Here is a 104,717-nt window from a genome sequence, read left to right as displayed (position 1 = left end):
AGAAGACGAATCGCCTGATTGTAAGCGATTTTTGGGCCCTAAATTAACGTACACACAACTACAAAAGTGCATACCAGTGCATAAGCACTTTTGCAGCTCTCTTTATGGCATGGATTGGACCGCTCGCATGTGAACCGGCGATAATAGATCATGCTTATGCGCGCGGCTACATCAATATCAACCTTCGTGCATTCCAACAAGGCTCAGGTTGACGCGCCGCGCCGCGCACTATAGGCGTGATATTACGTATTCTTACCTTATTGCAAAGCACTAAGATACGACGGTCAGTTAAGTGTTAGTACACCAGCGACTAGACGTAGCGGTCAGAGTTGACAAATAAAAGTGGTGCGCCTAATGGGCCGTGGTTGGAGGAAAGGCTCGTTAAATCGCAGTCGGCGCCGCGCGCGCACTACGCGAGCATTCCCGCCATCCAAACCGTACTTAGATCTACTTAGAATAGGTCTGTACATTCAGAACTAGCAATTTATCCTCGTCGCTGGCATTCTCACTGTGATCTCCAACTTGCGTCAATGGTCTTTTACAAAAATTGTTGAAAATATTGGGATATTTTTACTATTAATAGTAAGTACTTTGTAGTGACAAAATCCGCGGTTTTTCGTGTAATTTCTTCTCATTAAAGTAAGGGCTACAAAGAACATCAAAATCCTCATGTCAACATTCAAAGTAAGAATACCAAGTTTCAGTAAGGTGAAATATTTTCGGGATCTTGAAACTTTGAAAAAAATACAAAGCTTCCGTTGGTAAACAGCAAACATTTTCTGAATCTATCATCATATGCGGCCTATAAAGTGATAACGAAATTCAGTAGTTTGCGCTGACGTGCGTTGAACTATTAAGTGACAAATCTTGGACTTTTTTGTAATATCTACATATCTTAACGTAAATCAAGTGCGATGAAGGAGCAAGAAGCCAAATCGTCGGCAGACAGGGTGGACTGCGACGAGCTGGTGGCGCGGCTGGGCGGCTGGTTCCGCGCGCGGGTGCTGCTGTGCGCCGCGCTGGCGGCCGTGCAGGTCGGCCTGCTGCACACCACCTACATCTTCCTGGCTGCCGACGTGCCCTACAGGTTTGAACAACTTTACTGTTTTAAGCAGATGCTTTTACACCTCGTGATGGCATAGATATTCCATGAATGATGACTTCTATGATATTATGACGTTTAAAATAACTCTTGCACAGTCTGTGCTATCGAAATCACTGTCAACTCGGCTTGATCTAACCCTATTTACGTAATTAATTCAAATTTACGTTTAAAAAGCAATGTAATTATTTCTTATCTTAATTACAAGCAATTTAAATTGTAACGGAGCGTACGATTACACGCAAATTATGTAGATACTAAGAAGTTAGAAGTATTCAACGGCTCATTGAAACACGGGCAACGTTTTCCATCTACAAGACCACTATTTTCCTATCAAGGTTCCTTCTCATAGGTCCCAACTCGAGCACACAATGGAATTGATATCTCATTGTATTTGATCAACGTCACTGTAACAATCACGGTCATTTTACAACATGCAACATTGGGAAACATCACACATGTTATACTAATTTGACGGTTATAGTGTCATTGGTTTTGGCTGTTTCGTTACACTGATAAATACCTAGTTTGGTGGGGTGGATAGTTTTATTGTATGTCATGTTTAATGCCAACTGTGCCTGCGATTCATCCATCATGGGATTGTGTACCTATGTGTCATTTTATCTTCTTCCCTCTATAGGGGTGACATTTCTATTGCCATTTCGGACTTAACTTTTATACAAGTTAATCATCATCAGTTCTGTTGATTTAGTCAGTTTAGCAGTGAAACGGTAACAATCAGGCAAACAGAGTAATCTATTGTAAATGTTTTTGCCTTGCCCTAATTGACAATATAAGTCGAGTTCGAGTTTGATGACCGGTAGATCAAAACCATGCGTCAATCTCAGTTAAATGTGGATCGCGGCATGTCCGTGCCAAACACCATGCGTGTATTGTATGTATTGTAATCTGAATAGTCCGCCGACTGGCCTGAATGCTGGGATCAAAGCATGACGTATGCTGTGCTGTACGGTTTCATCTGCTTTTGTCCGGTCGAACAATACTGCAGCATCCTGGATACTCGGGGATGTTTGACATTATCTTGATGTTTTCAGTCATTGACACGCGATCTTAGGATACCTTATAGGACACTGATTAAAACTTTCACGATTTTGACACATTATTAAATTGTACAACGGGACTTAATCGCGTATTTAAGTTTTAAGATTTACCTCCGACGTTTCGAGGACGGCGTTATCTCTAAAGGCTAAAGTTGGCATCAACATCACATCATCATCATCGTCATCATCGCGCGGTTAGAAGATGTTGATGTCAACTTTAGCCAGTCTTCTCCGAGACCACGGGGATAACGCCGTCTTCGAAACGTCGGAGGTAAATCTTAAAACTTAAATACGCGATTAAGTCCCGTTGTACAATTTGATAATACCTTATAGGAGTTTCAAGGAGTGCTGGTAGCTTAAGTAACATGTTAAACCAAGAGATAAATTTTCATGTAGGTACTGTAACTACATAATTATCTTTGGCTAAAGATCGCACGCCACTGTGCGGTCTGTGCGTCGAGTTTCCGGCGCGTGCGCCTACGCGTGCTGCTCATTGAGGTAAATGATGCCGTCTGCTATTACTATTACCCCAATTCCTTACGCTCTTCGACGATAAGCCACATATGACGTGACGAATTACGTGGCTAGGATATTCGAGGTATTTTGACCGTTCTCTATTATTATCTGTAATACATTTACCACAGACATTCAGACCAAATATTGACCAATCACGTCTAGACTAATTAGCTGCACATTGGACTGTTGTAACTGCACCGCAATCTACCGTTAGTTTATTACTGTAATTACTTGAGTCACATAAATCGTAGGTATAAGTAGGTGGTGATATCTCGAAGGTAAAAGGTGTTTAGATACCTACATTACCTACCTAACCCATATATATGCCCAGAAATAGTTTTTAATTTGATTTCCTCGAGGTTACAGCTCTCTCTTCTACTATTTTTAATGAGTATAAATAATAAGGGACGAAAACGACCCATGGCCATACATGGGCTAAGCTCTAAGAAATATGACAACTTTAATCATCATCATATCCGCCGAAAATCGTCCACTGCCAGACAAAGGTGTTTCCGAAGTCTCCACGAAGGTTGGTCGTGTGCTTATATTTTATAAATATCGTTATCCTGTTGGAATGCGTTAGCCATTTACCTTTTTTTAACGAGCCTATAAAGTGTCCCTCTGCTGGGCATAATCCTCCCTCCTAGACTTCCAATCTTCCCGATTAACTGCATAGCGTATAGCATCCATCCAGTTGCTGAGAAATGCGTCCAGGTCGTCCCGCCATCTCCTCTAAGGCCTGTACCTACCTGACTACCTGTACAACGAATCAGAATATAAGGCTTTACAAATTTTGTGAGCAGGAACCAAAAATTCTGTCTTTTTTGCACCGCCTCGACCCTACCCTGTCAACATCCCGTTGATTTTTTTCTTCGTTTAATTATAACATGGTAGATCTCAAAACCAACTGTATTACCTTATATTTACCTATCGATGTGCGAAACAGCAAACTACGTGGCATTTCATTAGGCAATTGCGCAAATAATTACTTCTATTATAATGCAAAATAAACTTACTTAACCATATAACAATGGACCTCAATTCTTATATTTATTACTCATTTCAATAACTATTTGATTAAATGTTATTGAAAGTGGCGCCCACACTTCGCAATTGCCCCGTATGGCCATTGTTCGTAGACTTTATTTACAAGACTATAAGGTCCATCAATGGTTAGCAGAGTGTTGCTAAAGCAAATAGGTAGGTACTCTATCGTTTGACCTTAAGTTTGCTGTCGCAAGTGCGAACTTGAATAGATTCGGTGATAATGACATAGATCTTAGTGGTGAGAGGTGTGCACGTGGATCAAATAGACCATCTGTTTAACGCATTTAACGCATCTAAGTGTAAAACCATCACTTTTACAAGGGCTCGTTCACCAGTGTACGCTGCATACCATCTCCGAGACGTTCCGCTTGGAAGAGTCAGTGAAATATCTGATTTGGGACTCAAACTGGATGTGGAGCTGGACTTCCGTACACATATAACACAGATGTGTAAAGCCAAGCTACGAAAACGCTCGGGTTCATAATGAGGGTATCCGCGCAGTTTAAAAACATCAGGGTAGCGATATTGTTGTACAATGCTTACGTCCGGAGCAAGTTAGAGTTTGGAGCCATAGCGTGGGACCCCAGCGAGGAAAAATACCAGTTAATGGTGGAGAGAGTCCAAAGGCGATTCGCCCGATACCTGTACAAGAGGCAGTATGGATACTACCCTCTCCTTTATCCCTCGCTTTTCGTCTCGGGTATGGTGGGGCTTCATACGCTGGAGCTCAGGCGGAAACTGTTGTTGGCGCACCCGCCGCGCCGCAAACTCGCCCACGGCTCGGGCACTAGAGCTTCTTAATGTCGTGTCCAAGGTTGCCCCGCAGATCGACATATTCGCGGATAATGTTGGTAGTTTTGGTAAAGAGCTCTCAGTAGTCCTTAGTCAATATCTGACCAAATAATGTTTGACATCAATTTCATTATAATAATTTTTAATTTAATGATGATGTATGTAAATAATTAATGATAATAATGATGATTTTCATGTAATTAATTTTATTTATCTAGTAATCATATATTTAATATTTCTGTAAATAATGAATTGTGTCTTAATAAAAATGTATGTATTTTGTTTTGTAAATTCTATTATAGTGTATTGCTAGTTTGTAAGCGTTTTGGTGTAACTGTTATGCTTATAAATGTCTGATAAATAAACAATTAAACAACAATTGTTTTTAATCACAATTGTTTTTAATCACAGATCTAGGTATGCAGAAGTTGCAATTATCACCTGGCTTATTGATGCAGACAGACTGCAGCAGTTTTACAACTTTTAGTATAAATGTCTGGTTATACTATAGGTAAGTAAGATTTAAACTTAGTAAGTTTAATAAATGTCAGGAATGTATCAAATATTTCAAAATTTCTAGTGTTTATTATTTTAATTTATTTTATTGTTAATCCTATGTAAATTGTAATGCGATGTGTTGGACCTATGTTGTCTTAAATAAACGGATTTATTATGTCTTTCCCATCACGGAACAATGGTGTTCCGGACCTTTGGGAGGCGTGCGCGGAGCCGAAGCCAACACGTAGAGGCCCTTTTGACACTTTAATGAATTGTAAGGGGTACCTACACCGAGCGGATGCTGCCCTTACCCGTGTCATGGGACGCACGCAGAGGCAGCACCCGCCAGGGTGTAAGGGCTATTGAGAGTTGATGGAATCTAAAATGAACTAGGTTATTGGGTGAAAGCGATGGACTAAGTACTGAGCTATGGGGTAAAAAACCGGACGCCTGCCTAATAAAACGGTATGCAATTTTATTTCCGGCAGACGGTGACTCGCCCTCACAAGATGGGCCCCCACAAAAAGCGACATCTAGGATGGCTCAAGGGCAACACCGGTGGGAGCGGCTCAGGGATGTCGAGAGGTGTGCGCCGCTTTCTACCCAGTGGCTGTTAACAGCCACTGTGCCAACTCGCGTCTTATGCATATTTCACTTCCACCCCTGGAGCTTATAGCTCTAACGACTCCACTCTGGCCGACCGGCTAAGGCAAGCCAGAGGCAGAGAATCCTGTCCCACCCACCCTCCTTGCGGGTAACAGAACTCCCCAGGAGCACTCGGGTACGTGAGGTCGCTAATCCCCAACAGCACGCCACAAGCTGCCCTGCGTTGACTGATTGCACTGGTAAAACCAGCGGGCGATGGGGTCGTCACATCCCTACGCCTTAGGATTAAAACTTAATAATAATAAGTTAACTATACCGTGTGTTAGCAATGTTATAGCAGGTGTCCGCACTTCTTTACAATAGCCCAATCTGATTGTCCACCCAAACTTCAATCCATAGACCGGTATACTGTTCACTTCTTCTACAATTAATAGTCCCAATGCCTGCTGCGACCGGTTCATTGGGTGGCTATTGTTGCGCCTGTATAAATGGGTTCCAGCAGGCGTTCATGACATTATAGCGCTCCAAAGGGCCTCTACGTTTTGGATCTATATCCCCACGCAAGCCTAAAAGTTACAAGCCACGGACAGACTAGGTAGGGATAATTGTTCCACGACACGTGTCGCCAGCGACGTCGAGTGAAGGGTTTCTTGACATGTCGGGCGATATTGCGCGCCTTACATTATGATGTCGCCCGTCGCCCGACATGTCTAGCGAAGTCCGGTAGCGTCGCGGCACTTCACCTGACGACGCTGGCTGGCGACGCGTGTCGTGGTACAATTGTCCCTAATCTAGCCGTGGCTTATTTATCTGTGGTTATACCAATAAAACAATGTGTTTTTGTAGTAATGATATTGCCTGAGGGACCACCCCCGTAGGGGACTATGCGCTCACCAATAACCTCGAGCGATCGTAACACTCAATATCAAAACTAAATACCGCGGTTCGGGGGTGGGTTCACTTGGCAGATTGAAGTCTATTTCTACTCCGCGAACATTACTGATGAATGATGACGCAATTCTCGCAAAGAATGACACCATCTAAGCTGTAAGTATGGTGATGTTATCAATGGAATAGATCTGGAGGTGAACTTGCGATGGTAATGACACACATACAGGTGAGAGTGAGAGGCGTGACATGCCGTAAAATGCCGCAGGTGCAAGTAGGTATTAATCCTGTCGGAGACACTTGGTATTCGCACTTGCTGGTGGAGCAATGTTTTATAATTTGAAGGTTCAACCAACCCTATACTTTGACTATAGCCTGATGGCTATACTTAATAGTTATTTGTTTTACAAGGGGGCAAAGTTGTTGTTTAACCGTTCGGGCTAATAGTTATAAATGGCTACAAATATAATGACCACCAAAAAATACTTTGGTACCCTAAATAAAAAAATCATGCTTACCAAAAAAAATTACTGAACACCAAAAAAATAAGGCCTAAAAATACAAAAGTACCACCATTTTAATTACGACTGCACTTCAAATTGTATTCAAATACTAAATATATTGAATGATCACCAAAAATCATTAATGATCACCAAATCTTGAAGACCAAATTAATGCGATATTTTCACCTAAATAAACCACTATGATTACAAAAAAATTTATACATATTACCAAATAAAGTAAACTGATGCCAAAATTACTAGCCCCTCCCGCTCAACCCCCCGTACCCCGCACCGCATACCTACCTTACCTAATCTACTTTTCTAGTAGCATTTCGTTATGCTACTAGAAAAGTAAGTCAAACTGCTATCAGTTAAGTGGGTTAGGTTAGCACTGCGACCCTTACAGAAACGAAATGGTACTAGAAAAGTAGGTTAGGTTAGGTTTGAACTGCGACCTTTATAGAAACGAAATGCTACTATAAAAGTGGGTTAGGTTAGGTTAGAACTGCGATCCTCACAGAACCGAAATGCTACTAAAAAGTGGGCTAGGTTAAGTTTCAACTGCTACCCATACATATACGAAATGCTACTAGAAAAGTGGGTTAGGTTAGGTTTGAACTGCGACCCATACAGAAACGAAATGCTATCAGAAAAGTGGGTTAGGTTAGGTTTGAACTGCGATCCTTACAGAAACCAAATGCTACTAGAAAAATGGGTTAGGTTAGGTTTGAACTGCGACCCTTACAGAAAAGAAATGCTACTAGAAAAGTGGGTTAGGTTAGGTTTGAACTGCGACCCTTGCAGAAAAGAAATGCTACTAGAAAAGTGGGTTAGGTTAGGTTTGAACTGCAACCCTTACAAAAAAGAAATGCTACTAGAAAAGTGGGTTAGGTTAGGTTTGAACTGCGACCCTTGCAGAAAAGAAATGCTACTAGAAAAGTGGGTTAGGTTAGGTTTGAACTGCAACCCTTACAAAAAAGAAATGCTACTAGAAAAGTGGGTTAGGTTAGGTTTGAACTGCGACCCTTACAGAAAAAAATGCTACTAGAGAAGTGGGTTAGGTTAGGTTTGAACTGCGACCCATACAGAAACGAAATGCTACTAGAATAGTGGGTTAGGTTAGGTTTGAACTGCGAACCTTGCAGAAAAGAAATGCTACTAGAAAAGTGGGTTAGGTTAGGTTTGAACTGCGACCCTTGCAGAAAAGAAATGCTACTAGAAAAGTGAGTTAGGTTAGGTTAGGTTTGAACTGCGACCCTTACAGAAACGAAATGCTACTAGAAAAGTGGGTTAGGTTCGGTTAGAACTGCGACTGTTACAGAAATAAAATGCTACTAGAAAAAGATGACGAAGTGGATTAATTAATTTAATAGGATAACGGTAATTATATTAAATATTTGCACATTTTTAATTAAATGTGTTGTAAATGTGGTTACAATTTTGGTGGTCATTTACAATTTTTGGGTTTACAATGATTATTTTGGAGTCATTTGCTTTAATATGATATCAAGATTTAAACATTTGGTTATAATTTTACATTAAAATGGAGTTCTAATTTTGGTGGTCATTTACTATTTTTGGGTTTACAATGATTATTTTGGTGTCATTTTCTTTAATAGGATAGCAAGATGTAAAAATTTGGTTATCATTTCACATTAAAATGGGGTTCGAAATTTGGTAATCATTTAGTATTTTTGGGTTAATAATGATTAGTTTGGTGTCATTTCCTTTAAAAGGATAGTAAAGTGTAATAAAATTGGTAATCATTTCACATTAAAATGGTGTTATAATTTTGGTGATCATTTAGGGTGGTAAAATAGATTTTTTTGGTATTAAATTTTACTAAATCTGGTGATCAGTTAAATAGCAGCCGTTATAAATTATAATATACCCGAGTAAGCGAAAGATTCGAGTGGTTCAAAAAGTGGAATCTTGAGCGTTGCGTGGGTTTCAAGGTTAAACAAATTTTGCCACCGAGTGAAACACAAAATTGTTCACCACTCCAATGCGAGGAAAATACTAACCGGTAAAATATCAAACTAAATCAACTACATTTGTCCTACATAGTTCCATTGAGCATGCGATTTATCCGTTGCCCAAGATTGTCATAAACGAAAACGTTATGGCATGAACGTAGTTTTTCGCAGGTTTTCCATGAAACTCGTTTAGTCTATTGGTTTATTAGTCACAGACTACGTTGAATAGACACCGCGACACAATGAAGCGTAGTAGGCGAAATAGGATAATACGTCATTTTATAGCATTACAATAACTCCGCAAAAATAAGCATAAGAAATTTATAAGGGGCACTTTATGCAATAAAATGTTGTAATAATTAAACTACAGCGATCATAATTGTACTTCAAGAAGAGTTTATTTTACTTATTTCTAATACTAAGTAAATGAGGTGTAGTATTTTTATAAATAATGTAAAAAAAAATTTTTTAAATAAGCACCCGCATTGAAATTTGTGTATCTACCGAAAATACTTAACTCTCGATTCCAAATACCTACAAGGCTCCCTAGTTTTGAGCAGGTACACGAACTGAGCTACACGAGTTTTGTTTCTTCCGAGTACGGTAAATACAGTAAAATCTAGTCAATGATCTGTGAGCTGTGAGTGTAGTGGTTTCGTCACGTGCTGGCGGCGCACGTGCTGCGGCCGGCTGCGCCCGCGCCGCCGCGCCGCGCGCGCGCAGAGATCGTCGAGCAACGCGACACTCGTTCCACGCACGCGAAGGGCTTATTACGCAGTTGTATGTAACACTGACTATTTGGAAAAAAAATGCTGCTAGAACGTCCTATAGCTAGCATCAAGTCGATGCCATACCGATGCGTGTCGATGTCGAAGTGTATGGAGTCAATAATAAATAAATAATAAATAAATAAATATTAAAGGACAATTTTACACAGATCGACCTAATCCCACAGTAAGCGCAATAAGGCCAATAAGGCTTGTGTTGTGGGTACTAGACGACGATATATATATATTATTTCGATATATTATATAATATACACACATATATATATATATATAAATAGGTACTTATAGAAAACATCCATAACTCAGGAACAAAAAATGTTTGTGATGAACACACAAATAAATGCCCTTACCAGGATTCGAACCCGGGACCTCCTGCTTCGTAGGCAGGGTCACTACTGACTATAGGCTAGGAGGCCGTCAATGTGGGAATTATATCAAAAACTAATAAAATCAGTGGCTCTGTGAGCTGTAGACCTCGCAAACCCCCATGGCACCTCCATTTTGAAAAAAAAAACAAAACGGAATCGACAAAAAATCTACCTATTCAATTCTTGAACCTGCTCACAAAATTTGAGCATGAGGATGAGAAATGCGACCTGTAGAGGACAAAATCCCGACATACGGAAGCATTTTTGTCCAAGCTGAAACGGAGAACTTCGCTAACGCTGTCAATGATACCTAAATACGCACGTACGCACTGCGTTTATCTGCAACGCGTGATTGAGACACGCAACTTATAAAAGAATGGCCATAATCCTTAATCTTATGTGTGGTTATGTAAATACGCAATACCTACCGTAGTCGTAATACTTCTAACGACCTTTCTTATAAAGGCGCTCTTACACGTGCGAACCTAATTATCAGTAGGTACCCATTGTCTTTAGATACAATATATGAGTACCGTAAAATCAGGTAACTGGACGTAAGTACTACACCTCTACACCTATGGTCCAGTTTTTAACGTTGAATCTTAACGAGCCTTTATGATCTGTACCTACTCGTTACATTATTTTGGAGGATAGATATACTAATGCGTTTTCTATATTATTATACTCAACATTATTTCGAAAAATACTTAGGTATACATATTTTACTGGAACTTAATTTGGACCATAGTTGTTAGTTGTGAACTAAAGTTACCTGAAGCACTACCACCAGTTTTAACATTGACATATTCACTCACGTTTAAGTAACTTACTTTCTATGCATCTCGCTCGTACTCGCATATTAGTGCAAGCGAGATGTATAGAAAGTAATTTACGTAGACGCGAGTTAATCTGTCAATGTCAAAACTGGTGGTAGCCGTACTGATTTTGCGGTACAAACATATACAATAATAAGTACTTAGTACGTTCAAGGGAAATAAAATAAACAGATATCTACTTACTTACCTACTTATTATACGAAACAAACACAATTGTAAAAATATTAATTTTACTGAAACAGCTGTATAAATGATTTTACTCCTTTCGCCGCTTCGTTAATGATGCCCTTCAATTATAGTTATAGTGCAGTTCGCTCGAACTTGTCCTCCGTATAGCTATATAATAATATTTACAGTACATATTGTCCTATTTTCCCGCACTAGCGCGTAAAATAGCACTTTTCGTGCGATGTCAAAAGTTTAAAGGGCCATATGTACTGTAAAACGTTGTACGATACACGTGCGAATAGGTAATTCGCAACTCGTGTCGATTTAAAACACTCCCTTCGGTCGTGTTTTAATGTATCGCCACTCGTTTCGAATTTCCTCTTTTCCGCACTTGTATCGTAAATAACTATTATGTTACTGTTCGATGGCCGCAAAAATAGACAAGATCTTAGTGTGTCACATATTTTTGCGGCCATCGAAGAGTAACAATTATTGCAGGTGACTGTACCGGTCTATGATTTTATAAGCGAATTGTAAACTTATTATTAATACGTTTATTATTCATTAAGTAAGGAAACTGATGTCCGGAGTGAGCACACTAAGCGTAGGTACCTACTTATTTCTCTATGGTAAACTAAGAACATCACCCATCATAGACAAATCCGCCGGCTATTGTATTCCAGCTTAAAAGGATTATCGGAAATAATTAATGCGCGATTAATGGCTCGGAGAAATCGCACGCGCGAGCCCGCAGTCGCGCGTCGGTCTGCGCGCGCGAACACGCATATCACGCGCATCGCTCATCTGCGCGAAAATCGACACGAAAAACTGCGCGAAAATCTTGTACACTGCCTAAAAAGTAACCATTATTCGCGCATCCGTTGAAATTTTGAAGAGTCGCTAATTGTAACCTAAGTACTTATCGAGTACAATAAAACGCAATAATCCTTACGTTAAGAGAATATAAGTATAATTTTATTAAAACCAGTGCTCTTTCAGTATGAAAATATTTATGATCTAATTTTATTTTAAAGTATTTATAACTTCTAAACTCCGAAAGCACATCCAGTAAGAAAATACTTGCGAAAAATACTTTTGAAACTAGTTTAGAGCCGTGATTTTATCTACAAAAACTAAACTAATCTCACATCAAATTAATGCTATTTAATCCAGACGGAAAGAAATACTTTATTCGGATATAAATCTTTGTACATCGTGCTTACGTATTAGACTACTTGGATACCTCGAGCTAGACCTTACTTCCATACAAGTAACCATTAACGACATTCTAACATCGGTCAAGACCAGCAACTTGTGAAGAACTGTGGCATTTCCCGAACAGACTACGTCTATCGAACTTATCAAGACTATTCAATAAAGTGTTAACGCGTCTACATTAAATGAGAAAAGTGATCAATGACACTCAGCTATAAAACTTTGCCACTAACCACCAATAGTCTAAGTTAATAATATATCCTTTTGTATATTGTAAATCTCAAATTATATAACTTTGACAAAAGATTTATTCAATAACAAAACTTATAAACTATTATTAAAATTAAGTATAAAGTAAATAAATTAAAACTAATAAAATTGTAAATAAATAAATAAATCCTTGTTAAGTGAAACTTCTTTAAAACTTACAAGACGTTACCAACGAAAAGAAGTTACCAACTTCAAGACCTCAAAAGAAGTTATTATTAGTTCCAATAATGGCGGAGAAGGCACCAGGAGTGGACTGCGACGCCCTGATGGTAGAGCTGGGGCAGTTCCGGCGGTTCCACCTCCTCAACTACTTCCTGATGGCGCTGGTCAGCTACACGGCTGCTCACTACGCCATGAACTACGTGTTCCTCGCTGCCGATGTGCCTTACAGGTCATTATCATTAATTTAAGAGTTAAACTCTTGACGGTGGAGCGATTTCCATGTATGTGTTATTGTCTCCCCTTCTTTCTCTTTGCTTCAATTCTCCCCTTCAACGATGTTTTTGATAAATTCGTCCTCTTTTGATTTCTATGGTTCCCAATAAATTACTCTTCTCTCCTACTATACGTAAAACCTCACAGGCACAGGTAGGCAATCCTCCTCCTCAATTACTTCCTCATGACGCTGAACATTGAACGTGTTCCTTGCTTTTGATGCCTACAGGTAGGTCATACAAGAAAGCACGAGTTCACGCATGTAGCAGCGCCCGCAGAGAAACTATCTTTGGGTTATGGTATTAGCGGGGGGTACGGCGTTGGTGACTACACGGCCTGACGACCAAATATTTATGCAGATCCAGAAGAATGTCTTTTGTTGTTCCCTCTGTTTCCATGCTTGCTTTGCACATGGGGCTATCCGTTTTACCCATATTAAAGAGATATCTGTTTAGTGTGGTGTCCTGTAATTAGTCCTACTATTTTTCGTACCTAGTCTAGTTGGTGTCTAGATGTCCTCAGTCATATTTTTGGTGAGCCTGTAATTCAATCTTGATAGAATTTCTTTGGTCTGCCTACAGGTGTCCAGTTCATCCGTGTTAGTATTTTTTAATCTGTTGCTATCAGCTCTTTAGAATTCAGCGCACAGAAAGTTCGAACTTTACTAATTACTTCCGTTTCCGTCAGTATAGGTACTTACGTAATTCCCTCATTTCGATGTGATTTCCGTGGCTCTCGGATATAAAAAAAAAATGTGTTATGCGTTTGCAAAGGTTACTTTGGCCGCGACCCGAGCTTTGCTCGATTCCCATTAATGTTAACATTGCTTCAAATACTAAAATCATTTATTTACATACAATATATATACAGTGGTACTACTAAACGAAATTAATAACTAGCTTAAATCTAAAATAGGCCCTTGAGGCATTGTACCAAGGATGCTGGCGGCATTTCCTCGCTGTATCGCAATGCTGATACGTTGTGCGAGGTAGCCGCCAGCTCTTCGGTCACCAGTTACGTCAACCAGACGCTTCGCGATTTCTGCGAACAACTTATGCGCGCTGGGACCCCATGGACCTAGAGTTTCAACTCCAAATGGTACTAAATGGTACTCTCTACCGAGGCTCTTATATTTGTTACGTTTTAGAATTTCGGCGCTTTCCGCCGCTCCGCCCGCTTTTACAGTAGTCCGTTGGAGGTGGGACGGTGCCAGTGTGTCTACGCAGGTAGCATCCCACACCAACATCCGTCCCAAGCTCCAAGGAACTAAGGACACCCCATCGGGCCTCTTGCCATCATGTCTCGAAAAACGGCCTGCACTTTTTTGACAAGATAATCCGTGGTGTCCCAGTCGGTCCACGTCCGACACGTCCGTGCCACAAGAGCATATGTGTGGCGTACACACCGTAACCCCGAGTCGCAAACCAGTCGCCAGTCTAAGGGAGGCCGGATCCAAGAAAGTACCAGTATTGGGCGAAGGATGGGCATGTAGCCAGTAACCGGCTTCCCGGGCTCCGACCGCCAAAAGCCTTGCGCGGTCCGGACCTGTACTTATGTGTCGGCACAAGAAGTCGGCACTTGTCTTTTTGTAATCAAGATTTAGAGTTTGAATAAGGAGAATTTCAGTAGAACGAATACCTGAGAATTTACCATGTGTACCTAATTTTAAGTGAAATTGTATAGGTATTGTGATATAAATAAGTAATAATAACAGGGAAACGCACCAAGTCTTGAGTATTGAGTAAACGATTTATTCTTGGACTGAATGTACGACAATGCATAGACCGACAACGCTACCGTCCTTTTCGCGGGAATCCATCTTGACAGAGTGGGCCGATGACATACGCTGTCAGTTAGGGCACGTTCAAAACCCCGCTAACCGATCGCGGCCATCTGACCATTCGCCCACGACGGTTTCTTACACCTGTACCGCGCTGAACATCACCATACTTCACATACTGTATTAAATTAAATTATGTAAACCTGTGTTGTGTACAATAAAGAAAAAAAAAAAAAAAAAAAAAAACTCATCTCCACAACTTTACATACCCCGTTGTTAAGAATAAATTGATACTCAGCTGATATTACCCCGGTGAGGCCCGGTCAGCTTTAGCAATATTGCACTTATATTACCTCATTGAACATTAAAATTCATTCAAGAATTTCAAGTTTCAAGCCGTCAAGACTGGTTTTATGACTTGAAATAAATGTCATGTAATATAATTTTGATCACTTATATACTTTCTCAACGGCACAAACTAGACTATGTGCATAATCTCAAAGAATACAATAGCACACTTCGCAGATTTTATTACCTGTTTTGCTATCATAAACAAACCACTTTGCTGTATTGTAGGCCAACATCATACTGGAAAGGGATCTCGTCATATTGTTTATTGCATCCAAAGGTATATCGGTGTTAGAGATGTTCACTTTGTTTCATATATGCCTGCCGTAGCAAACTGACTATATCTTGTTCCATATTAACTTCAGATTTGTTGCATCATCAAATACCTATATTCCTTGGAGTTGGAGTGATCATTTCTGTTCTGCAAATTAAACACAAGCACCCCACAGCCACACTAAGCCTAGTGTGGTATCATAATAACAATGCATGTTCTGCATGCATTTATGTAATAATAAAGTATGAGTTCCATACAAATAACACACCAAGATCATCAATACCATACCAAATGATATACTTACAATGCACATTTATTTACAGGAGTTAATGCCCAAACATTAAAGAACAAACTCCCATATAATTTTACGCGTTAGGTTATGCGTAAGTGTGTAATACATTTTACTCACACAAAACGTTCAGTCGGTTTAGCAATTCAAAATACCTGCATTCAGGAATGGCAAAAACCATTGCCAAATAGTTTATAAATACTAGTAATGCTTCATTTGACGCTGGTAATCGTGATCGAGTCTTACTGCACTGACTCGCGTCGTTCATGTACTTACCGGCAGACGATAATACTGTACTTACGTACTTTTTCTCATTTGTCTGATTTTGTGCGTAATGATGCTACTAAAGCTACTTCCAACACTACGATTTCGTACGAGAATCAACTCATTTGATCGAAATATTTTGTGAGCATGAATATATAATATCCCACTTCTGAACTAATAACAGGGAAACGCACCAAGTCTTGAGTAAACAATTTATTTTTGGACTGAGTGTACGACAATGCATAGACCGACGCTACCGTCCTTTTCGCGGGAATCCATCTTGACAGAGTGGGCCGATGACATACGCTGTCAGTTAGGGCACGTTCAAAACCCCGGTAACAGTAATAAAATAAATCATATCACGACGACATAGCCTGTTACGGACGGATATCATCACTATTAGTTTGTTTGGGACGGAGCGTGTTGCTGATTTGCATTTGTAGCCACCTGACGAAGCCTGCGTTACTGATATCTTGCATATAATATTAAACTGGGTTATTATTAAGGTTTTGTTTTGAAATTTAATTTAGTAAATTTATTTTATATTCATATCATATCATACATAAATAGCAACTTAAATTATATGTATGAAATGGAGGATGGGGTTTTCAATTTTATAGGTACTTATTAAAAAAAGCGAATGGCTAGGTATATATAGGTACCTAGGTGTGTTATAGGACGGTAAAGGACGTTGCGAGTTACTAAGGTACCTACCTATTCTATGTAGTCATGCGTGAAAATTACGAGTTTGAACATCATTTGAAGGTATTTTTAAAATTGCTATGTACGCGGTTCAGACTGTGCTTTAGGAAACGGAACCATTTCAGACAAGAAAACATTGTTACGAGGGTACCTATTAATAGTTATTTACGATACAAGTGCGGAAAGTCAGAAAAATTCGTAACGAGTTGCGAATTTCCTATTCGCACAACGTTTTACAGTAATAAATTTCTGTCATAGGCGTGGAAAGTGTCTAAAGTAGCACCATAAATGTACCTACTGTAAAAACTTTTATAGTCTGGCAAACGTGGCAAACTCAAACTATACTTTAAAAAATAGGTAACAGTAAGCCCTAAACGAGCTTAGAAATTTGTTTCTGTTTTTACAGTCGTTAGCTATGTTTTGGCTAGTGTAAAACATTTCCGCACCCAAAACCCCGGAGTATGGACCCGAGAGAGCTGTTACGTCACAAGTTGGACTTTCCCACCCGTCACGTGCTACAAAGAAAGTCAAGTCTACGGACGACGGTCAACCTCACTGACTTGGCAAAATAAACAGTTGATGTGGGGAGGTTGCCACCTAGCTAGGGTACCTATTTAGGGTGCTTTTCGTATATGAAACAACATTTGAATCACTATAGCAGCGTTCATCTAAAGTATTCTAAAGTAATACTTGGCAACCTAACTCCTTATTAGATGGTATTTTTTGACTTGTAGTGCCTGTCAAAATGCTTTTAGAAGTAGGTAATCAATCAACTGTAAGAACTAATTCTACGAATCAATTTTATGTAAATAAACAACAAAAAACATACATTATGTGCTTAGGCAGTATTTATATAAACAAAACAAAATTACATAAACCTTGAGCCAACAACTTGTGCGATATTGTCTCTCCTTCAGTAAACAGCAAGTTAAACTAATAAACAATATAGCACAATATTTTCATACAGCTCTGCAATGGAATATTTTTATCCTCTTTTGTTTACTATGTACCTAAAGTAAATATACTTAACAAAAGGACGTGGACCTGTGATTTCTTCGGATCATTAAATATCACACGTTTATTCTATTGTAAACTTAACAAAGAGATCGTGATTATCGTTTTATGATATGTCGTCTATTTGTGTTTGTGCTCTTAATAATACTTGAGCTAAGTAGAGATAAAAGGGTCAATTAGGCATTTGACGTCATGGCTACTACTTTAATTACCTAGATACAGTGCCTTGGATAAATGGGGGTTGTCGATATTGAAGTGAATGTGTACAATGTGTAGGTACCTGCCAGCAGCTCTCCTATTTATAGATTGTTACCTATCTTCAACTAAAACTGAGCTGTTAATATTTTACTCGTATAGCAACCATCACTTAAAGCGAGGTACAATGTCTTTTAGATAATTGCAACCAAAATGCGTTGCGCACTGATACACAATGTTTTGTAAAATAACGGTTTGCAATAAATACCCAATAAATCCTTCGGGTTCTTCCTTATTAAGTGTCGTTATATGTCTCGCATACTTACATTAAACTTCATTTAGAATTTAAAATTAATTGCTCCATACTTTTTGCGGTATCCTTAGCATTGCTGCGCTTTGCGTCCATCGGTATAATGTATTCAGCACGAGACGCCGGAAACGGACGGTTAGCCATTCAAGTGGGCAGTTAGCGGGGAATTATTAATGGTTATTCTGTTATCTTGGCGTACATGAAGCGTTTAATTGTGCAGGTCTTTTTGTTGCAATAGTGCAGACAGACTACTGCTTCGCAGGATACCTTGCATTTTTATGAGGATTGAATCAAAATTTGACTTTAGGAATAATTGTGCCTGTCAAAACGAAATATCTGTCTGTATATATATGTAGAAAGATTAGATTGATAGAGATACTTTTGTTTTATTTGGAAAAGGATGGCAGAAGCTTTTGGCTCGTTGGTTCATCCGCTACTATTGATGCTGACTGTACCTCATCGGAAGTATAAATCGTATTTGGAATCGTGTAGGTCAGCCACAGAACACCCGGGGTTGGTCTGTGAGGTCAGCCACAGAACACCCGGGGTTGGTCTGTGAGGTCAGCCACAGAACACCCGGGGTTGGTCTGTGAGGTCAGCCACAGAACACCCGGGGTTGGTCTGTGAGGTCAGCCACAGAACACCCGGGGTTGGTCTGTGAGGTCAGCCACAGAACACCCGGGGTTGGTCTGTGAGGTCAGCCACAGAACACCCGGGGTTGGTCTGTGAGGTCAGCCACAGAACACCCGGGGTTGGTCTGTGAGGTCAGCCACAGAACACCCGGGGTTGGTCTGTGAGGTCAGCCACAGAACACCCGGGGTTGGTCTGTGAGGTCAGCCACAGAACACCCGGGGTTGGTCTGTGAGGTCAGCCACAGAACACCCGGGGTTGGTCTGTGAGGTCAGCCACAGAACACCCGGGGTTGGTCTGTGAGGTCAGCCACAGAACACCCGGGGTTGGTCTGTGAGGTCAGCCACAGAACACCCGGGGTTGGTCTGTGAGGTCAGCCACAGAACACCCGGGGTTGGTCTGTGAGGTCAGCCACAGAACACCCGGGGTTGGTCTGTGAGGTCAGCCACAGAACACCCGGGGTTGGTCTGTGAGGTCAGCCACAGAACACCCGGGGTTGGTCTGTGAGGTCAGCCACAGAACACCCGGGGTTGGTCTGTGAGGTCAGCCACAGAACACCCGGGGTTGGTCTGTGAGGTCAGCCACAGAACACCCGGGGTTGGTCTGTGAGGTCAGCCACAGAACACCCGGGGTTGGTCTGTGAGGTCAGCCACAGAACACCCGGGGTTGGTCTGTGAGGTCAGCCACAGAACACCCGGGGTTGGTCTGTGAGGTCAGCCACAGAACACCCGGGGTTGGTCTGTGAGGTCAGCCACAGAACACCCGGGGTTGGTCTGTGAGGTCAGCCACAGAACACCCGGGGTTGGTCTGTGAGGTCAGCCACAGAACACCCGGGGTTGGTCTGTGAGGTCAGCCACAGAACACCCGGGGTTGGTCTGTGAGGTCAGCCACAGAACACCCGGGGTTGGTCTGTGAGGTCAGCCACAGAACACCCGGGGTTGGTCTGTGAGGTCAGCCACAGAACACCCGGGGTTGGTCTGTGAGGTCAGCCACAGAACACCCGGGGTTGGTCTGTGAGGTCAGCCACAGAACACCCGGGGTTGGTCTGTGAGGTCAGCCACAGAACACCCGGGGTTGGTCTGTGAGGTCAGCCACAGAACACCCGGGGTTGGTCTGTGAGGTCAGCCACAGAACACCCGGGGTTGGTCTGTGAGGTCAGCCACAGAACACCCGGGGTTGGTCTGTGAGGTCAGCCACAGAACACCCGGGGTTGGTCTGTGAGGTCAGCCACAGAACACCCGGGGTTGGTCTGTGAGGTCAGCCACAGAACACCCGGGGTTGGTCTGTGAGGTCAGCCACAGAACACCCGGGGTTGGTCTGTGAGGTCAGCCACAGAACACCCGGGGTTGGTCTGTGAGGTCAGCCACAGAACACCCGGGGTTGGTCTGTGAGGTCAGCCACAGAACACCCGGGGTTGGTCTGTGAGGTCAGCCACAGAACACCCGGGGTTGGTCTGTGAGGTCAGCCACAGAACACCCGGGGTTGGTCTGTGAGGTCAGCCACAGAACACCCGGGGTTGGTCTGTGAGGTCAGCCACAGAACACCCGGGGTTGGTCTGTGAGGTCAGCCACAGACACCGGCACTTGACTCGTACATCCTCGTCCTACGGAAAATGCACGTCCAGCACGTTTGGGAAATCCTTAAGGTTTACCGTCTTCCGGTGTCCAGGGACTTTACCTTTTAAGTAAGATTATAATTGTCGATGTGTATTTACACTATGAAGACAAGAACAAGCGTCAATCAATAAGCAAATATCACAGCCAAACGGCATCTAAATCTAAACCCGCATGACGGGATAAATAACTACTTACTCGTAGTTGAGTTGCTTACACGAGGATTTCCTCACGTTTTTGCTCTTAGTGTTTGTTGAGGATAAAATATTGCAAGTCTCCGTGAGTTAAAAGGATGTACCTATAAATTATGCAAACACACTTCATCTCGTAGGTAAGATCCAGGACAATTTTTCGGCTTTTGAGTTTGGAACTTTCTTTTATTTCAACTCTCTCTCTTCAAAACTAGAATTAATTTGTGCAAGCTCTTAATTTTGGACTTAACTGACTATTTAGTGCCACCAGCCTAACAGAATGGTCCGGAAGAAAGTGTGAATAGAGCAATGATGATGATGCTAGAATGACCAAATCGATACATACATTTTATTGTTTTCTAAGGTAATGCGAAGTTAGTTGGCATTTTTTTTCTGCAATATTACCAGGAATTGCGGAGTTCTACTGTTTTCCTCAATTCACTGTCCGAATCGCTTAGATCAGGCTCGGCCGGTGTCCGCTTGTTGGGGCATAGGGGCAATATATCGAGAGGAGGAAAATAGCAGTCTATATTTTAGGGTTTGGTAGCCAAGGTAGCAAAAATGGAACTCATAATAGTTTCGTTATGTCCGTCTGTGCGCCGGTCCCGTCCGTTCAGCTAATAAAATTTGGAGCATAGATGTATTTTATGAGCCGCTTCTTAGTTTAGAAGATACAATAATATCCTAACAGAATATCCGTAAGTGTTAATTAAAAGTAAAAAAAAATTTAGTAAAAATCAACGGCCTGAAATGCCCCCAACGACCTGATATATAAAATGATATAGGAAAAAAACAATAGGGTATTATACTGTATTTTAAATAAATTATTTTACACCATGCATTAAATAAAGCACCAGATAATTATTAGAAAAACACAGATAGGAGTTATTTTTAAACACAAGTTCTATTTAATAAATCGGATAGAAATATAAAAAGTATGTGAGTTGACCGTGACGTCACGATATAATGTTTCATATAAATTCCATATTAGCAAATCGTTTTGACAGCGCTAAAAAAGTAACTAATTTGACTAGTAGGAAAATACCCTATTATAAGCTTTCAAAAATGTTTTTGATTAAGTGTCTTCATTATAATCTTTACTGAATCTGTCTTCCTCCATTGACAATGCAACCGGGTTTGCCCGTGAACCGGATTATTCAGTCAGTCGTTGCATTGAGAAAACGAAAATCGATAATTTTACCTACACAGTTTGAGTGGATCTCCGAGATAGTTTCATATTTTAAACAAGGTTAGGTTTAAAGTACATATTATAATGTTTAATGGTGTTGTAGGAAAAAGCAATTAGCGAATTTTTGAATTATTGAATTATGATTTTGCTAGTACCTGAACGTTTTTGAAAAACCTGTTTCAAACAGCTTTTGACTCTTTTGAGTAGGTGACCTATTAACCAATAGCTGACAAAAAAAATCATCGAGTTTCCTCCCTAAATGAAAGTCTCGTGTTTCGGTGTTTACACTACATCACGCAAACTTAATAAAATGGATATATGTATGTAGATAACTTTTGATACGATCAAAAATAATAAAAAAATCTGAGTGGGAAGAATCCTGGTGTAGACGCAATGTAGAGAGTAGGTATAGTGAGATTGGAAGTGCCGCAATTCAAACTAAGTATAATAAACGAACATATCCCTTTAAATCAGAATGCAATAGAAATTAACAACGTCATCCGCATCCACCTGCGAGTATTAAACACATTTTTTAATTAATGTCATTCATCTTATTTATTTATGAACCCTTTTTATTACAATAAATCTTATATTTATTCACTTGAAGAATACATTCGTTAGGAGAGCCTATAATTAAGATGAAGGACCTTTAGATGTTTTGATAATCAGAAAAATAGTTAACGTACCTATACGAGCATTATGTATAAAATTATTGATTTATTAAATTGTTTGCTAATAATAACGTTTTGTAAGTGGAAATACCAGTGCGTGTTTTACGTTTACAAGCTGAACATAATATTTCGATTTCGTGTTGCTAATTGTTATATTTTGCTATTTAGTCCGGTTTCTATCAATTAAATAATAATAGACGACGCAATACAATAACAAATAAGAATTAATATGCCGATAAAAAGAAGCCAAGAGTAGGTAATTATCGACTTACGTGTTCAAAAATCTTTGTTAAAAACGGTAAACAACACGATATTTTTTTGAATATTTTTTTGTTATATGGTCATCATCATCATCAGCATCATAATTATCAGTCAGAGGACGTCCACTGCTGGACATAGGCCCTTATATGGTAAGGGGCTCTATTACTTTTAAGTACACACTTATATTAGGAAAAAATTAAATCTTAAGTATCACCGGAACAACCGATCCTCATCTAATGTAAAGATGTATTTTGGAATAGGGAGTATTACGCGAAACTCTGCGTAGGGGGCGCCACTACCACAATCCATCATAATCTGGGGATCTACCGCGAAACAAGAAAATCGAAATTTCGTTATCTAACCTCTCTATCACTCTTGCATATTCGAACGATAAAGAGGTAGATAGGTATCTACATTTCGATTTTCGCGTCTCCCGGTAGGCCCTTGTTAACAAACCGCCTTGATGCATCAATGTCATATTTTATTGTCTGTGAAAACTTGCCAAAAAACAGTTTAAGGCACAATATGTATACCTACTTAATAAGTTACTCTATGGTTTACTATTGGCGCTAGTGCTGCACTCTGGAGGCATAACATTGCAGTAATACCTCCTATTGGAGCTTTGGTTGCTTTCGACTCTATTGGTATCACAAGCACCTTATCAACTACTAGTGAATTTTGTGTCATAAGTTATAACAATATCATTTTTCCAGATGCGTGGTCCCCGAGTGCGAAGCCCCCAACAGCACCGACTTCAGCGCAGCCTGGACGGCGGCAGCACTGCCCGAGCACGGCCGAGCGCACCGATGTTCCCGCCGGGTCCCGCTCGACCCCACCCTCCCCTGCGAGGCGAACAGCGCATTTAGTGAAGATGTAGTAACCTGCGACCAGTGGCTGTACGCTTCCGCTAATACCATCGTCACTGAGGTAAGTTCATTCAGCGCTGTTCCTCTCGATCCCACCATCCCCTGCTAACATCGTCTTCAGTAAGGATATAGTTGCTTATAATCAGTGGCTGTACTTGTCCGCTAATACCATTGTCACTGAGGTAAGTTCATTCAACACTGTTCCTCGCTACCCACCCTCCTCCCCTCCAATTACATGGTAATAAGATTTATATCTGGTCAGAACAGATCAGATCTGGAGCATCTATGAAACTAACAGCATCACACTTCGCTACCTGTAGACCTTAATGTCTTTGAATTAAGGCTAACGAATGGTCAGAACTGTGTACAGTGGTATCACTGTCCTTATTGTCACAAGTAATTGGTGCAAAAACTCGATAATGGCAACTTGAATTGAAGGCTTTGTAGTTTTTTTTGTGGCCATGGATAATGGCATTCATGTGGTGTCGACGGAACCGCTAGATTAGGATCTTTGAGATGTTATGTCATGAACGTGCCTGTGTCAGTTCAGTATCGTGCATTTCATGTCTAAGAAGTAGATTTGATTTCTAAACTAAAGTTTACCGTGGCTTTTGGCTGCCTTTGAAGTTATAGTTAAGTGATAGAGAAAGTATACTTATATTAATAGCACATAGTTGCTGGAATAAGTACAAAGCGTGTATTGGGAAAACATTTCTAGGAGTTTATCTAAAAGGAGCACAAGATAGCCCTGTGGACATAAATGGCATTACAGGGCTCTAAGAGACTTCTTAGAGTTTGCTTGTGTCATCTGTGTTCCTTGTAGGTAGGTACGTGGTAAAACACACGTATCAAATATGCTGGACACATAACAGATATCTTTGTTAGGCGTAGACAAGAATACCTATGCATTTGAAATTGACCTCTTTAGGTATCTCGTCGCAGTACACTAGTTATCTAATCTTAATGCAACTTCAATGCGTTATTGTTTAAGAGTTCTTAAGCCTGCCAAATTGATGGAAGACAAAAACGAAGACAAATATATCTTATCAATAAGTGTTACGTACCAATAAATAGATAATGTAGCTATAAACTTACTAAAGTACCTTAGCAACAATTACAATATTTAAATAGTAGGCGAAAGCAGGTTTTCCTTCAGGTGTGCCAAGTCTTATAAGAAGACTTCACAAATAACAGCGTATAGGTACTTACCTACTGCCTGCATTTAAAGGTTAGCAAGATTTATCTATGTACAGTCACCTGCAATAATATGTTACTCTTTGAAGGCCGCAAAAATATGTGACACGCTCTTATGGCTCTACAAATAAGATCGTGTCAGATATTCTTGCGGCCTTCGTTGTGTAAATTAATATATTATTGCAGGTGACTATACCTAAATGCCGAAGCCTTGACACTGTCCTGATGAAATGAGTAATGATATGTGTGCATTATAATTAGCATATGACGATAACTTGCATCTTTCATCTTAGCATTTATCTTTGGTTGCTGAGGACAGCAGGGTAAGCGATAGCAAGCGTGAAATATTTTTACAAAAACCTTTGACCCTTTTTAGCTTTTTTTACGTAATAAATAATTACGATTCAGTCCCAAAGGACTATTGAGCTTTTTGTGTCGAATTAAGAAATTCGTAAATCAGGCATTTTATTTGGTAATTTATTGCAGTAAATATAAAATAGGTAGGTAATCATAGTACACGTAGCGATTAAGCAAGATCTCAGTCGAGTAGGAAGGCGACCTTGACACTGTCTTAATGAAATGAGTGGGTAATGAATGCTACGTGGGTATTATCATATTATAATTATAAGGCGATAGCGATCTGCGCGGATCGCACGCGCACATTCACGCACGGGTGCGCACGCAAGTCACCGCCTGAGTAGATTATCAGTTGCAAGACTTGATAGTAAATAGTTGCATCTAGACTTGCTAGCCATATCTCTCGCTTTATCGCAATCCCGTAAATTAAGGATGGAGAGCACTGAACTTGTTTTTTCTAATATGGTGATAATGATAGAGTGCGCCTAAGGTAACTTGAATAGAATAAAGTGAGGGAGTGTCATTATAAACATGACTTTACCCACACTTTGTCATTGCAAATGTCGTGCAAAGTTAGCTTGGTCCAACTCTAATAAATACCTTCATGATTTTGGCGTTTTGTCCGTATCGAGATCTTATTGACTGCACTCCACAAAAGGAAGAGAAGGCATTTGAATTAAATTGGCACTAGTATTTTGTATAGCTTTGAATTCCTCAAAACCAGTAAAATGCGCTTCGACTCCGCACGATGAGTGGGAGTGATGACCCTGCAATTTACTCATTCAAAAAACCATCCACAATCACGATATAAATCAAGCAATCTTGAACCCTGAATCGTTTGCATAAAGCACATTAAATTCAGTGCTCGACCTTCACCTCCAAACGCATCCGATATCGTCAGTCAGGCGTGCAATCATAATAACAATGGCTTTGGTGACAAAAAGCTGATCGTTAAGGGAATCATGTTTTGGAGGATGATTTTATGCGAGGTTATTTAATGTTCTTGATGATATCATTACGCAGTAAGTTGGCAAATTTGTTTAATACTTGGGTGGACATAATAAAGGTCAAGGATTTCGTCGAGGATCTGCTATTAATGTCAAGATTCGTATTTTTGTGTGAAATGCGCACTGCAAACCGCAATTGCAACCCATGAAGCATCTTAAATGTTTCCTTAGTTAGGTACTATAGTTATTTATTACCTAGTTTATTAGGATTTTCATACAAAACATAGTTATCTGAAAATCCTTGAACCACAGAACAACAGGCCAACAATATGGGAAGATGGTTGAAACCATATTTCTTAAAGCAAATCGATAATTAACAAAGTGTCTATTCGGTTACAGTTCAACCTGGCCTGTCAAGAGTGGAAGCGGACGCTGGTGGGCACCATCCACAACATCGGCATGCTGGTGTCGCTGCCCATCCTCGGCTACGTTTCGGACCGGTGAGGCCCTCAATTATTTGTATACATAAAAGGTGTTTTAGTTTATCTTCTCTTCCATTCTACAGTAGTTGCGGAACTATTGAATTTTTTAATTTGTTCAATAGGCCTATTAGTGCCATAATTGAAGTAGGTACCTACTGGTCAAATGTTCACAAGACAAGATAGAATCACAGTACCAAGCGACAATAAGGCAAATATGGATTGCAGTAAAAGTGAGGTTGGCCGGTCGTAGTATTTTACAGATGACGCCCGCAATCCCGCATGGGTTTAAGGCAAATGTCACTGAACAAAACTGAAGACAGGTAAAATCTATGATGGCACTATCTATGAAAATTGACACTTACCTACTAACATCATTGTGACGAGGTTTGGCACTGTTTGTAATAACATTTTGAATTACCTATATAAATAAATAAATAGGTAAATACTCGTAAATAAATACATATTATAGGACATTCTTACACAGATTGACTAAGTCCCACAGTAAGCTCAAGAAGGCTTGTGTTGTGGGTACTCAGACAACGATATATATAATATAATATAATATAATATAATATAATATAATATAATATAATATAATATAATATAATATAATATAATATAATATAATATAATATAATATAATATAATATAATATAATATAATATAATATAATATAATATAATATAATATAATATAATATAATATAATATAATATAATATAATATAATATAATATAATATAATATAATATAATATAATATAATATAATATAATATAATATAATATAATATAATATAATATAATATAATATAATATAATATAATATAATATAATATAATATAATATAATATAATATAATATAATATAATATAATATAATATAATATAATATAATCAACCACAGGTAATAGAAAACGATACTGCAAAACTAATGTGGGAGATGCCGGTTCAAACAGACGTAACAGTAGCCCACAATAGACCAGATATTATATACATAGATAAAATACAAAAGCACATATACTTAATAGACATTACTGTTCCATCAGACTACAACATAGGGCCAAAAGAGGTTGAAAAACTAAGTAAATATCACCTACTAAGAACAGAAGTAACTAGATTATGGAGAATGCCTGCCACAGTTATCCCGATAGTAATAGGAGCCACCGGTATTGTAGCCAAAAACATACACAGATATATAGACAAATTAGATGCACAAATAAACATACACATTTTACAAAAGCAAGCAGCCATCCATACAACTACTATTTTATCTAAAGTACTAGGAAATACAATATATATTGGGGAAACCGATGCTCCTCTTCCCTGAGTGTCTCAGGGCGGGACATCGATAAAATACCGACTTTCAAAGTCGAGAAAAGAAAAAATTCTAATATAATATGATATAATATAATATAATATAATATAATATAATATAATATAATATAATATAATATAATATAATATAATATAATATAATATAATATAATATAATATAATATAATATAATATAATATAATATAATATAATATAATATAATATAATATAATATAATATAATATAATATAATATAATATAATATAATATAATATAATATAATATAATATAATATAATATAATATAATATAATATAATATAATATAATATAATATAATATAATATAATATAATATAATATAATATAATATAAATACCGACTTTCAAAGTCGAGAAAAGAAAAAATTCTAATATAATATAATATAATATAATATTAGCGTAGGTCAAGTAAAGACGGCAATAAGAAAATTGCAGAACTGGAAAGCACCTGGACCTGATAAGATTCAAAATTATTACCTAAAATATTTCACAAGCACACACGAACATATAGCAAAGTTATACACTAAAATCATAAATGGTACAGAACCAATAGAAGAGTGGTTTACTACTGGACGCGTCATATTAATACCGAAAGATGGTAACACGGCAGATCCTAAGAACTGGAGACCAATTGCTTGCTTACCGACCATGTATAAAGTATTAACTTCAGTAATAGCCAACGAACTTTATATCCATTGTGATAACAACGATATAATAGCTCCGGAACAACGAGGCTGCCGTCGACGTGCCAGGGGCTGCAAAGACCATCTCATGGTAAACAAGGCCATACTCGAAGACGCGCATAAGTGTCAAAAAAACTTGAGTATGGGGTGGGTTGATTATCGGAAAGCTTTTCATAGTATCTCACACGAATGGCTCTTAAAAATTGTAGACCTTTACAAGTGTCCGAGGTCTATCAGAGGCTTTCTCGAGATAGTCATGCCTACTTGGAATGTTACCATGACAGCTTATGGCGCGAACGGCGCAGTCACTACAGATCCTATCTACATTCGACGTGGAATATTTCAGGGAGATTCTCTATCACCTTTACTGTTTTGCTTAGCGATAAACCCTCTCTCACAGATCTTAAATAAGTATCAATCAAAAGGATACTTATTAAAAGAAAGCATACACATCAACCATTTACTGTATATGGACGACCTAAAAGTTTATGCAAACAATAAAAATAATTTGAAAATATTACTGGATAGTACAGAAATTTTTACAAACGATATAGGTATGAGTTTTGGACTAAATAAATGTAACATATTACACTTAACTGCAGGCAGAAGGAGTAAAACTGAAGGAGAGGGACACATATTACTTAGCGGTGAAGAATTTCAGTATTTAGACGTTACAGAAAGTTACAAGTATTTGGGCATCTGTGAATCAGGAAAAATTGATCACAGTGAACTTAGACAGCAGATACAGAAAACATATTTTAAGAGAGTGAAGCTCCTAGCTAACACTCACCTCAATTCACGAAACCTCATTAAATCTATTAACACTTATGCAGTTCCCGTTCTGTTATACTCCTTTGGTATAATCAACTACAAATTAAAAGATTTAAAAGTAATAGATACAAAAACTAGAAAATTATTAGCCATGAATAAAGCTCAGCAACAGAAAGCAGATGTTAATAGACTTTACTTACCAATAGATAAAGGAGGTAGAGGATTAATGAATATAGAATATGTATACAAAACACAAATAATTAAATACAAACAATATCTACGAAATGAAAGTGACCACTTAATAAAGGCAATAGTAACACATGATAAAAACCGGGACAAATACTCAATCGAAAAGGATGCATTAGAATTCTGTACAGAACTGGCAATTGCAGCAGATGGGTACTGGACCGATGAAGAAATCAAATCAGCTGTAGTGAAGAAGAATATTAATATATGGAAGAGCAAGCCTCTTCACGGCCAATTCCTTAAATCAGTGCTAGAAAAGACAAACATAGACACCGAGTACTCATTCAGATGGCTCAAGAGACAACCGATATCTCCTACACTAGAAGCATCCATATTTGCCATTCAAGATCAAGCTGTAATTACTAATCAAATAGAGAGAGACATACTTAAAAAAGATGTGGATGGTAGGTGCCGGCTTTGTCTCTCAAAAGATGAAACCGTTCAACATATAGTTTCAGGATGCGAGAGGCTGGCTGGCACTTACTATACCAGACGACACAACAACATTGTTCAATATGTACACTGGTCACTAGCGAGAAAGCACAAATTCAATGTCAATAGCCTTTGGTGGAAGGAAACTTTAACGCAACCACAGGTAATAGAAAACGATACTGCAAAACTAATGTGGGAGATGCCGGTTCAAACAGACGTAACAGTAGCTCACAATAGACCAGATATTATATACATAGATAAAATACAAAAGCACATATACTTAATAGACATTACTGTTCCATCAGACTACAACATAGGGCCAAAAGAGGTTGAAAAACTAAGTAAATATCACCTACTAAGAACAGAAGTAACTAGATTATGGAGAATGCCTGCCACAGTTATCCCGATAGTTATAGGAGCCACCGGTATTGTAGCCAAAAACATACACAGATATATAGACAAATTAGATGCACAAATAAACATACACATTTTACTAAAGCAAGCAGCCATCCATACAACTACTATTTTATCTAAAGTACTAGGAAATACAATATATATTGGGGAAACCGATGCTCCTCTTCCCTGAGTGTCTCAGGGCGGGACATCGATAAAATACCGACTTTCAAAGTCGAGAAAAGAAAAAATTCTAATATAATATAATATAATATATATAAATACTGATCGATAAAATACCGACTTTCAAAGTCGAGAAAAGAAAAATTTCTAATATAAATACTTAAATACATAGAAAACAACCATAACTCAGGAACAAATAGCTGTGTCCATCACACAAATAAAGAACTGCCCTTACTGGGATTCGAACCCAGGACCATCGGCTTCACAGGCAGGGTGCTACCCACTAGGCCAGAGCGGTCGACCGGTCGGTCGTCTATATATATATGCGTTTTTCTGTTTCCAGTTGGGGCCGTAAAACAGCACTGACCCTGTCATGCGTGCTCGTGGGGGCCATTGGCTCTCTAAAGGCATTCTCCATCTCCTACGAGATGTACGTCATTGTGGAGTTCCTGGAGACGGTAGCTGGTGCTAGCGCTTTCCCTGCTGCCTTCATTATGAGTAAGTCCATGCATAGTGATTTTCATAAGTGACATCAATGAATACCTAAGTCCTAAAAATGGGTGTCTTCGAAAATCGCAAATGTTTATGAAAGTAACAAGACTTTAATTAAGACGATTTACCATATCTTGCGTTTTTGTGTGTTGCATGTTCGATAGTCGGTAGTATTAACAATTACATACACGATTTCTGTTGTGCATTGAAGCGCTTCTAAAGCTTGAAGTCTTTATTATCTGGCTTTCATTCACTATACTGTCATTTCAGCGATCGAGCTCCTCGGCCAAGAGAAGCGAGTCTTAACTACAGCCTTCCTCGGCATCATGCTCGTCATCGGCGGCCTGAGCTTCGCGCTCCTCGCCAAGGCCTTCCAGTACTGGCGCACCTTCATCCTCGTTGTCTACCCACCGTCCCTCCTCTTCCTTCTTTATATATACTTCCTCCCAGAAAGCATTAGATGGCTACTCTCTAAAGGACGTAAGGAAGATGCTTTAGAAATCATAACTAAAGCAGCGAAGATGAACGACATAACTCTTTCGGAAGACACGATTAAACAACTTCAAGAATCTAAAGAGCCTGTGGAAAAAAAGGAAAAAGAAGTAGGATTATGGATGCAAGTGTTCAGATCTCCAATCATCATGCGGCGCCTAGCGATCTGCTCGTGGTGGTGGATCACTTGCACGTTCGTGTTTTACGGGCTAGCCATCAACTCGGTGTCGCTGGCGGGCGACAAGTACACCAACTACATGCTGGTGGTGTCCGTGGAGGTGATCGCGGTGGTCACCAACGCGCTGGTGCTGGACCGGATTGGGCGCAAGCGGACGCTGCTCATCGCGTATATTGTTTGCGGGATTTCTTGCGTTGCTATCGCTTTTGTGCCTCCTGGTAAGTTCTGATGGTTTTACTTTACCTGAGCCTAATACATGTAATTGACATGGTGAAAGTATTGCAAAGATGAAAACTAAGTTGCAATTGAGGGTAGTGTTTTACAAATAATGTTAAACCCTCATTTTACATCAACATTTTCTATTACCAATAAGCACTTGGGGATTCGATGGTTCCTTATTAGGTCCATCTTCCAATGAAGTCTAGCTTTCTGGTTCTAAAACCCACAGAGGATAGTGAACACTGTACAAAAGTTTACATCATAATTTCCCAAATACTTGGAAGTTTTCTACGTAGTACGTATGTTCTTCTGATTTCTTAAACATCTGACAATAAACAATCTGATATCTCTTTATCTTTACTGTATTACATTAAATTTATTTTATAAGTAATACATTTTGCAATATTGAATAACAGATCGAACAATCTGATTAGATTAGATTTATTTTCATAATATAGCATTACATTATAAATTGTTAAAGTACATGTCAATTTACAAGAATACATATTATGATCATATTGTTTTGTATTCCAGCGATGTCATGGCTAGCGACACTGCTGTACCTAGTGGGCAAAATCGCCATCACGCAAGCCTTCAGCGGCGTATATATGTACACATCAGAGCTATTTCCCACACACGCGCGCCACAGTTTGCTGGGATTCTGCTCTATGGTCGGCAGACTTGGCTCTATCGTGGCTCCACAAATGCCTCTACTGGTAAGAATTCAATTTAGCATACCTACTTCATTTTGATTCTAACTAAATACAATCGTGCGAACGCTTCTTGGGAATAAGCGGAAGTGATTTGGTTGAAGCATGAAATTTTCTCTTCAAGATATAACTTTTGATATAAGCATATACCAGAGAAAATTTATGGATTTTATTCGAAAATGATGTTACCAGACTTTACCAGATTAGGTACATCCCTATGTCCCACCGTCTGGCACAGGCCTCCTCTTATTAAACATATATTCAGTGGTTTGGCTCTGCTAGGTTAGCCCATTGCGGATCGGGGATTTGTATGCAACACCCTTGTTAATTAGTTTTAAATCACTTTCCAGGCAATCTACGTAGAGTGGCTTCCATCGGTCCTGTTCGGCAGCACAGCACTAGTGGCAGGCGCTCTCATGCTGACTACGCCAGAAACACTCAACACTCGGTTACCTGACACCATTCAAGAGGCTGAAGAACTTGCCAACCAACATAAGAAGCCTGAAAACTTAGAGATGAAAGCCTGCTAGCGCCTTCACTCTTCAGAACAGCTCTTACTAACGCCGGAGACCAACACACAGTTACCAAGACACCATACAAGATGTTGAACTTGATAACCAACCAAACAAGCCTGAGAACTTGGAGATGAAGGCCCGCTAGAGCCTTCACACGCTCACCACAAACCCTCAACACTACGTAGGTTATCCGACACCATACAAGAGGCTGAAGTCGCCAACCAACAACAAGAAGCCTGAGACAGAGATTAAAGCCTGCTAGCTGAATCATGCGGAACTTAAAAACAATCTTTCTGTTCAGTGAATATTCCCGTGCTAGACTCAGAGCCAACTGAGTCACCTCATCGAAAACCATAGATGAAAAGCAGGCATAAAAAAGCTGCCAAGAAGTGATGTTGATAAAACATTCCAAACGATTCAGTGATGTTAAAAATGTGCTTATAAATTTTACAATTTATATGTATATGTCAGTAATGTATTTATTTTAGACCACAGTTGTACTACCGATTAATACAATTAACGAGAGAGTTAGAGGTAGGTAAGTAAAATAACTTATGAAGGATAAAATGACTCTAATTATGTAATAATTTTACATCTCTGACGTAGGTACACAGGTACAGTTACCTTCAATAATATCTTGCACCGCGAAGCGCACAAGATAATTATGCTAAGAGTTTATACTTTTGTTTTAGTTTAGGTTTTAGGTATTTTAGCATTAAATTTTTTCCCAGATTTACAACTATTTTTACAGGTGAACCTAAAAAAAATTGTGTAACCATTAAAATGTTTTTATGTCAGATATTAGCTATATCTACATAAAAGGAAGATATGTTAAATAAATATACTTACTTTATACTTCTTCTTTACGTATATCTAATACTCTTTTACAGCTATATGAATAAGATCGTGTGATATTTTGCCCAATTCACTGTGTAAGATAATATTGCAAGTTACAACAGACTACATAACAGGTCTTAGGTTGTTTGTTAAGTATCGTTGTGACGTAATTTATTGTGATATAATTAAGGGTGACACTTCGCTTCGCTTTCACGAAATAATTAACGACCATATTCATAGTTTAAGACACTTTAGACATATAGATAATAAGCTCGAATTTTCTCTCTTTTCTATACAATATCCATTTTTATAGAGTTCTCTGATGTCCAGCTAAGTGAAATGCCACCCTACTCTATATTTTAAGTATGACTTGCGTACAAAGTTATGTTATCCATTAGTTATATAATAATTTAAGACAAAAGTTGATTTAACTGCTGTGTACATACACTTTATGTTACAATCTTCTATTTCATTTCAAACCCACCCAAAAAAAATTAAAACACGCTTTATTGTTGACTGTAGTTTGCTCCTCAATGAAACGTTATTAAAATTAAAATTAATTTGTACACCTGTATTACAAATGAGATTCGGGACTGCGTAAGCGTGATGTAGGAAAAAGTGGCACTCTTTGTATGGATAGTAGCTCTACTAATAGACCGGGAGATAGTGACACATTTTACTGGGTCATTTGTACCAGTATGGCGGTTTGTCAGGGGTCTAAGTCCGTAATGAAGGAAAGAAAAATGATGGTCATAGCGCTGGTACCGGCGGCCCAATCGCGCGGGCGTTAGTCGAACGTGTCGGATAAAATACGAGTGTCGAACGATTTGTTCCACAAAAATCCTCGTATTTTCCGATAGTCCATAAAAAAAAAGTAGGCAGTAGCGTAATGCCATACTTCTCCGGTGTGACTTACAGCCCGCCATACTGAGGCGAACACATTAATTTAAAAAAAACAATTCAACCATTTGTGCCAAGCTAATTTTTGCACAGGTGATCATCGTCGAGCAGCCATTCATGGACATCACCATGCCATACTCTTCGAACGGTTCCAAATGGCCGCCATACCGCCGCAAGGGAGTTATTTTTTTTTTTTGCTAAACGATTTGTACCAGTATTGCATTTAAATTTTTGGAAAGTATTTGATAAAATGTGACCGTTATTATAATTGCCATACTTATAGTAGGGGGAAAAAGTGCTGCCATACTTGAAAAACTTATTTAATCGACACGTTTCAAAAATACGACTATACAATACGTAAAATATTTTTTTACAGCATGGCATCATCATATTCTGTTTGTTTGGATACAATTATACATAAAAAAAATTATTCCAGATTATAACTACGGGGCGGACGACTGTGAGACTTAAGCCAAGACATAAAAAAAAATTTTTTTTTTGACGATTTGTACCAGTATGGCATTTGGATTTTTGGAAATTATATGATGCAATGTGACCATTATTATATTTGCCATACTTCTAAAAGGGGGAAAAAGGGGCACCATACTTGAAATAAAAAAAAAAAATTGTACACATTTGCCACCTCCTACGGGTATGGCATCATGAGATTTCCATTTATGATCACACAGAAAGTGTTGAAAAAAAAATTTCAAGATGGTACAAATCGTTTAGCAAAAAAAAAAATTTAACTCCCTTGCGGCGGTATGGTGGCCATTTGGAACCATCCGAAAAGTATGGCATGGTGATGTCCATGAATGGCTGCTCGACGATGATCACCTGTGCAAAAATTAGCTTGGCACAAATGATAGAATTGTTTTTTTTTAATTAATGTGTCCGCCTCAGTATGGCGGGCTGTAAGTCACACCGGAGAAGTATGGCATTACGCTACCGCCTACTTCTTTTTTATGGACTATCGGAAAATACGAGGATTTTTGTGGAACAAATCGTTCGATACTCGTATTTTATCCGACACGTTCGACTAACGCCCACGCGATTGGGCCGCCGGTACCAGCGCTATGACCATCATTTTTCTTTCCTTCATTACGCACTTAGACCCCTGACGAACCGCCATACTGGTACAAATGACCCAGTAAAATGTGTCACTATCTCCCGGTCTATAACGCCAGTCAGATCTTGTGGGACGACTTTGACAATTATACAGAGGAGACGCCACTGACGCCACTATCTCACTGGCGCCACTGTGAAAACCGTCTTAACATATGATTTATGTCGCCTAAGTGAGCTGAAAATATTGAGGCTGCATGATTTGAAACAACCGATAATACACTTTAATGTCTTTAATACAAGGATATAAGAACTTTCGGTAGATGTACAGTATTTTTCGTTATTCATTGGATTTCGACGGAAACAAGTCATTAATTTTATTGTAATCTGACAAGACGCGACTAATGCCAACATTGCCAACATTAGCCGCAACTGTCAAAACATATACTAAGTCGCCATTACAATTTAAACTAACACTTACAGTTTAACATTTAAAATAACAGCCGACCCTTCTTTAATGCGAGGGAGAATGTGGCATTTAAATGGGCTGAAGGTACGAATTTACGAATGGCACAGAAATCAAATTCCTTAAAAGTAACTATGGACGTACTTCAGATGTATTAGTACCTAGCAATACTTCGGTAAATATGAAATAGGGTGAATAGTGAGACAAGAAGATTATTTGAACACCTATAACTTAATCGAAATTATTTCAGGAACAGCCCATTGCAATTAGTACCTACATTATGATCAAAGTTTGAGAAGTAGGAAATTCGCAACGAGTGGCGATAAATTAAAACACGACCAAAGGGAGTGTTTTAAATCGACACGAGTTGCGAATTACCTTTTCGCACGTGTATTGTATAACGTTTTACAGTAGGTGCCTACATATGGCCCTTTAAATTTTCACCATACGCACGTATAGTGCTATAGTTACCGCACTAGGGCAGTAAAGTAGCGCCATATGTACTGTTTCTTAACGATGTACCATAATATACATACCTGACAAAATCTATCAGAATCTAGTGTCACATATTTTTAAACACAAGGGTATATAATTGTTACTAATTCCTGTACCTACCTACCTAAAATGCTCCTGTGAGCCTGAGGGCTGTAAGCATTATGCCGTGTCACGCGCATCTCATGTAACTTTAAAAGTTGAGTTTCGAGATAATTACGTTTGAAGTGTTAAAGATTCAAATGCTGTTATCGTTGACGGTTCATCGTATTTTTTAATTTTTTTCTAATCTACATGTTAAAAATTTTCTTTTAGAAGATATATATTTAATGGTTTTTAAGACGATTTAGACTGGTTATCCGTAACTCATGTAACTCGAGTTAACGGAGTTTGGCGTGACACGGCAGCATTATGGGAACTGTTTCCACACATACTTACTTTTAAAGAAGTTACGTCGTTATACATACTATTATTAGTAGATAAAACACGTCGAAATGTGACGGATGTATATCCACAGCGATAAACGACATAACGCATCATACTGTTTACAGAGAACGCGTTATACCACAAACTATTCTAAGCTCACGATATTTCCCATATTCTGCGTGCGACCCAAATACACCTTCTCCTCTCCAAAGGGCAGAACCATGTATCAAATGTTAAGGCACATACGACGTTTTGACATTAGTATTGTCGTTTGATCGTAAATGCAGTTCAAAATGGATTCGCGCCGCCCTAATATTTCAACAGAGTAAATATTTGTGCCAAATATATCATAACATGTCTATTCGGATATGAAAGAAATATGTAGATCGTGTTTTATTAGTTGGATTATTACTAAATTATTGCCGAGTTAAAATAGATCTTAGTACGTTGGGATATGATCTGTGTGCAGCGGTTTGTGTATTTTAGTTTTCAGTATAGCGCTGGTATTAGTAGGCGCTGCGCGCGCGCTCCTAAAATTTGTGATTTCAGTTAAATCTGAAGTCCAGTTATTTAGAAGTCTAATTTGGAATGCGCTGTTAGAGATAGGGAGATAGTCTTTTGTTTTTCAAAAATCATGTCAGGTGTTTTACTTTATCCTGAGGTATGTTTACAAAATCACGTACCATTAAGTGCCTGAAGACAGTGGTGTTACCAATCCCTTGTGCTTTTATTTTGACATAAAGTTAGAGCCAGTTGTTTTCATAAATGGAAAAGACTCGTACTGTCAGTTGCGTTTTACTCCATAGTTTTCTGGAGTTAAGTGCCTAATGTCAGTTATTTAGTGACCATTGTGGTGGGATACGTGGTGATGGGGTTGTGTGTGTAGTGGTGTGTTGTGTGTGGTGTGTGAGATGTCGCGACGCGATGTGGTGCCACGCGCTGACCGCGAGGTCCTCGCGCCGCCGCCCAGCAAATGTGCTAAGGTAAGCAAAAATATGGGAATGGACTGTAAAGGATGACTCACGTTAGACCGGGCCGTGGCCGGGCCGGAGCTTCCGGAGCTTCGTTTTCTATAGAAAGCACCACGTGATCACCGATCAGCCGTCATAGAAAATGACATGTCGGATGCCTCGGCCCTGGCACGCCCCGGGCACGGCCCGGTTTAGCATGAGTCATAATAAATGGAACTCAATTGTTTTACCTTTGACAATAGGAATCCAAATTACCATAAAATGTACCTATGAAAAATAATATAAATAATAATAATTTCAGCCTATATACGTCCCACTGTTGGCACAGGCCTCCTCTCATGCGCGGGAGGACTTGGGCTATAGTCCCCACGCTAAAAAATAAATCATAGTTAAACTAATAGCTTCCCCATCATCATCACAGGTGCTGTACTACACGTGGCGGCTGTGCTCCGTGGTGTTCTCTCACTTCGTGATGATCAGCCTCGTGGTGGCGTACTGCATATTGGGGGCTGTCACATTCGAGAAGCTGGAAGCCGCACACGAGAGGGAGGTACTCATACTACACTACATTTCATTTAGTTAGCTAAATTAGCTAGACAGTTTTATTTTCTCGCTTTTCGAGTTTTAATTTTTCGTTAAGCCGTTCGCAAATTCGTTTTAGATCGCCTAGATGACTTTGTAGACTTTTGCGGTTTTCTATTGTTGCACGAAGCCTTAAAGAATTATTTGTGCCCTTTTGTGCTTTTGTGTGCTTTTGATGTTTTAAATTTCCCCCTTGTCCCTCAATTAACACATTATCATCATTATTTTACTTCCTAAAGCCGATATTAATACGCATTTTCTTTTCTTTCGTATGATAATCATGCTTTCCCAGATATTTTGTGGTAATTAATGTTTGGGCCAACAGGCGTTACCAAAACTTTAGCACGACAACGAACATCCAGTGTGGATGCATACCTACTGTCATAAATACATAACGTCTGTAAGTAATTGATTACCTTTTTCACAGAATGTAAATACATCAGCCATTCCCACATCTCTCACACATGTAATTGCTCTAATAACGTATTCACTCGCTGCGATCTGGATCTCGTACGCAGGTGTCGACAGCTCGCGTCGGCGCAAGTTTCTCTCACCAAGAGCTGATAGACCGACGATATGCTATTTATATTAACTATTCTAGTTTATTAATTTCGACGCCTTTTGATCTACCTTTAATAAAAAGTTGGTTGGTGTTTCAGAAAATAATACTTAATCGATCGTTCTTATCTAACAGAAGATAAGAATATTTTAATCGAGCTCATAATGGTGCGATTGATCATTGAATTTGCTGGTAGCTTCGTGTAAGGCGCTATTTTCTACTTTATTTGACCCTATTTTTTAGAAAATATAAGTGTCAAGTTAACACTAATAATTTTATGAGGTTGGACCAGCTGAAATGTATATACTGTAGACTCAAATCCGATAAGTGAGTACCTAAGCAATAAGCATGTAGAGTCTGTGCGGAAAGAGAAGAGTCGTGGAATGTATATAACTCTAAGCCTGTGAACTGTATTTGTAAGAATCGGAGAGCTAACCCTTTATTAAAATAATTTTGCTTAAGTACCGTTTTGGCGTACGTTGCCGACGTGCAGAGGTCTCTGACTGCTGGCTCCCTGATTCTATGTATATTGCACAATACACTTGAGGTTTTTTAGGAACATGGAATTTTGTTTTAAATATGGAAGTAGTTTAATTTATATAATACGTGATGACACTGAACTGTGATGGTCCGTCAGTTTGTACTACTTTTTGATGTATCGGCGGCCAGTAGGTATTAATCGCGAAATTCCGAAATGAGTTAGCATAGTGTCGAGACCCTCGGTCCGTGGGGCCCGGGAGCTCAGAGTCTGTTCATAAATTTGTCCAAACGGCTGGTTGAGGTCACTGGGGAGAAAAGAGCTGGCAGCTTCCTCGCTCAACGAATAAGCGTTACGATTCAGCGAGGAAATGCTGCCAGTATCCTTGGCACTATGCGCCAGGGGCCCTCTTTAGACATAGATTTTTAGGTTGTTTTATTTTTTCTTTTTTAGGTTTAGTTTTACTTTTGTAGGTAGTTTTAATTTTAGGTTACTTTTTATTGTAAGTTTGGTGTTGTGTAACAATGAATAAATAAGCATAGTTTTAGATTAAACAAATGTGAGATACTAAAGATACTAAACACAGTATAAAATTATAAATAAATATGGTCGTGGAAAATCGGCTTGTCATAAATCTCATAAAGCTAAAATTTTGTCTCAGTGACTAATCTACTTGCTTAATTTTTTGACAGGTGAAGATGAACATCTCTCGTCTCCGTCGTAACACCACGGACAGCATCTGGGGAATGACGAAGAACGCCACCTACTTCAACGAGTCCAACTGGACGGCTGATGTGGTCGACATGCTCAAGGTATTCTCTACCGTGAAATCGTCAAACTTGCTGGCCTTACTGCCTTAGAGAAAAAATATCGCCTGACAGTATAAAACATATATCAAGAGCAAAATAGGACTGTATGAACCGTTAATAAAAAGCTAGATTGTAAGCAAACCAACTCTATGAAGAATAAATTATCCTTGAGATCCTGTCCTGTTTACTGGAAGAAATAATGGTAAGCAATACAGGCATTATAACATTTCTATTCATCCATAGGACTTTGAAAACGCGTTGCTTTTGGAGATGAAAGTGAGAGGCTGGGACGGCAGCGAGAGCACCACCCACATCCAGTGGACGTTCACGGGCGCGCTGTTCTACTCCATCATCGTCATCACCACCATCGGTCAGTGATCTCATTTATTGACCCGAGCGAAAGCGGTCTTTTCGCTGACCAGATTTTATGGTTGAAATGTTGGAATTTGGCTCTTTCCGTGGGTCATAGTTTGGAAATCCACAGGATCTACTCCAGATTGTATTATAGGGAAACACGAAGGGCTGAAGACCTTGAGTAGGTAGCCTTAGGTTGACGCTTACGAATAGTTATAAGTACCATTATTTACCCATCCTAAATTTTAATACCTAATTGACTAAATTTTAAGTACATATGTATTTACCGGTAGTTGTTTTAAAAATAAACGAAAAAGAATATGAATAATGTGCTTTGCTTAAAATTAATGAATACACACTGTCAAATTAGCATCAAACACCGACGTAATGATAGTAAACATTTTTTTGAATAAAAATATTTTTTTGGTTGACGCTGGCCGCGCTGGCGCCGCGCCAGCAACGCCATCTATCAAAACTTTATCCTCAAACAAACTCGTTTTATTTCTGAAAGCATTCGACGGATTTACGACACGTCTACACGCGAATATTACGACCAAGAATATTAACAGAAGTCCATCAGATATATTGGAGCGGCCAAGGAGTTGAAAAATATCTGAACATACAATTTAATTTCTTCAAAGTAATACACTTTAAGTTCTTGAAAATAGAGGCTTTGTTTGGATTTTAGTGAGGCCGAAATATTTTATGGCGACTACATTAATTAATTTTACGTAAGGCGCGAACTGACCTTGGATGACGTTACGATGAACTTGTCTTGGAAGAGAGATTCTGTTGAAAGTAGCTGGAAATGCAGCTTCTGAATTAGGTACTTTCAAGATAATCATTCTGCAGGAGGAGATGCAAAATTAGTGTGTCATCTAAGGTCAATATTTCGCGGCTCCAAAAAATTATTAGAACATTTCGCCTTGAGTTAAGTCCTTGATTACAACAAAATGAAAAGCAACACAAGTTTTTACATCCGTTTATTCATCATATACCCACTTCTGTTTCTTTCTCTGTCGATTAACCTTCCTTTTCGGACACCCTGCAATAATGAATTCCTTAATTTAAAACTAAGCTTTATTTAACAAGCGTATGGCAAGCGTCCGGCGTCGTCACTAGCATTATGGCTCGTTAGCTACACTGATATTTATACAACACTCACGCACATGATTAGTGTTATTAGTCACTTAGCTTATCACAGATACTAGAAGCCGTACCCACCGTAGCCGCCGTAGCCGCGGCCTCCACGAGGGCCTATGACGCCAGTAGGCCCCCCGGGACCGACCAGCAGCCGCTGCCCGGGGCCTATAATACCTGTAGGGCCTCCAGGACCTGTGAGAATCCCGGGCCCCGTTTGCCACCGCCCCCGCCTGCCGCCCGGCCCTATGATGCCCGTAGGGCCGCCCGGACCTACTAAAACTTGGGCGCTTTCGGCACCATGAGACGCACCTTGCTTGTGATTCGGCCCGATGCCGCCTGTAGGTCCGCCGGGACCGACGAGTACTTGAGGAACGCCTATGTGGCCGGTCGGGCCTTCCGGGCCGACCAATACACCGGGGTGCTGATTAAAGCCTGGTGCGGTGAAGTCTCTGTCATCTCGATAACCTGGGCCAACCACACCTGTGGGTCCATCGGGGCCGACTAGAACTTCTGGGTAACGTTTATTTGCAGCTATTCTGTTCTCGTGGTCGATGACATCGGTGACCAAAACTCCAGGATTCCGTTGTTTTGGCCCAAGAGTAATCCTATTGTCACCGTAATTTGGACCAATTACACCGGAAGGTCCATCAGGACCAACTAAAACGCCAGGACTTTGGTTCTGGTGGTATCTATTATTGCGATTATTTGGGCCAATAACACCAGTAGGGCCCTCAGGTCCGACTAAAAGTCCAGGATTGCGTTGGTTATTTCCATCGTGATATCTACCACCGCCATTAGGACCAATAATGCCAGTGGATCCTTCCGGCCCCACTAAGACTTGTTTGTTCGATCCGGGTCCTATGTGCCCAGTAGGGCCAGATGGTCCCACTAAGATCCTATTTTCGCGGCGCCCTGGTCCTATATGTCCAGTGGGTCCTCCAGGTCCAAAAAGCAAGCCCCGGTATTCTCCTCCGTTCTGGTACCCGTTGACACTTGGCTTCAGGGCCCCTATGATATCCTCGTCAGGGCTCCCAAAGGGGCCTGCTATGCTCTCGTGACTTGGAAGCAGCATGGGACGTTCATCTTCTAATTCGCTAAAAATCCCTGGAAAGTAATTAATGCTTATTACTATTTAGACCTTTGGCATAATTCTATCCGATCGCAATGCGTAGGTATTTTTAATCGTTCATGGATTCATATAGCTACGAAGGTAAAATAAATAAGTAAATCTAAATGTGATGATGAGTGATATTGAACGAATTACATATTTTATTCTTACTGAATGCACTAACCTGAGTCAGTGTTATGCGGATTTCTGTTCGGCCTTTTGTAGCAACATAGATTTTGGCCGGATGGACACGCTCTCTGAAAGGGAACATAAACCGAGTTTAATATGAGTTAAAACCTGTAATCCTTACATGCAGAGGATTAAAGATATAATTTAATTATGCTGTGGTGCATAAAGAAAGTACCATTAGACTTGGATTGGAGTGGATAAAGGCCCTTGACAAAAATTGCAATTAAAAAAAAACAGTGCATTTTTTTGATATTTAATATGAACATTAGCACGCAGCGATCAAGAGGCAGAGGTAGACCGCCCGCCACTTGGTGGTACACTGTCGAAAGGGACCTAAAAACTCAGAATATCCCATTGTTGACAACCCAGGACAGACCGGCCTGGCGCAAACGCACAAGAAGGCCCGACCCCAAATGAAGTTGGGATTAAGGGCAGGAAGAAGAAGAAGAAGAATAAGAAGAATATAATAGGTCAATATTTTTAATCAACACACAGAAGCTAACTCAAAATACTAAATATATGATTATATTATTCGGTAGGTATAGACAAATACCAACCTCAGAATTGCCGCGCGAGTGGCAGGAGGCCGTCAAAGAAGTGACGCACTTGCAATACTGCAACGAGTCCAGAGTGCCGTCCGAGTACTGTTGAGGCCTGCAAACAACATTTCGTCGGGTGAGAATACGTTTGTGCCATACGCCACTTACATGGTTTGCAGGAGAGCGAAAATAAGCAGAAAAAAATATTTTTCGGAAAGTTTTACATTTAGGAAATATTGAACGTATACCGGGTGTGGCCTGTAACATGAGCAAAAAATTTAACTGTAGGCTGCACTCCTCATACTGACCAACATTTGTTCAGCGACTTTCAAAAATAACTTGTGGTTTGATTTTTATCACACTTTAAAGTTTATTCTAAGACGCAATGTATTGCAAATTTTGTTATGTTTAAGGCGTGACAAGCAACGTCAATCACAATAATATGGCGTGGCGATGGCGTCCATTGAAGATAATATTTATTTTGTATGAAAAATAGGGAGTCTAAATACTTCATAATTTTTAAAAGTTGTTGAATAAAAGTGTCACCGTTTGAGGAGTGACAATCTATGTTTTAATTCTTTGCTCGTGTTACAGGCCACACCGTGTATATCATTTAGGCATATATGTTTACTATTTATTTTATAGTACCAAACAAATATTGTGAATACAGTGGTAATCATGAAATAAAAGCATTTTTATTTTTGCCATATCCGTTTTGATGAGTAAATGTTAAACGTATAATGTATGACATGACACAAAAGTTGTGGATATGTCACACTTTTGTGATAATTTTCTGTTGACAGAGTGTAATTATCCTATAGTGAATTGCGGATATGGAGAAAGCTCTGCCATTTTTGCAATCAGAAATTCGTACGGCCGTCCTAAAATTAAAAACAAATAAGTGCCCAGGAGAAGATGGAATTACAACTGACATAATAAAAGCTTTCGGTGACTCTATATACCCAATTTTAACTAATCTATTTAATCCAGTCCTGTCACAAGAGAATATTCCTGACCCATGGAAAAGATGTACTATTTCTTTGCTATATAAAAAAGGAGACCCGAAAAATATCGGCAACTACAGGCCTATAAGTTTATTACCAACTATCTACAAACTCTTTACGACGACTCTACTAAACCGCATTACAAAAGATATAGACGAAAACCAAACACGAGACCAAGCCGGTTTCCGGAAAAACTACTCTACTATAGATCACCTTTTCACTGTTACGCAAGTTATGGAAAAATGCACAGAGTACAAAAAAACGCTCTACATGGTATTTAAAGCATTTGATACTATAAACCATAACAAACTATGGGAAGCTTTAGAAAAACAAGGAATACATAATAAATACATAACATTATTGAAAAACATCTATTCGGAATGCAACGCAAAAGTAAAACTAGAAAAACCAGGAGAGTCGTTCAATATCGGGAAAGGAGTAAGACAGGGAGACACGATATCACCGAAGCTTTTTATAGCATTACTTGAATTTATTTTTAGAAATTTCCAATGGAATAAAAAAGGCATAAATATGAATGGTGAATACTTATGTAATTTACGGTTCGCAGATGACATTATTTTACTATCGGAAATTCACGTAGAGCTTCAAGAAATGATAAACAGCCTTAACATAGAGAGCAAAAAATGCGGGCTACATATGAACCCAGATAAAACTAAAGCAATGACAAATGCAATAAAAAAATCACTCTGCGTCGATAACCACAACATAGAATATGTAGACGACTATATATATACTTAGGTCAGAACATAAGCTTTACAGACAGGACCGAAACAGAAGTAAAAAGACGAATCACTCTAAGTTGGAAGAAATACTGGTCACTAAAAAGTATATTTAAAGGCAAATTTCCGCTCCGTATTAAAAAGAAAATAATGGACTCGAACGTACTACCAACTCTCACATACGGTTGTCAAACATGGGCTCCAACAGCATCCTGTAGAAAAAAGGTCAGGACTTTCCAAAGAGCAATGGAGCGCAGTATGTTAGGTTACAAGCTGAAGGACCGCATCAGGAGCAGCGACATAAGGTCTAAAACAAAAATCATAGACGCACTAGAAATGACTGCAAAACTTAAATGGAAATGGGCCGGACACGTCGCAAGACTAAACGACAACCGATGGAGTCAACGTGTTGTGCACTGGTTCACCAGACGAGCAGAGGGCAAACGGAAACACGGACATCCTCTTCGCCGCTGGAAAGATGACATCGTGGCAGTGGCTGGAAACCACTGGACCCGCTTGGCCCAAAACAGGAACGACTGGCATGAGATGGAGGAGGCCTTCGTCCAGAAATGGATGATTCCCGCGTAACAAACCAATAGTTACCACTTAATTTTAGTATTATAATTAGTTTTTTTTTAGTTTTATACGTAAATAAGTTAATCACTATGTACCTACTTTCAGGGAAATAAAGGCTATTTTATTTAATTTTATTTTTATTTTATTTATTTATTTATTTAAATTGAGGATATGGCACAACATTTTTCAAAAATGTTTTTTTTTTTCAAAAACCGGTTAGTGTCAATTATAGCATCTTTTTGGGTATTTTAGGAATCATTAAAAACCGATTTTCTCAAAAATGGATATTGCACAAACGTATTCTCAGCTGACGATTTATTTATTTAAATTTTGATTCAGGCAACAAGGCCCATACTTATTACAAATACCTAAACACTACTTAGACGTAGAAACGTCTGCTCTTGAGTTGGATTTAGCAGTTTGCCCTGGAACGTTTTAGTAATGGTTACCCACCTGATGAGCTTCATCAGCTGCAGGTCATGAGCTGTGAGTCGTTGCGAGTGAGGTTCTGACTGGACGGCGTAGCGGCCGGACGCGGCCCCGGCCGCCGGACGGTTGTAGAAGCCCTCGGTCTCCACTGGAGGTTTGATTTCGTCCGCTTGTACTTTATTCGGCCGCCTGGAATCAATCAGTAAATAGATGTTAATTTTACAATTTTTTTCTTAAAATGGACCAAATCGATTAATCGTCAAATTCATCGATTAATGATATGTATTACAAAGGTTCCAAAACTGAAGCCAAATAACACTACACACTACAAGCATTTATTTAAGCCAGATTCTATAATAGACGTAATATGTTAGGTACCAAGCGCAGATATAGCCTTAGACATTATTTATGCAAGGCATTAGAAATCGCCCAAATCGGACAAATCAAAGACTAGTAATAGTAGTAGTAAGTAATAGTAGTAATTATAATAATTACAACGTTATGAGTACAATCAGTATCGCAACGCTGAATGTAAATTAAATCAATCCGGCATGAGATCAAGACACGCAAAAAACAACTTCAATCACAAGTAGGTACCTACTTATATAGTAATAGGAACTCTTAACGTCACAAAGACAAGGTACACTACGTATCATAGATTGATTAGAACCTTTTGAAAACAAAATAAAGTAGCATATTGCTTTCTGAACAAATGAAATTCGTCCCAATTTACAATACAACAAAGTTCAAATTAAAAATAAGAAAATGATGTATAGTGGGCCTTATGAGGTTAACTGACATGATTACACTGATGTGAACCTTATAACTTTAAAATATGGTTTACTATCAGTTAGCAGTGTGGACGATGGTGTGACCCACGACCAGGGGCAAAATTGCGTTCACCATTTTTTGCGGATTGCGGAAGCATGTGTAATAGTTTTTGCTCCATATTCAGGGTGTAGTAATAGACTGGTCATGGATCAATGGAAGCGAAAGGTCTAATGTTATTTGGGAATTCCCTGAGTGTTACGCCGCCGCCAAATGATGAAACCGAAGGAAGACAATGCAACTGTTGCAAACTGTTTCTTTGTTGGTTGGATAGAGTTGTTAGATTGTTAATATCGATAAAAGAACCTGCATAATTGTTTACCTTTGCGATATGACCGTTTGGTCATCTAGGTATCTCAACGGTAAACAATTACCCAAGTCAAATTGCCCAAAACATTAAATTAGCTTAAAAATAATAATACAAACTATCTCTAAACTAAATAAACTTAAAATTGCCCAAGTATGCTTATTATGTAGAATACGTAACACATCATTTTTCTAAAAAAACTGCTACCAATAACTACATAATAAAACAAGATACATATGATCTATTCATATAATTTCAAAATATAAGTCATTGAAGCAAAAATCTTTGTTGTTTTTCAAACGATCATAGGCCATTCGACATTGCAAACAAAACTATTGTTATCTTCACATGACATGTGTAAAGTTGTAGCCAAAGACCTTATCTGTCAATTTATTGACAAAGAACAAAGTGAAGCCATGACAAACCCGTTTCCCGCTTTTATCGTGTTACTTTGAAACAAGTTAACGCGAGAGTAACGCATGACACAATAGTAGACAAACGTGCCATCTCTACTTGTACCTAAATCTAGTAAATGTGACACATCAAGAAACGAAATCGACATAAAAACCATATTATTATCGGACCTAATCAATGTTTTTTTCGAGAGTCGAAAAAAACATTGATTATAAACTACTCCGATAAAAACTACTCCGATTCATGTAATAGAGGCTGAGTTAACTATAGTAGCTTTACATATACGTAGATCTTATTTGGCTTACAAATATTGTCTTAAATGTTTAACATGGACCAATAATAAAACTGTTGAATTTCTAGAAGTACTTGAGTTATCTTCTAGACGTAAGTACTGGCTAAGGAAAAAACCACCACTGCTTGCAACTGTTTACTCTGATGTAAAACATGAAAGGATATTTACCTCAAATCCCCTTAAAATGTTCAGTCTGGATACTTGGGTTTCTAATATACGTTTCAGAGATGTCATTCGTACTAATTTAGATTTAGTGCAATATGCAAAGAAATTATACCATCCTAGCGATATAAGAAACAATGTTTTATTGGTACTAAATGAAAAATGTGGAGATTGGCACAAAGTCGATACAGATGCATCAAAGACTGAAACTAGTATAGGAGCCGCATATTTTGACCCAGTGTTTAAAACCAAGAGTTGGTACAACATAATTTCAGAAATTTGTATTATGTCGGCGGAGTTATTTGCGATCTCGGAGGCCATATCTTATGCAGTTAGTTTAAAATGCAAAAATATCGTCATTTTTACGGACAGTAAATAAATAAATAAATCTTTTATTGTTCAAAAAATAAATAAATAAATCTTTATTGTTCAAAAAACACATACATGCTATATATGAAGTTGGAGCCCTGGAGACTGCGTTAGTTTACACTGTGTTGCAGCCCCAGTGGTTGCCCGTATTACATAATCAGCTAGAATTTGAAAGAACAATTTGACTTAAATTGTAACATAAGAAGTATGGACAATAAACTCTTTTATATAATATCTAGTTTAGGTACAAACAATAGTAAAAGTGCTTTGCAACATGTAGCTCGCTGCGCCTCTGGAAATAGAGGTACAGCGATAGCTTACACTGTGCTTGATAAATTGTACTCTTTACCTACTGATATGTCTTTGAGACTGCAATGGATCCCCGCACACATAGGATTAAGTGGAAATTAGGAGGTTGACATTTTAGCCAAAGAAGCCTGCACAGTTGGATCAGAAATTTACGTTACACCAGACTTTACAGAAAAATTACATAAATACAATAAGAAAGTACGTGGGATATGGAAAGTACACTTTGATGAGCGTTGTAAAGAAAAAGGTATATGGTACAGGACTATGCAGTGTGAACCTCCTCATATTCCTTGGTTTATGAATGCTAGGTTAGGTAGGAAATTAATTAAGATTTCGTTCAGGACACATTCCTCTGAAAAATTTCGCTTTTATGATGAAGAAAGTGCCATCCCCAAACTGCGAAGCTTGCAATGTTGTAGAGGATGTTCAACATGTATTGGTGGAATGTGTACGTGCGGAACGAAGGTAATAGACAATTGTTGATCAAGTCACTAAATCTTAATAGGTTAGATGTAGGCGCATTTCAAAGCATCTTGGCGGCACCAATCTCCGAAGAGGCAAAGGAGATATATTTATTTGTGTATAATTATGTTAGTCAGTATACTGTCAGGCCGTAGATGATTGTAATTTAGTTTAAGGTACGATGGGACTGGCGTAATCTTTATCCACGTGATAAAATTTCCGTCAATTTATTAAGACCTCGCGAAAGTGACGGACACTGTCTTTTACGGACACTGTCGTTTGCCCGCTGTCACGTAGATAACAACGACCATTATATCCGTACTGTAGAGGACTAGAGGAGATCAGTCGGACATACATACCGGACATACGAAAGCAGTTATGCCCAAGTTGAAACGGAGACGTTCACGGAGACGATCAATTAAAATAAACTGTTGCACGCATAGAGGAGTGTGAACTACCAATGTTTGGGATTCCTGGTAATCCGAAGATAGGTTAGCAATGTTAGCATACTAACTTGTTAAGAAGTTCGATCTGAGGTACAGAGCACAATGACGCAAGCCAATCCGTCGCCATTGTGGCGTCGGATACAACGGACACGATAATTATCGGATCGGACAATACCATGTCGGATGTTGGCCAAGGAAGATTGTCTGGTTGCGTGCGAGATCTGACGTCAATTCCTTTAGGTATGTATAAGGGTACCTACTATTAACATCTCTGATTCAATCCATGTTTTAGTGGCAATTGTGGACAGATGTGAATAAAGCACGCGATCCCCAACGGCTTGCCTATTTTGAAAAAATTGACATTTTATCCTACAAATTCTTAAAGTAATGGGAAATTTGTTACTAATAACTTTTTTTCCAATCTCGTCGATGGCCTTGTATGGCGCTTGGGTGTCATTCTGAATTCCTAACAACGTTTGTCCTAAAGTCACTTGCCCTAACTGGTTTGTCCTAATGGGCACATGCCCTAACGATCAATTGTCATAACGATTTTCCATAATGTAATGGTTAGCCTAAGACTCATTTGCCCTAAGCATTTGTACCATAACTATCAAGATCCCTAATGTTTTTTACCATATTCTTCGAAATCCCTAACAGTGTTTGGCATAAAATAACATGTTCTAACTGTTTTGACCTAATGGCTATTACCCTAATGATCAATCGTCATAACAGTTACTTTTCCTATTGATCAATTATCATAACAATTACTTTCCATAATGAATGGTAACGAACTGTTGCCACAAAAGTGGGTTAGGTTAGGTTAGAACCGTGACCCTCGCAAAAACGAACTGCTGCCACAAAAGTGGGTTAGGTTAGGTTAGAACTGCGACCATTGTAAAAACGAAATGTTGCCACAAAAGTGGGTTAGGTTAGGTTAGAACTGTGATCCTCGCAAAAACGAACTGCTGTCACAAAAGTGGGTTAGGTTAGGTTAGAACTGTGACCATTGTAAAAACGAAATGCAATAGGGAAATCAAAATTAGGGCATACGAGTGTTAGGTCAAGCAACGATAGGCTAAATGAAATTAGGTAACATGATGGTTAGGATATATAATTTTTAGGCCTAACAATAATTAGGCAAAAAAATAATTATGCTACATAACATTAGGATAAATACTCAATATGGAAAGTGTCATTAGGGAAAAAGATATTAGGACAAAAAAAATCGCCCATTCGATAATAGGGAAACCAAAATTAGGGAATACGCGCGTTAGGACATCTGCTCATTATGACAAACAATATTAGGGAATGCAAAGATAGGAGAAAAGATTTTAGGGATTCAGATATAGATCCATGGCGCTTGTGATAAGCAATCAGAATGAAGGCTACTCAATATGCATTATGAAGACATTATCTCGGGGAAAACGCATTTTGCATACAATTAAGTGCATGAAGATGCTATGAAATAATTACGAGAGGTCAAGGCGCGGTTCATTTCATAAATTATTATATAGATTCCTTGCAAGACAATCTCTAGAATTATTGAGAAAAGTTGTTGAATATACCGACCTCTCATCGTCGACGAAGCGCACTTTAGTGTCGATGCGTACGGAGGCTGCGCGCGCGTTGTCGGGCCAGCGCCAGTTGTCGGCGCGGGCGGCGGTCAGCAGCACCAGAATACACGCTGCTCCTGCAAGATAAACCAAACTTTGACTTATCATAGTTATCATACTTGCACTGGTACAAAAGTTGCATCGTAATGTTGCCAGTGATGTCTCAATTAATCGCCATACAGCCTAACTTTTGTCCACTTCTTAGCATGATTTACATATACATAATTATTTTAGAATTTACTGTTTATAATTTTATCCTACTGAATATTTTAGCATTGTTAAGTAACAATGTACAGCACGAGGCCTAACCAGAGGCCAGCCAACTTATCTTCGCCCGATCATCATCAATATCATCATCCCCATTAAACGTGGGTTATTAAACTATAATCAATGGGCGACACGCATCAGTGACCACACCGTTCCTTCAGTAACAATTCTGAAGCCGTGGTGACACATGGACATGAGTCAGGAGGCTGACGCATTCCTGCAATTTATAGAACGCTACTTGGAGATAATGATATATTGTCCCATTGTCTACGATCACGTGATTCACGTGTGACGTTATTACGTAATATCGTAAGTTATATAGGATGGGGAGGAATGGCAAATAGAGTCGGACCAAGATAACTCTGCTTGGCATTTGCAATGACAGAGTGTGGATATGTCACCATTAATGTCAAATTTCTATGAAAATATGACGTTTATAATGACACCCCCTCACTTTGATCTGTTGAAGGCAGTGCAAAGTTAGCTAGACGGTGTTTTTGATTAAACTACGATAACATTGGAAATTGATTAGCATTCGCTGTGCGTCATCCATTGTCAAGAATTATCTTAGGCTATGGGTCAAGCCTGAGATGGGTCTGTTTTGTAAACATTGCTTAAGTATTCGTTGCTTGCACCTGTAGCAATAAAGGGCCATTCCAGAAAAGTGTCAGGTAGGTAGGTAGGGGACGTGACGTTACATTTACACTTCTGAAGTTCTGATTAAGCTAAGAACGGCTTCTTAGATTTATTATACTTAATATTTGGTGTGGTAACGTTTGATAACTTAGCTTTAAAAACATGTAACTCAGATTTCTGTTCTGCAGGTTATTAAAGTAATTTCCAGACCTACGCGTGACAAAGTAGACCTTTTTGTGGAATGCCCCTTGCCTCTAAAAGTCTCGGGATTCATAATCTGTCATTCCACGGCGGCGCAGCCGCAGCGGCGTGTGCTATACTATGCACTGCTGGGACTTTAAAGGACACGCTCCCGGGAATTCCTGACACTGATTTTTCCCGGAAATTCTCGAAAATCGGCACTATCACCAGGTATAGGCGAACTGAATATTGGTGAACAATTTCCCAGGTAACTTCGAAACTTAGGAAAATTTATTAAACAAGGTTTTAAAATTAACTCTAAACATAAATACCTAAGGACTACTTGCACCATCCCACTAACCCGGGGTTAACCGGTTATACTTGAAGTTACCATGGTTACCAGTACAATTTGATACTGGGTAACCCGTTAACCCCGGGTTAGTCGGTTGGTGCAAGTGGCGCTAATAGTGCGAGTCAATAATTCTTGCAGCGTGTTTATTAGTTGGACCTTTTTATAATATTTATAATTATTATTTATATTGGCTGCTTTATTAAGCGGTGATAAATTGGTGCTTAACATTAACCCAAATGGAATTCAATCATTCTAAGTGCAATTACTCGTTACTCTGGCACTGATTCCTACTTACTAAGCGCTATGCATCCAGCTTTATCATGCGAACGGCTAAGGAGTGGAATTCACTTCCTGCAAATCTATTCCCAGTCCACTATAACTTGGACCTCTTTAAATCGAGATGTTCCATCCTAGACTGCATCGGCACTTACCATCAGGTGAGATTGTGGTGAATTGATTGTGATGTTTAACTTTTTCCAATAAAAAAAAAATAGATGCAAAAGTTATCAATATATTTAGTATTTATTTAACGCCTGTTGTTCAAAACCGATTTTAAATAAGTATCTATATACTTTATATTTGGAGTTCTACAATATGCTGGTCAGATATTCAATTTGCAAGACATTATCTGCGAAAAAGCTTTATGACTGACAGCACAGACCTTATAAGTACCTGATTCACGTATGACAATACGTTGTTATTTGACCCTGGCCTCAAAAACCTTGCAAACTCTTCATTATCTACACCAAATTGAGTTACGCTAATCAAATTAAATTATGAATTGAATGACATCAACAAAATGTTAGGACACAAATTCCCAAATTAGACCCGTCGTATAATTTTAACTAGCGTTGTTATGAGTCTACCAATGTAACTTTACTCTATTGCACACTATTTCGATACTCGATTTTACATTGCGGGCTGCGATACGATGTATTCGGTTACGCTTGGTAGTAAGGAAGCAATGTATGTCGCACATATGGGATTGTCTTGAACGTGTGTGTCGTGGTAGCGGCGTGGGCGGGCGGGGTTGCGCAAGGGCCCGTGCTTGTTCAAGGATCGTCTGTGGCAACGGAACCTTTTGTGGACTGGCTTGGCGACTTAAAGGTTGGGATTACCAACGTTTTGGTGTAGTGTACAAAGTTATAACTTTGACCTAACCGCAACATAAACTAAAGATTTATTTTATTTTACTTAAGAGAATTCTTAGAAAATCTAAAGGTTTCAAATGTCGAATAGGCATTGCAAGTTTGGGGGTTTCAATGTTCATGGTAGGCCCTATGGGTTGCCTTATGGTCCGCTTTGTAGCGTACCTAATTGGCGTAGGCTTTGTGGATAGCCGACGGAACGCAGCTAGGTTACGAATGTTACGAACATTTTAAATTAGCTCGGGTTAGTCGTATCACATTCATCGGAAACTCAAAACAACTTGACAAAGTTTTTAAACACAAGGGATACGCTTGATAACCTGGTAAGCATCCGGATTAATAATTGGGTATGGTTTGTTAAATGATTAGGGGCTGAGCTAAATTTTAAAGTAGGAACTTAATTGATTTATTTTTATTTTGGCTAGGTAAATAAAATTGTTGGCTCAATTATTTTGAAATAAAACAAAATAAAGAAAGAGAGAGAGAGAGAGGATAATAAGTACATTTTGAATTTTAAATTTTGCTTTTTTAGATAACCAGGATCCACATATTGTTTAGTTAGATATTCTGTTTTACTTAAAATAACTACTAAGGTTAGTAGGTTTAAATTCAAAAAAGGTTTAAAAATAAATAGTAATAGTAATTATCAAATGTAATGTAATGTTTAAAGCAATAAAGATTTTATTTATTTATTTATTTATTTTATTAACTAAATAAAAAAATACTGTTTACCGCTAAAACACATATATCAATAAAAGAGGAAAACACAAACCACAATAAAAATTAATTAAGATCACTTTGAAGCTTTTTCTGAAATTTAACAAATATAAGTAATCATTTTTAATGCAATATGACACGTAAATATTTATCTATTTCCCATTAATTAAAATATGCATACACAGTAAATAAAATATACAAACCAAATATCATATTTCAGGAGCACTTAGCACTGGTTACATTAAATGATCTACGCTAGGTATACTTAAGTCGCGTGCGCGCGGCTCGCGCTCTTATGTAACTATAGGTGCGCGCGCGCAGGTTTCAGCGCAGCGGCCACAATCACAACATCGGACTAGGCGATCATGTTTGGGTAATATCTCAAAACACCGTCAGGGGGCATATTTATGAATGGGCTTGTTAAGGAATGCAGTGCACCTTTGGTATAATTATTACTTTGTCAAGTGACCATAAATGACATGACATCTACATAACTTGAAGGATATTTTCAGTTAAAACAACCCCCCAGGAAAAGACCTACATATGTAATGTTTGATATTTTATCTGAAAACAGATCGATTGGTCTGAGTTATAGGTTTAGAGGACAGTCTACTTAAGGATTACTCACGTTAGATCGGTCCGGGTCCGGGCCGAGTCGTCCGACACTTCGTATTTTATGAAGGGTTCGTTTTTGACCACGTGATGCTTTCTATAGAAAACCGAAGTATCGGACGCCTCGTGTCTGCGAGATGCCTAACTAAGGTCCGTTTTGTGTAGTCGTAAAAAACTGACCAAGTGCGTGTCGGGCAACGCATAATAGAGGGTTCCGTGCCTTCATTCGATATTTATAAACTAAAGCATCGGCTCACAAAATACATGTTCCAAATTTCATTCAAATTTGTATACCTTATTGACACTACGTTCCTTTTACTGTCCTCTAATTAACACTGAGATAATGGCATTGTTCGCCTTTGTACATACAATGTAAGTATATCTGGGTATATACTTATTATGTTTTTTTTTTTGAGTTTTGAATACATAGGCAGGTACTTGTTTAGGCCGACATGTTAAATAGCGCTGCTAGTAGGTATTCAAAAGGCAATATGTAGCAATAGAAATAGAACCTTATGTCTGCAAGAATTACATTGTAGTAGGTATAGCGGTAATAATTGCAAATATTGCAATGTATCGAAACAATTGTACCGGCACATTCGGCCTTCCGAAAACAATTGGCTCCCAGCGCCGGCCTTCAGCCCACTGATAACATCAGTTTACACCATATATAAGTACTTATCTTAAACTTTCCCACCACTTACCAATATTCTCATACACATTATATTTATTTACATAAATCTAGATAAAACCTGATCTAACTGTTGGCATGTGTATTATTTTGTATTACTATGTTCTAAGAGTTTGATCTGAGGGATTTGCTATATCTGATTTAAGAAGGTTTGACATTTTTTTTAATTATTTTGACTTTATGATGCTTTTAATACCGTATAACAAATATAGTCCGGACAAGCCTATCGAGCTGAATTTGAGACTATTTCACCGACTCTTTGGTACGATTTAAAGTAACAACAGGTTAATAGGCTGCCAAAACATGCTATCTAAGTGTCCTCTTCATGATTGTTCAATTGAGCAGCTGCGGAATAAATGTGGTGAATTTTTATTTTTACATAAAAACGATTTTTCACCCCACGTTTTGGAATCCCTTCAATTTCTGATGCAAGCGAAATGACGGAGACAGCTAGAAGAATAGGCTAAAAACCGAAGCCTAACGGACATTCATGGCGTTGATCCATCGCTAGAGCGGGTCGATAGAAACGCTCCATGATAGTTATATTAGATGTCAAAGTCAGAGTTGTCGTAAGTAACATGCCATATTCTCTAAAAGGCCACCATGCACAGATCCTAAACTTTTTTTTTTAACGAAAAGAAATGCTTAGACTATGTCCAGATGTTTCGCTATACGAATCATGTGTAATTGCTGTTTACATAGTGCGATTTTTTTTGTGTGATATTGTCTTGTTCGCAAACCGCAAATTTTCTTGTAGTATTTGCAGCAGTCGTTATTGTTACTCGAGAGGATTGGGTAAATTTCGTCCAAACCATGCTTTACGTCGAGCTCCCAGGACGAAATGTGTACCTTATTAAAGCACTAATTAAACACATGTGTAATCTATACATATAATAAAGCTGAAGAGGGTCGAAAGTCTGTACATGGAAGATATTTGAAAAAAAGTTGGCTGGGGATACTTAATAATACATTAGGTATTATTTATAGACGTGAATATTTTAATTTTATTGTACAGTCGAATAGTTTAATTTTAATTTAATTTTATTGTAATTCTATGGAAGTTTTCTGGAATAAAACAATTTCATTTCATTTCATTAAAATTGATAACAGAACACGTTCCAACAGTTTTTAGAATTTTTGTCTGTTTGTCTGTTTATCTGTTTATCTGTTTGTCTGTTTATTTGAACGCGCATCACGTGAAAACGGCTGAACGGATTTTGATAAAAACTTTACTAATCTGTCGAGAAAATCCCCGGCCAGGTTATAGGCTATAAAAATTCAACCCCTAAAAGGGGGGGTAGCCACAACGCACGATTGACTTAAGTTTGCCCCTGAATCGTATGGCGCTACTTAGGAAGGAGGGGCAAACTTTTTTCAAATATCTGCTAACACTATAGAGTACCCTGGTAAACTAACAGATGGCGCTGAATTTAATACGATGTGACATAAATAAGCCACCGAGGAAGGATTTTGCCAAATTAACTCTAAATTTAGAAGACCCCTCTTCTAAAATTTCAATCAATCGTACGGATATCAACAAATTTAATTGAATAATTGTGTTGATTTAATAATACAACAAAATTAAACGACAATAAATTAATTGCCCCTCATTGCACAGTGCCATCTTTTGGGGATCTTAGTAAACATTAAGTAACCAAGAAAACTAAAAATGGGTTTACATAGTTACGTAGTGGTAAAATAAACACACATATCAACACGCGTATAATTGCAAAAAATTATTTATTTTCTCCGTCATGAATTATACCTAATCGTAATTATATCGCATCCATATCAAATCCATATTCATACGTATCGCCTCCTTAAGCACTTAATAATGGCCACGAAGGTGGGTACTTTGAAAAAAAAAACATTGACCTCTGTCATTTGCAGTGCCGGATTAACCCTTTTAAGCAAAATAAGCACTTGCTTAGGGCACCATGTCTAGGAGGCTCCAAAAATAATCGAACATTTTTCGCGCTCGCTTCGCTCGCGTTTTCAATAACATTCTAAGATCTTTATGATAAAGGTCACATTCAGGTGGCGCCTGCAGCAGCATTGGGTACTCTGTTGCAACGTTACTGCTGCAGCACTGTCAATTTTCGTGATAAAATGATGTGACTGATTTCCACACTAAAAGTAAAAATGTACAACTGTCTATCAAATTGCGTTTTTTTATATCGAAAAATTGTCGCGCTCGCTTCGCTCGCGTTTTCAATAACTTTCTAAGATATGATAAAGGTGACATTCGGGTGGCGATTGCAGCAGCATTAGGTACTCTGTTGCAATGTTACTGCTGCGGCACTGTCAATTTTCGTGATAAAATGATGTGACTGATTTCCATACTAAAAGTAAAAATGTACAATACTGTCTATCAAAATGTGTTTTTATATCGAAAAATTTTCGCGCTCGCTTCGCTCGCGTTTTCAATAACTTTCTGACATATGATAAAGGTGACATTCAATTTTCGCGATATGATGATGTGACTGATTTCCATACTAAAAGTAAAAATGTACAACTGTCTATCGAATTGCGTTTTTTTATATCGAAAAATTGTCGCGCTCGCTTCGCTCGCGTTTTCAATAACTTTCTAACATATGATAAAGGTGATATTCGGGTGGCGATTGCAGCAACATTAGGTACTCTGTTGCAATGTTACTGCTGCGGCACTGTCAATTTTCGTGATAAAATGATGTGACTGATTTCCATACTAAAAGTAAAAATGTACAATACTGTCTATCAAAATGCGTTTTTTATATCGAAAAATTTTCGCGCTCGCTTCGCTCGCGTTTTCAATATCTTTCTGACATATGATAAAAGTGACATTCAATTTTCGTGATAAAATGATGTGACTGATTTCCATACTAAAAGTAAAAATGTACAACTGTCTATCAAAATGCGTTTTTTATATCGAAAAATTTTCGCGTTCGCTTCGCTCGCGTTTTCAATAACTTTCTAAGATATGATAAAGGTGACTTTCAGGTGGGACTGCAGCAGCATTACTCTGTTGCAACGTTACTACTGCAGCACTGTCAATTTTCGTGATAAAATGATGTGACTGATTTCCATACTAAAAGTAAAAATGTATAACTGTCTATCAAATTGCGTTTTTATATCGAAAAATTTTCGCGCTCGCTTCGCTCGCGTTTTCAATAACATTCCAAGATGTTTATGATAAAGGTCACATTCGGGTGGCGCCTGAAGCAGCATTAGGTACTCTGTTGCAACGTTACTGCTGCAGCACTGTCAATTTTCGTGATAAAATGATGTGACTGATTTCCATTCTCAGCTGAAATGCAGCAATGATCGTCACTCAATTTACCAAAAAAATTCAATGCAATCTTGATGACCCTAGGGAGAGAGGGCACCATCGTCTAGAAATACTTAGGGCATCAAAATATCTTAATCCGGCCGACTGGTCGTTTGCGGAGTCAAACGATTTGGGACTCGCATTTTATACGCATTACCATGCCTTCCCGAAAAAAATCGAATCATTCGCGAAAGTTTCGCAACGCATTGAGGCTACAAGGGGCACGTGGTCTTCCTCAGGAGTCTGAAGAAGACCACGGTAAGTGGCGCTCTAGCCAGGGCAGGCCGCTTCGCTTTCGCTCGCGCGCGTATTACTTACTGTATCATCCAATATTCACCTACTACTCTGTCGTTTAAATTCTTAGAGAATATAACCAACGGAGACCATATCTATAATTTTCGGTACAAAATAGTCTGGCGTTTTTTGTGGGTGAGGGGCACATCAAATGTGTACCTACGTAACGTAAACATAGCCATGTCAGATAAACGTCGGTTGACCATTGGCCGCCTATTTTCGACAGAGGGGAACGCCTGTTAATGACCACTCCGTTTGGTTATATTCTCTAAGTTTAAATCACGTGTAAAATTTGAATAAGGGCGAATAAAACTATTGATTTTGGAGTGTAGTTTTATTTAGTCATATCCATATGTCAACTTTACTTCAAGTTCCGCCTCCAGGGAAGAGGGAGATAAATTAGGATTAGAAATTAGCCGCTTACTGACACAGACCGAATTACACGCGGGCGGAGCCGCGGGCACAGCTAGTTTTGAAATAAAAATATAATACAAAAAAAAACAGCTAAGTAAAGTTGTCCCCATAATTAACGATACGGTCTTTACCTATATTTATTAGGTACCTAATTGACTCTTCTTGTTTTTAAGCTTATACCTAGTTACCTACCTGCTATTGTATCAAACAGTTTCCTCCAGCCTATAGTTTGGTGTATATTGATATTCATAATATTCATATTCAACCAACCGCAGTAGAAGTCGCGAATTTTGGGACCTTAAAGAGCCACAAAATTAAATGTTGAGATTATCGGTCTGATTTAGCCGCAATTTTATGCCAAAAGAGTCGTGGTTTTCCGAAATTTCCGACTATCGAGAAATGCACTCTGGAACGAAAAACGGGTCACTTTATGCCACAGGGTACTTTATAACAGTTGTCTTTCTCATAAGGCCCATCCAACATCCGATACCTATACTTATTGGAACTTCCAATAATTTCAGACATGTCGGACCCCCGGTCAGCTGTCCGACCGATAACTCTTGTTTGTGTGCGCGTACTTAGGTATTATATGTGTAGACATAATGTTTGCTGTAGTGTACCACTAACACCCAGCGGCCCGACATTGAGGATGTAGGATCCTACATCCGATCCGCTAAGGATCGGAAAATGTGAAAATACTCTTACACAAATTCATGCTGTTTTTAAGATGTGAGGATCAAGCCTCAGTAGGTATGAACATTATCTCAGGTAGAACAACAAATACCACTTTTTATATCAATTACAAATGCTATTTATAGCGAGCAGGTATATAATGTCGGTCATCATGTTAGATTGTCAATAATGTGGGGCTCGGTCAGGGACGTAAGAATTATATCATTATAGAAGTGATATTGACATAGGTAAATATCTAAATATGTTCTAGTATCCTTTTGGGAATAACTATCAATTAGTAAATTATATAATTTTTTCAGCAAATTAAGTCTCTCTTCGAAGGGTGATTTTATTGAAAGTAGATGTAACGCAGCCGTAATCAACTTTTGAGCTACTTTCAAGATATTAATACGCAATAAATAAATGCAAAAAGATCATATTATACAGGCTAAACGGAATGGCTAAGACGGGAATATTCAGTTTTAATGTCAGTTAGTAAAACTATTAGTATCTACTAATCCATATCTAATTCATATCATATCATTAAAATTAGAATACGCAGCTGTTACTACCTAACTAGCCCTTTTCTGCCGGCTCTGCCCCCTACTATAGTCTCCGTAAAGCAACAGCCAGACAGCACGAAGGGGTCGGCCTCGGCGGCGTCCGGCGGAAGCTTCGATCGCCTAAAAAATACGGTCCATTTAATATGTTAATTATTGATCGCGTATAATATTTGTGCTCGAAATGGCCGAAATGTCATCGCGCGGGTTTCCCGATCGAGATATGCGTTACCTTGGTTAAGGCGGCCGTGATCATTGAAACGTAACAAAAATGGGAAAATAGCTAACACAGAGCATACAGGATGGACAGATACTAAGAGAGTCACTTAAAAGTGGTACAATCAAGGAATTTGATTTCTTTGCCACTTTATCATTATCAAAAATTGATTGTAACTAGAAGACCTAAAAATATCCACACTTTACGCGTATTAGGTACAGATGTGCAATAGGGTGGAGCGAAATCCAAAATTTTTGAATATAGCAATTGAACCCCTCTAAAAGGATGTCTAATTTTTTATTATTTTAAGGTCGTTTCTCAAAAAGTTGGCACCGCCACCTGTAAATAGGTTTATGTTAGAACTTTTTTTTCATTATGTATAATTTTTATATATAAAATTTTAACACATATTTAGAGAGACTTTTTACACAGAGGCCTAATACTTTGAAAAAGATTTAATAAATATTGATTAAGAAAAAAAATATTGTAACTACGTTTATCCGTTAACCTGCCGTGTCCCAACGCGAGGTACTGATGTTCCGAGCTATGAAAACCACACAAATGATTAACTTAATTTAACGTTATTACCGTATTTTATTAACATATATCCTTAACTTTTAAAGTATTGCTATCGCATAATAATATTATACTTATATTTTAAGTTATTCGGCTTCAAAGTTTGTCCAAGGCAATTCTTGACAGTCACCTGGCGCGTCACGTTCACGATGATTGTATAACCCCCATCGCACCTTTCACGTCTCACTCTGCACGAGCCGAAGCCGTCACTCATCAGCTATCACCTGGTAGGACGAAGACGTGGTTATTTTGCTTCGCAAATAAAACACAAACCACAAAGTATCGGAAATTGGAGTTTGTAATGGGTAAGTACTCTTTATCCTGGAGTCGATATCTTGCTAATTATGTAACCTATCGCATTACTATCACGATATGTAACGTAAACAATAGTTTAGTTTTATATGCCTAAGTATGGAGTTCATCAAGCTAATACATTTTGTGTATTCGCGATATAACTGCCATTTTCTCCATCACCTGCATATCGTCCACCTGGCTAAAACTGCCAGGTGGCTGAGATTTTGCGGCAGGTTAATGTCACTGATACCACAACTAATACTCGTAATTATATAATTATATAGCGGTTATATCGCTTTTGTGTGTTAATTTAGGAATAAAAACTATCCTGTCTGTTAAAGCTGCATATTATTGAAATTTGTGTACTTTTGTCTTAAGTCTCGTTAACCTGTCCAAAAAAGGCAGGTGAATGATGCAATGGCAGGTGAATGAAGCGTCATTCACTTGCCATATGACAGGTGATCGATAACTATTTAAAATCCACGTTACATATACTCAAACTAGATTTGTGACGTCCCACGGGAAAAGGTACCTTATGAGGGTTTTTAGTTATAGACATATATTAAAATGATTTTTAAAAAGGTGAATACATGCTCATTGGTCCCGATACAGATTGGTCCCGTTTTTGTCAAAACCCAGTTCTGATGATGGGATCCATGAAGAATCGAGGGAACTCCTCAACTCTTAAAGGCATACATATAGTGATTTTTGTGTTCTTATTTACAAATCAAGCATATACATTCACAAAAGTGACATTTGATGAAGTGGAACTGCTGATGAAGATCAGAACGGAACTCTTCAACGACGCATAGTTCACGTTTGGCGATTTGTCCTCTTCGTTATGTTTGTTAAGCAAATTAAGTTTTTGAGCCACATTTTTGTCAATCTCGAGTTACGATGATGGGATCCATGAGGAATCGAGGGAACTCCTCAAATCTTAAAGGCATGCGTATTGTGACTTTTGGATTTTCATCAGAAAATCAAGCATTTTCATCAAAAACTGTCGCATTTGATGAAGTGGAACTGCTGATGAAGATCAGAACGGAACTCTTCAACGACGCATAGTTCACGTTTGGCGATTTGTCCTCTTCGTTATGTTTGTTAAGCAAATTAAGTTTTTGAGCCACATTTTTGTCAATCTCGAGTTACGATGATGGGATCCATGAGGAATCGAGGGAACTCCTCAAATCTTAAAGGCATGCGTATTGTGACTTTTGGATTTTCATCAGAAAATCAAGCATTTTCATTAAAAACTGTCGCATTTGATGAAGTGGAACTGCTGATGAAGATCAGAACGGAACTCTTCAACGACGCATAGTTCACGTTTGGCGATTTGTCCTCTTCGTTATGTTTGTTAAGCAAATTAAGTTTTTGAGCCACATTTTTGTCAATCTCGAGTTACGATGATGGGATCCATGAGGAATCGAGGGAACTCCTCAAATCTTAAAGGCATGCGTATTGTGACTTTTGGATTTTCATCAGAAAATCAAGCATTTTCATTAAAAACTGTCGCATTTGATGAAGTGGAACTGCTGATGATAATCAGAACAGATCTCTTCAACGACGCATAGTACACGTTTGGCGATTTAGATTTGGACTTGGATTGGGAATGGGGCTGGGACCCGGTCTCAGACTCGGGTCCGGACTCGGACCCGGACTCGGACCCGGACTCGGACCCGGACTCGGACCCGGACTCGGACCCGGACTCGGACCCGGACTCGGACCCGGACTGTGACTCGGACCCGAAGCTGGACTCAAACCCGGAGTCGGACCTGGACCTGGATCCCGGCTCTTATCTGAACCTGAACCCGGACCTGGACTTGGATCAGGACCTAGACCTAGACCTGGTCCTGGACCTGGTGTTGGACCCGGACCCGGACTCGGACTCGGACCCGGACCCAGGGCTATAACCGCGAAAATCGAAGTTTGCAAATTGCGGGTATTTTTCTCTGTCACTCTAATTACGCCTTCATTGGAGTAAAAGAGAAAGATCCCCGCAATTTGCGAATTTCGGTTTTGGCGGTAGCCCCTCAGACCTTGACCCGGTTCGGTTGAGAAATCGGTTTTTTTCTATTAAAAAATAATGTTATAAGTTATATAAGCCTAGTAATGTCGTCTCAAAGTTTAGCAAAAAAGGTACCTTATGGCGGAGTGATGGAAAATTCCCAAAAAGAGCTAAAGTTTGGTAGAGAATTGTATAGCATACTGATCATCCTGATACATCATAACTTAACCACAAGGTACCTTTCTTTACATACAAATTATTGTTATTTTTTAAGATTATTATGACGAGGGGAGGAACTTATTATATTTGTGGCGTTTAATGTATAATTTTTATTTTCAATTCATAAAAAAATATACTCCAATGTAATTGATGTTTTGTAGTTAGTTATTAAGTTATTATTAAATTTATTTCCATAAGGTACTTACATACCTTTCTGGCGCGGGCCGGATTACCGGCCGGCCGGAACTACGTTAATATGGAGAAGCCGTCGTCCCCTTTCCTGTTCAATATGAATGAAAAAACTGGCATGAACATGTCGAGCCGTGCTGGATATTGCGTTCCGTAGACACTAATAATTAATACTAACCACATAAAGTCTTTATATGATGCGCCTGGCGGATGTGAGTAGGTCAGGTATTTAAACAACATAGCTTTTAAAAAGAAGGCTCTTCAGGGCCTAGAATTTAGTTTAATGTCATGAGCTAAACAGAGGAGCTCTGCCCCATACGAGTTTTCGTGTTCAAGTCCCCCCCGCACCGCACGCCGCCGCCATCCCCGCTCGTGTTACCGTTCAGTGGCGAGGTTCGTGATAGACAGATAGAATGATCTTTATTGGTACACCTCAGTAAAAAGATTCAAAAGAAAATAACAATTGATACCTACTTTATTCACCTTATGATTCGTCGGTCGCTGGGTTATTGTTTTCGCGACTTACTGTCCACCGCTGCCGCCATATCATTTAGTGTTACCTACAATTTACACTTATTATTACCAAACCTGAGTTCCACTAGGTGCTGCGAGGGTTCAGCATCAGCTCTATCTTGGGTACTGCTCTTCCAAGTGCTCATCAAGACGTGTTGGATGACCAAAACAGCATGTGTCTATGTTGCACCAAACCTGAGTTCCACTAGGTGCTGCGAGGGTTCAGCATCAGCTGTATCTTGGGTACTGCCCTCCCAAGTCCTCATCAAGACGTGTCGAATGACCAGAACAGCGTGTGTCTATGTTGCACCAAAACTGAGTTCCACTAGGTACTGCGAGGGTTCAGCATCAGCTCTATCTGGGGTACTGCTCTCTCAAGTGCTCATCAAGACGTGTTGGATGACCAAAACAGTGTGTGTCTATGTTGCACCAAACCTGAGTTCCACTAGGTGCTGCGAGGGTTCAGCATCAGCTCTATCTTGGGTACTGCCCTCCCAAGTCCTCATCAAAACGTGTCGAATGACCAAAACAGCGTGTGTCTATGTTGCACCAAACCTGAGTTCCACTAGGTGCTGCGAGGGTTCAGCATCAGCTGTATCTTGGGTACTGCCCTCCCAAGTCCTCATCAAGACGTGTCGAATGACCAAAACAGCGTGTGTCTATGTTGCACCAAACCTGAGTTCCACTAGGTACTGCGAGGGTTCAGCATCAGCTCTATCTTGGGTACTGCTCTTCCAAGTGCTCATCAAGACGTGTTGGATGACCGAAACAGCGTGTGTCTATGTTGCACCAAACCTGAGTTCCACTAGGTGCTGCGAGGGTTCAGCATCAGCTCGATCTTGGGTACTGCCCTCCCAAGTCCTCATCAAAACGTGTCAAATGACCAAAACAGCGTGTGTCTATGTTGCACCAAACCTGAGTTCCACTAGGTGCTGCGAGGGTTCAGCATCAGCTGTATCTTGGGTACTGCCCTCCCAAGTCCTCATCAAGACGTGTCGAATGACCAAAACAGCGTGTGTCTATGTTGCACCAAACCTGAGTTCCACTAGGTACTGCGAGGGTTCAGCATCAGCTCTATCTTGGGTACTGCTCTTCCAAGTGCTCATCAAGACGTGTTGGATGACCGAAACAGCGTGTGTCTATATTGCACCAAACCTGAGTTCCACTAGGTGCTGCGAGGGTTCAGCATCAGCTCGATCTTGGGTACTGCCCTCCCAAGTCCTCATCAAAACGTGTCGAATGACCAAAACAGCGTGTGTCTATGTTGCACCAAACCTGAGTTCCACTAGGTGCTGCGAGGGTTCAGCATCAGCTGTATCTTGGGTACTGCCCTCCCAAGTCCTCATCAAGACGTGTCGAATGACCAAAACAGCGTGTGTCTATGTTGCACCAAACCTGAGTTCCACTAGGTACTGCGAGGGTTCAGCATCAGCTCTATCTTGGGTACTGCCCTCCCAAGTCCTCATGAAGACGTGTCGAATGACCAAAACAGCGTGTGTCTATGTTGCATCAAACCTGAGTTCCACTAGGTACTGCGATGGTCCAGCATCAGCTCTATCTTGAGTTCTGCTCTCCCAAGTGCTCACCAAGACGAGTTGGATGACCAAAACTGCATGTACCTATGTTGCACCAAACCTGAGTTCCACTAGGTACTGCGAGGGTGAATAGACAGTAAAATTGAATTTACTTATTCACAGAAACTTGTTGTTAAATTGGGAATCGAATCGAAGGAGAGGTGGGATCCAAAATTTTAATCATCATGGTGGACAATAAGGTCCCTTCTTACAGAAGATGACACATTTTTCGATTATTTTTAGAAGGCATTGAAAATGATGTGGTGGACAGGTGGATGACACTCATTACAGGTGAACGATGACAAGAAACCAGGTTAACGGCAACGGACACAGGTTAATGACGCCTCTCGATAACCTGTCAATATTTTCATTGGAATTTGTACTTATTTCTCGATAACCTGCTTCTACTATCGATAACCTGGAGACAAAATATCGTTCACCTGTCCTTGATATCATTAACCTGAATTTCAAACGCCTATATCTCCTAAACTAATTGAAGGAATTGCTTCCCTTCCACATTTTCTAATAGTTAAAGTTGCCTTTTAACGATCCCAATAAAAAAAAAAGCGAAAATGCAAAATTTTTGAAAAACGTTAACGTTAACCTGGCGGTGCCAACTTTTTGAGAAACGACCTTAAGGGAAAAAAATATAAAAAATATTGGTATATACTTTTAGCCCTCGACTACTCGATTATATATAGCAATATACATATGTATATTTTTAATAAATTTAATTTAAATTTATTTTTTATATAACAAGTTTCATTAAATAACATCTTTTTGTTACAGATATACTCGATTCCTATACTTATTTTTGTTTATAACGTATATTTTTATGACACGGTAAAACCACGTAAATAGGGGTTTTATGGAAAAGGCCCTTTAACCCGGATATTGTGCACAAATTGGAGTTTACAACTCATTACAGAACCGCGAATACTATTTTGAACGTGATAAGATAATAAAAATACTACTAGTAAAAGTAAATATATGCCTAACATACGTGTGAACATGACCCAAAAAGGGCGTAAGCGACGCCGAAGGGCAAAATTTGACGCTTATTTAAACATATAAGTAACCCATTTTTTGCAGTAAAATGATACTTTTCGTAATCAATAATATCGTTACTTTTGGCACAAGGACGTCTAAAAAAATAACTCATATAATTTTTTTACACTGTAGCATTTTCCTCGTTTTGCATGAAATTGCTGTTTAATATGAAAGTTTGAAATTGTATTGTTTCATAAATATTGAAAAAGGCACAAAAATTTTGGTAATAACTTATTATACGCTTATTAGGTATTACATAATTTAAATAAAATGTACACTTAGTGAAATACATAGTATATTTAAATAATTGATGAAAATTTACCTTTATTAATTTCTTTAGCGGCTGGGTAGAGGGCTAAAAGTAGTGTTTATTTTGAAACTTAATATAATCACTATAATCTACATGACAAACTGCAACTTTTTGTACCGGTTCCACATTGATAATCAAATTTTTATTTTTTCCCATACAACGACGCTCCACCCTTAAGTTTCATAAAATTCTATGATTCTCGGAAATTTCATGAAATTTTCACTAGGAAATATGGAAAATTTAAATTTAAAATTGGAAAGTTTCAATTCTCATACAAAAATGAAAGATTTTTTCCGAATTTTTCCTACGTTTAATTTCCGAAACATTTCGCAATTTTGGAAAGTTTCCTTAGGCACATCAGTACGTAGGGGAGGTATCTAAATAGGTACTATTATTTTTCTCTAGTTTTTATTTTACCACTTTGTTGGCATGATTGATCTACCTAGTAATTTATGCAAACTTACAGCTTTCTAGCACTAACGATCACGGAGCAAAAGCAAAGCCTCGGACGGACGGTTAGGCGGACAGTATGGCAAAACTATAAGGGTTCCTAGATTCTAAAGCGCAGACAGCGCAGTTAATACCTCCCTTGAATTCATTCTTAACTAAACCCAAGAACTTAAAGTGTCCTCGAACTTAGGAAAACCGATGACGGAACCTTTGTACTGATCTCCTCTAATAAAGCATGGGCTGAATTAAGTAGATACTACGCAAAGTGTTCGAGGCACGATATCACAATTAACCTGCTGGAATAAAATCATAAAAACTATTGTAATTCGGATAAATTACGGTCAATCAATAGTCAGACAAGATTTACACAACACAAGTTGAGTACCTTGAAATTAAGCAATTTAAAAATATACCTACTCGCAGTAAACATAGTTAATTATATCGATATCGACATAAAAATAAGTATATTTCGGTTCACCTTGGTATCAATATAAAAAAATAAAAAACATGCATCGGCCGGGAATCGAACCCGGGCCGCCCGCGTGGCAGGCGAGCATTCTACCACTGAACCACCGATGCTCACATTCAGTGTACCGAAATTACCGACCGGTAGATGTAAACATTCTCGATACTGTTATCGGGTGAATGACGTTACTTAGCACATGCGCGGCTCGCACTTGGCTCGCCCCTCGCACGTGGACGGACCTGGCTCCAATTTCACCACGGTGACAGGTGCGACAATTGTAAAACATCACTGTTGCTGACGTCACAGGCATCCATGGGCTACGGTTACCGCTTACCATCGGGCGGGCCGTATTCCTGTTTGCCACCATCATTGTTTTATTAAAAAAAAACTTTATTATATCGGAATAAAACAGATATTTCTCTTGCTAAGTTTATGACAATTGTCACAAGAAACACTACAATTGTCACGAAATTCCGACATATAACTCATTACCTGTCAAGAATTACCTACAATTCTTCTAAATCTTGACAATTGTCAGAAACTTCGCAAAAGAAATGTCTGTTTTTTTCCGATATAATAAAGTTTTTTTAAATAATACAATGATGGTGGCAAACAGGAATACGGCCCGCCCGATGGTAAGTGGTAACCGTAGCCCATGGATGCCTGTGATGTCAGCAACAGTGATTTTACAATTGTCGCACCTGTCACCGTGGTGAAATTGGGGCCTGCTCAACTATTTAACTGTGCGATAATGGAACTAAATACTTCTTATGGCGTTACTTATACCTAATTAAAACTCCTTTAGCAGGTTCTTTGGGCACAGTTTACAAAAACGCATTAATTATTTACATCAACTATTTCCCTTCAATCTTCATGAAAAATAGGTTACTCATACAAGGTACAGGATTAACAAAACTTCTTTCACGCCTGAAACAGGGAATCCTAGTTCAGGCACACGTAAACTATCACTATTTTTAAGTCTTTGTTTTATATGAATGGAACCATGAATGATGTGTTTTTAAATAAATTATGTTTATGTTTATGTTTTAGCTAAGTGAATAATGTGTTTGTAAACCTTCATCATGTTGGTCATGTGAACGTTTAAAGTTGTGTGATTGTTAATCTTCCAATGTCAAAAAAACACTTTTGATTGCTAATCAATCAGGAATACCCCGGTAGTGCTAATATGCTTGTTATTTTTTATCTTGCCTAAATATTAGTTCCATTTCATCCAGGATATGGACACATCGCACCGAAGACCCAGACTGGGAAGGTGGTGACCATCTTCTACGCCATCCTCGGCATCCCGCTGATGCTGCTCTGTCTCTCCAACATCGGAGACGTGATGGCTTCCTCCTTCAGGTACGAGCCTTAGCGCCAGTTCGATTAAACTTGGTTTAAACCACAGATTAATAATATCACAATATGTAGCTATCTATACTATGTTTAAACTAAGTATTGGGCTCCATACATTCCACGACTCTTCTCTTTCCGCACAGACTCTACTTTAAACGTTCAAATAATATGGGCGCCGCAAACAATTGCTATTTAATATTTGCAGGCGCTCAGCTCAGAGCTTTGAATAAAATACCGATATCGGCTGTAGTTTTTTGGGGATTATAAGTCTGATATAATATTATTGGTACGTCTGCAGGTTTTTGTACTGGCGTGTGTGTTGCTACGTGTGCACTCGTCCTCCGAAGCGCCGCCGCAGGCACCAGCCCTCGATCAGGTAATTTATTTACCTATTAGGAAAATCAGCAAGAAACCTGGAATTGGATTTGAGTACGACCTTGGAATCAAAGCGAAAACATACGCCATATAACCATTAATCCTTTATGGGGCAGGGCACATTTAGATAATATACTTACGGCAAAAATTACTACTACCCTAAAACATCATTTTGTATTTTTTCTTATGCAGGAATTACGGACTTAAAGAGGCCAATGCCTCTCAAAGTCTCAATAGACTTGAATTCTGTATTTTTTAATGTGATCCGTTAAAGGGTTTAATATCGGATGAGTGAGTGAATTTGCCCATATACAGGCGTATATGGACAAATTTTTGCCATAAACCTCACATGTTCAAAATCTTTTTATAAGTCGCTCCTCCAAAGATTAAGGCTGTTGTAACATGTACCTATAGTGCCGTTTGAAAAAAGGAACTCTCGAAAGAAGTTGTTTTATGAATTTTTTAAAGGAGGAAATTAATTTGTTTTATATCAAAGTGTATGGCTCACCCGGTATTGTATTATCCTAGCTCTAAGTAGGAATACTGTTTTGCATGGTAGGTTTTAATGAAAATTGTACTCTAGGGTGGATTTCATCACTAAAAACTTCACCATACAAAAAAATATTTTTTTTTAATGTTTAATTGAACACGATTCTAGCTGGGTAAAGTAATAGGGGGCTGTATATTGAGGATATTTATGGAATTTATACAATCATTTGTGGCTTATATTTGAAGTTATCGCTTTCGGAAAATAAAAACGCAAGATGGTGATGACAATCATGGTATGGTAATGACTCTTTTATAGACGGTAATGACACTGCATGTACGGTAATGACGATTTGGGAACTAATTTATATATGTATTAAAAACGTATTAAAAAACAAAAACTTTTTTTAATTGTAAGGCTTTAGAACTTTAATAAACATTACAAATAACATGTTTTTGAAGATAAGACTAGCTACATAAATTATTTTTAGAAAATTATAAAAAATACATTTTATTCATATAAATAAATATATAACAAGTATTTTTATTGTATAATTTTAAATAATTTATATTCCGAAATAGGCAATTTATGTATTCATTTATTTTTTTGGGTTTTTTCAATGTTAAATCATATTAACAATATTGTACTCTTATTATCAGTTTAAACCCGCATCTTCTTTTATCTACTGCATAACTTGGTATTTATATCATATTCTAAAATTGCTGGTTTACCAGCAGGGTTGGGCAGTATTTCAATTACATGTATTTGAAATACGTATTTGAAATACATTTTAGTATTTTGTATTTGTATTTCAAATACTACCTGGAAAAGTATTTTGTATTTGGTATTTCAAATACTGCACTCACATGTATTTTGTATTTTGTATTTCAAATACTTCAAGCTTCAAAATACATTTCTACAAAATACGTTTTATTAAATTCTATGATCCTAAAATGGAACATTTTTTTTAATATAATGTACGACTTGTACGAGCGCAAATAGGTACATTGCGCGAGCTATTCTGCGCAGAACTTTTCGTCAACAGCCAGGGGATAGAGTCATTGTAGTAGTTTCCGTCCATGCTCTAGTTTTCGACCACTTGACAGATTAGCATATAATATACTAGCTGTGCCCGCGGCTCCGCCCGCGTGGAATTCGGTCTGTGTCAGTAAGCGGCTAATTTCTAATCCTAATTTCTCTCCCTCTCCCCTGGAGGCGGAACTTGAAGTAAAGTTGACAGATGGATATGCTAGAGGACTGCAGTCCAGATAAAATATTTTACAATTAGGTACCACTAAATAAAACTACACTCCAAAATCAATAGTTTTTTCGCCCTTATTCAAATTTTACACGTGATTTAAACGACAGAGTAGTAGATGTATATCGAACGATACAGTAAGGTGTGCCCTGCCGGGGTAGAGCGCCACTCACCGTGGTCTTCTTCAGACTCCTGAGGAAGACCACGTGCCCCTTGTAACTTCAATGCGTTGCGAGACTTTCGGGAATGATTCGTTTTTTTTCGGGAAGGCATGGTAATGCGTATAAATTGCGAGTCTCAAATCGTTTGACTCCGCAAACGACCAGTGCCGGATTAAGATATTTTGATGCCCTAAGCATTTCTAGACCATGGTGCCCACTCTCCCTAGGGTCATCGAGATTACATTGTATTTATTTGGTAAGTTGAGTGACGTTCATTGCCGCATTACAGCTGAGAATGGAAATTAGTCACATAATTTTATCACGAAAATTGTCAGTGCTGTAGCAGTAACGTTGCAACAGAGTAATGCTGCTGCAGTCGCCTTATCTTAGAAAGTAATTGAAAACGCGAGCGAAGCGAGCGCGAAATTTTTTCGATATAAAACGCAATTTGATAGACAGTTATACATTTTTACTTTTAGTATGGAAATCAGTCACATCATTTTATCACGAAAATTGACAGTGCTGCAGCAGTAACGTTACAACAGAGTAATGCTGCTGCAGTCGCCTTATCTTAGAAAGTAATTGAAAACGCGAACGAAGCGAGCGCGAAATTTTTTTGATATAAAACGCAATTTGATAGACAGTTGTATACACGCTGAAATTTTTATCGTTTTGTTCCCGAAGCGTAGTGGTTAGGTATCGATTACACAGCCAAATAAAATTGTCAAAAAAAATCTAGCTCTTAGTTTCAAAATTGCCAAATAAATAAAAAATAATACAGAACTCGAAGCCGTGAGAATAAATAGTAACACAGAAAAATGCCGCCTCAAACCGTCGCCGCCGCCGCGATTTCATTCGTGCTGATTTTCTAAGGAGCTATCCCTCCCGCACCCCGCACGTCCCGCCGTCACCTGCGCAGTTCACGTCGAGTTGACGTCAGCGGTGTTACTACGTGTTTTACTCATTTCGTGAAACTGATTTTTCACTTGCTTATTTTTTTCATTTGAAGAGCTAGATTTTTTTTGACAATTTTATTTGACTGTATAATCGATACCTAACCTCTATGCTTCGGGAACAAAACGATAAAAATTTCAGCGTGTATTTTTACTTTTAGTATGGAAATCAGTCACATCATTTTATCACGAAAATTGACAGTGCTACAGCAGTAACGTCGCAACAGAGTAATGCTGCTGCAGTCGCCACATCTTAGAAAGTGATTGAAAACGCGAGCGAAGCGAGCGCGAAAATTTTTCGAAATAAAAACGCAATTTGATAGACAGTTGTACATTTTTACTTTTAGTATGGAAATCAGTCACATCATTTTATCACGAAAATTGACAGTGCTGCAGCAGTAACGTTACAACAGAGTAATGCTGCTGCAGTCGCCACCCGAATGTCACTTTTATCACATCTGATAACGTTATTGTAAACGCGAGCGAAGCGAGCGCGAAAATTTTTCGATATAAAAAACGCAATTTGCTAGACAGTTGTACATTTTTACTTTTAGTCCCAACCAGGCGCGAATCCATCAGGATTTCATACAGAGAAGGGATGGGACAGTTTTCTATCAGCCTAGCTTCGCATAGGGCTCGACATTTAAGGGACTCAGCGAGGTTGTTTTCATACAGAAAAGATGCAAGAAAGCAGAGCTTGAAATTGACCAAGTGAATTGATTTGGCGAAGTGTGAGCAAGGCAGAAGGCCCAGCTGCGAAAGAGGAAAGCTTGGATTTGGATCCACGCCCAAGTGTAATTAAGGCAGAAGATCAACTTTGCCATAAGGCAGAAGACCTCGCATAAGACCTTACGCCGAACTGCAAAAGAGTGGCTTGAAATCGAATCTATGCATGTAATCACGACTCTTCTACTGCTCGCTCTTTGGCTTCACTCGAAAGCGCTACTTGATAGGATGCTTTTAATTTTCGGCTCTCACGGGGCCCCTTAAAACCCTTTGACAGTTAGGTCTCAGGATCGCGGCTAAGGAGCAACTCGGCTTGGCCGACAAATCTGGCGTGCGAGAGAGCAAAATTCGCTATAAAATCGGTAACCTATGTGGAAAAAATCGGCTGGCCGTAAGCCCAAAAGCAAGATTTTTTTTCATGACTTTAAGAGCCTCCGCGTAAGGTCAAATCGAAAGCCTACGTTGGAGATGTTCTTACGTACCCTCACTCTCTTACTTGATCCCTACGACCCTTCGTTATTAGATGGGTACTCGTACACGTATAAAAGTTTCATGTAGGTACGTACTCCACGACGACTGCAATGCTGATGCAGCCCTGCGCTTTTTTTGCCTACGGTTTTGGTGCCCCCTAGACGTGGTGCCCTAAGCAAGTGCTTATTTTGTCTAAAAGGGTTAATCCGGCACTGCAAATGACAGAGGTCAATGTTTTTTCTTTTCAAAGTACCCACCTTCGTGGCCATTATTAAGTGCTTAAAGGAGGCGATTTACGTATGAATATGGATTTGATATGGGTGCGATTAGGTATAATTCATGATGGACAAAATTAATAATTTTAAAGAATTATACAATTATACGCGTGTTGATATGTGTGTTTATTTTACCACTACGTAACTATGTAAACTTATTTTTAGTTTTCTTGATTACTTAATGTTTACTCAGTTCCCCAAAAGATGGCACTGTGCAATGGGGGGCAATTAATTTACTGTCGTTTAATTTTGTTGTATTATTAATTTATTAAATCAACATAATTATTCAATTATTTTTGTTGATATCCGTACCCACACTACCCACTCTTCTAAACTTAGAGTTAATTTGGCAAAATTTTCTTCGGTGGCTTATTCATGTCACAACGTATTAAATTCAGCGCCAGCTGTTAGTTTACCAGGGTACTCAATAGTGGTAGCACATACATATTTGAAAAAAGTTTGCCCCTCCTTCCTAAGTAGCGCAATAAGATTCGGGGGCAAACCTAAGTCAATCGAGGGTTGCGGCTACCCCCCCTTTCAGGGATTGAATTTTTATAGCCTATAACCTGGCCGGGGATTTTCTCGACAGATTAGTAAAGTTTTCATCAAAATCCGTTCAGCCGTTTTCACGTGAAGCGCGTTCAAATAAACAGACAAACAGATAAACAGATAAACAGACAAACAGACAAAAATTCTAAAAACTTTTGGAACGTGTTCTGTTATCGATTCTAAGTATCCCCAGCCAACTTTTTTTCAATTATCTTCTATGTACAGACTTTCGACCGTCTTCAGCTTTATTATATGTATAGATTTCATTTTTAATTTACTATTTGCGAAATATATGTTTTATATGTAGACAGATATATTGTTTAGCTAAGGATTGAAATCAGTCCAAATTTGTGCAGCAATGTAGGTTTATATTCAAATTTCGTCAAGTGGACGAAAACTAGAGAAGGACGAAAACAAGCGCAATGACCCTATAAGTTTTTAGGAAAGGATATTCGTTAAAAAAAACTAAATGATTAAACAAAAAAAAAGAAAAGTATTTTGTATTTTGTATTTGAAATACATTATTTTAAACACTGTAATTTGTATTTTGTATTTCAAATACCAGTCACCAAAGTAGTTTGTATTTGGTATTTCAAATACTTTTAAAAATGTATTTTGTAATTTGTATTTGAAATACGTGGAAGCCAGTATTTTGCCCAACCCTGTTTACCAGTGAGCTTAATTTTGATTATAGGTATATTACTTTTTTTGATAATTTGATTCATTGCATAAGTTTGTATTTTTGTTGTTTTATAAATTAACTTTAAAAATAGCTATAATGATTTATATCCATATATATGTTGTTTAATAGCTAAACATTAATATATAATCAGTGTTTTATAAGTTGCAAGACCCCTACTTGTAATGCATGTCATAAATTACAAAATGTTAGGTATTGGGTCCGGTGACTACCCAATGGTATAATTATTAATTGCTGTAATTATATACATCAATTAATATAATATTATCAAAAAACATAAGGCCATCACGATAGTGAGCCAGTACTGTAGCCTATGGTCGCTTAAAACTTAATATATGTTGCTTGTTTAAATACTTTGTTTTAACACGACTAACATGCAATTACAGACTATAAGTTGCACGATTTACATTATTAGATAATAAAAAATAAACATTTGTATGTTCTAAGTTCTAAGTGACCTAAATTTTGCCTACTTACTTCAGTCAAAATGTTATTTAAAAACTAACCATCCTCTAGTGTGAAAGAAATAGTCATATCTTCTTCTACATTTATAAGGTAGACATTATATAGTGTTAGAAGACATAGAGAACGTTTTTCAAACATACAGCTTAATTTCATAATGAATTATAGCAAAATAACTAGAAAAGTTTCTGAGAATCGTCATCACCATACACATGAAATCATCACCGGTCGTCATTTTTTCCCGGTGATGATGGGTATGGTGTTGACGATTTGAGAGTTTCTTGTTTTTATTTCTAGAATACGAATAATAGTAGTTAATGTCTATGCTACACAATAAACTTCATGTAGTTTGCCATTCATTTCAATAATTATTTCTAATATATCATTTGTGTTGACGAATATTCGTGACAAAATTTTAAATATTTTTAAATGTACTTTCCCGGTGAAGGAATTATTGCATATTTTTTCATGTGTTAAACAACAACATGGAAAAGATATAAGTAAAAGAAAAATCGCAATCGTACGATAGGTATGCTATAATTTTCACTGCAAACAAAAAGGTTCAGATTTTTCCGGTAGACGGTGATGACTTTAGACACATAAAACATTTTATATAAAAAAAACTATTAAGTTATTGGAGATGGTAATTGAAGGAACATGAAGATAATAGTTCTTAAAAATATATAAAAAAGTTGCAACTCGCACAACCTACTAGTTTTTTTTATAAAGACCGAACCATAAGTTTTCGCAGGATTTTGAAATCCACCCTCTAACATTAAGTTTTTAAGTCCTGCTAACACTTATATGGGTCTTCCCTGAATTAAATGATTATTTAATTTTAATTTATTAAAGGTCATGATTCTTGTTTTGAATTGCAGGAGATCCGTCCGCGGCAGTCGGCACGGTTCCACGCGGCGCAAGCGGCCCGAGCGCGCGCATTCTGACACAGAGTGTAGGTCAGTAGTTAGCCATAGGATTCGCATTTTATGACGAGGCGAATGAAACGAATGTGAAATTACATGCAAAGGTGTTTCCTAAGCTATTGCTATATTAGGATTTTTCAAGAGCCGAGTATTCTTATGCCTATGAGACCGTAGGTACTCCAGGTGGTTCGGCGGCTCATATGTTACCCATGTTATACCAAAGCACCTTTATTACACGTTGGCAGGTATCGCGACAGTGGCTACAGCAGCGGTCGCGGCCGACGTGGTCGTCTGGCTCATGGACCTAGCCTACGAACCGCCTCGCAACCACCACTTACGCGCACTAACGGTAACGGTTTGACTGTACATAGGTGGACAACAATCGTAAGATTACTACACACGTCTGGATAAGATCAGCTCAGGGCCAGAACTCGATGTAAGGTGTAGTCTCAACAATTTGCAACAAGAGGCTAAATGGTAAATTCCTGAATGGTGCTCAACGGTGCAATGCTGATGAGTAGATGATATTTAATGATGTAATATCATATCCTTATGATACCGTGCGTAGTTTATCAAAAATGGGCTATTGTGACTTTTATTTTAAGGCTCGATTCTGTTCTCGCCACAGCTAGTGGCATCCAATATCGGATCGAACGATGAAAAACTCACTAAGGGGTCTTATGTCTTATGTTTCAGAACCGAGAGGCTACGAGAGAGACGTGTCCCCGGTGCGGTATGACCGTTACGGACGAAACTATTACGAGGAAGATGGTACGTGTACGTCCAATCCAACTGGTTTTCATTCTTGAATACATTTTCCTGTCGTACATTAATAAGTTTTGTACTCATTTCCTTTCATACATATTGCAAAAATATTGATATTCTTGTGCTTTGACCAATAAGCCAAAATGGTTTGATTCGCAGAAGAGTTCCCAAAGATATCGCTGCCACTAAAGGACTTGGAAGCAGCTTTACAAGACCTGAACGAACACCAAATGAAGGCATCCAAAGCCGACATTCGCAGCAAGTCCCTCCCTCGCCCTTCCAAGTCAAAGCCCGACTTCGGTCCTCGAGATTTCGATAGAGATTATGACCCTGGACCCAGGGATCGTAGAGACTTTGACTCTGGACCGACGGACCGTAGAGATTTTGAACCTGGTCCATCTAAGGACCGCTTTGAAATGCATGATCTATATGATGTAGATTATGAGAACTACAAAGAGAGGAAGGCTCAGCAAGAAAGGGAGTGGAGAAGGAACGACTATAGGGAAAGGGATTACGACCCTGAGGATGATGACTATGAGTTCGATAGTCCGAAGAGAAGGAGGACTTGGGATCGTCGGTAAGTTGATCTGCTTTATAATTTCCACATTTGTGTCCAGGACAAACGCAATTGGTGTACAGGATATCTTGGAAAACTTTCACACCATGCACGTACTACAATAAAATAGACCGCCCCTTTATCGTCACGTCAGAAAATAAAAGCTTCGTTCCTGTACCGTCCTTCTGTAAGTGGAGTATGTGTACAAGCGCAAGAGTTAAAAGCGACGTAAGAGCTTGTAGACGGTCTTCTCCATATTATTTATCTCACAGGACAGACCGTTGGGAGTCTGAACGTGACCGTGACGACTACGGCCACGAGCGGCGCCCGAACCGGCGAGCCCGCAGCGCGCTATACGAGGGCGAGCGAAGATGGGACGAGTGGGACGAGAGGAGGCGCTGGGACGATAGAGATGGAGAGAGGCGACGCTGGGACGAGAGAGACGGAGAGAGGCGGTGGGAGGACGTCGAGGGAGGAAAAAGGAGGTTGAGACGTCTCTATACTACTGATGAGAGCGCCAGGATGCCGCATGCTGTGGTGAGGTCTATTAAATTTTATTTACCTGTTACTGTTATGTTTCTTGGCTTATGTTATACTTAGTGTTTAAATGTCTTACAGACGCCCTCACCTGAACGGGATTATTGGAGTGACGACGCAGCTGTTGTGCCCGTTCCGCGCAGAGGCAGATCCGCTGGTATTTAATGTCACTTTATTGGTATTCTTACTGTATGTACTTGTACTAAATACTTACTACTAATCATAAAGGGACACGTTATTTTACTGTAGCTAATTTCGGGTTTAAAGTCCCGGTAAAGGGGGGTAGATGTGAGAATTCATTCTTCCAGTGGAAGCGTGCTGGGCCCATAACCTGTGAGAACTTCTCCTCTCACACTAAACTAATTACTGAAAACACTGTGTATAACGAAATAAGTACTTTAATATCAAATACAACACAATAAAATAATACAATTACAATAAAAACAGCCTCCGCTGACAATATTATTTTCTCGAACAGAGAACCGTCATAACATTCTATTCAAACATCCTTCAAGATTCAAACCAGCCAGTCTGTCAACAATTGCCTAGGCCTCTTTGCTCTAACAGTAGATCGTATCCATTCAAAGGTGTCATATACCATCGCAATATTTAGTCAAGTGCGTGTGAAGGAAAATTGTAACTCGTAGCAAGTTGTAGCTTTATGAAATGGGCTCCTGATAGAATTTGAGTCACTCTCTCCAAGTGAAAGGAAAAGCCGCCGCAATGATTAATTCTGCAAAATAATTAAATATTTTCCAGCTGCTGCCTGGGGTTCCAGACATACTGTCATTTACGAAGAAGATCCCGAACCCATTAAGCAAGAAGTAAGATTTATTTTAGTTTTATTTTATTTATTTGATCAATAATCTAAATATGCGGTTTAAAACGGACGCTCCGAGGTTTTGTCGAGGGGCTACAGTATGAGGTTCCTTAAAAAGAAGAGTGTACAGGTTTTAAAAGGGTCGGTAAAGGGCATTGGCCACGGTGACTGCTTGCCATCAGACGGGCCACCGACGTGGTATAAAAAAAAACTGGACAGTCGGACTCGCCCACCGAGGGTTCCGTACTTTTTAGTATTTGTTGTTATAGCGGCAACAGAAATACATCATCTGTGAAAATTTCAACTGCCTAGCTATCACGGTCCGTGCCTGGTGACAGACGGACGGTCGGATAGCGGAGTCTTAGTAATAAGGTCCCGTTTTACCCTTTGGGTACGGAACCCTAAAAACATAATGATATAGATATTTTAGACATATTACCTGAATGTACTATTTTCGTCCAGATAAAGCCGGTGCCGATCTGGCTGTGCGTGTTCCTCGTGGCGTCCTACATCGTGCTGGGCACCTTCCTCTTCCAACAATGGGAAGATTGGAACTACCTGGACTCAGCTTACTTCTGCTTCATCACTCTTACTACCATCGGCTTCGGCGACTTCGTGCCTGGTATGAAGCTGCAGGTAAGAAACATTTGAATATTTTCCTATAGTAGCTGGAATCTTCCTCTTCTAATGAGAGGGTTGGAACTACCTGGATTCAGCGTATTTCTGCTTCATCACTCGTACTACCATCGGCTTCGGAGACTTTATTTATTGTGTGTTTCCAGGGCCGAACCGACTCAACAGTGGCAGCCGTGCACTCCATCGCGCTCTGCTCGCTGTACCTCCTCTTCGGCATCGCTCTGCTGGCCATGTCCTTCAACCTGGTGCAAGAACAGGTCCGCGCCAACGTCGCGGCACTCGCCACCCGGCTCGGCATTATCAAACCCAGGGACCCTGACTACTGACCAGCCATCAGAAAGGCAATTCCTCCTCACCCCTTTGTGAATGTCCTAAGATTTGTGAATCAACTAGTAAGACCTAATGTCAACTGTCCTACTTTTGACATGTAGTAAAAAACCTGTGGATTATCATCATCAGGAATCCAGTAACTGGAAGCAAGACCTCAACGTGAGTGATCAATGTGTAAATAGGCACCAATGTGAAGGCCGGCCACGGTTACCGGTATTATCCTTACTTAGATTTGTAAGGATCTATTACACAAATGGACACTGCTCAACCATGTTGCGATCACAATCCTTTATATTACAGAGTTTATCGTCTAAAAAAACTTACGTATCGGATCGGAAATTTGAAGCATTTTGACAATAATGAACATAGCGTTCGTTCCACTTTCTAACTCTTCTTCTAATAAACACTCAGTAGGAATATATTTTTTATTTATTCGGAAATGTAGAATCTCAATAACAAACACACTTCGGTATATAAATTAAAACTAAACTAAACCTATCTTAACCTATATGGGGTCTAGATTACAAATATCCCCTATGATTAGATTAACACAGGTTAAATTAAATTTTTGTTCGTACATTTGCACTTGAACGGGGCAAAGCCGCGGACGGACGGACAGACGGACGTGGCGAAACTATAAGGGTTCCGAGTTGACTACCAAACCAGGCAGGTGACTATTAACAAATGATTTCAGTTCCGATTGGCATTATCAATGGACAGTAGTCATCTTGGCTCCCTCCCCCCCCCCTGTTCCAATATCCATCAGAAAGTAATTTAGTCGCTACAAGGCGCAGAGTTAGCTGAATCAGACTCTATTTCGGCTGCTTCTTCCCAATGTTATCAGCCTCGTCCATGGTGTCCGGAAGCGTGGTGCCAAGCGTCTCCGGAGTCACGAACACCAGCGCCCCGGACACGAGCGCGAAACAGCCGAACAGCACAAATGGGAACTCGTCGAATGTTGAGTCGGCCTGTGGGAACAATAAGAAGATAAGTCTCACCTGCTGACAGACTCAAATTTTGAATCAACCTAAAGGCGTAGCATAAGCAATGTTTCAGGTGACTCCGCTATGCTGTGACCTCCTCTTGACACCACCTTTAACTTTGACCAACGGTGACCTTTTGTCTTACAAATAAGGTTTACCTAAGTATTGTCAGTGTAGAGTTTGTAGACAATGTTTTTGTTTCGTCTTTATAATAAGTAGCTATAGTAAGAGAACCTCTAACTCTAATGATATGGTTATGGCGATACTTGGTTGGTTACAGTTCTGTAGCCGTACCACGAGTTGACACTTGACGTTTACGTTAGCGACTGCGTAAACTTGTAAACTTGATCGCAGTTCATCTCGATCGCAATTACCTATGTATTGGTCCGATAGAGAGGGAATGCGATCGAGGTCACGCAGTCACTAACGTAAATGTCAAATATCAACTTGTGGTAGCCGTGCTGGTGAACACATATATCTTACAATGGCAGAAGTGACAGGAGCCAAGACGGAGCCGATCCTGCCGATTATTGAGGAGAAGACGTACAGTCTATGGTGGTACTTGGTTGGATACCTATCAGTTATCACGTAAGACCATAATTATCTTACCATGGCAGGAGTGAGAGGAGCCAGAATAGAGCCAATTCTACCGATCATAGAGGAGAAAGCGAACAGGCTGTGGCGATACTTGGTCGGGTACAGTTCGGCGGTGTACACGTAGACCGCCGTCATCACCATCGCGATGGCGTACTTGCCGATCAGGTATACTGTCAGAGATAGCCCGTAGTAACCTACAAAAAACAATAATTAAATCAACATTTTATGTCCTCCTAAATAATCTGATGTTTTCTGATTTGTTGAGACTTTGATCTAGGAAAGCTACTTGGTTTGAGCGCAATGCAATAATATATTATATAAGGATTACCTACAGAAACCCATATTAACATTAGAATGTTCAATTTAATATCAGAAAAATTATACTGTAATTCAAGACATCATCTTTGCTTGATCCTATAGGATTTGAGCATGATTCTAAAGGTATATTGTGTATCTATGTAAAATAATAATAAGAACTTAAGAAGTAGCTTACTTGCCGGCATGAAGACATAAGCCGCCTGGCAAGCAGCACACACCCAGAACGCTCCGATCAGCACCGGCTTTCTCCCGATCTTCCCCATCAGGAACATCGACGTCCAGTATCCAGGGATCTCCACCGCGGCCACCGCCACGTAGTTCAAGTAACGATTCCCTGACATGTTCACAGCATTGATTGACAGACCGTAGTAAATGAAAGTGTTTGTCACCCACCAAACAGGTGATACTATGCAGCGGATCAAGATCTGCTTATGTCTGAACACTTGAACTATTAACCAAGGCTCAGTAGCTTTTTCAAGTTCTTCTGTAGGTTTTTTCCTCTTCTCTTCTTCAGCAGACTCTCTCAAAGCTTGTAAAGATTTGTCAGATAAGCGCCCTCCGTTGACGCGCGCGGCTGTTTTAAGCACAGCTTCAGATTCCTCATATCTTCCCTTGCTCATGTACCAGCGGACGGACTCGGGGATGATCCAGAAGTAGAAGATGGTGATGAACATGGGGCTGTAAATGACTTGCGTGAGCCGCCGCCAGTCGTTCACGGCCCAGGCGAGAAGGCCGCAGCAGATGTTGCCGATGGAGAAGAAGGTGTTCATTGCGGCACCTCCTGCTACGCGTAGTCGTGGCCCCAGCAGTTCCATCACTGTGCGAGAACCAATATGTATAACAATTATTTAAGCAAATCATAATTATTAAAAAATCGTTAACATTGCGGACATGCTTGCCGAATGAGAAAGCCTGGTAGCTATTACTTGCAAATCATCTACCATGATGCAATAGGATAAATATGCTAAAAAACGATACGTTACGAGTAACATGTTCGCCTCTTCATCGTCTGCCCCCGGCCTGTCTCGTTCTAGCGAGTACCTTCAGTCAATAAACCTATTTAGCTTATTAGCACCTCTGCATACATTTTTGTATTTTGCAGGTGTTCTAAGCTAATAGGTTTGCAGACGACATGCGAAAGTGACAAATGATAGGACAGACAATAGATAAAAACGAGACCATGCTATCTGTGGAGGTCAATGACGATTACTAGGTAAGTATTTAAAGACCTAATCTTATCGTTATGCACTGCAATAAAATCCAGACAAACAATCGAATAGAACCTGATAATTAAACGATAAACTAAATATTTATGGCTGGATTTAGAAATATTTTGCATGTGCGTGGTGCGTGTAGCACATATTATTGGTAAGGTCACTGTGGGCAAGTCCGTCTACAAGGCAAGTCCGTCAACACGTTATAACTTTTGAATTTGAAGGCGTATGCGACTTTGGAGTCCAGTCGATTAACCCATTTTTCGCGCTAGTTCCGTCACTGTAAAACAGATGGCGCTGTGACAACCAACTTCAGAGCAATCTGCCTCAACAAGTCATTTCCTGTTTTGAACTCGAAGTCATAGTGCGACAGCCGTTCGAAAAAAAATTGTTAAAAATAGTTGCTGAAAAGATTGTGCATCAGAAAGTAACTACGTAGGTAGCATAAGAACCAGTTGTCTTTATTCTATTTTTAAAATATCAGAAATTAGCTTAGTTTTGTAATTATACGTTCCACAATTTATCATATTAAAATTTGACTAAGTTGGAAAGTCCGTCTATTATGTTCAAGGCAAGTCCGTCATATGCCGGACTTTCGTTAAATCATAGATTACCAACTGTTTTTGCGACTTTAATATTATAACGATTTGATAAGGTATCAAAAATCCTCCTGACTTTGCGCATGATGTTACTTTATTAAATTTTGATCTTAGTAAATTAAAAGAAACGATTATAATTCATTTTCAAATTACTATTGATCTTTTATTTCGGAAATCAAAAAAATAATTATATTTAATTATTTGCCAAAAAAGGTTTACCACCCCATTTTGGTAGTATATGCCGGACTTGCCTTTGTTTTAGAAAAATGGTGTTTATTTCGAATCTGAACCGTATATTAACAAGTTTAAAATACACTTTTCATTGTCTTGATCCGTTCTTTTTAGGAATTTAACTACGAACATATACGCACCCATAGATTGGCTGATATCATAACTAGACGGACTTCCCTTAAACTGCACGGGAAGTCCGTCTACTCGCCGAATTTTAAAAAATGCCATTGTTTTACTTAATTTGTGATTGAAATGATCTGTCACTAGGGCTAAACTATTAATTATTAAATTCTTCATCTTATGCGATTACAAGCAGTAACATAGGTGAATAATTAACGGAACTAGATCACTCCAAAGTCGAAAAAAAATAAAGTATGCCGGACTTCGCCACAGTGACTTACTACTCTTTGGTGTAGCATGTCTTCCAAAAGCCTACAACTGATATTAATAACCGATTGTCTAATTAATCCCTACTACAGCAGAAAATGAAAAAATATTGCTATAGAAAATGTAAATATATTTATTTTATATGCTATAGAAACTGTAAAAATAATAATTAAAAAAAATTAACAAGCGCAAGGCAAGTGTGTTGAATCTAGCTTAATTTCCCAAGTCTGAAAAGGTGACCTTAATAAAGTCTGAGTGATAGTTATAACGATGTTAATGACAAAAGAAGACCAAATAACAAATTGAAAGGATCTTTACCTAGTATAAACAGAACCAAAGGTGGCGTGAAGGAACTGCATGGAGCAGAGAGAGCATGTATGAGTTGACCCACGAGCGGAGCAATTCCATCGTACACAAACGAGGAGACGAAGCAATGTTAAATAAAATCTACTTACCGAGAATATAGGCGCAGGAGAACACTCCAGAACCAAACGTAGCTTCAAGGAACTGGAGAAGAGTGAAGGGCACGTAGGCGTTGACCCACGAGCGGAGCAACCCCAGGACAGCGCGGCTGATTGCGTTCAGGGCTAGAGATGTACGGCGACCCCATCGGTCTGACACGAAACCTGCGCAAATGTAATGGTAAGTATTATAATGTCATCCATCAATTGAAAGATTGGATTAAGATAAACAAAATTTTTGGGGGTATCAAGGAGCTGCATGTATGATTTTTTTATCGCATGCATCACAGGATTCACAGGTACCGCCAGTCGGTGGAGAGGGTCCAGATCCTAGACTTCTACACATTCTATTATAGGGCATTAATCATTTATTTATTATTGATCAAATAAGTAACACAGCATTACAGTATAAAACCAAGGCACTGAGAAACTACAAAATTAACTAAACATTAGATTTGGGCGACGCGACGACGTATCATGAAACACTATTAACACGTAAGTATAAGACTACTTACCCCAGAACATTGTATTTTCGCGCTCTCTTAAAATCAGTTTTAATACAAGCGTACCTAAACTTTATTTTCGTTGAAGAAAGACTATAAGCAAATATTTTATTTCAAAGTAAGACTTAATCAGTTTTATAATAAGTAAATATATTTGGCAACCAACTTTCGAAATACCTTCTTTCACTGTTTTCTGTGTATGTCAGATGAACTTGTACCTGTGATGGGTAGAGCGGTGAGTGTGCCGAATGTGTGCGCAGAGCCGATGAAGGAGCGCATCCATTCCTGACACGCCAATCCGAACTGTAAAGCAAACACACTTTCAACTCTTGCACAGCAGCTAACCATCCGGCCATCCCAAATATCTCTGGAGTATTGAAGCCTTAGCAAGCTCGGCTCTCCATACAAAAGTAAATAGTTACGCTCTCATTTTAAAACGACTAGCTAGATTGCTCTGAAACTTTGAACTTACAATAGGATAAGGTAGGTATATCTAAAGTGAAATAATAAATATAGTATAATATAGTAGTGTTTCTACTTGAAATAAAAACAAATTAAATATTTTCTGAAAATAATTTAATTTGTTCTAATACTTCTAATAGTAAAGGTATTTAATTGGATCCTGTAATTAGTTTAAATATGTAGCTTCAGATACCATAGTTAAAAAAATACAGCGAATTTAAGTTCTTCATGCAAAATTTGTTTTTGCTCTATTTCGTTTGTGTTATAAACTGGAACTAGCTATATAAACTAATTACAGGACTAGTATAGACTGTATGTGTGTGTGTGTGTCATGTCATTGTTATGTGCAAAGGAGATCGTCGATTTTGGGCCCAGAGTAAACCATCACGTATATGGTATGTAGTGAATAAAAATAAGATTTGACATTGTAGTGAATAAAAATGTGATTTAACGTTAGGCAGAATGTAAGGCAGGAAAAGTGATGTTTCTAACTGATTTCGCTAATTAATGGAAATAGTGCCACGGGTAGGATTTGCCGTAAAACATTGGACTTTTGGAGTACAAGGGTCCTCTTGTTGAATCAACCTGGTTATTGGGAGCCTAGTGGGATGTTGAGAAAAGATAAGGCCAAATAAATAACACGCAATTTAATTATGTATACTAATTTGATACATGGCACACCGCCTAAGCGGGCGCTAGGAACAATGTGATATAACTGTGCAAGCCATCGGCGGCTGCAGGCCGACGCTATGGTAATTCTTAACCTACGATCGCGAGACGGACGAAACGCGGAGTTTTGGCCAAAACCTAAAACGAAAGTCTAGTGCACTCACGGATACCGGGTGTAGCTTTCATCCTGGAACTTAGCGTAGCAGGTAGAACATTGTAGGCCGGCGGCAGGCGTTCATCGAGCCCCAGCTGTGACAAGCTAAGGCGAGAACAACCCGCGGCGCTCGGAGTTTCACGGGAAGGACCCGCGCGAAGACACCTTGGAATCGTCGGACGGCAGCATAGCCATCCGACACACGGCCTGCAGATCAGGGCCGCGTCCTACGGCGTGGAAGCAGCGTCAACATGATGCTCAGCAGAATCGGGGGCGCGCAACGACGCGCCAGGAGACACGACCACCAGCCGTGCTTATGTCCATCGGCGACACGGGACGCACTGGGTAAATTACGCGCACAATTCACGCACAGCGTTATACGCACATTACAAATCGGTCTCCCACCAGCCGGACCAGGCGGCGGAAGGAGACGAGGCAATTCCTTTTAATCTTTAACCAGGAGCCATCTACATGCTAGCGTATCCCCATTCCAAGTGTAAGTGACAGTTCCAAATCTCCACCTACCGGTCACGTCGCGTTTCGATTCACCTCAACACATTAAACGTCAAGCTAACTTAAATCTTTTCCAAATCAAATAATTCTCCAAACATATTACTGTTCATTAATACTTGTAGTATTTTAAGTGGTTAATAATAATTATGAATAATTACATCCTTTATTACTGTTTTCTACATTGTTTCATTCAGAATATCTTCCTTCCAATGCGGTAACTGAACGCGTGATCTTATAGCTGTCATCGCGCCTTGACACTTAGAACTACCTAACGAAAGTCTTTTTTATGTTTCTAAATAGTTTCATAAATGATTCCAAAATACTAATTAAATCAGGATGTGACCTATTTGAGCAGTTAGAGTGAATCACGAGGATCATTTTCGTGTGCATAAAGTCTAGTTCTGTGCAGCACTTTTCATGCAATTTGGATGACAAGTTTCGCCAAAATGGCGTGCTCTTTGGACTTGTTTCTTCGAAACTAGTTAGCCAGGAGGCAGGATATGTTAATCAACCTGCAGCTAGGAAGGTACGTTACCGTTTTACATAAGTGTCATAGTGTGTGTGTATAGTGTGTATGTTATTCTGTCGAAAATGCGACACTAATGTTGTACAGGTTATGTTGTATGAGAAAGTATATGTTTGCTATAGGAAATTATGTAGCATCGCTACAGGTACAGACTATTACAGTAATGAAATACGCATTTTATTACTGAAAAAGATATAATATTGGGTAAAAATGAAACGGGAATTAGAAATATATAATTAAAAGACATTATATTATTCATTTCCGTAAATCAATGTATTATATATTAACAAAAGCCTTGCCGTCGTCAACATCGTTATTAGCATTGACATAACGCTCAAATTCACACAAACCGTGAGGTTTTTTCACTAAGGAGTTATAAAATCTCACTGCATTAAACTATGAGGTGGGTAAGCAAAGAGAATAGATAGTATAGAGGGGTCCTGTCATTGTAAATTTTGTGGTCGCAGTAAATTTACTGCCATCTTTTATAATAAAAAAAATTATATATATGGATAAATGATTTTATTATTTTTATATCATTTTGACCCATGTTCATTCACTGATATCTATGTGTTAAAATTGTTAAATATAAAACGGTGTCGTCACGCCATCTAGCCGAGCATAGGCTAAAGGTGTGTGCGCCATCTATCCAAGAATGACTTTTTCTTGATTTCCGAGGCACGTTTTTTCCTTAGACTTTATTCATCTTATACGAAGTTACATATGTCTTTGCTTTGCCATAAGTCATAGTTGACATAAGTGCGTTTCGATACTATTCAAAATATTATTGGTGTCATTCATTATTTATTTAATACGGTATGTACTTTTAAATTCTAAATCGACTGTAAAAATGCCTAAAATAAGTAGTTAAGAAATATAGTCATTTGAATTTTTATTTAGTTACATAGTTTGGAGATTTAAACGAATTCAGAATACGACGATATCATGCTACTTTTATTTAACTAAACGCAAACATTATTAACAATCTGTCAAATATTTTCAAGTAACGCCAACCTTAAATAAACCTTAATTCATTGAAATAAGATTTAAAATGAATTTGTTCACTCGCCGTAGAAGTAACAAAGAACTTCCGAATAAGATCAATATATAACTTTTTGTTGAACGCGGATACGATTTCAGTTCCATTTACATGTCAGACTTTGTCTATTTTCTTTTAAAAATCAAAACACTTTTACAGAATAGTGTGAGTAGTATACGCTTTTGTATATAAAAGTTTTTCTTGTCATGTTCAAGTTTTTATTGCAGTATTTCTCAAAATTCCCGTTATATTTCGTGATTCTGTTTTTATCATCATAATCTAGCAATTATAACGATTAATTTCCTATATATATTACATGTATACGTTCAATTTGCGAGTGGGCCCAAACGCCTAAGAAAATCGACGATCTCCTTTTCATTATAATCCAACACGTAGTTTTAAAATGAGAACGAAACTCCGTTTGTATATATACCTCTACCAGTGTAAAGTTGGAAACATTGCTCTAGACTATACGATAATTAGGTACCTACCTAATAAAATTGTTGTATCTATGTTAGTCACGAAAAAAATATAAAACTTGTAGTAAAAAATATAAACCTAATAAAATTGTTGTATCTATGTTAGTCACGAAAAAAATATAAAACTTGTAGTGTTCAAGGAAGTAAGTAAAATGTACTTACCTATTTTTTATTGCTATCTGATGTAAATAACGATCAACAACGTTTTTTACGAGTAGGTAGGTATATACAAAGTTGCATCTAGATAACTCTACAATTTATCGTAATTATTGGGCGTATTCGCGTACGTTGATCATAAATTAGTTCATAAAACAATAATAATTAGCGGGAGTTTTGTTATTGTTATTATTATATTTGTGCTGTAAATTCTTTAGATACGTATATAACTACGAGTATTATAAGTATAGCTTATTATTACTTAGCTGTTGTATACATTAGTAGACCGTAATATACCGTCAGTAGAATGAAAGGGTGGTGGGACCGACATATACAGGGTGAAATTTAAATCACTGGCCATTTTCATTCCAGGCACTAGGTTACACTTAAGGAATCTATTTAGCGAAAAAAAAGAGTACATTTTTTTTAAATTTTCATTTTTCAATTTTTAAATACTTTCCACGAGTCGTGGTCACCCTATTACCACAAATGTAAACAAACCTAATAGTAGGTTTTAACAACAACATCAGCAAAACCCTTATCTGACCTTCACTAAACCTTATAATCGTTGCAATAGGGTCCACCTAGTTAGTGTTGGCGATGGTAGGCAGGTTTATCAATTTCGAGGGTAGTCTAAACCATTCCGCGCTAGCGGTAAACATAACGGTTAGCATAAATGATTAGTCACTCGTCACTCGCCAACCTTAAAATAATAATCGCGCGCGTACTAAGGTTTAAAAAAATGTTTTCGAACCGGGAATATTAGGAAATGGTACGGTGTTATTTATTAAGTGGTGAGTGTTTACGTGGTGCACAAAGATTAAGTATACGAAATGGAATCAGTTCCACGCCTTCGCAGACAAGGATTGAATCCAAGAGTACCATCTCGTGGGACTTTCGTTAATTGCGTCGACTTTTAATCAAATGTAAGTACATAAGATGATTAAATTTTTTAAATACGCCTGAATGCAAAGATTCCTGACCTAGTTTTTACTCATTGTTTTTAAGCCACGGACGTTTTGTTAATAATCATTAGTCAGAAATAATATTTTAGATTAAAAATGGGTTGCCTTTGCATTTTGATGGCTCTAAGCCCGTTAAAGTATGAAGGAAAAATTAGCAACTTATGTACTTAGGTAAGCGTCTTATCTCGCTGCAATAGGGTTCATAATTGGTGACGCGATTGCAAACAGCGGGAGGGGCGGGGTGTCAATGACCTTAACTGATAAGAGAGAAGCGGGTGTAGTGGGTAGTTGTCGGTTCACCATAACGTACGAGGTTTTTAGGACAACTTGATGATGAGTTATTTCGAAAAAAATGTACTGAGCGGTATTAAAAGAAAAAACACGTGTTTAATATTTTTTCGAGTTCTTTCGGGTGTTTCAATTTGGCCAGTGAATTAAATTTCACCCTGTATATCTGACTGAATGCCAAGTTAACTCTGCACAGATATTGCGATGACAGTCTGGAAGTGCCGAAATATGACGTATCTCGTAACACTTTAATTGGCACTTTAAATTCGGTGCAAGTTTAGCTTAGAGAGACAGGTAAAAAGTAACTCACATCATACACAATAGTATCCGTGTTCTCATAAACGTGTTCCTCACAATCGACGAGGGTATCCCTGTCGAACAGGTCAGCAGGGCATGTAGCAGAGCTCCCACCGCCAGCCGAGACGTTGGCGAAGCGCTGGCACCCGTCGAACGAGCTGCCGGAGGCCGGGACGGCGTTCAGGATCCACGAGGGAGAGAACTCGGCCGGCTGGTCGGAGGATTCGCATTCGGGGATGAGGCATCTGGAGAATAATAATTACGATGAGATTCGTTTCTGCCTTCCTTACTTTCTTAAGCAGGAAGTACAATGCGAAACATGCAGCATAGGTACGCAAAAAGCATAAAAATGTAGCAATGACACTCTCTTGTGACTTTATAAAACGGATAAGAAAGTCAAATATTTTTATGCGCTTCGCTGTGCAAGATATTTATACAAGTGACTACTTATATTAACTTTTAAACTAGGTAAGTATTAAAATACTTACGCACAGTTGCACAAAATACCACTATTTAATTCTACAAATAAAATTGTTACAGACGCGCTTATTGTGCCAGATGTACCTACTTCTAAATTCTGAGGAATTTGTGACTAGATAAATATTAAATTTTCAATATTTTTCAAACAAAAACCCTTAATATTACTATGATTAAAACTTTAAAACCAACCTCGTGTTAATCCTGCCCGTCGTAAACACGTATTCGCTGGACGCTATCCCACTGAAGATGACGACTAGAGCTGCCAACACGATCGTCCTGACCTGGAACCATCCGAACTCTCCTATCTCCTCCACTAATATCTTGTCCAGATCTACTCCAGTCTTCGTTTCATCTTCCACCTTTACATAGGCACTTTCATCATCCGTTGCGTTCGCTAGATTCTTTTTTAAATCTACGCCTGTCTTCGGACACTGCTCCATTTTATTGTATCTTTATTATTTTTGCAGTCGTCCGGGACGATTCACCTCAAGGTACCGAATAACCCATAAAACCGTTCATTACAACGCCATTGATAAAGTGATTGTGATTAGAATGTGAAGCAATAATTATTTATTAAAACTTATCTTTATTTATAACGTCTGGCTTTGTGCAAGGCGAACGTGCAAGTCATGGTGGTGCAAAGTTGGATAAGATTTTACTATTTTACTAATCATTGTAGGTATTGGCAAGGTACGAAGTCGGTGGAGGGAGAAGTGGGGCTGATTGTTACAAACACGTAATCTTATGGGATGTCTTACATTAGTTACATTAGTACTAGCGGCAGCCGTTTAAATTAATTTTATTTCATAAGATTTAACGTAGAAAAACCCACGAAACGAGGGCAGCACCCATCGTGCACCTAGCGAATAGTCGGACCACTTTAAAAGATATTCTCTGCTAAGAGGGACAGAGAAAGGTAAACGCAAAAAGTTATCGGAAAAGGGACAAATCTAATACCACAAAAACAATTAATTGACACTATTGACAGCATTCTGTTACATGTAATATGTAACAAAATGGAAGTCTCGCAACCACAATTGTAAAAACCGCATCAAATATAAAACCAAGTCGTTACGTTTCGCAGCTCACAAGTGCCGCACAATTATTGAGCTTCGCCGTATACCTGACCAGTTTACCACTTAGCATAACTTGCGTTGTCGCACTTGTAGCGCGCGACTCCATGCTTAAAGTCGCGCTTGCTACATGGAGTCACAACGCAAGTCATGGTTGGCGGTCTGGAGAAAAATGCGGAGTTACCTGCGAACCTTCACAGTGAAGCACTAGAATGTCTAGAACTAGAAGAGTCTGACCAGCTAGTAGGAAGGCGCCGCGCTAAGTATGAGCATCAATAACGGCCTCCTAGCCTAGTCGGTCGTGTCGTGAGCCTGCCTGCCATCCCGGGTTCGAATCCCGGTAAGGACATTTATTAGTGAGTTTATCACGGATGTTATCTATGTATATAAGTAGTATGTATTTATCTATACGTATGTGGGTAATTCTTATTCTTATGCTTTTTTTGTGTTACATGTGTTACATAGCATATATTTTTAAGAAAATAAGTAAACTCTATATCAATATACTTAGCAATTTACCTCTAGTTTTAGGTCAACCTAAATGTATTGTCCTAAGAGTATTAAAAACATATAAAAAAAAAACACAACGGGTTGCACTCCGGAAGTGCCGGCAGAAGTGAAAACTCAACGACATTGTAACTCAAAACATTAATAACAGGGCCATATAGTGCAAAATGTCTGCAGCACTATGTTTAATTGAGGTTAACGCCATCTAGCGTTGTATCGTCGCATTACTTGAAACCCCTAAGCACATCACTGTGGGTACTACTGGTACTACCGTTATATTAATACCAGTTTGAGGGAAACTCACTAGATGGCATTTAAATCAAAAAACAATGACATTGTCCGTCACACATAACATAAGTCACGCAAGCGCCCTGCGCCGCCTACATGAAACAGCAGGCTCAGGCATACATTTTCGCCGTGCGGTAGAAAGAGAGGAGAGACGCCTTACGCGTTACGCCTTACGCTGTCTCGAGTTTATAATTTTTTCCCCACCTCAAAAAGTACACAGCGCCGCTAAAAAAGTTTTCACTTCAAAAAAATTACAAGTGCGAAATGTCACGGCCCGTGTAGTGTGACTTCCCCGGATTTTGTGATATTATATATATATATTTTTTTAATATGAAGTGATTTAGCAATAATTTATATCAAATATAAAACACTAATCCCTGTTCTACAACACTGTTTAAAAATTGTGTGGATATATAACGACTTTATATAATTTTCAACATCATACATTTTGTGATCAGTATTCCTGTCACCACCGCGTGTGGTAATATAAACATGCGGTACTCGGTAGAAAATTATCTTTACTACTGGCAGCCTTATTAAAGTTTTTTTAGAACAGCAACACTGTGTTGTTGTCAAGTTTGCAAATGGCTGAAGGGAGAAGTTAAGTCGAAAATTATTTATTTGTGCTCATTTGAAAAAACGGTCAACCTTAACGCGTCACCGCCGTGTTTGAGTTTTAAAAGTAAGTAGCAGTTTCACGTTATTGTTTGTAACATAAGATATACCTCATACATTGGAGATTACTCTAATTATATAAGATTTGCAAAATAAAAGGAAATGTTTATGTAATATCGAACATGTTCCAAATTCTCACGACCGTGGCCTCAAAAATCTGTCACCGCCACGGACTTTTGAGTGCACGTTCGTGACATATAGACACATGGTCGTGACATTCTTAATTCGTTTGATTAATTTAGAGGCACATGCACTCTTCAAAAATTGATTTTTATTAGCTACAGATCATTTGCTATTATTGCCCGACTTCCAAAGCAAAAAAATGTTTTTCGCTTGTATGTATGTATGATGTGTATCGAATTCTTTGTCACGCTCTACAGCTTTTATAGTTTGACGGATTTCAACGTATGAGCAGTTATTAGGGTTGTCGTAGTCATAGGAGTGACTTAAAAGGCTATGTTAAAATTACTATATAAATCAAAATAGTCGAGTTGGCCGCCAAAATGCCGAAATGTCACGACTGAGGGACACTTTGTCACAACCGTGTTTATGTGCTAATTTTATTTACCTTGCCTGAGGGTTTTGAGCTTCACCATATGCATAAAAAAAATTCTTTTTGTATGTACTTTAGATATACAGGGTGTCCCAGAAATCGACGTCAAGCCGTAAACGGATGATAGACCAAGTCATAACAGTTATCATAAAAATCCAAAAAAAAACTAACTCATGTTCTTTAAAAAATATGGTCACTTTAAAAATTCACTAAAAAATCCACACCCTGTAATGGTTCTTTAACTTTTGCTACTACAAATTCCATAATTTATTCAATTTTTTTTATTATTATGTAATCTTGAATAATGCTTCTGTAGATTTTTGCCTAAAATTTAAAGCCAACTGCTATTACTTGGAAGAAAATTAAACTTTTTCAAAACCAAATTATTTCAATTTACTGTTTCGCCCAACTTTAACTGACTGTACTGAAAAAAAAAGTACTACGCTAGTTTGGCAAGTAACGTTAAAAACTGGCGCGATTAATAAGGATTCGAAAATGGTATAACACTTGCTAGATTACGTTTTAAATAATTGGTCAATTTTTTTTTTGTAAATAACCCCAGTTTTTCACAAAATGTCCATACTTTCTTAAAATGACTTTAGCTTACCTAAAGCTTTGCTCGACGCCGTTTCTTAGTTTGGTAGAGACGGGAAGAGTCATTTTGGAGTGTGAGCGAGATAAGAAATCAAATTTCCACGTAATTTAAGAGCAAGGTTATGATATTGACTCAATCTTTTTACTTTAATTTAGGACCAGTTTTCTCATTAGAAAAAAATTAAATAAAAAACAAATTATCAGATTTGATTTTTTTTTTACAATAAATGTTCAAACTGCCTTCCTTCAGCGGCAATGCACGCACGACATCTTCTTAAAAAAGATCGGGTTATTTTCCGGGCAAATCTTCCCCTATTTACAAATTCAACCGCCTCCGTTATTCTTTCCCGCAGATCAGCTATTTTCTCAATTGTTTTTGAGTACACTTTCTCTTTAACCGCTCCCCAGTAAAAAAAAATCTAGGGGATTTAAATCAGGCGAATGGGGTGGCCACAAGACTGTCCCAGCGCGCCCTATCCACCTGAGCGGGTATTCTTCATCAAGATGTTCTCTTACTAAACGGGCATAGTGCGCTAGGCAGCCATCTTGCTGGAACCACATTTCTCTGAAAATGTACAGTGGCACGTCTTCTAATAAATCTGGTAAAGTATTTTGAAGAAAATCCAAATAAACTTGTCCATTCAAAAACTCTGGCAGCTCAAAAGGTCCAATTATTCTGCCATTTAGTATCCCGGTCCACATGTTTACTTTAAATCGATACTGTGACTTATCTTGCCTCATCAAATTTGGATTTTCTACATGCCACTCGTGCAAATTGTGCAAATTCATGTAGCCACCTTTTTTAAATGTTGACTCATCGGTCCATAAAATTTTCTCTAAGAATCGAGGGTCTTCTCTGTGTCTTTCTAACATCGTTTGGCAAAACGCAACTCTAGGAGCGTAATCCCGTGGTAGTAATGATTGTACTCGCTGTACATGATACGGGTGGAACTCGTTCTTTTTCAAGATTCGGTGGGCGGTACTCTTAGATACACCTGTGCTTGATTCGATTTGACGTACTGAAGTACTTGGGTCTTCTTGGACTGCTTGTAGTACGACGTCTTCGTACGGATTAGGATGTCTTCCGTCACCATGTACTTGGTTAGGGAATTGTCCCTCTGACAGTGAACGGTGCACATTGATAAAAACTCGATGATCTGGGTGACGATCATTCGGGTACCTCTCACGATAAAGTCTAGCTGCAGCATTGACGTTGCATCTGCATTCCCCATAAATGAGGTGCATGTTCGCATATTCCCGTGAAGTGTACACAGCCATGGTAGTACTACACAGTCACAGGATCAGCAACAGTCCAGAGTAAAGCACAGGTCCTCAGAAAGAGGCATTAAACAGTCCAAATCACACGCAATCAAGTCCAGAAAACAACGCAAAAAGTGGTAAGTACGAAATCAACACGAACTACGGAGATGCGCAGTAAACGAAGCAGCGTAACGTACTGATTTGTTGTGTGTGCGTCTGTGTTTGCGAAAATGAACAATAACTACTGCTGATAAACAAGACCAAGTGCGGGTAGTTCGAAAAACTCGCGCGGCTAGAAGATGTTGATGTCAACTTGAGCCAGTCTTCTCCGAGCCACGGGGACAACGCCGTCCTCGAAACGTCGGAGGTAAATCTTAAAACTTAAATACGCGATTAAGTCCCGTTGTGCAGTTTCAAAATGTTTAATAATTGTGAAAGTTTAAATCAGTGAATAACTACTGCTGTCTCACTCGCACTCATCGGTAATTTTGTATCTATCCGATAAAAGTGGCGTCACTCTCTGTCTCGCTCACACTTCGTAAAATGACTCTCCGTCTCTCTCGAACTAGAAACGGAGTTGAGCAAAGCTTTAGGTAAGCTAAAGTCATTTTAAGGAAGTATGGACATTTTGTGAAAAACTGGGGTTATTTACAAAAAAAAATTGACCAATTATTTAAAACGTAATCTAGCAAGTGTTATACCATTTTGAAATCCTTATTAAAGGCGCCAGTTTTTAACGTTACTTGCCAAACTAGCGTAGTACATTTTTTTTTCAGTACATTCAGTTAAAATTGGGCGAAACAGTAAATTTAAATAATTTGGTTTTGAAAAAGTGTAATTTTCTTCCAAGTAGGAGCAGTTGGCTTTAAATTTTAGGCAAAAATCTACAGAAGCATTATTCAAGATTACATAATAATAAAAAAATGACCGGTGGACCTGCTCGCGTCGGTGAACTGGTTACGATTCGGGGACCTCTTCGGAGAAACCGAGGGTTTTGCCTGTGCAATTGCGGACGAAGTGATGATGACGAACAACTATCGGAAATATATCCTGAAGGACGGTACGGTCGACATCTGTCGGGCATGCCGCCGTCCCGGAGAGTCACTCAGGCATATAATTTCCGGTTGTTCTCATCTTGCTAACGGCGAGTACTTGCACAGACATAATCTCGTAGCCAGGATTATTCACCAGCAACTTGCTCTTCTATATGACCTTGTGGACCGCGAAGTACCGTACTACAAGTACTTACCTGCGCCTGTTCTCGAGAATGGTCGTGCCACGCTCTATTGGGATCGATCTATCATCACTGACAGGACTATTGTAGCCAATAAGCCTGATATTGTGATAATAGATCGATCGCAACGTCGGGCCGTGCTCGTTGACATCACCATCCCCCATGATGAGAATCTCGTGAAGGCCGAGAAGGACAAGTCCAGTAAGTACCTAGACTTGGCTCACGAGATAACCGCCATGTGGGATGTTGATTCGACGATCATTGTCCCGATAGTCGTTTCAGTAAACGGTCTAATAGCGAAGAGTCTCGACCAACACCTTGAGGGACTCTCGCTAGGTGGTTGGATCAAGGGTCAGATGCAGAAGGCGGTGATCTTGGACACGGCGCGGATAGTCCGCCGGTTCCTCTCTCTGCAGCCCTGACCACCGGTAGCTTGGGCCTTGCCCCGCTGCTGGCGGCACCCTAGGTTAGGTTTTTTATAATGTGTTTATATTAATTTTTATGGTTTTGTAAGTGTTTTTATATTTTACTTTTATATTCATATTATAAAATAACCTAACTTAAGATGAGAAATGAATAAAAAAATTAGAATAAATTATGGAATTTGTAGTAACAAGAGTTAAAGAACCATTACAGGGTGTGGATTTTTTAGTGAATTTTTAAAGTGACCATAATTTTTAAAGAACATGAGTTGAATTTTTTTTTGTATTTTGATGATAACTGTTATGACTTGGTCTATCATCCGTTTACGGCTTGACGTCGATTTCTGGGACACCCTGTATATAACAATATGTGAAAAAAATATAAAAAAAAAAACTTTCTGGACACAATTTAAGAATCACCCATGTATATATCGTCGCCTAATAGTATCTATAGTATGTAGGTACCGTAAAATGGGGTGAGTAGGGTCAAAACTGAAATTCAAACCTCGATAACATTTTATTTTTACATAATGAAAACTGAATGGTGTATATAATAAGTGTTCCGGACGTTTGTATTTTAGTTTTTATTTTATTTTGGGTAGTTCAATTTCATAACTTTGACGATAAAGAGGAAAACCCACCTCACCCCGTAGTGCCGCGTATTTGGGGTGAGAGGGGTTTTCATACAAAGGTGATTTTACAAGATTGTTGGATCGATTTTTTTTATTATGCGTATTACTATAGCTCCATTTTAAATTGGAATACATTATTTTTGTAGCAGTAGCCTTAAAATCCCTTCTCACCCCCCTCTCAAACCTTCTCTCCCCATTCATAACCCACCTCTCCCCGCGAAACCTACTCACCCCGTTTTACGGTACAAGCTTTGCTTAGTTTAGGGCTAGATCGATCTGCGTAAGATTTTCCACCCAATACCGATGCTTTACTGGGGCTAGATATGAGCGCCGCGCCGGCGCGCCGCCGCCGCCGACAAAATTTACGCGCCGCCGCCGCCGACGCTGCGCTATCGGCGTGGCATCGGCGTGACCTTGTAAGATGCTACTACTTTCAGAGTCAGATAATATATATTTTATCTAGTTTAGATCTTTAACGGCGCCAGTCTGAATAGCTTATAGACATTCAAAAGGTATTTTAGGTCCATATAATTCTAAAATATCGATGGTAAATTCAAACTTTTCTGTTTGGTAACCGCGCTACTAGTGTTAGAGCAACGAAATGACTAATTTTGCCAGCTGGCTAGCTCATCCGTCATTCACCGCGAATTCAATTATTGCAAGCATGGTTTAAATGTCTTAAAAAGGTGTAAAAGGGGGTTAATTTCAGATATTAAGCGTTTTCACGCCCAAAGGTCCGGCCGTTGGCTTTGCACGGAAGGCATCGGAAACGGAATCAGGTCTCATTTTAAGCTTGGCCATTGTTCAAATTTCAAGCTCGCAGACTAATCTTTGGCCTCGCATCGCTCGCATAGAAGTAAGCCGCTATCTGAACCTCCAAGTTTTCGGCCCTGTTTGGAGCGTAACTTTTGGCCTCGCTTTTAAAATGCTTGGTTCTTCTCCAATCTTAGCTCCACTGCAGCACGGCCTTTGGCCTCGCACGAATGCACCTACAGGAGAGCCCCAGAGGTCTTTAACACTATGGCCACGGTCTTTATCGGCCTTCGGTCTTGTTTACACTGGACCAATTCCAAGCTCTGCCCTCTTGCAGCTTGGCCTTCGGCCTCGCACAGAAGCGCGCCGTAATCGGCACTCCGCGCATTCGGCCGTCAGCCAAGCTCACACTTGGCGTTCGATTCTAAGCTGTATGCTTACCTGCAGCTCAGCCTCTGGCCTCGGATGGGAAGGCGTCGGAATCTGGTCTTCGGTGTTAGGTGGAGCTCGGCCTTGGGCCTCACTTTTTGACATAAACTGGTTTGTTGGGTCGATATTGATTAATAACGGAGCTTGATTTTCCTCACTTCGGTTCTTTGGACAGTCGACCAGATGTTTCCCTGATACAGTCAATCCGCTACTTTTTACTTAGCACAATAGATAAGGGCCTCGCAAAGATCTTCCGGCCAGGGCCTCGCCAAGATTAAGACCGCCTCTGATGCCGCTCGATACCGTTTATACTATATAAAACTTTTTTCGTACCTTTATTCAATAAATTTTGCTTGCAATTGAAAAATGCACTTATTTTATAACTTTCTTACAGCAAAAACGTGTAAATTCGGTACAATTTTGGTTTGAATTCTTTTTTCATTAAACAAAGGTGTTTCAAGGCCACGCCGCCGATTCGCCGCCGCCGCCGACCGATTTTGACCGGCGCGCCGCCGCCGGCTAAATGCCTATCGGCGCTCATATCTAACTGGGGCACACAAAGTTCCTAGGCAGAAAGATTCGTAGGCAGGGTCACTACACTACCGACTAGGTAAGGAGGACATTAATTATTTATAAAGTTAATATTATTACCGTCGTCATTACTTAATACATCCACATGACCCACGGGTAAAAACAACAAAATAATAACATGCACTTTTATTTATATACGAGTATGCATTCATATAACATATATAGGTACAGTAACTGTAAAAATTTGTGCATATTTTTGAATAAGTTGGCTACACCCATAATTTTACAGTTGACTGTACATATTACATTTATGGGTATGAAATGAAAGCAAATTAAGTTTAACTGCATTCGGTTTCCGGATATGAAAAGACTAGACTCTTCATGTCGGTCGAGGCATAGTGCGTACAATGTCGCGTAGGTACCTTCAATACCGCTGCTCCACGTTGGTAAATGACCACGGCACCCTCAGGGAAGAATCGGCTCGAGAAAGTCACCTCGCCCTCTCCGCAGAACAGCTCAATAGAGCTCGCGTCCACAAAGATTCTCCATTTGAGCTGCCCTGAAGGTCTCCAATCCGTGCGACGTACACCGTCGGTCCCTCCGCGGTCCAACGTCACCTTGCCGTTCGCTGCATCGTAAGATATCGTCACTTTAACATTGTCCGACGCAATGTACAGTTTAAAGTCCTTACGACCGTCGGCAAGAACATTAACTTCTCCGGCTTTGTAACGAAGAGTATATTTTTTCTTAATCGCCGAAACTTGTTCTCCCTTGATTCTAGAAATTTCTCTTATGGGTATCTGCACAAGCTTGTTGTTTAATATTCTGAGCTCTCTTGGTATGGTCATAATACCAGTGAAACCATCGCTGGCTTCAGGGTATTTCTGTTCCCACATATCAAACCAGGCTATGGCGATACGGCGTCCAAGCTTATCCAAAGTGGTCTGAGTAGCATAAAAGTCATGTCCGTGGTCGAGCTCTACAAACTCCGGCGTCGGAGTAAACGTATGAGTTGAATAGTCAAAGTCGCCAATTATGTAACCCGTTTGGTATAAGTTATGGTATTTGTCCCCCGAAGGCACCATACCTTGAGGCGAAAATTGAAGTACGTATTTGCCGTCAACTTCAAAGAAGTCAGGGCATTCGTACATATACCCCAAAGTGCCGTTCGACTGTGCGAGAACAGAAACGTAGTCCCATGAAATCTTATCGTTTGAAGAGTAAAGAAGGGCCCTGCCATAGGTCCCGTTCAGAGAGTTGCCCAATACCATGTAATATGTACCTTCGTGTTTCCAGACTTTAGGGTCTCGTAAATCCGGCATGCTTATAGAACCATTGATGATGGGGTTGTTCGCATATTTAGTAACGGTGACGCCGTCCGTACTCGTGGCTAGGGCTTGACGGTTTATATGATCGGGTGTCTCTCCTGGGTAATTTACATTTCCGGTGAAGAACAAGTACATGGTCTTATTTTCGATTAGAGCGCTTCCAGAGAAGACGCCTGTTGCGTCGTACCACTGGTCAGGGTACATGGCGATCGGTTGATGTTGCAATTAAATGGATCTCGTTGTTGAAGATGCAGAATCCGTTGGGATCGTTCATCCAACCATACGGTGGGGCGAAGTGATAGCGGGGATAGTACCGATCTAGCACTTTCCCATTTGTATAAGATACGAATAGGAGCAGAGCAGCAGTTACCTTCAGTAAGCCCACCATCTTGGTTTCCTTGGAGAAGTTCAGTGATGCCGAATTTGATCTCGCTGTAGCTTTTATACCCGATATATTACAGCCTACGTCACTACAAATTTACATATATCAGCCTTTATTACTAATTGGCTACAGGTGTATCTACATTTTAACCCTTAATCAAACGGAACACTTTTTATGAGATTTTTTAAAACTAAGAATGGTTTTTAGGTAATTTGGGTGCGTAGATTACGAAAAAATATATAGAAAAAAATTAAGTGGGGAGGAAACGGGGGTTTTGCGGTGGGAAATAATTTCCCCTTATCCGTTACAGAATAGCAAAACTTTGAATGAAGTGGGAAATAGTTTCCCATTGTCCGATACGGTTAAGAATTTTTACTAGTTAGTAGCTACACCCGGCTTTGCTTGGAATTCAAGTATGATTTTTTAACGTTATCTTCAAAAGTCAAAGAAATAAATAAAAGAAAAAAGAAGACAAAAATAACGCACAGATTTTTTGTGTAACA

General features: G+C 39.0%; 4 protein-coding genes, 1 non-coding gene and 1 pseudogene across 6 annotated transcripts; 2 read left to right on the top strand and 4 right to left on the bottom strand.

Moving 5' to 3' along the window:
* The first annotated feature begins 800 nt into the window (after window positions 1-800).
* LOC134794443 (organic cation/carnitine transporter 2-like) lies at window positions 801-34,607 on the top strand. 2 transcript variants are annotated; one of them, XM_063766257.1, is made up of 9 exons: window positions 801-1,087; window positions 4,930-4,945; window positions 12,871-13,025; window positions 23,514-23,727; window positions 26,564-26,664; window positions 31,048-31,202; window positions 31,467-32,084; window positions 32,620-32,801; window positions 33,146-34,607. In XM_063766257.1, the coding sequence occupies exons 1-9, from the start codon at window positions 915-917 to the stop codon at window positions 33,323-33,325; spliced, it is 1,794 nt and encodes a 597-aa protein (XP_063622327.1). In that variant the 5' UTR covers window positions 801-914; the 3' UTR covers window positions 33,326-34,607. The 2 variants fall into 2 exon arrangements, with proteins under 2 accessions (XP_063622327.1, XP_063622326.1); XM_063766256.1 differs by lacking the exons at window positions 4,930-4,945; window positions 12,871-13,025 and having other exon boundaries at window positions 806-1,087.
* Window positions 34,608-38,345: 3,738 nt separating this feature from the next.
* Window positions 38,346-82,598, top strand: LOC134794435 (uncharacterized). Its single transcript, XM_063766248.1, has 15 exons — window positions 38,346-38,479; window positions 38,889-39,017; window positions 40,779-40,898; window positions 41,139-41,265; window positions 71,128-71,254; window positions 71,547-71,624; window positions 78,544-78,621; window positions 78,834-78,937; window positions 79,285-79,359; window positions 79,513-79,930; window positions 80,182-80,446; window positions 80,528-80,603; window positions 81,206-81,270; window positions 81,729-81,902; window positions 82,049-82,598. The coding sequence occupies exons 1-15, from the start codon at window positions 38,408-38,410 to the stop codon at window positions 82,226-82,228; spliced, it is 2,088 nt and encodes a 695-aa protein (XP_063622318.1). The 5' UTR covers window positions 38,346-38,407; the 3' UTR covers window positions 82,229-82,598.
* LOC134794538 (collagen alpha-2(I) chain-like) lies at window positions 42,221-53,656 on the bottom strand. The gene is made up of 6 exons (XM_063766348.1): window positions 53,644-53,656; window positions 52,136-52,256; window positions 47,002-47,166; window positions 44,247-44,343; window positions 43,685-43,757; window positions 42,221-43,496 (listed from the first exon to the last, which is right to left on the bottom strand). The coding sequence occupies exons 1-6, from the start codon at window positions 53,654-53,656 to the stop codon at window positions 42,457-42,459; spliced, it is 1,509 nt and encodes a 502-aa protein (XP_063622418.1). The 3' UTR covers window positions 42,221-42,456.
* Trnag-gcc (transfer RNA glycine (anticodon GCC)) lies at window positions 69,935-70,005 on the bottom strand. Its single transcript has one exon. It is a non-coding gene; the product is annotated as a tRNA-Gly (tRNA).
* A 445-nt stretch (window positions 82,599-83,043) lies between the features above and the next one.
* Window positions 83,044-94,015, bottom strand: LOC134794439 (organic cation transporter protein-like). Its single transcript, XM_063766251.1, has 7 exons — window positions 93,743-94,015; window positions 93,087-93,318; window positions 87,744-87,828; window positions 87,017-87,187; window positions 84,306-84,947; window positions 83,825-84,006; window positions 83,044-83,200 (listed from the first exon to the last, which is right to left on the bottom strand). The coding sequence occupies exons 1-7, from the start codon at window positions 93,991-93,993 to the stop codon at window positions 83,045-83,047; spliced, it is 1,719 nt and encodes a 572-aa protein (XP_063622321.1). The 5' UTR covers window positions 93,994-94,015; the 3' UTR covers window position 83,044.
* Window positions 94,016-98,205: 4,190 nt separating this feature from the next.
* Window positions 98,206-104,185, bottom strand: LOC134794596 (sucrose-6-phosphate hydrolase-like; annotated as a pseudogene).
* Between the last annotated feature and the right edge of the window lie 532 nt (window positions 104,186-104,717).

Source organism: Cydia splendana, chromosome 10 (assembly GCF_910591565.1).
Source record: "Cydia splendana chromosome 10, ilCydSple1.2, whole genome shotgun sequence".
NCBI lineage: Eukaryota > Metazoa > Arthropoda > Insecta > Lepidoptera > Tortricidae > Cydia > Cydia splendana.
The sequence above is the reverse complement of the archived record's forward strand: the minus strand, read 5'-3'. Positions and strand labels throughout refer to the sequence as shown.

Coding starts and splice junctions, on each gene's coding strand:
- LOC134794443 (XM_063766257.1), top strand. CDS start 915: ATGAAGGAGCAAGAAGCCAAATCGTCGGCAGACAGGGTGGACTGCGAC. Junction 26,665..31,047: donor CTCGGCTACGTTTCGGACCG/GTGAGGCCCTCA, acceptor TTCTGTTTCCAG/TTGGGGCCGTAAAACAGCAC. Junction 32,085..32,619: donor TATCGCTTTTGTGCCTCCTG/GTAAGTTCTGAT, acceptor TTTGTATTCCAG/CGATGTCATGGCTAGCGACA.
- LOC134794435 (XM_063766248.1), top strand. CDS start 38,408: ATGTCGCGACGCGATGTGGTGCCACGCGCTGACCGCGAGGTCCTCGCG. Junction 39,018..40,778: donor AAGCCGCACACGAGAGGGAG/GTACTCATACTA, acceptor ATTTTTTGACAG/GTGAAGATGAACATCTCTCG. Junction 71,625..78,543: donor AGGCACCAGCCCTCGATCAG/GTAATTTATTTA, acceptor TTTGAATTGCAG/GAGATCCGTCCGCGGCAGTC.
- LOC134794538 (XM_063766348.1), bottom strand. Junction 47,167..52,135: donor CGCTTCGTCGACGATGAGAG/GTCGGTATATTC, acceptor GATTGATTCCAG/GCGGCCGAATAAAGTACAAG. Junction 43,497..43,684: donor TCCGCATAACACTGACTCAG/GTTAGTGCATTC, acceptor ATTACTTTCCAG/GGATTTTTAGCGAATTAGAA.
- LOC134794439 (XM_063766251.1), bottom strand. CDS start 93,993: ATGGAGCAGTGTCCGAAGACAGGCGTAGATTTAAAAAAGAATCTAGCG. Junction 87,188..87,743: donor CACCGCTCTACCCATCACAG/GTACAAGTTCAT, acceptor ACATTTGCGCAG/GTTTCGTGTCAGACCGATGG. Junction 83,201..83,824: donor CTCCTCTCACTCCTGCCATG/GTAAGATAATTA, acceptor TTGTTCCCACAG/GCCGACTCAACATTCGACGA.